General features: G+C 37.7%; 11 protein-coding genes and 1 long non-coding RNA gene across 21 annotated transcripts in view; 4 read left to right on the forward strand and 8 right to left on the reverse strand.

Moving 5' to 3' along the window:
• The first annotated feature begins 4,760 nt into the window (after nucleotides 1-4,760).
• LOC131776000 (tyrosine-protein phosphatase non-receptor type 9) lies at nucleotides 4,761-16,861 on the forward strand. 2 transcript variants are annotated; one of them, XM_059092128.2, is made up of 12 exons: nucleotides 4,761-4,915; nucleotides 5,010-5,153; nucleotides 6,845-6,934; nucleotides 8,493-8,617; nucleotides 8,914-9,019; nucleotides 10,213-10,691; nucleotides 11,597-11,687; nucleotides 12,341-12,410; nucleotides 12,707-12,785; nucleotides 13,928-14,075; nucleotides 14,929-15,431; nucleotides 15,829-16,861. In XM_059092128.2, exons 1-11 carry the CDS (start codon nucleotides 4,871-4,873, stop codon nucleotides 15,391-15,393), a joined length of 1,842 nt encoding a protein of 613 aa, XP_058948111.2. In that variant the 5' UTR covers nucleotides 4,761-4,870; the 3' UTR covers nucleotides 15,394-15,431; nucleotides 15,829-16,861. The 2 variants fall into 2 exon arrangements, with proteins under 2 accessions (XP_058948111.2, XP_058948110.2); XM_059092127.2 differs by having other exon boundaries at nucleotides 14,929-16,861.
• Nucleotides 16,862-20,350: 3,489 nt separating this feature from the next.
• On the reverse strand, nucleotides 20,351-24,468 carry LOC131775984 (mitogen-activated protein kinase 4-like). The gene is made up of 2 exons (XM_059092112.2): nucleotides 23,484-24,468; nucleotides 20,351-22,125 (listed from the first exon to the last, which is right to left on the reverse strand). The coding sequence occupies exons 1-2, from the start codon at nucleotides 24,334-24,336 to the stop codon at nucleotides 21,512-21,514; spliced, it is 1,467 nt and encodes a 488-aa protein (XP_058948095.2). The 5' UTR covers nucleotides 24,337-24,468; the 3' UTR covers nucleotides 20,351-21,511.
• A 7,137-nt stretch (nucleotides 24,469-31,605) lies between these two features.
• LOC131775977 (cotranscriptional regulator ARB2A homolog) lies at nucleotides 31,606-42,536 on the forward strand. 3 transcript variants are annotated; one of them, XM_059092105.2, is made up of 13 exons: nucleotides 31,623-31,752; nucleotides 32,089-32,135; nucleotides 32,681-32,789; nucleotides 33,616-33,696; nucleotides 34,556-34,656; nucleotides 35,368-35,430; nucleotides 35,582-35,703; nucleotides 36,062-36,125; nucleotides 37,034-37,108; nucleotides 37,273-37,392; nucleotides 37,664-37,777; nucleotides 39,483-39,567; nucleotides 40,359-42,536. In XM_059092105.2, the coding sequence occupies exons 3-13, from the start codon at nucleotides 32,744-32,746 to the stop codon at nucleotides 41,036-41,038; spliced, it is 1,551 nt and encodes a 516-aa protein (XP_058948088.2). In that variant the 5' UTR covers nucleotides 31,623-31,752; nucleotides 32,089-32,135; nucleotides 32,681-32,743; the 3' UTR covers nucleotides 41,039-42,536. The 3 variants fall into 3 exon arrangements, with proteins under 3 accessions (XP_058948087.2, XP_058948088.2, XP_058948089.2); XM_059092106.2 differs by having other exon boundaries at nucleotides 33,619-33,696; XM_059092104.2 differs by lacking the exon at nucleotides 32,089-32,135 and having other exon boundaries at nucleotides 31,606-31,752; nucleotides 33,619-33,696.
• A 1,252-nt stretch (nucleotides 42,537-43,788) lies between these two features.
• Nucleotides 43,789-45,903, reverse strand: LOC131775960 (zinc transporter ZIP3-like). The gene has a single exon (XM_059092084.2). It carries the CDS (start codon nucleotides 45,736-45,738, stop codon nucleotides 44,794-44,796), a length of 945 nt encoding a protein of 314 aa, XP_058948067.1. The 5' UTR covers nucleotides 45,739-45,903; the 3' UTR covers nucleotides 43,789-44,793.
• A 1,923-nt stretch (nucleotides 45,904-47,826) lies between these two features.
• On the reverse strand, nucleotides 47,827-52,483 carry LOC131775976 (apoptosis regulator Bcl-2-like). 2 transcript variants are annotated; one of them, XR_009339515.2, is made up of 3 exons: nucleotides 51,933-52,483; nucleotides 49,028-50,669; nucleotides 47,827-48,555 (listed from the first exon to the last, which is right to left on the reverse strand). XR_009339515.2 is itself a non-coding variant. In XM_059092102.2 (2 exons), the coding sequence occupies exons 1-2, from the start codon at nucleotides 52,386-52,388 to the stop codon at nucleotides 50,547-50,549; spliced, it is 579 nt and encodes a 192-aa protein (XP_058948085.1). In that variant the 5' UTR covers nucleotides 52,389-52,483; the 3' UTR covers nucleotides 47,827-50,546. The 2 variants fall into 2 exon arrangements, 1 of the variants encoding a protein (XP_058948085.1); XM_059092102.2 differs by having other exon boundaries at nucleotides 47,827-50,669.
• Nucleotides 52,484-56,313: 3,830 nt separating this feature from the next.
• LOC131775999 (lactosylceramide 1,3-N-acetyl-beta-D-glucosaminyltransferase B-like) lies at nucleotides 56,314-58,945 on the forward strand. Its single transcript, XM_059092126.2, has 2 exons — nucleotides 56,314-57,448; nucleotides 58,469-58,945. The coding sequence occupies exons 1-2, from the start codon at nucleotides 56,426-56,428 to the stop codon at nucleotides 58,706-58,708; spliced, it is 1,263 nt and encodes a 420-aa protein (XP_058948109.2). The 5' UTR covers nucleotides 56,314-56,425; the 3' UTR covers nucleotides 58,709-58,945.
• An 846-nt stretch (nucleotides 58,946-59,791) lies between these two features.
• Nucleotides 59,792-65,618, reverse strand: LOC131776003 (tetratricopeptide repeat protein 28-like). The gene is made up of 2 exons (XM_066165629.1): nucleotides 65,531-65,618; nucleotides 59,792-63,544 (listed from the first exon to the last, which is right to left on the reverse strand). Exon 2 carries the CDS (start codon nucleotides 63,523-63,525, stop codon nucleotides 60,922-60,924), a length of 2,604 nt encoding a protein of 867 aa, XP_066021726.1. The 5' UTR covers nucleotides 63,526-63,544; nucleotides 65,531-65,618; the 3' UTR covers nucleotides 59,792-60,921.
• Nucleotides 65,619-71,524: 5,906 nt separating this feature from the next.
• LOC131775983 (large ribosomal subunit protein uL24m) lies at nucleotides 71,525-75,169 on the forward strand. The gene is made up of 5 exons (XM_059092110.2): nucleotides 71,525-71,683; nucleotides 72,224-72,319; nucleotides 73,151-73,254; nucleotides 74,065-74,195; nucleotides 74,634-75,169. Exons 1-5 carry the CDS (start codon nucleotides 71,555-71,557, stop codon nucleotides 74,915-74,917), a joined length of 744 nt encoding a protein of 247 aa, XP_058948093.2. The 5' UTR covers nucleotides 71,525-71,554; the 3' UTR covers nucleotides 74,918-75,169.
• Nucleotides 75,170-80,163: 4,994 nt separating this feature from the next.
• On the reverse strand, nucleotides 80,164-84,919 carry LOC131776005 (uncharacterized). 6 transcript variants are annotated; one of them, XM_066165888.1, is made up of 7 exons: nucleotides 84,794-84,919; nucleotides 84,027-84,058; nucleotides 83,246-83,318; nucleotides 82,269-82,463; nucleotides 81,929-82,055; nucleotides 81,840-81,898; nucleotides 80,164-81,201 (listed from the first exon to the last, which is right to left on the reverse strand). In XM_066165888.1, exons 1-7 carry the CDS (start codon nucleotides 84,816-84,818, stop codon nucleotides 81,188-81,190), a joined length of 525 nt encoding a protein of 174 aa, XP_066021985.1. In that variant the 5' UTR covers nucleotides 84,819-84,919; the 3' UTR covers nucleotides 80,164-81,187. The 6 variants fall into 6 exon arrangements, with proteins under 6 accessions (XP_066021985.1, XP_066021989.1, XP_066021988.1 ...); XM_066165892.1 differs by lacking the exon at nucleotides 84,794-84,919 and adding exons at nucleotides 83,754-83,811; nucleotides 84,557-84,779 and having other exon boundaries at nucleotides 81,840-82,055; XM_066165891.1 differs by lacking the exon at nucleotides 84,794-84,919 and adding exons at nucleotides 83,754-83,818; nucleotides 84,557-84,779 and having other exon boundaries at nucleotides 81,840-82,055.
• Nucleotides 84,920-93,484: 8,565 nt separating this feature from the next.
• LOC136280089 (uncharacterized) lies at nucleotides 93,485-97,413 on the reverse strand. Its single transcript, XR_010717125.1, has 3 exons — nucleotides 97,256-97,413; nucleotides 96,581-96,663; nucleotides 93,485-93,736 (listed from the first exon to the last, which is right to left on the reverse strand). It is a non-coding gene; the product is annotated as an uncharacterized lncRNA (long non-coding RNA).
• A 2,698-nt stretch (nucleotides 97,414-100,111) lies between these two features.
• LOC131775969 (SURP and G-patch domain-containing protein 1) lies at nucleotides 100,112-105,628 on the reverse strand. Its single transcript, XM_059092096.2, has 7 exons — nucleotides 105,246-105,628; nucleotides 104,972-105,095; nucleotides 103,931-104,240; nucleotides 103,227-103,395; nucleotides 102,119-102,380; nucleotides 101,053-101,182; nucleotides 100,112-100,787 (listed from the first exon to the last, which is right to left on the reverse strand). The coding sequence occupies exons 1-7, from the start codon at nucleotides 105,613-105,615 to the stop codon at nucleotides 100,761-100,763; spliced, it is 1,392 nt and encodes a 463-aa protein (XP_058948079.2). The 5' UTR covers nucleotides 105,616-105,628; the 3' UTR covers nucleotides 100,112-100,760.
• Nucleotides 105,629-108,209: 2,581 nt separating this feature from the next.
• The window catches only part of LOC131775959 (tetratricopeptide repeat protein 37-like), a 35,213-nt gene continuing 11,518 nt past the window's right edge, over nucleotides 108,210-131,904 (reverse strand). Inside the window, exons 13-54 of the mRNA XM_059092083.2 lie at nucleotides 131,821-131,904; nucleotides 131,645-131,701; nucleotides 131,432-131,478; nucleotides 130,045-130,171; nucleotides 129,240-129,319; nucleotides 128,105-128,204; nucleotides 127,307-127,359; nucleotides 127,006-127,077; nucleotides 125,724-125,759; nucleotides 125,362-125,446; nucleotides 124,927-124,958; nucleotides 124,504-124,604; nucleotides 124,007-124,109; nucleotides 123,169-123,261; nucleotides 122,354-122,440; nucleotides 121,937-122,021; nucleotides 121,476-121,523; nucleotides 121,014-121,092; nucleotides 120,567-120,628; nucleotides 120,170-120,226; nucleotides 119,621-119,689; nucleotides 118,736-118,810; nucleotides 118,061-118,232; nucleotides 117,506-117,599; nucleotides 117,117-117,203; nucleotides 116,831-116,958; nucleotides 116,138-116,261; nucleotides 115,888-116,006; nucleotides 115,165-115,223; nucleotides 115,039-115,085; nucleotides 114,852-114,924; nucleotides 114,233-114,289; nucleotides 113,778-114,048; nucleotides 113,200-113,369; nucleotides 112,560-112,718; nucleotides 111,884-111,972; nucleotides 111,470-111,533; nucleotides 110,966-111,025; nucleotides 110,461-110,537; nucleotides 109,656-109,773; nucleotides 108,669-108,839; nucleotides 108,210-108,448 (exon numbers count right to left, since the gene is read on the reverse strand). The exon at nucleotides 131,821-131,904 is cut by the window's right edge and continues 12 nt beyond it. Coding sequence (XP_058948066.2) covers nucleotides 108,437-108,448; nucleotides 108,669-108,839; nucleotides 109,656-109,773; nucleotides 110,461-110,537; nucleotides 110,966-111,025; nucleotides 111,470-111,533; nucleotides 111,884-111,972; nucleotides 112,560-112,718; nucleotides 113,200-113,369; nucleotides 113,778-114,048; nucleotides 114,233-114,289; nucleotides 114,852-114,924; nucleotides 115,039-115,085; nucleotides 115,165-115,223; nucleotides 115,888-116,006; nucleotides 116,138-116,261; nucleotides 116,831-116,958; nucleotides 117,117-117,203; nucleotides 117,506-117,599; nucleotides 118,061-118,232; nucleotides 118,736-118,810; nucleotides 119,621-119,689; nucleotides 120,170-120,226; nucleotides 120,567-120,628; nucleotides 121,014-121,092; nucleotides 121,476-121,523; nucleotides 121,937-122,021; nucleotides 122,354-122,440; nucleotides 123,169-123,261; nucleotides 124,007-124,109; nucleotides 124,504-124,604; nucleotides 124,927-124,958; nucleotides 125,362-125,446; nucleotides 125,724-125,759; nucleotides 127,006-127,077; nucleotides 127,307-127,359; nucleotides 128,105-128,204; nucleotides 129,240-129,319; nucleotides 130,045-130,171; nucleotides 131,432-131,478; nucleotides 131,645-131,701; nucleotides 131,821-131,904 — 3,783 coding nt within the window. The 3' untranslated portion in view covers nucleotides 108,210-108,436. The remainder of the gene's footprint in view (nucleotides 108,449-108,668; nucleotides 108,840-109,655; nucleotides 109,774-110,460; nucleotides 110,538-110,965; nucleotides 111,026-111,469; nucleotides 111,534-111,883; nucleotides 111,973-112,559; nucleotides 112,719-113,199; nucleotides 113,370-113,777; nucleotides 114,049-114,232; nucleotides 114,290-114,851; nucleotides 114,925-115,038; nucleotides 115,086-115,164; nucleotides 115,224-115,887; nucleotides 116,007-116,137; nucleotides 116,262-116,830; nucleotides 116,959-117,116; nucleotides 117,204-117,505; nucleotides 117,600-118,060; nucleotides 118,233-118,735; nucleotides 118,811-119,620; nucleotides 119,690-120,169; nucleotides 120,227-120,566; nucleotides 120,629-121,013; nucleotides 121,093-121,475; nucleotides 121,524-121,936; nucleotides 122,022-122,353; nucleotides 122,441-123,168; nucleotides 123,262-124,006; nucleotides 124,110-124,503; nucleotides 124,605-124,926; nucleotides 124,959-125,361; nucleotides 125,447-125,723; nucleotides 125,760-127,005; nucleotides 127,078-127,306; nucleotides 127,360-128,104; nucleotides 128,205-129,239; nucleotides 129,320-130,044; nucleotides 130,172-131,431; nucleotides 131,479-131,644; nucleotides 131,702-131,820) is intronic.

Here is a 131,904-nt window from a genome sequence, read left to right on the forward strand (position 1 = left end):
ACTAATGACGGCCGGAAACATTGAAAACCAAATTATGTTTTACACAACTAGCTCCGCGCAGATAACAAGAGGTAAGATTGTGTGATGATCTCCTCAAAACATTAAACAATCAATAAAATCACTTATTAAATTAAATTTTGCAGCTGTCCTATTTTACCTGGTGAACTCTCTTTGCAGTTTTAGTTATAAATTTATTCATCAAGGTGGGTGGGTGATTATTAGTTTTAATTAGCCTTTTCCAACGTATTGTTAAAACGTTTTGAGATGTTATTTCTATATTTTGTATAGCGGCCTCCTGGAGAACGAGGTTCAGTGCATTTTCCCTGAAAAGGTGAGAAAAGAAACTGTTTTAAGTAACTACAATGTTCAAGTTTAAACTGAATCATTCACAAGAAATGCGGCAGTTGTGAGTTAATGATACGATGGCACCACAAGAAAGGGCAAATTCAATTGTGAGCTTGTGTTTTCGCACTCTATCATCGTTGGAAACCCTATGACTCTCGCATTCGACACGGTAGCTGAGTACTTTTAAGACCTCGTCAATCAAGTTGTGTTTGCTCTGACGAGAAGAATCTTAGTCCCAGAAAAAAATTTCCATTTGGCTAAGAGAAAAAAACTGATGATTTATTTTTTAATTACAAATCTTCTTAATCAAAACGTGACTTGACGGATTTTGGAGAAAACTTAAGCTTAAGAGATTTTAGTCCAGCAAGATTTTCTTGACAAGACTTTCGCTGAAATAAGTAGCAAGGAACTTTTCTTTGGCGATGAAGATTGATGTTAAGGGTTCTACGCCCCGAAATGAAAGCATACATATGCATTTTACAAAATTAATGAAGTTGTGCTTGAACTAAAAACAAATAAACACAAATATCTGACCGAAAAAAGAAACTATATGAAATAAAAACGAACCGACAATTTAGGTCAGAGAAATTCTTAGATACAAAACAACACGGCCGCGTTGGCAAAAACCAACGTAGATGATAACGAAACGACAAACCAAGAACTACATAGTGTAAATCAACTAATTGAAAAAAAACTGCCCATGGCGAGTAAAGCATACACGTACTAATAAGAAACAAGTGCCCACAGCGATCATGTAATTATTGCGGAACCTCACGCAGAAACGCGAATACGATTCAATAGAAGTTGAATTCCTTCGCTGTTACATCTAATAGTCGAACTGCGTTGTAAATTCTAGTTGCTACGGGCGAGTATAGTACACTTGCCAACGTAAACGAGAGAGCGAACTTGAGGTCTTAACCTGTCTTTGTGTATTTCAGAATGTTTGCCAAAGCAATAACGGCCCTATTTTACATAGTGGTCCAACCCACAGCAGTTTTTGGTGACCGTGCAAAAAGTCTTGTATGCCGGGACAACAGAGAAGAGCATGGTTTTGCTTTAGTTGGACATGACTACAGAAGAGAATCCGCACACCATTTTGGTCACTGTTTCTTTGAGTGCAGCTCAGAGGAAAAGTGTCAAAGTGTGACGTATCTTTGGGATCAAAAGGAATGTAGATTGAACAAGGAGACAAAGAAGTCAAGACCAGAGGATTTCATAGATAACGCGGCTGCTACCTATATGGAGAATAACTTTCGAGGTAACCTAGATAACTCTCTGATCCCAAGTAAGATAGAAGCGCATGAACTGACAGAAGACCTCTTACTTCTATTTTCTTACAGCAAAGAAAGGCTCAAAATCTTTGGTCCCAGGCTATTCCTGCCAAGATATCTTGACAAGCGGTGACGCTGAGGGGGATGGTGAGTACTGGATCGACCCGACAGCTTCAGGGGATCCCTTCATAGCGTTCTGTGACATGACAACTGCACAAGGTCAGTTTAGACCTTAACTAGGTTAAAAGCCGCCGTTAAGTGCTTTATTTTCGTGTGTCTTATTGGTTGAACAGCGAAATTATTCAGCGTTTTAAACGGTGATAGTTCCATATCTAGTTCCACAGCTACTTAGGACTTGCCCAAACCAGATTTCTAGGGTATTGTTTTGAATCAATTTCTGTACAAGATACAACTAAAATCATGTCAGTCTTAAGGAAAATAAATACTTTGTTTGCGAAGAGTAATGTAAGTACAACCATTACAGCAGGTGGACGTCATTAGCTGATATTATTTTGTTACGATATTATTCTCCCTTTGAACACAACACAATGTAACTTCGTACCCAGGGTCCTCTCTTTTGCACCTAGGTGAAAATAGCCTGGTACAAAATCGAGGCTACAGGGAGTGGAACAATCAGATTGGTTGGGCGAGAGCTAATCTTTGCTTACCTTTTCACCCATTTACCTTGATATGTTTACAAATACCTTTTTTTTTGTCAGGTGGATGGACTCTTATCGGTCGCTTTCTTATGAAAGATAATAATCCTGATAACCTTCCATCTGTTACCTCAAATTCTTACAGGGAGATTCTCCCTAAATATAAATCTAACAACCACTATTTGTTACGGAAGGGCTTCAATCAGCTAAGAAACGACATGGGCTTCACACAGATCCGGTTCTACTGCTTCAAAAAGAAAGTTGGCCGCGTGCTTCACATCATGACCAACAAGGATTCCAAGGGAGCAAATGTGTTGGCGTATTTAACAGACAGTAACAGTTTTCCCCGCGCTTGCGGTTCTTTTACGCGTCTCGGAGACGACCACTCAATACTTGCAAGAAACTGTGAAAAATGGGGCCACCCAACGGAAAACAGATGGGGGCATAGCGGGTATTTAAAAGACAACCGTCTGTTTTCAAGAGCACTGTTAATTCCGTGGGCCCGCTATTACTCGCTCATTGGCTCTTTGCCTCATGCTTGTGATGATGATGTCGCCAAAGACATCGCAATGTCTTTGGGTGACTTATGGCAGATATTTGTGCGTTAAAAGTCCTAGAATTGACAACACCCGAGGGAGAGTCATTATGCATTTCCTGAGGGGGGTAGTGGGGCATTTTTTGGGGAGGTTACATAGTTTTCAAGGGGAACGGAGTTGGGGATTAGTAGTCACCAACAACGTATCATGGGGGTACTATAGAAAATTGACTGCCAATTAACTGCCAATGAAAAGGGGGGGGGGGAGGGAAGGGGATCCATAAGAATATTATAGAGCCTTAGGGGGGATCAGATAAATTTTTTTGTGACTCAACCAAAATCCTCCAAAGTTCGGTAGAACACGCACATTTTAGGCGTAAGGGTAAACTTCCCGAAATACCTCGTTGACTGCAACAAAAAAAAAAATCCCAACAAAATAGCTAAACCAGAATGGAAACTTTTGATTTTCTTTTTCCTAAGGAAGAAATCTTTTAGCCTCTGCTTAATGTTCTCACCGACAGAGATGTGCAAGTAGTTTTTTTCAGTATATACCAAACAGAAACCAAAAATATAGCTCATTTATGTCGACATACCGAAAATGGTCTGAAATCAAACTCTTGATTTGCGATTGTCTCATCGGTTGCTCGGAGGTAAAAAGTACTTGCTATTCATTTCCGAACTAACCAATCAGAACGCGCGAAAAGCACTATTTTATTCACCTGTAAAGTATAAACTAATTTTCATTCTATATCTAAATGGACAGACCGTAGACAGTCTCGGAGGAAAGACAACGTCGTGGAAACAGAGAAAGTACGACTGAAAGTCCGTTTACGTTTGACCCATTGTTATCTGTCATGAATCTGTCATAACCTAAGGAGCCAATACGCCTACTGGTTCCTTCGTTCCCTCTCAGTTATATTGCTTTGGGTTTCTTATTTCCTCAAAGCCAACATTTAGGATTCTACTTTTTGCGGGGTTGAAATTTACTTGAGTAGACGATCATGGAAAATAAGGACTTTCTGTCAGATCGTTTTCAAAAGTTTGAGTTTTTTCAGAAATTTTAATTAACTAATTAGCGTTCCTTTCTATTGGTAAATCTGGTGGACAAATTTTTTGATAAAATTTCATGTACTGAGCTTATTTATACTGTGAGCATAAATTAGCTGCCTTTGTCAATAGATGGGCGTTCATAAACGAGTTTCCCAGTAAGCACTGTTGAATATTGGCCAAATTCCTTGTTTGTGGACTTTTATGGGCAGATGCGAAGTCGAGGTTCATATCAAGGGAGAAAAAAAAGAACAAGAACAATATTTAGCCACCTTGACAATACGATACACCTTGTCAATAAAGAACAATTATTTGACACATGTTTCCTAGTCGCATCTGTCTCACTGTCGTGATGAACCAATCAGAACACAGGATCAGCCTCATCTTGCCTGCTTGCGGAGCATTTCAACCTATATGGTGGTTTTTAGGAAGTAAATTAAGCTAACAACTGAATCGAGTTTGACTCTTTATTTATTGCTCGTATTTTGCACTTAGTCAAGAAACAAATAAATTTCTGTGAGTTATAGAGGTATCAAATGAAAAATGATAGGAAATGCTTTGTCGTCATACGACTTTATTTTGCCCAAAATTGGCGACTTTTTGTTCCCCGACCGGAAACGCCTAGTATCTCGTATTAGCTGAGGACAATGAAAAGGATGCTACAAGGGTTACAGGAATTAGTTGTAATGACACGCCCAGGCGTACAGAATTGATTGAAGAACTAAAACAAAAGTAATGAAATGATGATATTTATCAATTTACGTTTTCTATTATTACATCAATATTTTACATTCCGACACAATTTCATAAACGGCGGTAGCGCGGAGACTGCAAACAAAAATGAAAGATCAAACAAAATCCCGTATCCGTGTTCTGATTCCTGTGGTTTAAATTATTCTGGGCACGTTGTAAACCAAGCCACAACGAAAGTTCCTGAATCTAGAAATGTTGGGGCACCTGTGTAACTGTAGACATTCGTCAGCGGTGTTTCTTATCACAACAGATGCTAATTAAAGATGGCGGATGTAGGAGCGATCGTGCGATCTGACCAGGAACAGGAGGTATAAAATTGTAAACAGTCCAATACGCTTAAATCTTCATTTTTAAATTCAACCCTTTCAAAATATGACTTGCTTTCCTTGCTGTCTAACGCAGGCGATAGCCGTTTTCTTGAGAGAGGTCAACAAGGATTGCGCCGAAAATGGCTTGAGTCCTGTCGGAACATCTACTGCTCTTATGTTCTTAATGGCTAGAAAATTTAATGCCGAACGAGCTGTGATCCTATACAGACGATATCAGGTAAGAAAAATATAACAGCAGCTAAGGATTTTCAATTTGTCTGCCTTAGATAAAGTGTGATTTCCAAAAACGTGAACTTTTTCATTAATCCCATACACTTTAACACACTTCCATATTCTGTTCTTAATCGCCGCCGAATTTTTCCAGCTGTCTCGGACAACCGAAAAACAGCTGTTTGTGAAATACCGCACCTAGCTTTTAGTGCTAACTAATTATAATAACAGGTACAGGTTCAATAAATGCTGCGTGTTAACTTCTTTTTGTACATGTTTTAATTATACCTAATATCTGTGTGCTCAATTGCGAACGATTTTACTGGTATATTTTTCAGATGACAATAATGAAAGAACCACAGTTGAAAAATAATCCCCCAAGGAATGTAATTAATTCTTTGTACTTGACTCTTTTAGGAGGATTACTTATGTACATGAATTAATCTGTTTAAAAAAATATTGGCTTGCCCATAATAATCATGGTCAGTAACTTGAATTTTACCGTTGATAAAATTTGACATAGTTAAAGTCATTATGAACGACTCAGGTATTTAAGCTGCAAGAGTTTTTCATTTTCAATCGTTTTTACTCGGATCCAAACAAGTAAAAGTTTGACCTTTAACAGGTAGATATTTGTAGGTAACGATGTTCTTTTGTGTTTTTGTAGTAATTCCATTTTCAGCAATTTGTCAATCATAATATATTGCCAGTGATGTAAAAATAATCATGTGGTTCCTTGATATTACGTATCTTGAAACTGATTGCTTTCTATGCCCAGGTAGATTTATTTCAGGGTTTCTTGCTTTTGCACACTTCTGCTTGAACTTAAAAAAATTATCTTTTGCCTCTATTCAGCACTAAATTGAAAAAAGAAACCCCCTGAATTCCAACTATACTCCTAAGGAATATAAAATATATTTGAAGTTGCTTTCACTTCTGCTTGACCTTAAAAAAATTTACCTTAAATTACTCCTATTCAGCACTAATTGGAAAGAAAGATCCCTCTGAAACTGTACCCCTAATGAATATAAAATATATCTGAAGTTGCTTTCACAAAGTGGCTTGCAAAAAAATTTCTTCCTTAATTTTCAAGTTTATATGCCAGCAGCTACAAGATTTTTGTATGTTTGGAACTAAAAGTTAAACAGGTCCAGTTCAGAGTTACCCTATATAGTACATTTTTACTTCCCTCTTGAGAAAAAAAGAGAAAACTTAACATTAATCTGTTTAATCTGTTGATTTGGAACACCTCCGTCTTTTGTCAAACATTCTGCAAATGTGATCACTATTCTTCTGTTCATGAAAATTATCAATTTGGGGATAACTAGTTGATCCAATACTTAATTCTCTGAACTAACATTATAAGAATTGTATGGTTGATATTAAGGAGAATGACAAATTTGATCTGGGAGTTGAAGGGTTAATGAAAATAAAGGCATGATGATGTAAGAAAAATGTGACAATCATGGCAATGATAGCAGTAACAAAGTGTGAAATTAGGATGTCAGTGTAGAGCATTATTTTTAATTTTCATTTTGTTGGGTAATTAGTGCTGTGCTTTTTTAAGTGGTGAAACTAATTTTTCAGAGTCAGTTATGGGTTACCTTTCAATAATTTGAGATTGACACGGCACACACAGGATCAGCAATTCTCATCAGCCATGACTTAAACTGTGTACTTTGGATTTTACTTTCATAGTATGAACGTCAATTATATCGTTTACAAGAATTGGCTCCATATGATCAACCTCTGAGGTCTGAACTTCTTGATGGGAAGTTTACGGTTTTGGTGAGTGACTTGATATGTTTGTAGTCATCTATTTGTTCTGGTGTTAAGTGTAATGCAGTAGGTAAGAGTCTGTTATTTACAATGAGTATTGTGGGTAAGGAATTGCTCCCGAATTTGGGTACATAATTTTTAATTTTTTTAATTAAAAAGGAAATTTACAAAGTTGCCATGGGAACATTTTATATCGCCCTGAGGTGTTCTTCAGATTGCGAAGTCTTTTAATTGAGCTGTTTAAGAAGCTGTGAGTGCATTAAAGGGGGCAAGTTTCTAAAGAAACTGTGATGCTGCATCGGTGGGAGAGTATAACAGGGTAATTTGGTATTATCAACTGAATTGAAAGTGTAAATTGGTCACGGTAAATAGTTTCAAAGCTGATGTTTAGAGCATTAGCTTTCATCAAAGTAAATGGAAGGCCCCTGTTAGCCCCTCTGACAAAGGGCTAATGCTCAAAATGTCAGCTTAGAAGCTCTCTATGGTGGCCAATACAAGGGTATCCTGGTGACAAGGATCATTGCTCTCATTACAGAGGGGAAGCTTAATTAAGTCTATTGCAGGTTACCCCAAGCTTTTCATCAGCTTTCCCTGGTAATCTGCAGATATCCAATTCCATTTATGCTCATGGCTGGAGAGAGCCACTGTGACAATCAAAGTATTTTGCTAAATGACTAAACCTTTTAACTCTCAGAAGTGATTAACAAGTAACTTCTCCCCACAATATTCATTCATTATCCGGCAAACAGGTAATGGTATCACTCAAATGCATCAGGTAGAAGTTGTTATCTTGATCTAATACCAAATTCTTGTAACTTATTTACAAGGAAATGTGTAACAGCTAGAGGGGTGAATTAACAATCAGATCTTGGAAGTTAAAGGGTTCACACAAGTTTTAAACTAAAAAAAAAGTTCTTTCCAGCATAATGACTGGAAATATATGAAAATCATATATGTGCACTGTGGTGAAGAAATGAGATATAGACAATCCTTGCAGCTATGAACACTACTGAACTAGTAGTTGAAATGAGACCTGAAAAAAAGATTCAGGCCCATACAGGATTTGAAGCCATGCCCTCTGCGATACCAGTGCAGTGCTCTACCAACTGAGCTAACAAGCCAACTGGGAGCTGGTCATAATGCTGGATCTAAATAAACCTTCTAAGTGGTAAATAATGACTGGAAATTATGAAAATCATATATGTGCACTGCGAGAAGAAATGAGATATGAGCGATCCTGACAGCTATGAACACTACTTAACTAGTAGTTGAAATGAATCCTGAAAAAAAAAATTCAGGCCTGTACGAGATTTGAATCCATGACCTCTGTGATACTGGTGCAGCGCTCCACCAACTGAGCAACAAGCCAACTGGGAGCGGTCATAATGTTGGATCCAAATAAACCTTCCAAGTGGTGAATAATGACTGGAAATATATGAAAATCACATATGTGCACTGCGTAGTTAGTTAACATTCCAGCATGTTAACTAACTACTAATCCATAGAGGTCACTTGCATGTGAGACCTTTACTAAACAATAAAATAATTCTTACTCCTGCCTATTTAGGAAAGCCGTGATGCAGGAGGAGCAGCAATAGCAGTGTTTACTGCCAGCAAGCACTTTCCAGCAGCAACATCTCACAGGACAGTTATACAGGGAATTGCATTTCAGCTGGATGAGTGTTTGAAAAGGTACAAAATATGTCAACATACACTGCAGTTCTCTTTATTCTGTGAGTATGATTACTTGAATGTAATAAGACATGAATATTTGGGTTTGTGGGTATATCTGGCCCTTTTTCAATTTTATTTAGTGCTTTGGTTTAAAATGTAATGAGATACCAGCTTGCCTTCTGGTAAACTTGGCTGTCCCTTCATGCAGTATATTACCTCATCTTGTGATGTATCTGAATGTCTGACCACTAGACATTAAAGTTGTGTGGGTTATCTATTCACTAGGCCTTTTACATTTTTGTTGTATTTTCCAGTTACGAAACTCGAAAGAATGGGTTGGTTCTGCTGTACGACATGACAGGATCAGGCTATCATAATTTTGATTATGGTCTCGCTCGAAAAGTCATGGATCTACTGAAGGTAACCTTGCACTTGATTAAATGTTACAGTCGGCATTTTGAAATACTTACATGCATGTGCACCATCTTGTACATGACTGTTTTTTTTATGCCAACAGAATCTTTGATTCTTTCAAGCTTTAGTGACCTTGTTTCAAGAAGTATGAGATTGTTCATTTTTCATGTCTCCACTCCTCAGTAATTTTTCAAGTAGTAGAAAGTACTGGGAAATGAAAAAAGGTAGCTGGGGTACAAATATTTTCTAGTTGAAAATTGCTTGGGCCAAGGAAAGGGGATGAGCAGGGATGGAGGCTTTGGGAAGAAAAAAAACACTGATCAATCTAGGTACATGTGTGGTACATGTTAATTTTGTTGAAATTTTTATGCCAATGCTGTTAATTTTTGTTTTACTGCATCAACAAGACTTTGAAAAGATTTTAACAATCAATCATGATTTTATTATAATCGTTGTGACAAAACACTTTGGGCAGACCAACAAAATACAAATGATTTTGGCCAGAAAAATGTTTTGACTTTATTAAATCATGTAACCTCTGTCAATAAAGCATATTCTGGAATTTCAATTTTTTTTATTTACAGTTTTCTTAGTAGATGCATTTTCACTTTCCATAATTATATAGTTTAGCCTTCATTCAAATAACCATGGCTCAGGCTCTTAGGGGGCCAGTTATTTACAAAAGGTCTAACCCAAACCACAGTTTTACACATGCCAAGCAGTGTGCCTCATGCTTTCCCTTAAAAAGGGTTGATTTAATTAAATAATTTTCCTTTTACTGTTAGCTTTTGGCCGTCTCAACAGTGTTCTAAAAGTAACTGTTTGGATAAAAGGTCCAGTTAAATTGAGGATTGTTTAGGACACAGTTTTGTTAGACAGTGCAAAACTTTGTTTAATTAACTGATAATTAGTGATTAGGGGAAATCCCTGGTACTTGGCCCTCTGTGACAGCCAGCTGCATGAATGATAGATTACATTTTAGATATAACAACTAATTGTGTGCAATGAACATGGTTTGTTTTCTGCATGAGTCTACAATTTAATACTCATTGCAGGCAGCCTCCATGTTTGTCTCCTTTTCTTCTAAGATGGCAATTTTGCAGATTAAAGCCAATAATTTCAAAGGCAAACATTTCCTTATTTTACTACACCACCCAAAGTGTTGATCAGAAACTACATGAAGCTTTTGTCCTTTTCAGGGTAGTTATCCAGCCAGACTCAAGAATGTCTTTATTATCTCCCCTCCATTTTGGTTTAAGGCTGTGTTATCCTTTTTCATGAACTTTCTCCAAGAAAGACTGAAGGAAAGGATTGAGGTAGTTCCAAGGGAAGTATTACCACAGAGACTTCCAGAATCTTCGATCCCTGAAAGCTTGGGTGGATCCCTGAAAGTGGATCATTTAGCTTGGTTGAACAAGTGCTTGGAATCATACTCCCAGACATGTCAAGAAAAGGGTGGTTTGAATGGGGCAGCAAAAAACTTTGAAAGACTTGACGAAACTGTGTCAAACAAATTTGGTGCTCTAACATTTGATCATGAAGCAGGGCTGGGAAGTGAAGGTTCTCTCACTGTAATGGAATTTATTGAACACATGATGAAGCAACAAAGGAGAGGAATCAATTTACAGTTTTTTAATTTAAAGACCAACACAGCATCTGGAAGTTTTCAGTCTACAAGGTAAGGATTCATGTAGGTCTTGTTAATGTTGTTATTTGTTGGAATCTCTTAACAAACAAGGACTACAAGAACCATCATTGAAAGCATTTAAGTTAGAGGAATTGTGTCCATCATGGAAAATGTAGCTTTGATTTTTCAAGGGCATCATTTGTAATCAGAGAGGCTCATCTGTACAGAGCAAATTCCATTTTCCACTGCCTGAATTGACCAGGAGGATTACTCTGCGATCCAGAGTCCATCACACTAACTTTAAGCCAGGGTGTTTGCCACAAACAATCGCCATTGATAAAGTTGATCCTAGTTGCCATCTTCAACTTTCTTATTGCCTCTTTGATTATTTGTCTGCTGTAACCAACTATTGTTTGAGGGGGTAAGTGATCTAAATTATAAGCGATCCTCGCAGCTATGAACACTACTAAACAAGTAGTTGAAATAAGACCTGGAGGAAAAAAAAAAAATATTCAGGCCCGTATGGGATTTGAACCCATGACCTCTGCGATACCAGTGCAGTGCTCTACCAATTGAGCTAACAAGCCAACTGGGAGCTGGTCACTGTGTTGGATCCAAATAAACCTTCCAAAAAAATTGTAGTTGTTTCAGAAAAAAAAATAGAAGAGTTATTTGATTTAATGTGACATGACTTACTGTACTTTTGACTATGTTGCATCTCTTTAGAATGAGCAGTATATGTCTAATAATTTATTTTGGAGTTTTAGCATGCAACAACTAAGGAGAAAGCAGCAAACCTTTATCTTGATTAACTTGAGACTATGTATTTTGCAGAAATAAAGGTGTTACAGCTTGCAACAGACTGTGGAACCTGAGTTGCCAAACTGGTTACTGTGGCAACAAATTTGCAATGTCGGCAAAGTTAATAACTATATTTTTGAATGCATTATTTGCAGATTGCCAGAGAATGTGAAGAAAAACAGATACACGGATGTCTTGTGTCTGGAAGAAACAAGGGTAAAGCTGTCCAATTTGGATGGACAAACGGCAAGTTTATCATAATATACAGCCTTTGAAATAAATAAATTGTTTCCATCAAAAAGTACATTATTCCTATGCCACTGAGCATATTACTTTTTAAACAAGATTTTCTCTACAGACAAAAATTAATTCTCTTTTAAAAGTGGCAGACATATCACTCATACACCCCTGCAGCTGACTTGTGACATATAAGACCTTGTTCCAGGCTCTCAGTCAGTTGTGGCAAGCAAAAAAGAGGGCATGTGAAAAATTATGTTGCTTCACAAAATAAGCAGAAGAGAAAAGAATGATACAAAGTGTGGTTTTCTAAAAACTGTAACCACAATTAGATCAGCCTGCTTGCCATTTTTCTGGCACATCTTCATCTACTAAGAGTCTAATACAGGCTAGATGTAATGGAGTGTAGCTTTTCTTTTTTCCATCTCTTGAAAATCTAGGTTTGTAAGGTTAACCCTTTAACTCCCAAGATCTCATTAGTCTGCCAAATGATTCTTATTATGTTAGTTTGGAGAATTTGGTATCAGATCAATTAGTAATCCCATAATTGATATTTTTCTTTATTCTCATCACTGGTCTGCATGGATTGTATAGATATAGTAAGGAGAAATTCTGTCTTGGTTACTCATGGGAGTAAACAGGTTTTTGCAATTATTTTCTAGACATCAAATTACATTCATGCAAACTTTATGGATGGATACAAGCAAGCACGGGCATATATTGCCACTCAAGGTTAGAGTGAGTTTGCAATAGAGACACAGGAGCCCTTCTAGTGTGCATTGTTATAGTAAGAGTGAGTTGAATTGCAGAATGATGTTATGTACATACAATTATAAAGTAAAACAAATTTACATGTGAACTTTTATCCAGGGATTTTTTATGGTAAAAAAAATGAGAATAGTGAAGCTTAAGTTTTTCATGACTTTTCTTCTGCTGTACAGTAGTCCCTGTACAGTCTGCATGTGTACATCTTCATATTTGCCTTTATTAGAAATTATTAACTGTTATGAATAATTACTACTCTTTAGGTCCCCTGCCCCACACCAAAGGTGATTTCTGGCAAATGGCTTGGGAACAACAGGTTTATGTCATTGTCATGATAACAAGGTAAGCTTTTTTTTTCTGATAGCTCTTTTAGTTAACCCTTTCACTCCCAAGATCTAATTAGTAATTCTCCATACTATCTGCCATACAATTCTTATGATGTTAGTTTAGAGAATTTGGTGTTGGATCAACTAATAATCCCATGATCGATATTCTTCTCTATTCTCATCACCTACCTGCTTGATATTGTATTGATATTGTAAGGAGAACTTCTCTCTTGGTCACTTGTGGGAGTGAAAGGGTTAAAAGAAAAGCTAAAGTTTGTTTCGTTTTATCCATGGCATATGTGAAGGATTAGGATGATGAAGTTTTTGACAAGTGTACAACAGAGATAACTTTACGGTTTTTGGACGTATCATTCGCTTGTTGCTGCCACTAAGTTAGTGATGTAAACGTTTTGAGGTTGAGTGGCAAAATTGGGAATGATTTTATTCCTTTAGAAGAAAAGCTAGACCTTGAATAACAAATGCAAATGTGAATGAAATTAGAAGATCCTCGCAGCTAAGAACACTACTGAAACTAGTAGTTGTAAGTAGGACCTGAAAAAAATTTCAGGCCCGTACGGGATTTGAACCCATGACCTCTGCGATACCGGTGCAGCGCTCTACCAATTGAGCTAACAAGCCAACTGGGAGCTGGTCAATGAATTGGGTACAAATAAACATCCGAGTGAATGATATTCATATGATATGAAATTCATATATCTAAAATGCAAATGTATTGTTAAATGAGAAGTCAAACCAGTTAATCCAGATGTCACAACAGTTTATCCTGATTTCAAACCAGTTGACATAGATGCCACACTAATTAACCAGATATCAAACCAGTTAATCCAGATTCCACACCAGTTTATCCAGATGTCACACCAGTTAATCCAGATGTCACACCAGTTTACCAGATATTAAACCACTTAATCCAGATTTCAAATTAGTTATACCAGATATTAATTTAGTTCATCTAGCATCAAGCACACGTCATTGGCATGGCTTCCCATCTCGTTTGGTTTCATCTCTTTTTTTATCTACCCTAAATAAAGGCAAAGCATTCTCAATCTCATTTTAAGTCTCCACTGCTATGAGTCATATTGCCAGAAATTACCATTTAATTATTGAGTGACTCGTTAAAAGTGAAAACTGTTATCCTAGGTGCATTGAAAGGAGTCGCAGGAAGTGTATTCAGTATTGGCCCGAAAATAATGAAACACAGGAGTTTGCAACATTAGATGTGTCCCATGAAGAAACTTTGGAATTTGAGGATCATGTAGAAAGAGTTTTCTGGATGAAGCACAAAAGGGTGAGTGATTTATATCATATATAATAGCTGGGAGAAGACGGAGAAGGTGTCTTAAATCTTCAAGGCTTTTGTGGAAGAGTTTGACTCCAGATTATCAAGTTATCAACCGCACGATTGCTTGATTTCAATTGATTCTGCTTCAGGGAGCGATGTGGTTTGTGTAGAAGACTCGCGGCGCCCTCTTAATCGATCACAAACGGAAATTAAACAAATTGATATTTGTTTACTTGCCTTTTCCTCTCCTAAGAGAATTTAGGTAAATTAACATGGAGATTTCGTTGTTTCCATGTCTTGTTGATCGTGTTCTGAATCACAATGGTGAATAGTCTTCTTTCCATTTCGTGTTTCCGACTCGCTCAAGGCGCGCAGTGCATGTTCCTTTATTCGCATCTTCTCCATTTTTCCATCCAAACAAGTAGTCTAAGACATATTCGCTGATCGTTTGAGTGGAAAACTTGTTTTTACCATACAGTAACCCTCTTGCTCCCAAAGATTTGCTGTATAATTATCTTTTCTAGCAGTTATAGTGATACAATTTCTTGTGAAGTTATACGGAGAGTTTAAGGATTTGGGCTAATGTAGCAAAAATTCGCTGATCGTTTTAATAAATGGAAAACTTATTTTTACAACATATTAACCATACAGTCACTCTCTAGTTCCCAAAGATCCGCTGCGCAACTCTCTTTCCCAGCTGTCATACAATGCCTTGTGAAGTTGTGCGGAGAGTTTGGGAATTTGGTCTGAATATTGTTTACCCTATCACATGTTTGTTCCTGAATGTATCGATATTTTTTGGAGAGGTTAATTTTTGAACCCGGTAGGTAGGATTAATACATCTTTGCTCACATCGTAGTCAGGAGAGAAACGAAGACTAGTCCACTTCCAAATGACCTCTTGGCCAGATTTTGGAGTGCCGTCGTCTGCCGAGTCATGCTTACATATTGTTGGTCTGGTCCGGGAGGCACAAAATGATGCAGTGCAAGCATTAGGGTCGCAGTGGAAGGGACACCCAAGAGGCCCTCCAATTATAGTGCACTGCAGTGCAGGTATTGGTCGCACTGGGACCTTCTGCACTATTGAAGTGAATGTGGCTCGTTTGGCAGATGTGGGAAAATGTGAGGTATTTAACACAGTGAAAACTTTAAGAACTCAGAGGGCGCTCACTATTCAGACACCTGAACAGTACGAGTTTTGTCATTTGGCCATATTGGAGCATGCGCTGAACATGGCAAGCACAACGCAAGATGAGAAGGAAGCAATCACAGACTTCTTGGGAGGGTGGAAAATGCAACGAAAAAACTCCAGTGACACGGATTGAGCCCAGTGTACTACACAAAAGATAGTGATTGGTATAAGGTTAGGCCTAAGTGATCCTTGAGTTTTAACGAAGTATTCCTCTCTCTCTCTCTCTGTTAGGGATGAGTGATAATCTGTAAAAATTAAAAAGCCTGGAAAGCCTCCAAATGTTAGTGAAGCTAGCGTCCTTTATTACTTCGCAGAAAGATTTGAAAATCGAGGGGAAAAATACTAACAGCATACTCTTGCACTAAAAGATGGTGATTTACCAATCTGGCAATATTTAGCCATTGGAGTCCTCGTGTATTCACGTGCACGCTAATCACTCGGGAAATGGTGAGAATGAAGGCTGCGCAGTACAATTCTTTATCCTTTAGCGCTACCGTCTGGTTTACCAGAACCGTATTATCTCTAAAACCCGTTTTTTTCTTTTCTTTTTTCTTTTTTTTGTTAACAGAGAACGTTTTAAACTCTATGATGTATCTGTATTGCTCATAATGTGGAGAGGAATCTGAAAACATTGTATATAGATTTCATTTACCGTTAATCACCAACATCCTCATGGAGGCAACATCCCTTGAATAAAGGGCCATCCTAATTTATGCTAAATTTGTATTAAAAAACAGGGCTGTTTAAAGCACCAACTTGAATTTGTAGAATACGAATGATATTTATTGCTTTTTTTGAGAAATGGAATTTCACATGCGACATTTTACTGTTTTAAAAATAACTAATATTGTCTACAATTTCCAACTGTATTGGGATGAAATGCAGAGCTCAAATTAAACCCCGTTCACACTGGCAAAACATGTGTAGTCAAACCGGGTTTGACAGAATTAAAATCAAAAACAGAAAAAGTTTTCCACAGGTTTCATCTATTCACTAACATGTATTTTTAATATGTTAAATTGGAAGTCAACAAACATCAGTTGAAGCAGCTATGAAGAAAACTTTTTAACCGTGTTAACCTAAACGGCTTAAAGACACGTTTTAAAGCTTTACTGCGAATGAGGTATAAGTACCTTTAGCAACTGTTGTTTGGAATGTCACGCACTGCTCGTCCTTCTGGGAGAAGCTGTGTTGCGTGACATCCTACAGAACAGCTTTTAAGAACACTTTTTTATAAGTTTATGATGAAACAATTTATTTGTTACGATATGTGTAACAATTACCTTTCTTTGTAAATTCCCTAAATTCAAGAACATTACTCAGTTAACGTTTGCAATTAAATCACATGATTCCGTTATGGAATACTAAAAAATATTTCAAAGTCATTATCCTTAAGGAAATTATGGTATCTGAGTAATTAATTTTTAACGTTTTTGTGAATAATATTTAGTTGACATTGCTGTTACAAAAAGAGTCAATTCTAAAAATTTTAAAGACATTTTAGTTTTGTAGAAGTTGTATCCTATAGTTATCGAGGTATATAACTTTAGAATCAGTTGTATTTTTTAAATGACTGTGTTAAAAAGGACAAATTCGTCTTGTCAATAAAGATTTCCTTAATAGTTAAAATGTTTTGTTTGTGGTTGAGTAGAGTTGGCTGCCACAGAGAACTGGTTCTTAAGGGTGACTCGCCTGCAGTGGATGGTAGTGCATAATGACATGGCGTTCGTACGTTTGCGCATGTGCGATGGTGTACTTTCAGGTTGTCGAGTTAAAAAGAAAGTTATCAGAATACTCGCAAAAGTCGTAATTTAAATAAGCCTCGCGTTCAAATATTCTCGAATTTCCCTTTTCTCTACTTTTTTTCCTTTAATAGAATTCTGTGCGCTATGGCACAGCAGTTGCTTTTTAAATTTTCCCTTTGAAAGTTCCCTCTGATATCAGGCGCGAGGCCGGCGCAAATATTGATCCACTTGCACATGCCTGACTTTTGGCAACTGTAGAGAGGGTGAGTTTCTAAAGAAACTGTGGTACTGCGTAGGTGGGAGAGTATAACAGGGTAATTTGGTGTTATCAACTGGGTTGAAAACGTTAATTGGCCACCGTTAAGAGTCTAAAGGCTGACTTTTCGAGCGTTAGCCCTTCGCCAGAGGGATTGGCAACTGTGTCGGGGATAAGCAAAGTAGCATACGCGCGTAAAACAGCGCGTTTGTAGCTCTCCCTCTTTATCGCTAATTTCTACTCTCCGGGAGCCTGGACCAGCTTGTTCCGAGATCGTGAGGGTCCGCTGACAACCCTAGCCGCCATTTAACGCTTACCTTCCTTCGTTCGTCTTAACTGACAGAGAATCAAGAAAAACTAACGTAAGTGAAAATTTAGTTTACGTCTAAGTTGCATTGGAATGCGGAGACTTTTTACGTCATAATGACTGGACATTTTTATTTTGAAGATGATGTGCTTTATTTTTAATTTAGCTCAGATCAGCAAGTTCCAGTCGTTCAAAAGGTTCGTTTCTCAATCCACAGGATAAGACGTTATTTACTAAGTGTAAGAAGTATTGAAAAATGAGCGGTTTTCGTTTTGTAATCAGGGGTTTGCGTGGAATTTGGTGCAGTCGTGAGCTGAAAGTGAGAACACATTATTACCATACCGTCACCTAGATCAACTCTGGAAATGACGCTTTTAACGGGCTTTGTGGCAATGTAAATGTATTAATGTACGTGGAACACTGAAGGTTGTAGCAAAAGGGTGGTTAAGGGTTATTTAGCCCAAATGGTTACGCGATAAGTGAATTTTACGCGAATTTGTGACATGTAAATACTTTTTAAGTACACATGACGCATTAATTTTTCTAAAGTCCGTGCGTGAAACGGGATCAGGACCCCAAACTCCCAAACTCCCCCGTCTTTTCTACCTTCTGGTAAATTATCTTGTTCCATTTTTTACAACGTCACTTTAATCACAACGGTAATAATTTCGGCCTGTTTTACCTTGACCGACATCACAGCTTGGGGACAAGCTTTCGAAATTGAAAAACACAGCAGGAGCCCATTATTAATGGGCCCCTGACACAGCCATTAAACGCCGTACATTTACGTTGCTTACATAGAGACATTGTGAAGAATCAAATCACTGATAGAATGAAAATAATCCCGATACTAGTCACTCTTAAGGGTCAGAGGGTTTAGCTCTCTAAGGAAGAAAATGTGGTTATAAGAGTATGTCTTTAACCTTGCAAATCCTTGGTCGCGGTAGTGTTTGACAAACATTTTAGGGTTCAGTAATATACCTAAGCTACATCTCATCTCATTGATGATGGAACAAAAATTTAGTTTTAATCAGCTCTGTCGAAAGTCGACATTCGTTCGGTAATTTGGCAGCCGTTGGTTTACCATGTTTGGTCTTTACACGCAACAGTTTCTCTCTTAGAATGCGTTGCGTGGCCAGACCAGACAAGGCTGCGAAAGAGACCGCAGGAGATAGACATTCTCGAATTCGTAACGATCTGTTCACGGAATGTCGAAGTCACAGCATGGAATTTTTAGTGCCTCTATCCTTTTAAAGGACAGCCAGCTCTATGTTGCTATGTGAGGATTATGTATCAACTTAAATTATCGATTAAAATTATATGGCCTTTTTAAAGTTGAGACAATTTAGTAGCAATTTGAGTTACGCAGAAACTGCAACAGATAGCGGGGGATTGTTCACGCCTTTCAAAATAATCGACCTGAAATCACGTTACATTGTACCCTTGCATACACCCTTACACGCTTCGGTATCGCGCGAGTGGCCGGCTGCGTTGAAAGTGTACCACGCATCACTTCTCCGCCTTGTTAGCGGTGACCGGTCCGAGGGTCCCCAATCAATTATGAGAAGTTCAGGTCCGTACGATGTACTTTTAATTTTAACTAATCGAAGTCCTCTTTGACGTTTTACACGGTTCATTTTAGAATGATGCAGAAGCAATATCTACGCAAACAGCAAAATATGGTAAAATGTAGTGTGCTGCCCACGTGAATGCAAACCAATGCTAGTTAAATCCAAACATGTACTTTGGATTTTCAAAATTACTACCCAAAAAGTTTGTTTATCTCAGGAAAGCACTTCGAGTTAAATTTTTAGCCTTGAAAAAGAATATTGTTAGATCATTCGCTCTTACGAAGGGCTAATGCTCGAAACGTCAGCTTTGTAACACTTAACAATGGCCAATTCACGTTGTCAACTCAGTTGATAATACTGAATCACCCTGTACAGTCTGATATGCTTGCCTTAAGAAATTTTATGGATGATGTGTTCTTATCGACGACGAGAGAAATCAATCGATTGGCAATATTCTTTGACAAACGACTTATTTTTAGTCGCAAAGGATAACCTTTCAGCGCGCATTGTGGACCAGAAGACAAAAGTCAATGCACCGCGGCCGAGTACGTGTTAAACCTGCACGTGCGTAATCGCGTGCACGCCATTGATATGTAAATCATGTTTTAAAAGGCGTAAAAGATGCCACTGACGGACAGATTATGTTACTTCCGACAAACTTACATCATTGAAATTTCGGTTGCTAACATCTGCAACCAAGAATTTTTCCTTGTAAATTTTTAAAATCAATTCAATAAAATCAAACGGGCACTTTGCACGTTGATGATGTAATGTGCGTGCAGGCTTTAACGCTTGCACAACAGTACTACGAAAATAATGGGACAGAAATGTTATGAAACAACTGGTTCAGACGTCAATTACGTGTTCATCAAGATACTTAAGAGAAATTAACGGTATCAAAGTGACGAGTAAGTTTCTCGAGGAGCAGCCGATTGCGACTGTATCATGTTCCAGCTGCTTCATATCTCGATGAACCAGCGTTAATGTATCGACCATTCTATCACCTGAAGTTATTTCTAGAAACAATACGTACATATCGACCAGAGCGAGTAAACAATACTGTCTCTTCACGTGCAGAGTATCACGTGAATACTTGGCCGCATGAGAGAAAACGTGAGCATGACGAAGATTGTCATACATTCTGGTGTACTTCGCCAGTAACTGACTCTACTTTACAGCTCCTTACAACTACTAAGACGGAGTAGACAGAGTTTAAAGTGAACATAGTTATTTATTTAGCAAATAATTTCTTCAATTTTACAGCAAATATAGCAAAATTCATTTTGGCACAGCACCATAAATATCCGGCCATAGCGTAAATGCAACGGTTTATATACTTTAAACTACTATAAACACTTCTTTCTACACCGAGTTGACAAATTTAAGCTTCTCATCAATCTAAGCGTAGCGTCGACATTTTAATTCACAATGTAACGTTCACATAGGATGTGACCTTATATGTTTGACAAAAAATAATATTTTCCCAAAGAAAATTCCCTGAACAGCTCAGGCATAGTATACAAGAGCTCTTTGGTAAATTTTTCATGTTCGCTCATACCCCCCCACATCCCGAATAAATTAAATTATGATAAATTAAATTATGATACATCTGTCTTTTCTTGTTAATAGCCATAATTGTTAGCATAATTTCATCAAGGGCCAAGCTTGAGTAAGGATGATTTCCTTTTGTTTCCAGGCAAATTGCAATTTAATCAATATTATTTTTTTTTTCTTTCTTTCTCTTTTTTCTTACAAATGACAATTGTCAAAAAAATTAAATAATATGAAATTATGTTTATGAAACCTTAAAACCATTGGAGAATTTCAAAAATGAGAGAGAGTAAAAAAAGAAAGTTACCATCAACACACACACAAAAAAAATGAACTGTCCTTCACTAACTATTTTACGAAATTGCTTAAAAATGAACACCAATAAATAAAATTACAATTTCAAGAGCATACATAAAAGAAACCCTGGGGCACAAACCTAACTGTTTCAAACTATTACTTTAAATAGGGCAAAATGCAATAACGGATACTTTTTAAAATACAATTAGTGGTAAATTAAGCCATGAATGGCAAAGTACTTGAAGGAAACACTGACAAAGAAATAAAGAATAAATCAAATTACATACAGGAAAATCCAATTAGTTTCCCAATTTTTTTTCCTTTTTTAAGATTTTAGCTTCTAATAAAAACCAGACAACACAACACTTTCCAATGAACAAACACTCACTTTTCAACACAACGACCCCTTCCACTAAACCAAGGCAAAGCACCATAGCAAGTTTCAAGGTGCTGAACCAGCCCTAACATTGATTAGATACGTGAATCATGTGAATCCTCAAGTACAAAAACTCAATAGTGACCATTTAAAAATAACACAATCCAAACGGTCCATTAAAAACGTTTTTCTTACATGTAAAGTTCACATTTTCCTTCAAAGCACCCTTGCCAAACATACCATCTAAAATGGATGAAGGCATGTTGGCATGATGAAACTCAAAGAGTTTTGCCTGATCTTTAGGATCAACAGTGTCATTTAAGGACATTTGGATTTTGTAAGCAGCAGCCAAAGTCTCAAGTCCTTCTTTGCGAGTTTCCAATCCCAAACGCTCCGACACATCAATGCAGGTTTTGCACTGGTCCAGCAAAGGGGCTTCTGGCTCCTGCATAATGTCCTTTAAAGATAATATGTCATTTCCAGTATCTTGATTCTCCAAAACAACTTCTTTAACAACAACATCTGGAACAGAGCTTTCAAAAGAGCCACTACTTTCAAATGAAGAACACTCTTCTAAAATCCAGCTTTTCAGTGTGCCCTCTTCAAAGTCTCCAACTTCATCCTCAATGTGCAATGGCTCGAAACAGATTGGTTCATCTGAAGGGAATGAGTACTGATGAAGGTAAGGATGTGCAAGGGCTTCTTCTGCAGTCATTCTTTTATCTGGGTTGAACTTCAGCATTTTCACCAGCAGATCAAGAGCTGCAAATAATAACAAGAGGCAAATGTTGAGTGCTGACATTACTTCAAGAAAATGTGGTGGTTATTTGTTAATTATGTTATGATGTTACTACATACTCACCATTACATTTATACCAACAATGTTATATAAGGCAAAGAGATGTTAGAGTCTCTCAGAGACAAATCAGTGATTTTCCCCCCTAAGCAAACTTATGAAATACATAAATTCATGCATGTGTGAATTTTGTTTGCTAAGAACTAGAGGAAGCTTAGAAAAAATTAGCATATAAGGTTCTAGGTGTCAATATTTACAGCTTGGTTTCCAGGGATATGAAGAATTTCGCTTCTTCATGTGTGTTTTTTGTTTGTATACTGAAACTTTACTAGTTCCCTTTCAGCGCCTGATTCTGGGCATGTAAATCGTTAGGTATTGCTAGAATGCTTAACATTTAGGTTATTTCCAGTTCTTTATTATTAGTCAGCCAATCACACAAAACATTCCATCGGGTTCAGTATGTGGTTTAAGAATATTAATAACTGCATGGTTTTCTGTTTCGCTAATAATTCGCCAGAAAACTAACATGGCATCGATTCACCATCCCACTACTTTTGAATACTTCACATGTAGAATTCACTCGAACAGATGAAAACAGAAATCATCAAGAGAACAGGAAAAGATAAATTGCTTTGCCACCCGCGATTGCGCTGAAACGTAAACAATATTTTGTCTAATGGTGTGATTTTTGCCGATCTGTTGCGCCACTAGAAAGTCACAAAAAAGGGGGAAAAAATCTCGAATGTTTCTTGTAAATGGACCCGATAGTCGATTTTTACTCCAAAACATAACAGGCGAGAGGGGATATCACGGCCGTTCATTGACAATTATTATCATGGTTAAATTTAGCAATTTCCTGACTCACGAAATTTTTTCAAGAGTACCACCCAATTCGAGCATTTTCATTTCGTAGATTCTGACCCACATCCATTCCGAAAGACTAAATTGAACTCGTAAAAATTTAGACAGTATAAAAAGACAACTTCACCCTGCAGATACACCCTAGATACCTGTAAAAATTTTTTCTTTGTTTGTATTTTATTTTCGAATTCATGAAATATTCATAGGGTGTCAAAGTACAATTCTGAAGCGAGCATTACAAGCGAAATATCAGAGAGAATTCTTGAATAGAAAGAGGAAGGCTCAGAAAAAACGGGTTTGCTCCATTATAAATACACGAAAAAAATTACGGCGACAGCGCATAAGAAGGCGAAAATCATAAAAAAACAAATTTAAGTTACGTAAGTAAAATTGACCATCGCGCAAGTATGCAAATTAATTTCAATGTTTACATGGTTCGAACCGACAACAAAACCGGCCTTACCTTGGATGTCAATGTGAGGAAACTTGCTTCCCAAAGCAGATCCTTGTTCCTGAGTCCTTTTCAAAGCCGTTCTTTCTGGCAAATGTGGTTTAAGGGCTATCCATTCTTCCTCCGTAAGGCAAACAGAGTCCAAAATTTGCTCCATTTGATCGATTTCGTGCCTCCCTTCGAACAGGGGTTTGCCCAGTAACATCTCAGCAAAAACGCAACCCGCGGCCCACATATCTACCGAACTGTCATAAGTCGATGCGTTCAACAGCAGTTCAGGCGATTTATACCACAAGGTCGAGACGCTGTGAGTTAGATGGCCGTAGTGTGAGTAAGCCGGATCGAGAATTCGTGATCGTCCGAAGTCGCCTATTCTCAGGAGTAACGTTTCGGAGTCAACTAGCAAATTACTTGGTTTCACGTCACGATGAACTACGTTCGCGGAGTGGATGTATTTCAGTCCTCGTAACAGTTGATATAAAAATAATTTCACATAGTCTTCTCGTAGTTTTCCCTTACTTTGTAAGATTTGATGTAGGTCAGAATCAATCAAGTCTTCTACAAGATAAAGTTCGGTCGCCCCTCTAAAATGTTCGTCCATGCCGTCCAGGAACGGCATGCCTTCTGAGTCCACCACTTTTAATAACTTCACCACATTCTCGTGTTCTAAAGTCTTCAAAGCCTTCACTTCTCTGAGAGCTGCTCTACAATTCATTCGATCTCGAAGAATAAGTCTTTTAAGAGCAACCCGTTGGTCGGTTTCCACATCGATGGCGGAATAAACTGCGCCGCTTCCACCGGTTCCCACAAGCTTCATGTTCGTGAAAGCAGAGCCAAGAAAATCCGAGTTTGTTTCTTTAGGCATTGTGAGTGTCTTTGTGAAGTCGATGTGTTCCCTAGGACTCTTTGGAAAAAGTGAGCCACTGCTATAAAGGTAGAAACATTTCAAAGGCCCCTCACGACCTACTCCCGTGGTAGCGCTAAAAATTTTTCTGAGACAATTGTTCGAACAAGTTATTAACCGGCGTACGCTCTCACGAGAACATCTGATTGGTTCTTATGTTGAATAATATAGGACGTGGGCTGTGATTGGTCAAGAGTCTGTTAGTTTTCCAGCTGACGTTCACATGCATCGCATGAGGCGCATGACAAGGTCGCTCTTACATCAGCCGTGTGTTTCACATTTCGTAAAACATTCCCTTGTTACATAACTTATAGAACGCAAGCACTCTCATCTCTGTCGATACTGGTCAGTCTTCGATTCTGTGAATATCTTTTTATTTTCAGTAAAACAGTTAGCAAATATTTCACGAATTACGATAAAGTGATTTGGATCCACACGCAACAGGAAACACGCAAACGCTTTTTTCGCCAAGGTCATTGCATCGTCAGAGTAGATTGTCCTTCCGGTTCTCACAACTTAACTGAAGTATGAGAGTTAACTACCAAACGTGACTTTTTCCTTCTCTCATTTTCAGTTTTGACGAGGGTCACGATCTATGCGGGGAAACTTTCTAGATAAAACGAAAGAAGGAAGACTTTCGAAAACTGCGCATGATTGGGGCTTGAAAACTTTGAAGGATGTGGGAGTGAGAGGGAAATTGAATTTAACAGATGACGTTCGTAGTTTAAGTACTTCTGGTTTTGCTTAAAGTCTCTGATGTCAAAGGGTAGGATGGTGACAGTCAAACGAATACGATTACAACATTGAAACAATCACCTGCCTGCCACAGCGCCTACGATGTTAGTACAAATAAATATAATTTTGCGTATTGATTCTAAAAAAAGAAAATTAATAATGGAGAGAAAAATTCATGAGTAGAGCTGTCAAATTTACACGGAATAACTTCATATCGTTGAAACTAGGCAGCTGGCTTCACAAGAAATGAGAAAATATCGCAAAAATTGATGAGATGCTTAGATAATTAAGATTTTATGCCGAGAGCTTAGTTGCCTTTGGGAAAGGTGAAGAATATTTTAATTTCGCAAAACCCCAGGAATAGCTTTTGAAAACCACAAACTTAATTTGACAGAAGTGGGTCTCTACGAAACTTCCGTAAATCAAGAGTGAAATTGCGTACTGTGAGATTCAACTTAAAGAATATTGTATATTTCGCTTGGACCATATTTCGAAATGAATATACATCACAAATAAAATGGTAGATCTGCCAAGGTTTTCCTTTTATTTTTTTTTTGTCCATTATTTATCTCATTTTCAATTTTTGACGGATAGGAACTCCCATATTTTTCCGGCAAAACAACTTCATAAGACATGTAGGAGGACTGAGGTAACAACTAAAAATGACTCATGAATATGGCGACATCTTAAGGCATCCGCTATTGCTTCTAACCAGGCTTCGTGCCAGCTTTAAATATTTTTAGCGTCTACTATTGCAAAAACAGCAGAAAATATATGTTAACCGGGTGAAAGTTCAACACAAATATCAGCCTCAGGAAAATTTTGCTTTTTCTGCCTCTATATACCGAGCAGAGGTAAATTTTGCTAATCAGTCCGTCAAGCAAAATCTACAACCAAAAATATTTTAAGTTTTTTTTCTTCAGGAAAGCGGCTGTACTCATGATGAAGTCAGTTGGGGGAAAATTCCACCATAGTTTGATAGTGCCGCAAAAAAAATTGTCCTCATCGATAACGACGCAAAATTTGCCTAAAACATGGTATAGGAGGTAGAAGTGCACTCAGTAAGAACGTCTCTTATTAAATGCACTCAACAATTTTTATTATTCTTGCCAGAATTTCATGAAATTGTCAGAATAATAATCTTTTTACAGTCTCCGTGTTCAAACAAGTGTCTCAATTTTTAGAAGTGCAGGTTAAAGATCACATGATAACAATTTTTCGAACTTTGCATTAAAGCTGTACTTATACTGGCGACAGCTTGGATCAAATTGCGCCACAGATTTATAACATAGCACATTAATATCAAGGGTCGACGTCTTTAAGAGCTTTGGAGTGTCTGTCGATATTTCTGTATTTTATTTTGAGGGCTACCTGACTACAATACGTCATAAATGGACGGATATAGAACTTGGCACCTCGCTAAAATATATTGCCAAATATTATGGATAGTTGTACAATTTTTTCTCACACATACCCAGATATTAAAGTAGTGGAAAATTAATTCTTTTTATTGTCTACTCAAAAAAAAAAAAACCACGGTCGTCTTAAGCTTTGAAGTATTCAGTGTACTTGCATCCGGCCCTCGGCAGGATTTGTTTTCGTTTCGGCTTCTGAAACTATATCTTCATCGTTAAAAATATTTATTTTTAAACTGATTCGCTGGCCTGGCACACAATTCTACATGCCTTTTTTTTAGAGGTTATGTAGTCGTTCATCTTTAAAATATTGGAAGTGTTGTGTGTTAAGAAACGGTCATTTGAATCAAAGAGTCAACAGGAGACAGAAAAAACACTTTAAAAGTCATTTGTCTGAGTGGAATGTTGTTCAGAGGGCAAACCAATTAAAACAATATCACTGAAGCAGTGGCCAAAGTCATGAAGAGGTTAGGCTTGGGAAACAAGGTCCGTTAGATTTTTGCGAGGGTTATCAATGAAACTGTAAGATCAATAAATAAAATAATGTGTTGTCCAGCTTAGAAATCTTCACAGAACAAATAAAACGACCACAGAGCGCTTTTCTCGACTATTGGCTGAATAGCACTTTTAAAAATTCGTGATGTGGATAATGGTAAATATCTTTAACGGAGAAGATATAGTTCCAATATAACGTTAATTGTAAAGCACTCATTAAGTATACCACTCGTTTGGAACATTTAAAAAAAAATTACAACATCAGCGATATTGAGTGAACTTTTCAGAAATTTGTATTGAATTACGCGCTCTGATGCTCAACCGCTGACCACAGAGGTTGTGCGCGGCGAAAAAACCATAATTCTCCATTTCTTTACCGAGCTTTAAGTTAACCATCTTTTTTACTTTGCTTTAAGAGGTAGTTGGATATAACGGTGGCGAATGGTAAAATCCGAGACTGGCGAGCATAGTGGCCGCTAGGCCGTTGTTTGAAAATCCGAGACTTAAGAGTAAACAACTTTAGCCATGAATTACAGATTATATTTAACCCCAGCTGGATTTCCGATGTGGTTTCCCCCGGACATGGTCGAATTAAGCCCTGATTCGACAGGAAAACCAGGGGTGGATATTAAACGAGTCTCGCAAAATATTTTCACGATCTCGAAACCTCTTCATAAAAATTTCATGAGTCTCGAGGTTCGTATTTTCTTTCATAGTTCGCAAGATCCAGGGTTTCTGAGAAACAACTGTTCTAGTGTAGCTAGGATCGACTTTGTTGGTGGCAAAATTCTGTTCAGGATCGATGTTAAGAGACAAAATTGAAAGGGCGAAATTGATAATTCGTATAGGCGAGCGGATGCCGTTTTCCAGACTGCACCACTAAAGCAACAGAGGTAAAAGGAGATCCTATCTACAGGGGTCTCACCATATCAAACGACCAGGAGAGTCACAGCTAAGATGATTCTTCATGTTGTAGACCACGACACGCTAAATCAAGACCTCTGAAGTCTCGTGTTTATCGTGTAATGCGAACAGAGCGAAGGCCTGTTGTTTACTGTTTCCTGAGCGGAACTAATACAATATTGTTAAGTTGCAGTTGTAAGAGTGAGAGAAAAGGTCAAAATCCAAGTCCTACACGTAGAAACGACAGTAATTGCTAACAACTTCCAAGACAGATAATCTTTTGAGTCCGTGATGCCGTGAAGAGGCCAGGTCACGAAATTTGCTATGCTCTATTCTCTGTTCAAACTTTCGCCGAAACCACCATTTGTACCATGAATATTTAACATATGCAACCGAGCTTGTCTTAGATTTTGCACGTTGACCTTCTTGAGACTTCGTGTCTTGTTTTGCTCTAATCTTGTATAACACTTGGAGCACGATATCATTGCATGACAATATTGGCTAATCTAATACCTGGTAAAAGTAGTTGTTGCATAACAAATAGTCACGAGTGTTCGCACAAGCGACCTGGATAATTTCCATAGTGACCAGAAACGTGCTGGTAAGTTACGTAAGCAACTTATGGCACCCTAAAACTTTTACCTTTGAACTCGCTCACGTGCCGTTTAAGGGTCAGCATTGCGATATTATACGAGTAAGTAGTAGATAGTGTTGAGCTGTGATTTTGTAAATCTTATGACTTGAATGATGCGAACTGTTCCTTGGTCGAGCTTAGCGTGCATTTTGGTAAACAATCAGCCGGGAGCCAGTCGCTGACATAGAGTGTTAGCAAACCGGGACGCGAACCGACCCAACTAAAACGTTTTCATTGGGGGAATACAAATCCTTTTCACCAAAGTCTACCGTCCGCTACAGTTTCATAGAGAAAAATTTTTTTGAGAAACTTCGAGAATTTTGTCAATTTTCAAAAGGATCGAGGAAACATTTACACGAAAGCCAGTAACATCAGACTAGTTTACGAAGAGTTTTTATGCATATGCGATACACTTCTCCTTCAGACGAGAAAATATGACACCACATTGCTAATATTTTGATAAAGAAATACCTTTTTTAAAAATTTTGGCCATACACAAGTGCTTCAGCCCTGTAGACTGTTAATCATTCTGTAACGTTATTCCCGCAGCCTCAGATAAGATGGCACGGTGAGAGACGGGCATAAGTCCCAAAGAAAGAGTGGGCAAGTTTGTAAAGAAACTGTGGAGCTGCATCGGTGGGGGTTTTGCAAGCTAATGTGGGTTTATGAACCGAATGTGTATAACTGCAATTTGGCCATTGTGTCGAGTTTCTAAAGCTGTTTCGAGTGTTACCCTTCGTCAGAGCGAATTTTTAGACACTGAACACTGATTTACGTCAAAATCTCTAATTATCAGATTCAAAAGCAGTACACTGAGCAAATTGAAGCGGTTATAATTTATGCTATTTCCAAGCTACAATCAATGTTGTCGGGGGGGGAAGATCGCCACCGGCATCGACACACTTTCGGAGGGACACTGGGGACTAAGCAACACAGCTGAAACGTTCATTATGTGGAAATCGGTAAAAGGAAACAATTAAAAAGAAGGAAAAGGAAAGCTCGTTACTTTTCGAGCACCAAGCTTAGTTAAATTATACGTGTGTACGGAATTACGAATATAACATTTTGCTGTGAGCTTTATCAACAAAGTTATACGTCTTTTCAGGAAGCCATTACTTGAGTAACGGGCTCCTGGTCTTTTTTAACCCTGGTGACTTGTTAGCTTCCATGATTTTTTTTAACTGTTTGAGACAACTTGGCTCTGACAGCCTAAATTCACGCCACCCAGCCCCCCACCGCCCGCCATTACAACGTTCGCACATGCGCAGACGTTACCGTGAATCTGCAGGCACAGGCCAAGAGATTCAGAGTCTCACCTAAACTGACGACAAAAATGCTGACCATCTGTCTTTGACCTGTTGAATTAATCAGTGTAAAAATAATTATGTTTTTATCTTCCGGCTGAATAAGAGAGTGGGCAGAGTTGAAATGGAAATTGGCCCATGAACCCAAAATCTATCTACTTCATTTCCTGAATCAAGAAAAAAAATTCTGATCAAGTCACGTGTTTTTCGCACCAGTCACTCTAAATAGCTTGTTTAAGAAGGCCAAAATAATGCTCATGCGCACAAGACTAGCGAAAGTCGGCGGTGCTCACGCCCCCCTCAGTTCAAGGACCTCTTCAAGAGATTCTTATGTCGTTGTATGGATCTTGCAACCACTGATGTATCTTGACTGGATAAGTTTCCTATTCTACTTCACTTTCCTTCTTGCAGCACCACAGATCTCGTTTGACTTCTGGACGTGTTAAACGGTTTCCATTTATATTTCCGGCCGAGTCAACGATATTATAAATTGTCGTAGACAGGCAAGAAAAGCAAAAGTTTGGACATGAATCCGAACGAAAAAAGACGAGATTGCGTACCATACAGTGCGAACCGAGAAAACGAGGTTAGTAGGAGATTTATCATATCTTTGGGTTCAGAAAGGGGGAGAATAATTCGATTCTTACAAACCATTTTGAATTAAGCTGGCCGTATAGGGAAATACCACAAAATAGGGCCCGCTAAATTGACAAAACATAACGCTTGTACTAACAGAAAGATGCGATAAAAGGCTTTATACTGTTTTCTGATATGTTCCAATCCGCTTTTAAGATTTCCATCACTTTTCCTCGACCTTACTTGTCGTCACAGGGAAATTAGGTATTATCAACTGAGTTGATAACGTAAATTGGCCACCGTAAAGAGGTTCAAAGCTGACGTTTCGAGCGTTAGCCCTTCGTTAGAGCGAGATATGACGAAATACGTTCTGACGAAGTGCTAACGCTCGAAACGTCAGCTTTGAAACTCTTTACGGTGGCCAATTAACGTTATCAACTCAGTTGATAATACCTAATTACCCTGTTATACTCTTTCACCGACGCAACACCACAGTTTCTTTAGAAACTAACCTCCTTTTCACTTCTTTATTGTAGCATGATTGAAGTATTGTTTGGGGACCAGATAGTCATTTGTAACCTTACACAAAGCTTGCAGCGGAAGTTCTTCACGACATGTATAACCATCATGTTGAGTTCTCACAGAGGGTAGCGGGGGTAGGATGTAGGGAGAGTTGAATTTTGACAAGCGAGGAGGAGAAAGGGGAAAGCGGACCCGACCACCCCCGCCTGCTCACTTTTGACCAAAATCAAACATGGAGTATTTGGGCAAGTTATCACTAGTTTTTCAAAAGTTTTTCCGAAGTTCCTGATTAATTTCCTTTTTGCGGCTACCCTCTAAAAAGGAGTGTCCAGCGCAGTAGAACAACTTTCAATCGAAAGGAAATCGAGGCACATAAATTCATAGATCGCCAAAGTTCCTTTGCCCCAGCACCCACGCAAAGGTGGCGTAATTTGTTCTTATTTTTATTGCTGTACACGCACACGCATTAACATGTTCGGATGTGTTGTGCGGCCCGACTCAAAACTTCCGCGTTTTTTGTCCGTTTCCAATCGCTCTTCGTTTTACGTACTAAACCCCAAACTTAGAACGTCGAAAAGAAAGAAAGATTCACTTCAAAAAAGAGTGATTTGCTGAAAGGACTGGGAAGGAAAAGCACAGGTTTCCCGCCATAGGCTTGGTTACCAAGGAAGAGAAGAGGAAGTTGAAAACAGAAATAGAAACCGAAAACTGGGGGTGTCTTTTGATCAAAAAACAGCTGAGCCAAACGTTTTATATGAGAAGGGAACTCTTGGTCTTGTTAACTGCATGTCAGGTAAGGTGTGGAAAAATATTTTTCACGGTTTCTATTCTCAGAAGGTTTTTACAAGTGCTTGTTGACATGGATTCCATTTTCGATCGAATACAGTTTTGTCTTCGAAAATGGCGACTTGCATCATAACGCGTGAATACTCGATCATTATTGATTTTATGCAGATGAATTTTAACATGAATGTTTGGGGAATATTTGGATAATTCCAGCGCGCTTTCGGTTTTTGCACATTCTGAATAAAAAGTGAAAGAAGGTGAAGGTCACGTACAAATTTACTTAAATTGTGTTCGAAAGACTTCTGCATGGTCTTACTGTAGCTTCCACTTGTCAAATTTTTAGCAATGGTATAGCCAGGAAAGAAATATAGAATCTACCACAACCCAAAGGTATTTCAGTGAATTTATTTCAGTAGACTTAACTTCGATCCAAAGCCTGTTGTCTTCTGAGTTAGCCAGAAGGGCTGGTGTTTACCTTTTAAAATGTTCCTCTCAGTCAGATATGATTAATTTACCCCCTTTAAAAATTGTACTTCCATACTCCTTTGGCTTATAGTAAAGGCTTTTGAATTGCATGATTTCAATTCCAGCCCTTGCAATAAGCTAACCTGTCACCAGTATTCTATACTTACGGTTCATTTTTTACTCTCCTTATGTATGGCATTAACTCATAATTCTTTCCCCTTCTGTCACAATTTTCAATCCAGTTCCCTGATTTTTGATTAGTTTGTTTGGCCCAGCATTGTAGTGAAAGGGTAAACTAAATTATTCTATTTCATCTATAAGAGCTTACAGAGGGACAGCTGTCCCCAGAGCCAAATCATCCTTTAAATTTTATTATTCTTTACTTTTTTCCTTCAGGAATGGAAGTATAACTATGCCTTAGTGAAAGTTACCTGATCTTTAGACTGCTTATAAACTCAATTTTACCTTAGATCTCCATAATCAGACCCTTAAAAGATTCTTGTGATGCAATAAGTGACCCAAGCTGTGTTCAGATGTCAGAGTTTTCAGACAACAGAGAGAAGGACAACATGGGACAATGTGAGTTGAGTCATTTCAAAAAAGAGTGAAGGTTTAAAAATAGCAAATAGTCTGTGGTGAGAGGGAGGGGATGGGGGTCCAAAGGTGTACAAAGCTATTCTCTGTGAAAATTGCTGTTAACTCTTTGATTCCTAGGGGGTGACTGGCTTCTAATTCCTTTTTATGTTGGGTCTCAATAGTGTGATGACTTTTACAGCTAACAGTTAACATTTTGTCCATTTTATGGCAAACTGTTTATTTCTTTCTGTTAAGATTTAAAGGAAACTTTTTTATGATTATAACTTTTTGTATGATCATGGCTAAACTTTGTCAATTTTACACTAAAAGGGCTAAATTTTTCTGCAGTTTTAAGGCTAAAATTTAACCTTATTGGAACCCTCCTTACAGTGTCTCCTTGAATCAAATATAAAGGTCATGAGAATAACAGAAGTGTTCACTGATTTAAGAAACTCTTGATTGTCAACTAATTCTCCTTGTCAGCACCTTAGGAAATGTACAGAGAACAGTATGGAGAATATGCATACTGATGTTAGGTTGTAAAGGGTTAAGAGGATAATGTCTACAAAAAAACTCCACAGCTGGACAGTGGTTTACTCACTAGATTTTTTAACCTTATTAGGCTCCTTGTTGAAATTTGCAGCAATGGTCTTCTTGCTGTGTTCCATTTGTTACTATCTTGTTACTCGGGTGGAACTTTAACTTCATTTTCAAATCAAGCAAAGTAGCTATAATTCATAGTCAGCATTCTATCTGCTGATAACAGTTCCCCGACACTTTCTCCAAACTTTTCTTGGTTTACAGAACCATTCTTTGAAATTTGCTTCAGCAGATCTGGGTTCAAAAGGCAATAAAAAGGAAGATACTTTCCCAGATACTCTAGAAGGATTTGGATACAAGTTTAATGAAGGTTTGTGACAGGAAAAAAGAATCTTGCATAGAACACTGCCCTCTCAGTCAATCGTAACATAGCAAGTATTGAGTTATCGAACACAGCTGCTATTAACTGCTGTCAAAGGTGATCAGTTTGACTTGGGTTCTACAGGTTAGACTCAACCAATTCTGGACTTAAAATAAGTAGCTCAAAGTACAGGTTGTCCTTAAAACTTTAACCACCAGAAGTGACGAACATGTAACTCTTCCCCATAATGTCCACATGTTATCTAGCAAAATGGTAATGAGAATACTCAAACTTGTCAGGTTTTAAGTGATCTAATACTAAATTCTGAAACTAATTTACAAGGAAATGTGTGGCAGCTAGCGAGGATAATGAACAATCAGATCTTGGGAGTTACAGAGGGTTATAAGAAATGTTGTCGCTGACTGTAACTGACATTTTGGCAACCTGAATCATTGGTTGCCTAAATGTCTGCTTGATCGCTGTCACTGATAACAGTCCCTTTCAAGACTGCACTCATTCACTCACTCTCCTCAGCTGTCATAAGAAAATATTATACCAAGTTTGAAACCTTCGAAAGTACTGTTTTATTGAGTTGTTCAGTAAATAAAACAATTTTAATTTTGGTGTTGAATGTAATTGGGGATTGCTTTAGTTTTGTTTTACTTGGCTCCATGTTTAATTCATAAAATTTGTACCACTTTTTTTGACTTGGTCACCTGCGCTTTCCTGCACTAATATTGCGCAGTTTACTTGTTTTGAACTTTCCTTTGTTTTGAGTGACTGTTTTCCTTGATAGCTTGGCTTTTTCTTTACACCACTCAATTGAAAAATGCTCTATAATTATTTCATTATAATTATGTCTCTGCAGAAGGAAAGCTGAGAAACATAGAGACTGATGAACCCTTTAAGTTTGAAGTGAAAGAGGGTGATAGGGCATATAACCAAAAACATTATGAGGCACTAGGAGAGGTATGATTTGTAGTCACTGTAACATTTAACGCATTGATTAGAATGTACTCATCACAACAAACCTTTAGTTTTAGATGATATATCAAGTAAGCTTCTTGTAGGTATGTATACAGTTTTTATTGAGATGTTTGCTAACAGCAATGCTCCAATCACACCTTTATTTCCATGTTGTCATTTGGCAGAAAAGTAATTTTCAAATTGGTTGCCAGTAAAGACATATTGTGCAATATATACACAACTGCGTTGTGTGAAAGCATGTACTGGTAGTTGTCTGCAGACACCCTCTATTCCAAGATGCACACAGTTTTCTAATGTACGAGCGCAATTGAATGCTCTGTGAATCATCTTTGATGTGCTGCTATATTTCTTTACTTGGAATAACTCTCAGCTACCATCAGGACCATTTGTATATTTTTTTTACAAAAAAGTATGAATACTGTAAGCCTTTTTACTCACTGATACCTTTTTTTAGGCCCATGTATACATACAGTGTATATCTTGCTTCATATTTCTAGCTATTAATTTACCCATGCGTGTGACCATTGTTCTGAAAAAAAAGTTGTGAAGCAATTTATCTTGGTTAGACTTTTTCAATCAAGTAAAATCTATGTTCAGTTTATTGGCTAAAAAACTATAGAGGTGTTAGTAATTTTAAGTAAATTTTTTCAATACTGATTTATTCAATAGATATAAATTTTTGTGTCTTTTTAGGTCATCACTGAGTATATCTATCATTTACTGGTGGAAGTAGAACTAGAGAGAGTTACTGTTCCTGTAAGTGAGACTAAACCACAACAACAACAATTTTGATATGTGTTTTTGGTAAGCTATAAAATTCACACTTTAGCAGGGGGTTTATTAGAAAGGTAAAATAGACTGAGTAAATAGAATTAAATTATCTTCTAATCCATTATTTTTGTTTTAGTTTGATGCCAAAGATGAAGGTGAAAGTTTCTTTTTCATGAGTAAGAATGCAATGAAAAGTGACAAGCTGATGATCCTAATTCATGGTAGTGGTGTGGTCAGAGCGGGACAGTGGGCAAGAAGGTACAACTTTTTTTTTTTTTTTTATTTGTACAGCAACTAATTAGTATTTTATTTTTCTTTCCTCTTTTTCAGTTTGTTAGCTTGTTTGTTTTCTTTGGTTAGTTTCTTTGCTGTTTTGCTTTTAATATACATGTACCAGGGTACCTCATCTGTTTTTGTCCTCACCCATATTTAGCTTTGTACACACTGTTTGAATCTTCCCCTGAAGGATTTCTTCCTCCAGGTATAATTTCTTGTTGGTAATTTTTATGATCTTCCTTGGTCTGTGGTAGGATAGGGATTTATCATAGAATCACTTCTTCTTGAGTAATAGCAGTAATTCATTGAACTACTTTGTCATTGTCTCTGTTTCTCTTAGATTAATCATTAATGATGATTTGAAGAGTGGAACGATGTTGCCATACATCAAACGGGCCATGCAGGTAAAACATTTAATGTTTAAAATATTTTTAGGGAGTGAATGCAAGTACCTTTCAAAATATTGTAAGTTCTCTTGAAGGAAAACTCTAATGGTGGAATGAGTTGCTGTCAAATTGGCAAGAATTTCTTGTTTTAATGAGATTGTTTAGAAAAATTGAGAAACAAGAACCAACTGCAATGGAAATTAGAAACAAATGCAGGCAAAATGGTTGCATTTTCTTAATGGGTGCCAAAAAAATCATACTTATCATCCTACAGTACCTGTTTGTTTGTGGGAGTCCCGAGGAGATCATGAGAATAATAGCGATAACTGTAATGCATCATGCAATCCAACCTGGCAGCTTGAAACGTATTTCATTTTCAAAACAGCTGATATCTGTTTGGATCAATTCTCACTTGTCACATGTCACACCAGTCTGAACAAAGCTTTTTGTTGGTGCCCAAGCAAAAATCTGAGCACCATACCCTGAGACAGTCAGGCACTAGCTCCAAGGGTAGTCCAAGGGCACCACTTGGAACTTGTCTGAACACGTTTTTGTTGATTCCTGTGCTTTCTTTCCATGCTTCCCTGCCATGCAGTCACTAAAATGGCATAAACATATTGCAAACTACAAAAAGAATGTTGGGCGCAAAGCTTTTTGCACAAGTGCTAAGAAGAAATACTTGTTCCAGACCACCAGTGTGTCTAAACAATGTCCTGTTTGGTCCCCAGACACAGTACCACTAAATGGGTACCAAGTCTGAATGGTGTCTTGGCCCTAATATGAAGTCAAACCTCTCAATCGATATTGCAGGGACCAGGTGCTAACTTTTAGAGTACAACCCCACCAACCCCCATTTAAAGCATGTCTTTAGGTTGATGATGAAAGTAATTCTCCTCTTTTTCGTTTTGTTTGTTTGTTTTGAATAGGAAGGTTATGGAGTTCTTATCACAAATGGAAATGAAAACTATGTGTGGTCAAAAGGACGTAGAAAAATCATCAGGGTAGGGTACCTATAAATTACCTTAATTTGACAGTCAAGGAATTGTTTCACTGGATAGTGAACCTGTTGATTGTTAATTTTATTACCTGAGAAATTCAATAATGCAACTTAGAGACTGTTAACTTTAACTGAGTTTAATATATACTCCATCTTTTTCCTATTAAGGGCAGTGAATCCCCAGAGAAGCACTTTTCCTATGTATGGGACAACTTCATATCAAAGGCTGTAGCTCAGACGATAGTTGTTGTGGCCCACAGTTATGGAGGAATCGTCATTGTGGAAGGGGTAATTGAACACATTGAATATGTTGTTTGAATTTTGTTTGAATTTTTGTTTGAATTGCTTGCATATGGTGAAACTTTGAATGTTAAATGATAACACTATGCAATAGAGGATGTCCCATTGATACTTCCAAACCAAGATGGAGTCATTTTTTATTCCTAAACTGTGATTGGCTAATTTGATTTGTTTGAGAGATAGTGGTATCAGTAGTTGCATTGTAAACTGGTTCAGGTCAAATATTTAATAAACCTCTATGCACTGTTCTTTTTTTCAGCTTCAAAAGTGTGAAGGTATCATGGAAAGGGTAAAAGCCATTGCCTTTACAGACTCGGTGCACAGTCTTTCACACCATAGGGCAGACAAGAAACTTAGCGCATGGATGAAAAAGGTACTGGGAACAGATACTGGTATCGCAGAGGTCATGGGTTCAAATTGCATATGGACCTGAATTTTTTTTTCAGGCATTATTTTCACTACTACTTATTATGAGTAGTGTTCATAACTGCAAGGATCACTTCTGTATTTGTTTCTTCAACTGCAGTTCACATATCAAATGATTTTCATATATTTTCACTGAGATACTGGGACGTTGTTGCTAGAGGATTGTTATGCACAGATTGGTAGATGCTGATCATAAGAAATCATGAGCCTGCAAAGGTTAAAATTTATGTACAATCTAGACAGATTTTTAACTCTTTTGAATAATTATAGTGGCTGGTGCTTTGGAATTGAGTAGCCACTGAAACCACAAGCACTTGTTGCTTTTGGAGAAGTTTGCTAGTATATTGGTATCTGGGCAACTGCCCACCTACCCCTCCCCTAACTCAACAACAGTCAATTGACAACAAGTTAAGATTAATGTTGGGTTAGGGGAGGGGTAGGTGGGCAGTTGCCCAGATACTGATATTGATCCACAAACTTTGCTGTTTCCTTTGCAGTGTTTCTCTGGTTACTCATCCACTTACTCGAGATGCCTGGAAGAAAACTTATCAAGAGCATTAAACATTAAACCCAAGATATAAAAAAACTCTTAATTTGTGCATGGTCTGCACCTTTTACGCCCTAACACATCTCAACATATCCGCACATTTCCCAAGATGTTGAAAAGGAGAATTTGTGTAACCCTTTAAATCCTAACAGTGACTAGCATCAAATTCTCCCTACAATATAACCCCTGAATTACACGTTAAGGTCATGAGAATAAAGGAAATGATCACAAATGAAAGAAGCTTTTGATTGGTAAACAAATTCTCCTTGTCAGCATCTTAGGAAATGTGTTAAAAGCAGTATGGAGAATATGCATACTGATTTTAGGGTGTAAAGGGTTAAAAAGCAAGAGCTTCTTCAAGTTGTGGTAGTTTTCGTTATTCTCTTGACCTTAATGTTTGATGTGTTGGGGTGATATTCTTAGGAAAAATTAGATTCTAGTGACTCTTAGGGTTAACCCTCTAAGAGTGACAAGCATCTAATTTCCCTCCAAAGTGTCACCCCTGAATCAAACATTAAAGTTGTAAAAATAAAGGAAACTATTGCAAGGTCAAGAACTTCTTGATTAATATATAGATTTAGCCAAGCCTAAAAGCGGACCTCAAATTTTTTTTTTTCCTGCATGTCTCAAGGGCACAATGCCTTGCCCGGCTAGGACTAGAATCTGGGTTGTCCGACTCGGAGCCCAGTGTACTGACCACTGGACTACTGAACAAAGCCATGGCATTGGCGTGCCCGCAGTACAGTTGACCACACATGTTAAAAGTAGCACCTTGTATGGTCGAACGGTCGTATGGTCATATGGTTGTGCAGTCGTACATCCAAATTTTTTCAGCTTGATGGGTTACAACTATTTTGTATAATTATGGGGCTACGCTCTGCGAGCTCTGCTATTAGTCTGACAAATTCTTGGTGTTGGTTGCCCTAATTTCAATTATAATCATGATAATCACATCATTTAATTATGATTGCATCATAAGATATAACCCTAACCCTAAGCAGATATAACAAATAGGATCTTGAAAGTATTAGTTTTGACATTCAATTTAAAAAGGTCTGATGAGTCATACATTAATGAAAGTTTGTTGTTGTCATTTTTGTTGCAGCATGCACGCAACTGGGTCTCTTCAGACCTCCCTCTGGATACCATCATAGATTACAAAGGTGCTGATTGTGAGCTGGTCTCAGCTGGTGAGAAGATAGATAACTCTTTTTTCTCCCTCTACACCCTCTTCAGTAAATTCCTCTTTCAAGGATTATAGGACAGGGTTTTTTTACTTTTTCTCCTCTTGCACCTCAACCATGAGTCAATAGCACGCATCTTCCAAAGGAGGCTGTCTGCTACTGACACCTGCACCACTCCCTGTAGGGACACCTGTTGCCTCTTCTGTTCCATGCAGTGTTAATCTGCTAGATACTCAGGACACTGTGGCAGTGAACAACACAGAGCAAGGCAGAGGGGAAGGGGACACTGTAATAGGAAGCATTTAAAGTGGTTAATTGTCTCAAATAAATATCAAACATAATAGCAGAGTTTGTTATTGATCTCAGTTCATGAACACACTTCATTCATAGGAAATTAACATCTGCACCATTAACCTTTTAACCCCCAAAAATAACTGGATTCTAATTTCTCTTAACAGTATTGCACTTGAATCAAATGTAAGGACCAGGAGATTAAAGGAAATTATCACCAATTTAGGAAGCTTGTGATTGTGAAACAAATTCTCCTTGAAAGTCCTACAGAAAATGTGAATAGAACAGAGTGGAAAATACTTAGTAATGGTTAAAGAAAAAAACACAGTGAGGTTAAAAAATTTCTTGTTCTGTGATACACCTTTTGTAAAACTATTTTGATCTTCTTTCTGAGGATGATACTGAGTTATTTTTGTTTACAACTTAGTAAAAATTACTTTATGAAGTGCCATAATATTTCTTAGTTATAGACTGATATGCAATAACTTCTTTTCCGTTTATTTTAGGTACAATGAAACATGAGGTCACTTCACATGCAGCTTTTGATTCAATCTTTAAGTTCTTTGATGAGAAGCTTAAAGCTTCAAATCAGACTGATAGCTCTGAAAAGCAGGGTGACACATCAGTTGGTCAGACCCCAATGGACAGTTGTGGAAGTCTGTCTGATGAAGCTGAAAGCAAAATGGAAATCCCTGAAAATGAAAATGATGGAGTAAGCTCAAGCAAATCGAATGAAAACTCCCAGACTCAAGCTGATGCCTCAGAAGAGCAGGAAGAAGCCCCCAGAAAAATGGATGATTCCTCCCCAGTTTTGGCAGATGCTACACAAACTGAAGAAGAAACCTCCCAGACTCAGGTAGATGTGTCACAAACCCAAAAGGTACCCTCAACCAATGAGGAGAATTCCTCTCACACTTTGGCAGATGCCACACAAACTAAGGGAGAAACCTCCCAGACTCAGGCAGATGTGTCTCAAACCCAAGAGGTACCCTCAACTAAGGAGGAGAATTCCTCCCAGACTTTGGCAGATGCCGCGCAAACTGAAGAAGAAACCTCCCAGACTCAGGCAGATGTGTCACTAACTCAAGAGGAACCCTCAGGCAATAAGGAGGATTCCTCCCAAACCCAGACAGGGGATACAAAGTCCCAGGCAGATGAAACTCACATGGAAGTTGATGCAGATTAAAATGGAACAGAAGTTTGATGAATAACATTATTTCTTCTGTGCAACATTTGGTAATAGTGACATGCAAAACAAATGTTATAGGCAGGTGAATCATCCAGCTGGCAATTCAAAACATCGCAATGTCTTGTTTTTCTCATGTCTGCTTTGTTTTCTTATGCACACTTGAGTTGTACAATATTAAAGCAATATTTTACCATGACATACTTTTAAATCATGGAAAAATTTGAAGTTGAAAAAGTAAGGTTGACTGTAGCTTTGGATGCTTTGCTTATAGTGATAGCCCACTAGATTATTTAAGAAATCTCTTTAAAAGCCATCACCAGGTGTTTTTTAAACTAAAGTACATTTTTTTAACCTAAATTATTCATTGATGACCTTAGATCAAGAGAATTGCATTACTATTAACCCTTTGATTCCCAAGATTTCATGAGTATTTCTCCTTACTGTTTGCCAAACAATTTATGTGATGTTAGTTTTGAGAATTTGGAATTGGATCAACCAATAATCCCCTAATTGATATTTTCTTTATTCTCATTACTAGTCTGCTTGATATCACATTGATAGTGTAAGGAGAAATTCTGTCTTGGTCACTAGTGGGACTTAATGGCTTTAAAAAAATTTTAAGAGTATTATCAACAATTAATGGTATAAACTTCAAAGTTCTTTGTGTCTGAAATAGGTGACTTTAGTTGACATCTGAGTATAGTCAAATAAATTGTGTAGAGCATTTTGATTTAAGTTGAATGAGTGGTATTAGTAAGCAATAGATAGCTTCACACATATATTGGAAACTTTGACAAAGAGCTCCCATAGTTAATTACCCATCAATTAACTCACAAAAACTATTATGTTGTATGTGCTATGACACAAACTCTGATAAATGATAAGTGCCACCCTATTTGATTATTTCCTTCTTCAAGCATGACATTAAAGAACATGTAACAGTTTACAAAATGTTTGTTGCTGTTTTGCAGAATTTTAAGTCATTCAAATGTATTACCACTTATGAAATGACACATAGGATATACTTTTTTGTGTCTGCAAAATAGCATTGTAGCTAACCAGGGTAGGAGGGAAAAAACCTTAAAATGTCAAAGCTTTAAAAGAGTACACACAGGGACACCAAAAAGTACAATAAATTTGAAATAAGTAAATTAGAAATTGCAACCTGCAACATACAATAGAGAATGAAAAAAGAAATGATGTTTTAAAAGTTATGATTTACTAAATATGTTGATTTAACCCTTGAACTCCCAAGATCTGATTGTTAATTCTCCCCTGTAGCTGCTACACATTTCCTTGTAAATTAGTTATGAGAACTTGGTGCTAGTTCAAGATAGCAGCTTCTACCTGATAAGTTTGAATATTCTCATTACCTATTTTCTGTATGTATGGATATTGTAAGGAGAAGTTTTATGTTAATCACTTCTGGGAGTTAAAGAGTTAAGTGCATGTGTCCACATAAGTATCTTCTTGAATTAAAGTGTCCAGTAGCTGATGTGTTTCCTCTTTTAACTGATGTTTTGGTAAAGAAGATTTTATATTTTCCCCAGCATTTCAAAAGCTTGAACAAGCTGTCATAGATTTTGCTGAGTGAAGCAGTCACTTTTCCTGTAGTTTTCACATGTTCATCATTCCCATGTAACTATGACACTACTGAAAAGTTGCTTTAATTTGTAACCAGTGCCTTCTCAAGTGGTTATTGTTACTGCAGAGGGTATAAAACTAAGCAAATTCATAAACCATTCATAGGGACACAGTAGCCATTGTAATGAGGTCTCTGATAGCAAAGGGTTAACCACAGTTGGCGGCAAACCAGTGAAGGTGAAGAACTGTCCTTTGGTTTGGGAGGAGGGGGTAAGGGGCCATCAAACTTTACTCCATCCCTTGGGTAAATTTTTCAACTCAACTCAGTGGCTGACTAATGAGTGATTATGAAGAGAATACTTGTGCACAAAAAAAGAGACTTCATTTTATAATACATCGACATTTGTTAATCATCGTTCGAGCCCTGGCCAGGGTCATTGTGTTGTGTTCTTAGGCAAGATGCTTTACTCTCACAGTGCTTCTCTTCACCCAGGTGTACAAATGGGTACCAGCAAAAATGCTGGGGGTAACCCTGCAATGGACTAGCATCCCATCCAGGGGGGAGTAGCAATACTCCTAGCCGCTTCATGCTAAGGAAACCAGAGTTAAGCACCAGCCCTATGGGCCACTTGGGCCTGTTTAAAGGCTTTACTTTTACCAAGTGACAGTATGGCAGTTTAGCACTCTACATTGAGTTCACCCTTTCATTCATGAGATCTAAATATTAATTTTCAGTACTAACTTCTTTACCAACAACTTAAAGAATTTAGTGTTTACTCAAGTGACTTTCCGTAATTGAAGTTCTCTTTCTCAGTACCTTTTGCTTGAAAATGGTTGGAGTTTTGCCTTTTTCAACTAAGGAGACATTTTCAGAAAGAGGTAACGACAACCCCAAAAATGAACATATGAAAATAGACTCATGTATGTGAGAAAGCAAGTGTCCAAGTCACAAATGGTTTCAGATTTCCATCTCACTGAACAAGAAAACAGGTCGAAATTTTTACATCAATTACAAGCCATAGTAAATTAAAATTGACTTGCAAGAAATTGCCCTCAAATTGGTACAAAGACAAAATAAAAAAATCTTCATTTTTTTCCAGTCTGCAGTGCTACCTCAACAGTTTACTATCAAGACAAATTCCAAGAACATCAACCCCCAAGGATCAAGGCTTGTTCTCTTTTTTTATTGAACCATCTTCACCATTGCTTTTCACAAATAATAAATTTAGATACTCTTAATTACAGATTATTATCAGATTCCTCAGTTAAAAATAAGTTTTGTGTGTATAATCTTTGAAACCATTATCATAAGAAATGATTGTATCTAAACACAGAGACAAACTAGTGTTGTTTAGTCTTGCCTATGCAGTTTTCTGATACAATGACATCAGCATACAGCTCTAGTAATATATTATCAATCTTGAACTAAGAACTAAGAAAGCAAAATTGTGATTACATGTAAACCAAAGCAACATGAAAGAATTCATAAGCTTTGTGTTAACAACTTAAAAACAAGGTTTATCTATAATAAGTGGAAGGGAAAAATAAAGATTTCTCTTAAAAAATATTTGGCAAGTGTGATGAATTTATCATGGACACCTCACATTTTGTTGCCTGGAATGCTGCATAACAATCATTATCAAACATTCAAAAATACATCCTTCACAAGACAGCTTCAGCCCTCATTGTCCATAATCAAAGAGGAGTTTAGATAATTACATAATGTTAAGATATAATGTTTGAAGTCTTGTTTTCAGAGTTACTGAAAATGGTCATAAACTCTTTCACTGACATGTACTTGTGACAATTAGGCCAAGCTGGATTAAATAACCAAGATTTTGATAAAATGCAATTTTATTGCACAGATACAATCAAGTCTTTCATCATATAGTCTCTGTTCTATGGTCTTTGTACTATACAATAATTATTAAACATGGAGAGGGTAGATGAGGGTATTGTTTCCAATGTCCTCTGATCTCTCCTGGTGTATTCATGAAAGTTCACTTCTCTATTTCTAAAATTTATGGAAGGCTAATAATTCTGAAATCAAATAGTTACGACATTATACCATTCCTTATGGGAAAAGATAGAGCATTTCTGTAGAAGTGTTTTGCGGCTCTTAACACAACTTAAGATCCAACATTTGGTAGAACAGTCGCATTTGTTGTTCATTTTTGATTCACCTCTACGTCCGTTTCGCTGTGTTCCAGAATATTTGAATAATACAGCAAGCCCGTCACCACAGAATAACCAACGATTATAGCTAGTACCTTGAGAAGACGACTGCCAGGCTCTGACAGCTCTCGCTGGAAGATTTCAAAGAATGTCACGAATAAAAAAGTTCCATTTGCAATTCCTTGTAAAATGCCTGAGTAGAGACTGCTTGTAAATTCAGTAGAGTTGTGTAGCACCGCAATTCCAATTGCAATGCCAATCGGGCCCATGACTGCAAACAGTATAGATGATTTGACGACGGTTTTTGTTGGCATTTCGTGATGCACTAAGTTCACACCTAACGAAAACGCAATGATCGATTTGTGTATCACGATGGCTCCGGCGATTTGTACCAGGCGCTCGACATCTGTGATCAAACCCAGTGCTAGTCCTTCGAATACTGAGTGCAACGATAAGGCGACGATTAATATGTAAGTTCTCAAACTCGACTCTCCGTATTTGTTTTTCTTTCGTGTTTTCCTTTCGCTACCCGAATAGAAACCATCATCTGGAGTATTATTCAAAAGGGGCTGTTTCGTTGTGTGGTCGCCATGCAATACGTGTAGCAAGGAAGAACCATGGCAAGAGTGAACGATCTGTTCTACAGCCAAGATGAGAAAGAAACCCATACATGTCGTGAACTCTGCAACGGGAAATACCGGATGGATACCAGCCAGATTAAACGCTTCTTCATACTTTTCTCGGATCATCGGCAGCAAATCTAACAAACATGTCGCAAAAAATACTCCCCCAGCGAAGCAGTTACAGTAACTGAGGATTCGCTGCCGTACGCTGGCGGTCCCTGACCCCGGACGAATTTTCAATGGCACCAAACCGGCAAAGACGGTAAACACGAACAAAATGGCAATCGCAATCCCCTTGATGATGTCCTGCTGCATCACGATCTGCAGGTCCTGATGACTTTCCAAAACTCTACGCCACGAGAGAACGTACTTCCAGGGATCTTGAAACCAACGAAGAGGTGGTAAATCTCACTAAAGATCTCGTGATTGTAACTTGTTATAATATTCCAAAACCCAGATTGGAGTGAAAGGAACGTAACGCGCGTGACCGCGAGTTGTACATACCAACCAGCCAATCAGTGTCTGTAAAAAGTCACGTGGAAATGACGCACTCTTTTATTCAGTTAGCGATTACGAAGAAGAGTTACTTTTTTCAATCAAAGAATACATACATACTTATATATATACATATATTGATATGTATATACATAGAGAGAGATATATATACACCCCTTTCCAAAAACGTTGCTAATTTGAAAATGTAAATTAAATTTATAGACCTTTTACTTTCTCATCGAAAGAGTCACTTTTTGACAAGAAAACGAAAGATATATGTATTTAACATATATTTTCAAGGTTGTAACACTTTTGAAAACGGGAATATATTTATATATATATATTTACAGTTCAAAATGACTAAAATGAAACACGCATGATTCCCTGTAACTCTGAGTTTCGTGCTTACGCACTCGTCAGACAGATTTACAATTACATTAAATCTGTCTGACGAGTGCGTAAGCACGAAACTCAGAGTTACAGGGAATCATGCGTGTTTCATTTTAGTAATTTTGAACTGTATTTCGTTCTAAACTCATGTGTGTCTACACTCATATATATATATATATATATATATATATATATATATACTCACGTATGTATGTATGTTGCGATAGAGGAAAAAAACAGAGAGACTATACTTTCATCCCTACAAGCCTGTTTCGTGATTGGTGAGTGAGCAATCAAGAAACAGGCTTGTAGGGATGAAAGTATAGTCTCTCTGTTTTTTCCCCCTGTCGCAACATATATCACGCTCTACTTCTACGCATCGAGCACTGTAAAACGGAAAAATCAATACACAGACTTCCTGTATATATATATCCGCCTCCCCCCCTCCCTCCCCTCAAACCCGGTTGATGAATCGTTGCCGTTTCAGAGGAAACAAAAACCTGCAAGGGGTCAGCTGCCTGTGGCGAGGTATCTTGCGCAATTTTCACGTGATTTCTGCACGTACAAAGCGATTACATTTATATTCAGCGTCTTTTCTTTGTGATGCAATTGAAATTCTGTATGCAAGCGGCTGGAAATAGAAATGACAACAATACATGACCACTGGATGCAAAGTATCAGTTTTCTCTCGTATGTGTTCCAGGAGAACGAGCATTTGATTTGTAAATAACTTTGTGTACTTTTCATCTGCCTAGGAATCTAGGAACGGATTCGTTCATTAAAACTGTCAAAGGAAAGTGACATTTTTAATACCCAACAATTTCTTGAATGTTCCTACAGGGTAATGTTGAACTCGTTCGTAGTTCTGACTTAAAATTCGCATGCTGTGATAGACGGATAAGTTTTCGATGGAGAGATAATAGATACCAACAAAACACCAGCTTTAAACACTTTCGTAACCTTTGCCCAAACTTTGGCCCATAGGATGCGTTTTCATTTTTTCGCTCGAATTTGTCCTTCCGTGGGTAGGCGAAGCTAATCTCTTTTAGAGGAAAATCTATATTGAACACTACGATGCAACCCTGACCCCTTTAACTACCAGAGGTGATTAACGTGTAACTTCTCCCATACATCATCCAGTTAACAGGTGTGCAATGAAATTACTCAAATCTATCAGACTCTCATCAGATAAAGTTGTCATCTTGATCTAACACCACCTTCCCGTAACTAATTCATAAGGAAACGTTTAACAGGTAAAGGGGAGAATGAACAATCAGTAGTCATTTCCGGCGGGAAAAAAAGGCATTTTCCTGGTGCACCCATGTTATGACGTGTTTTGAAAAAGAATCTGGAATTTTAGAATCACTTATCAGGTTTTATCAAGATCGTTGGGCATGCTCGATCATCATTCTAAGGGTGATCGAACCATAAAAATATTCGTTCGGTAATCTTCGGAAAATGTTCGAGGACGTCTGGGAAGTCAAAGGGTAACCATGTTCCCAAATCGAAAATGTACTGTTGACAGTGTTAGGGTCTTTTATTTCTAAAAAACAAGAGAATCACGAGCAAAAGCATCGTTTACAAATAATTTATATATCACGAGTAAAAAGAGATTTAGATTGAATGAACCACATAGTTGAACATTGGAGGTGACGTGTTTTGAACAAGTTCCGCTGAATCGCGTTGAAAGTAAGTCATGTGATAAGTTAGCGCATCACGTTCTATTTGTGCAAGACATTTCCCTGTTCCTAGCATGCTGAAACCTTTTAGTTCTGACCCTGGTGTCAAAGTCTAGCTGCTAACTGTTTTCTACCAAACCTTCAGTAAATATTTTAACCGTTAATTCCCATGAGTGACCAAGACAGAATTTCCCCTCACAATGTCAATACAATATCATGAATTCAAGTGATCAGAGGAAAGAAAAATATCTATTAAGGAATTATTGGTTGATCCAATACCAAATTTTCCAAGCTAACATCACAAGAATTGGTATGGCGACAGCGAGGTGAATTACTTAAAAGATCTGGGAGTTAAAAGGTTTAATAGCAGATAACGTCTTGACTCATCCATTTGCTTGACCCATATGAGTGCCCCTGTGTATAAATGCCGCATGAGGGAGAAATATTTCGGTCAGGGGGTCGTTTTGTAATCCCCGCAGGACCAAATAATTTATTACTTTGAGTGATACAGCTCAATCAGCGTCCCTTGTCGAGAATATTGTGCTTGCAAAGATCACGATCGACTCGGCTGGAAAATAAAATTTGAGAGGAAGTTAGTGGAGTGAGGCGAACTAAAAACAATCAAAATGGTTTCATTTGAATGTTGCAAGAAGTTCCCTGTAATAAGATACAAAAACAATTACGTGCAGGATTTAACTACGACAGTAGAGAAGGTCACGGAGGGTGCAGGCTGGTAGGCGGTTTTTGCGTGTTAAATCATCGTTCCTAACTTAGATGAGAAATCAGCCGTATGCACAGGATTTCCACCGTTGCAATGTTTCAATTATGTAAACAACCAAAGTTCAGTTGGACGGCAAGCTCGCAAGCTCAACGAACAAAGTTTCAAGTGTCCGTATCGAGTTTAATACGCACGTGATCTCCGTGATACCACGCAGGTTAAAATTAAACGTGACAGTGAAATTTCACGAGCTCTCCACGTGTAAACACAGTTTTCGTTGCTAAAACAGCTTATTTTGGTGGAAGAGAGAGTTATTTTTCACCTTCCCTCCGCATGAGACGCTTAAGTAGGCTATCCAAACATCCCTAACGTTGTAAACAATTTTCACGACCATAGAAAACCCGCGGTTCGAGGTGACACTTCCGGTTGTAGCCCTCGTGAATCGTGACAACTGCTTGTAGACCAAACTTGAATGTGGGCGTTTTTCAGGAGACCAAGAAGATCATTCTCTTGTGCTTTCCTCGTCTCCGATCGTTAAAAAAATGCAAAAAGGTCACGCCTGTCCTACGGGATTTGTTTACAAGGCCTCCAATTGCGCCGCACACTTTTACAGTTCTTAAATTCCTTTACGAGGACGCCGTAAAATTAAAGCTTATTACAATTCCTCTATCCACTCTCAAATCTGCCATATACATCCCCTCCAGCAACAGATAGTTTCCGGAAAAACTGTATAAGGCAGTGATATAGGGCTATTGTTCTTATGCAAATGAAGTAATGCATTGGAAATAAAAAATGACCTTAAATGGATGAAAATCTGAGAAATTTGGCAAGAGGAGGTACTGACAAAATGCCCGCATGTTACATAACATGAAATCATCCGTTTATCGGTTCAAACAATGGCCTTGAGAGATCATTCATCTCCTCTCATTCTGCAATGATTTCAGGTCTATTCTTGTTTAGCCCTTTCTTGGACTCCTTGAAACAAATTTGTAACCTTATCATGCTTTCTTATCATTTTCGAAAGACACTTTCATCCCTTCAAAATAAGTTTTCCCCCTGGTTCTCATTAAACTGCCAGTGGAACACATTCGGAGAATATATTTTAACGCAAAAAGCCACCTTAAACAAACTTTATCCAAGTTGGAAAACAATTCCACAGGCAAAAAGCCAAAATTTTGTATGAGCAAACACTAAGGCTGTTTCTTAAAAAAAGATCAACATATTTAATTCAATAAAATTCTCCATTAACATGGATACTTTAATTTTATCTGTAAGATAAAAGTTAAAATAATTAACTTCAAATTGGAAAAAATGAAATTAGGGTCATATCATAAATATTGTTTATCAACTCATCTGACTAGATCAAGATATTGTTAAGTATTGTTAAGTGTTCATAATCACCCAGATTGATATAACTAGAATTATTAAAAAAAAACTAACCATAACTGGAGCTAGGTAAAATATAGAAATTGTTTCTGAAAAAATCTTTGACCTAAAATACATGTCCACACAGCATTTTTCTTGCAGGCTGATTAGATCAAGCCCTTTGTCGATGTTTTTGGTTTAATTCAATGTTCTCTGTTTCTTTCTGACTCCCACAGTTCCACTGCAGAGGAACAAGTTCAAACATAAATTACTAACATGGTTGTAATCTTGACTAGTTTGTTTCTGTCTGTTGTGATATTTGACAATCCTAAGTTGACCAACTATGGTTCTTGCAGCCTCCAATTCACCTCTGCTTTTCAGGGAGCAAAGCGCAAGCCCATGCATATTGGTACCATAGATATCCTGACCTGGAATGAGGCATAACTGTTGTTTTGAACATTACATCACAGCCGAGTCTAGCTCTTCACATACAACATTGCAGCCAGGGTTCCAAGACCCAGCGTTGTGTAAAGAATACTGTTCCACCAAAATTTCTCACTCTCTGCTTTGACATCTTTAAACTGCTCACAAAATGCATCCTATTGATATGAAAAAAATGTTAAAAGCTTGTTAGCAAACAATGATGGACTTTATGGCTAAAAATAAAAAAAAAGCTATAGAATTTGCTAAAGACAGGATTAGACAGGTTTCAAAAGGAAAAATTTGCCCTATAATGTGCTTTGACTGTAAGTAAATAAGAACAGAGTCCCTCAAAGCAGTGGATTTTTTGCCACTTTTTCATGAGTTTGGAAGTATAAGGAAGCAGAAAAAGAAATATAATTATCAACCACAGAAGATCAAGGTTATGAAAAGCTGCATCTAATCCAAAACTGTTTAGGAATTTCAGTTTTTTCCTCTTGGGAATAATTCAAAGAGAGCGTCCGCTAATTCTCGGAAAACATTTACATTGTTCACAAGCTCAATACAAAAGCCCCTTGAAAAAAGTATGTGAAGAATGGTTACACCCCGCTGAAAAAAATAAACGGTTTTAATACTTCAAAGGCTAGTGAAAAAATACTGAATCGCTGTTTTTCTGTCTATTTTGGCTTTCACTACTTAATCTAGGTACTTCGTAAGAGATCTGAACTACAGAACAAAGGCCATCAACGTGACTGGGCAAAGTCAACGTGACGAACAACGGAAGCAGCGATCATCGCGTGATATAAGACCAAAAAAGTGGTTCCATCGTTTCTGGCAAGAAAGGGAACTTTTATATTTCGATCGGGCCGCTATCAATAATCTTCTTTAGCCATTCAGTTCGGCTTATCAGCGACAAAATCTTACAACGAAGTTGCGGTAAAAAGGCGTAGGGAATATAAATATTCAAAACTTTCACTAACTCGAAATAATTGCACGTAACTTAGTTTCGTGTTGAATGAGGATTTACAAAAGAGAGCATGATAGTCTCAAAACCCTGAAATAATCGCCTTTTTCTGAAAATATTTCCTGCAAACATTCCTCGAATGATTTTAAACCTAAGATGACTCTATCTCTAAGGGTTTCCAGAACCAGCTGCCCTTTATAAATAATTCAAACATTTCCAGTCACTTTGGGCTTCCATTGAAACTTCCCGTGGGAAAAAACCGAAAAATACTAAAATTTTCTTCCCGTTTCACTATAGCAAAACTTCCCGTTAACCATTTTGAGTTTATACAGGATGGGAAAAAGGAGGAAACCGAAAAATTACTTGTTACCTTTTTTTCATCGTGTCGAGAATCGATTGATGTGGCAACGAACAAGGTTTAGCATAAACGTAAATTTACGCGAATAAGACTCTCATATATTAAAAGCTTTTCACTAACCCATCCTCCAGATTTCCTGATCCATTCATTGAGTTTTCTCTCGCTGACATATTCAGCAAGCCATCTTACAATATCGTCGACGATATTAATGTCGTTTTGGCTGCAAAATACAGCAACTTCAGCGGCAAAGCAGTACAAAACTACGATACGTCCCCAATTGATTTCTGTGCTGAAAATTTCCTCCGCGACGCCTCTAAAAGTGTCTTCAACATTAGCTGTTCTAAGATGTAGCCTTTCGCACATATTTTTCAATAAAACTTCATGCCTTCTCTCCACTTCTCCACCAACTCTCCGCAAAATTGCAGCAACTCTTGTGTTAGCTTTGTGCGACTCCATTCCCAATTTGTGGAAGTAAATATAGTCGCAGGCAAGATCGTGAGTGTATTTTTCGTCTTGAGTTTTCATTCTTCTGTTTGTGGAGAGGTTCGGTGTATGACTGACTTCAGCGGGTGCCATCTTAAAAGGGTTTGCGAGATAAATAACGTCGATTCAATAGGAGCAGTCCGAACTACGACTCTGTCGCTTCAGCCCTGTTTTAGATGGTTAGCGTAAAGTCTGTTTCCTTTATTGGTTAGAAAGGAATACAAAATGCTTCCATCTGATTGGCTGATAAATTTAGAACAAATGCTTTCTCTGAAATTTTATCTCCCTGTTGCTATGGTCAAATGTCAATGACGTAACCCCCTTGTGCAGTACCTCACGTACACACAGCCGCGAAAAATCGATCCATAAATAACTTCTCAGAAGCGAAATTAATTCTCGTTGAAAAACCAGTTCTTTTCCCCTTTTTTTCTTTGTTTATACAGTACAAGTTCAAATGAAAAACAAGTTTCTTACGAATTAAACCGCGAAAATTTGGAATTCGTCAGCGATTCGAGGGTAAACAAGGAAATATTTCAATAACCGTAACGATCGCCCACTGCAGCACGAATTGATACCGATTGTTGACAATCCGGTGTAACCAAGCAGATCGAAAACCAGAAATTAAACCTTTAACCTTTCTTTCAGTGCAGTTTTGCATACTAACAGGGAAAGTGGGTGCTTTGATGTGCCGCTTTCCGTGTGGAACGTGTCAGTCTTTCATTTGGGCGAAGTTACTGGTATTCTTCAAAATTCTCTAAGACAATAGGACTTTTTCTTAATGGTAGTTTCAGAGTTAAGAAAAAAAGTCTACTCCACTAACACAAATGTTTGAAGGTGTCTTACAAAGCGTTTGATATGTCTCGCAGCATTGTACTGTAAATATTATATATGCATAAATTTTAAGTTCTGCCAAATTTCACTAAAAATCCTTCGCAGCTGCAAATTTCGTTTTAGAAACAAACCCCCTTACCCAAGGGCTATAATAAACCCGTATCTTTCTGAAACTCTGAAACTGTAAATATTTCCTGACGGAACTGATAGAAATTCTTTTGTCGAATGATTCAGACCGGATGTAGCGCTATCAGGTCTGTAAGGGAAGTGCTAGAGAACGACTTTCAGTTTCTGAGGCGTTGAAGAATGAAAGGCGATAAATTTTCGCACAGCCCCATACTATTGAAAAACAAATCTGTTTTCACTGTTGAATAAAGGAGTAAGTTTCTAAAGAAACTGTGGTGCTGCGTCGGTGGGAGAGTATAGCAGGTAATTTCAGGTGTTAACAACTGAGTTGAAAACGTAAATTAGCCACCGTAAAGGGTAAAAAAGCTGACGTTTCGAGCGTTAGCCCTTCGTCAGAGCAATTGGATCCAATCGCTCTGACGAAGGGCTAACGCTCGAAACGTCAGCTTTTTTACCCTTTACGGTGGCTAATTTACGTTTTCAACTCAGTTGTTAACACTAAATTACCTCTTTTCCCAATGGTAATGTATTGTTGTTGTCATTGTTTTCTCTATCCAAGAACTGAATGTATAATGATGTATAATGTAGTACGGGGGTTGTGAGGAAATTTTACCTGAAAGGTTACAATGTGGTTGTCTAGTCGGCCAGCAAGGAAGGCTTGAGATCTCGGACACACTTCCGCCTACGACAGCCAATCAATGTAAAGATAATTTCCCCATGCCCTCAATTTCCGCTTTGCTCCCCCTTTTTTTTTTTTTTTTTTGCTTTTTTTTTCGTTGCGAATTCAATGCGACTGTCGTCGTGGACGTAGAAACTTTCGATTTCGAACGCCAGCTATTTATATTCGGACCCAAAATTTATTGCGCCACGCATACATTTTTAATGATTTTACTGACGCACAAAATCTACTAAGAGGCAGGTGAGTGTTCCAAAAATATCTTGCAATTCATCAATATTTCAGTTTCCTGGGATACTGCACAGAGCAATTTTCTGTATTATCTCATGAATTAAGAAGCAAAGCAAACGACTTCGTGTTTCAGAGGTCAGTCCGGATCATTTTGAAATGTACCACAAAATTTTCAACTTTCGATTCGCTAAGCTAATTTATTTCATAGCTCACCGCTCTGCTACCCTGGGAATGCCGTTTCCGTCAGTTGATTAAGTCAGTTTATAGTCTGTAAAGCTTCAAGAGGACTAATACCGCAAATTGCATTTTTATCTCGTATGGAACTATAACAGATGGAATGTCTGGTGTCAGAATTTGAGAACCGACGCAAAAACGAAAAGGTTAAATCTTTCCAGGGTCATTTAAAAAGGAAAAAAAATCTGATGGATACACAAAAAATAAAACATAAAATTACAACTTCGCGGTGTGGGATATCCTGCCCGGCTAGCATTGATTTCGTTTACATAATGTTCTTAACCTTTAGACTCATCAGCACTGAAGGTATTGATGTATTGTAATATGGGACTGCCCCATAAATCACTCTTTCATTATCTGCTCTTTTCGATTCTTTCGTCAGCATTTCTTTCCGTGAGGAAAGCGCCGAAAGATATCAACCCGGTTAAGGCTGAAACAGTCGCTTAACACGTACCCAGACTTCGCTTGTATGAATAATAGAGCGGTCAAACGTCTGCGCATATGCAAACGCTGAAAAGCAGAGGCCGAGCCTAAGGCTGTCGTAAGGCTGTAGTGACTAAGTTGTCCCAGCCTAGAGGAGTTACAGAGAACCTTACAAACCAGTAAGTCAAGGGGTAGCCTATTAGATAAAAAAAAAACTGGTAAATCAACTGGTTGCCCGGGTCAATAATTAACAGCCTACACCGAAAATAAAGGTCATACTAATTCATTTGGAAAGATTACCGCCAAACTTCGAGTTTTGATTTAAGAGAGTACATAAGCACCTTCCAATTGAAGCACCCTGTAGATGAGAAATTATTCGAAAGAACTACAGCACTAAACACACAAAACTAAACAGTACGTTAATACACAATAACCTCCATTTGGCGCGAAAATATGCACGGATATTTGTCTGTGGATATTGAATGTTCTGAGATGCGAACGGTTTTCCGATAACGAAGTTAGAGGAAAACTGTGGGCTTCAACAAATTTACGAGCATATCTTTGTGCCAAATTGAGGCTATTGTGTTTATTACTCTTCAAGTATTTTTTCAACACACGGTTGAAACGTTACGAACAGCCTCTTGAGAGAGATGTTTAGTTTTCATTGTTCTCTAGTACCACTGAAAGAAGATAAAAATCTTGTCCCTTCTCCTGTGACTATAGCTAAACTCTTATTCGTCTTGAATTGAATTTCAAACAAACTCTTTTTATCAGTGAAGACGTAATGTTTGAAAATTGGGTCGAATATAACTTGGGGTATATCCACGGGTATCCCCCCAGTTTTAGGTGAAGCAAATTTGATCACATGATGTAATCAGCTGCGTCCGAGAAAAAAATATGCAATGGATTATTATAAAAACTATCTCCTTTTGCGAAGCAATATTATCCGGTGATAGGTAAATTAATAACAAGCTCGAAGAACATACTAACAGACTAATAGTGAACTGGAACTGGACAAAAAACAAATCTCAGAGAAATGTTTTAAAACCCTCCCCATCTCATCAAATCGAAATCGGTAAACCCGACATTTGCCGTATGCCTTTGTCAAGAAGTTAAAACAAACTGAAGGAGCCACACTGACCGCCTCGTTAGCACCATTTTAGAACTTTCTATGAAGCTCTTTGCCTAAAAAAGAGTTAGGAAGCTATTACAAAGAAGTCAGTTTATCAATTTTCCATTGGCATCACTGTTATCAGGAGCCCATAAGGGGGCTCCTGATGTTATTCAATATTACGTTTTCAAACCTAGAAATCAAATATTCATTTTTCATCCACACCTAGCATTCATTACTCAGGGGAAGTAAACTTCGGATCCAAAGATTGTTTTTGTATTAAATTAAACGACTTACATTCCTGTCAAGGAGCTTCACGTTTCCAAGGCAACCTAAACAAATCCTCGCTCTTTTATGCCGTTTTATTTATTCTTATAAGTGGACAACGATTACAATCTCCACGCGTGTTCATGTCAAAAACATTGCAGTCTGTACGATGTTGGCTTCGGAAGACATGGCCACACGTTGGAAAACGTTTACCAAATAATTTTATGCTAAATGTTACCAGCGACCTTCTCACGAAAGACTCAGAGCCTCTTGCAGAAAACTGTTTCATTTGGAAGAAAAGTTTTCTACGTTGTGTCGAGGAACAAAGAGATGCGATTCAGAGGGAGTAGATCGCTTGCGATTTCCGTAGCATCTTTTACCCTTGGATGTGTTGTTACCCTTTTTTTATGTTCGTATGACGATTTACCCATAAGGCTGGAAACGAATGAAGCATTGGAAGCTGTGTTAAACGATCCTTCTCCGTCGATTTTCAACCTGGAAACTACTAAGCCGGAACTTTTCCACCCGCCAGAGACTGTGAATACTCACGAGGAAAATGATCAGCCAGTTACGACAGCTCCGAAACCAACCTTACCCCCCTACCCACCGTTGTTAAACAGAACAGCAGTAGTTCTTACTCCTTCCACCTGCAATAAAGACACCTTTCTCATTATAATTATTGTTTGCTCCAGCAAGGATTTCGAAGCGCGAAAGGCTGTGAGATCTTCTTGGGGTAAAACCATATCGGAAGTGAAACGTTTTAATTCGAACTCCACCTATGAACAGTTTCAAGTTTTCTTCGTGATCGGAAGCGACGAAATAAACGACGAAAGAGTCGAAGAGGAATCGCAACGTTACGATGATATTATACGCGGTAATTTCATGGACACTTATGCGCAAATAAATGAGCTCCACACGGTGAAGACCCTTTTGGGGCTTAAATGGGCCACCACGATATGTGACCCACAGTACGTATTGAGAGTCAACGCCGAGTCTTTCGTTAACGTTCAAGAGACCATTGGATGGCTGCATTCATTAGGCAGTGACAGTGAGTTAAAGCATAGGGAAGGTTTGTATACAGGGCATCGCCACACTTTGTCCTCTGGTGGAGTGAAGGTGATTAGAAACCCTCTCAGTCCTTACTTCATCCCAGAAGACCAATGGTCCGATGATCTCCTTCCAAGTTACGTGTCAGGAGTTGGTGTCGTCCTCTCGCGGGATGTTGCTGAAAAAATGGTGCACACTGCCTCGGAGGTAATCTATCATTCTCCCTCGAATTTTTATGATTTTTATGTGTTACTGTTGACACATCGTTTCTAAGGACAGAAGAATTTGCAAGTATGACAAAAGTGGCACAAAAGCGTTGTCAAGCTCATCCTTTCCTTCGTCACAACACAGTTTTATTCTAAATAATTTGTCTACCATGTATTACCTTTTTTTTTTCGACGAATTCATTAAATTAATAAAATGAATAAGTATGCTAGAGGATTTGTTGCGGAGAGACCTGTGCGCTCATTGACCAAAGCGAAGGGCCGGACGGGAAACTGTTGTGAAACTTGTGGTCAATGACGTACACAGGCGGCCCAAGCTCCAACTGTGGGATGATCATCTTGCGAAATGTAAGAGTCATGGCAAAATTTTGAGAGTTTGCACGGGGATATTTACGACCGCTCTTAGGAATAATAAAAAAAATACAGTCAAATTCTCAATAAAAACACCTCACCTTACTTCCACAGTGCATCACTTGTTATCTCAGGCTGACCGCCCACTATGATGAAAAGAACCCATTTTAGCGAGTTATCGATTTCTAGGTTCACTCCGTACATAGGAGAAGCATGTGTACGTAGTGAACCTAGAAATGGGTAACTCGCTAAAATGGGTTCTTTTCATCATAGTTAGCGGTCAGATAACAAGCGATGCACTGTATAAGTAAGGTGGGGTTTTTTTTGAGAATTTAACGGTGCGGCTCTGTACGGATCAAATGACAAAAACTCTCATAACATTGACCAGATCCATTACGACACAGGGCGCAGGATTGCTATGAACCAGCGCACTTTCTAGCCTTCCGTGTCTACACCTTCCCTAATAGCATATCTATTTCCACAACTCAGAGGCGAATCCAGGGGGAGAGGGGTTTTTTGTTTTCTAAATGTAAGTCTAGATCCCACACTTCCCCCCCCCCCCCCGTATTCGCTCATGCCACCTTATTTCGTTACCACGCATGCCACATAATTTCAAATCTAATTTTTTTGTTTTTTTTACGTTTTTTTTTAGCTGAAATTGATTCATATTGATGACGTCTTTCTTGGTGTAATGGCAAAGAATCTTGACATTGCAGTGTCGGACCACAGTCCTCGTTTCGACATCGCATACACCACTATGCTGACGGAGTGCAAAGATCTTCATTTTTGCGTCATCGGCGGCGTTCCTACCAAGGATATGTTCTATCTGCATCAAAACGTGCACCATCTTAGATCTATTTGTGCTACGGACGGGCCAAAATTGCAAGTGTGACTTCTTTGAACCTTACACCTTAACATCAGTAGGCATATTCTCCATACTGCTCTCCAAGCATTTCCTATAAGGTGCTGACAAGGAGAATTTGTTTAACAATCAAGAGCTTCTTTATTTTAGTGACCTTTTCCTTTATTCTCGTGATTTTATCGTTAAATACACAACAAAACATCTCAGACGTACCTTATTTGTCGATGGCGAATGCTTTTTTAGGTAGGAGTTTATTGAGTATTGCGCTCGCTCAAAACTCCTGCATCTTTCAAAATATTTCATGGAAAATTAAAGACTTAAATTTCAAAGTACTAAAAAAAATAATCAATTCGGTTTTTATGTTACAACTATTGTTAAAAGTAATCAGTTCAACAGAAATATAAGGCTCCTCCCAAACGAAAGCATTTGGGATAATGCGCTGCGGGGACGTAAACATTAGGATTAGAACTGAATGATTTGTCCTTGGCTCGTACGGTTGCGAAAAAGCATGCACCAACGCGAGAAATGATTTAAGTTTCTAGAACAGAGAGATCTGGGGATAATTTTGTTGAACTCTTCGGAATTCTTCTATGCTCTGGCAGCCAATCTGAGCCCTGGAGTCGCTTCATGCTTCCCGCTCATGGAGCCAGGAATACTGTCTTAGGTGTATTTTGTTTTCGTCCTGTTCAAGAAAGTCTACAAGAGAATTTTCCTTAATTTTCAGTCACATCGTGTCACTATCAAAAAATCGAAGAAGGACTGGCTATGAGAATCTAAGTGCCTGGGGATCCGGTCATTTTTTATCTTCGGGGGGGGGGAAGTTTTTTGTTGTGTTACAATAAAATTTACCTGATCCCCCCTGAAGCTCTGTAGTATTCTGATGCCCCCCCCCCCCATTGGCAGTAAATTTCCTGTAGCTTCCACTTTATACTCTGTTAGCAACTGATCCCCTCTCCATTCCCTCTAAAAACCATGCATCCCCCCCAGAACCCTGCACCCCCCCCCCCGGCAATTTATAATGGCTTATCCCTTATTTGGACTGATGAAAATATGAGAAGCCCTTCATTTCATTCCATGACAGATATAATTGCTTTTTCAATTAACACTGTAGATATGAAAATTTAATTGATTACAGCAAAGGACATGGTGTGGGAGACAAGTTCAGACAGAAATTATTACAATACCTGAAATCTTATAAAGTTCGGTTGAAACTTTCGAACTAGAATTTTACTGTAATTAACTTTTTGAGTCCTATGATGCCATGGGTTTTTTTTTACAAAAATTATATGTGCGTGGTTTGTCCCTTTAAAACCGATACAAGGAAGTAACTGATTTGAGCTCAGACGTTCTCCTACAAACTTGACTCTGAGGCCATCAACGAAAATCAATCTGCTAAGAAATCTGCCTGACTAACTAACTGCCCCTCTGAATGGCAACTCAAATCTTCATTGCTCTAAACGAAAAACGAATAATTCAGTCAGATAAAAATTTTTAGCGTTACGGGAGGACTGATATATATACGGGGCATGGAAACTGTAAACCTGAAGTTTCGTAAATCCTAAGTTTCTGAGATGTTACGACTTATTCCTTGGCAAAAAAAAATATATCGAAACCTTTTGTCATCATACCCCAATTGATAAAACGTTTTTTTTTTCATCATACTTGAAATAACATATGTTTTTACAGTTTGAGTAATTTCAACCTTAAAAAAATCTTTGGAACTCTTCACATTGGATGTGTAGCATAAACAAATAGTGAGTATAATTTTTCCACCCGTCTCATCGCTTTTAAAAAGCATTTTCTTACAATTTGCTTAGTTTTAGCAACAAATTGCTTTCAGATAACAGTTTAGTAAAAATTTACTTACTTTGATTAAAAAAATGTGTTCACTTTCGAAAAAAGAAAGCTCCGAGTAAAACGTTGATAAACACTACTTTATGAACTGTCTTGGTCCAGATTGTTAAAAGTTTGGTAGTGTAGCCAGCCTATAAACCCGTTAGCCTGGGCCTACAATTTTTTTCTGCCTGTTTGACTTTTATAATATGGCTCTTGCAAATGTTGAAACTAAAATTAAACTTCCTTGGAGAACAGGCCTGCAACAAGTCCAAAAGGTGGCTACGCTCCTGATTCCTTACAAACACGATGTGCAGTGACAACAACTGATTACCGCAAGTTCAGGCTCGCAGATGTCTTTCGCAGATGGCTTCTTCTTATTACACGGTGGCAATTGACAGTTATGAGCCTTACTTCAGTCCAATACACTTATTTACCAGGGTCTCACTTGACTCATGGTTATTTGGTTCAGTGGACGACACAGGCCAATTTCCAAAATCAAATGTCACGTTGTCGCCAATCAGCATAAAAGGAGCCCACTTAGAGACTTCTTCAAAGCCATTGTTTCTCATCCATTTCCTGGCTTCGTGAAGAGATTCACTGGCGCTTTCACCGCGGAACAAGTGCTCGTAGAAACAAGTCATGAACTTCTCTGTGGCTGGGTCATCTAAGGCCCACCGTGCCGCCAACACTGAGCGAGCACCGGATCCTAAGAACGCTCGAGCGATTCCAATAACTCCCTCGGCTTTAATCTGTCCATGTGCACTGTGAGAACAGCTTAGTACCACCAGTTTAGCTCGCAGCTTAATTCGTGAAATGTCCGCCATCGTCAAGAGGTAGGCTTCTTCTTGTGGAAAACAGTGAGCGGGACGCTCTGGGGAAAGGACAATCTCTCCTGGTTCAGCATCATGGGCAGCTAAATGGATCAAACTCACTGAATGTATTGCTTGAAGCACAGCCTTCTTTGTCGCACGATTTCCAATCAAAGGTGTCACACCAAGAAGTCCTCCAATCATCTCTGCTTCCTTTCTTGTACTTGGCAATCGCATTAGATTCACGCGTCTTCCCTTGTAAAACACCTCTCCCACCTCAGGGTCACCCACTATCAGTGCGCCTGTCTGACTGTGACATTGTGGGGGGCTGTCTTGAATGAGCTTGAGCGTCGTTAAAGAGGGAACGATGCGCAGTCTGAATGTATCCGACAAAAACTTTCCTCCTTCGTCAGTTAAGGCCGCAAATGGTACCTGGTACATACAGGAATCAGGGACAATGATAATTTCGGGCTCTTTCAGTAAATCGGCCACAGGAGCGATGATTATCTTGTGGCACAAGCGAAGATCACCCAGGAGCCTGCGGAAGCTTTCTATAAGAAACTCATCCAAACCAGGGACTAGTCCGGTCACAACGTTTTGGTCAAGTCTCACTTTCTTTTCCAAAAACAGGATGGCGCTCGTTGCTTGGAGAATCCAAAACCGCACTTGGTCTTCATCAACCGAAAGGTAGAGGCATGTGCATTCTGTTTCTTTTGTGATAATTTCCTGGATGCCACTCCATGATTTTGGATTGGCAGAGATCTGCTCTTTTACTGGGTACCGAGCCGCCATCAAGTCGGCTAAGCCCCTCCCCCGTCTCAGCTCCTCGACATAGAGGGCGTCTTGTGGCTTTGCCGTGGAAGAAAGCAAGCTACTGAGCAACTTGTAGGGAATGGTGCCGTGCTCCTCCAAAAGTGATGTTTTAAACTGATCCTCGTCTTCAAGGGAATCTCGCAAAGTGTCGAATACTTCAATGCTTTGGTAAATATACGTAAAGGCTTCTTCAAGATCATCTTGTGATACTTTCAACACTGTTAGAGCATTAAGGCATTGAAATTCATGGAAGTTGTGTCCAATATCCCTGCTCAAGAAGAGACCCTTCGTGAGGTATTCCTCGGCCATGTCATATTTACCGAGCGATCGGAAACACAATCCTAAATTTAAGAAGGTGATCACAACTCCTTCTTTCCTACCATTTTCCATGTGAATTTCAAGGGCTTTCTTGTGATATTCTAAAGCAACGTCGTACTCGCCACGCTTATGACAAATTTTCCCTTGGTATCCGAAATGTACTGCTTGTCCTTCTCTGTCGCCGATTTCCCTCCAAATTGCAATCGCTCTCTCTAGAAAATCGTCAGCCCTTGCATATTTACCGAGGGACAGAAACAAAGATACAAGGTTTCCAAAAGTGTCTGCCACTCCTTTTCTGTCACCAATTCTCTTGTAAATAGATAGAGCTTTCTCCAGGTATTCTCGAGCCCAATCATAATCGCCAAGTGTTAGGAGCAATATTCCAAGGTTTGCATAGCTTCTTGCCTCTCCGTCTCTGTCATCAACTTCAACACTGATAGCGAGTGCTTTCTCTTGAAATTCTCGGGCCTTGCCATATTTACCGAGCGATGTGAATATTGTTCCGAGGTTTCTGTAGCTTCTTGCCTCTCCATTTATGTCGCCAATTTCTAAACTGATAGCTAGTGCTTTCTCTTGAAATTCTTGGGCCTTGTCATATTTACCGAGCGATGTGAATACTGTTCCCAGGTTTCCGTAGCAGTTTGCCTCTCCATCTCTGTCGGCAAGTTGTATTTTGATTGCAAGTGCTCTCTCCAGGTATTCTTGAGCCCCACCATAATCGCCAAGTGTTTGGGACAATATTCCAAGGTTTGCATAGCTTCTTGCCTCTCCGTTTCTGTCGCCAATTTCTAAACTGATAGCGAGTGCTTTCTCTTGAAATTCTCGGGCCTTGTCATATCTACCGAGGGATGTGAGTACAGTTCCGAGGTTTTCGTAGCTTCTTGCCTCTCCATTTCTGTCGCCAATTTCTAAATTGATAGCGAGTGCTTTCTCTTGAAATTCTCGGGCCTTGTCATATTTACCGAGGGATGTGAATACTGTTCCGAGGTTTTCGTAGCATTTTGCCTCTTCATTTCTGTCGCTGACTTCTATTTGGATAGTGAGAGTTTTTCCCACGTAATCTCGAGCCATGTTATATTCGCCAAGCGATCTGAAAATTTAAAAAAAACAGGTGTTATTTTTGTACTTGTTATAAATTAGCACCGTTAGCATAATCAGCATATTTTTAAGATTTTTTTTTTGCGGAGGAAACATCCCCAGAGTCATGATTTGATTAGTCTCTAAGATTGATTATTTGCAAGTTTGGTCATTCGTTTAGTCAATTTTTAATTTTGCAATGTCTCGAAGGAAGAAGGATTACCCCAATACTGAGTCGTTTGTCGTCTAGAGCTAGAGGACTATGCACATTGGAAAAAGGTGATATGTCAACTAGGACCTAAAGCAGCGAGGAGCGGTTTCTTCAGCAAATAGCTCCTCTTTTGTAGGTCGGTACAGAAGGTACATTATCTTAACCTGTTAAGTTTCCGCTTCGTATTTGTCAAATTTTGTTCGTTAAGATTCTTGAATCCTCAAAAGAATTTTGCGTTTCTTTATAAGCGAGAATGAAGCAAAAGGTCCAGTGTAGATCCACAGTTCGAGTAAATTTATCTTTAGGTCTGAATCCTTATTTTTCGCCGAATTTATGAGTGGTACAATGCTTTGGGAAATTGAAATCCAACAAATCTTTACGAAGAAGTGAACTTCCCGGTGAAATCGAAATCTACACCGGAAAGACATTTGGGTGCTGCGGTACATCGGAGTTAAGAGCACCATACGATGTCACACGTTTCTGGCGCAATTCATGTTTCACGCTTCACGAATGTCACATATACCGTATTCGCTAACACAAAATTCATTGGTAGTGAAGGGAGCTCTGAGAATTACAAGAAATAAACCCTGATTGTATCAGCTCACTCGACATAAATTGGATATAAAACTGTTTTGGAAGTAATAACGCAAATCATTGAAGTGTTCATAACATTGTCTAGAAAATCATTGAGGTGTTTATTGCAATGTAATGCAAATCGTAGAGGTGTTAATTACAATGTCACGCAAATCGTAGAGGTGTTTATTACAATGTCACGCAAATTGTTGAGGTGTTTATTACAATGTCATGCAAAATGAAACTGATTACGTCAGCATGAACTTACAGTGTACTAGCAGTTAGTTTTCTGATGGCTCAGGGGATAAAATGTCACCAAATAATTTCATTCTTGTCAAACGATACCATCCTTTATTTTTTATATTCATGAAAAGATCCCCGTCCGCCATTGAAACAGATATTAGAATTTGCTGGTGACCTATTTGTTACAATTACAAAAAATTATCCGTTCACCATGCGAATGATAAGGAACTGAAACTCGCTGATGACTCGAAAAATTTCATTTTCAAGAAGTGTTTTCTGGCGGAGGTTAAAGGTGAAAATACTTGTAGCTCATGTTGTTTTCATGAAGTCACGTTAAAACCAAGGAGTTCAACCCTTGGCTAACTTCTATCAGATTATAGAGATGTATGGTTCAATTCATTTCGCAATTTTGTAAAATATGTATTATTGGTAAACCATTTGAACATAATGCATTACTTAAGGTACAAAACATGAGTTCCTGATCTTGTTCTTTGTCGTGTCTGATGATTTATCAGTTCCTATTTTCAGTGTTTCGTTATACGCTTTTGATCATAGTCTTCATTTTCCATTAAATCATCGATACTCGGTGGGAGGGGGGGAAGAGGAGGCAAGGGAGTTACTAGGTTGCATGTCATCCCCCTCCTCAGAAGTCATAATTGTCATACACTTTCATGTGCTCCTAAATTCCAATGACGTGTAGCCCCAAGATTTTGGAAAAGGGCTCATAAGTTTTGAAATATCTGTGTTATGTGTTATCAAGATAATAGACCATAGCAGTGAGAATATCATTTATGTCATTTGCTGCTAACAGAAGAGGTTATGCACTTTTGCTACAATAAACCCATGAGTTTCAAAATGCGGCCTGTTTATGTATAGATATATTGTGTATCATTTAATGTCTTTTTTTCTGGCCATGCAAATCTCACCCATTAGAAAATGAAAAGAGTCAGTCATCACGCGCAAATAACCTACCGTTGAAAGACAGAAGCTTCAAATACACTGTGATCGATCTTGTGATGAAAATCCAACCGTTCAAAAGCGATGAACTCTAAGTGCTGACGTTCCCTGTAAAACAAAGTAACTTGTTCCATTTTACCATGCTCAAATCCATCATAGGTAATTAAGTTAGACAAAAAAAAAACGGAAATATATTAATTAAAATGGAACTTCTTCTGTGATCTTCCTCCTCGAGATCGAAGGAAATGTATGAATATAATTTATCCTTCCTTAATATTGTGTGTTCACTTTTCCCGGAAGAAAATTATAGGCAAGTTTAGCTCGACAGTACGACTGTAGCAGGTAACTTTGAAGAGGTCGTATCAGCGGGTAGCCATACAGAAATCAGTTTAATTAACCAGCACTTGTGAGACACGATTCAAATGATGGCAGAAATTTCAATTTTGAACTGAAATGGCTTTTAAAACTTTTACTTCGATCTCTCTATTTGTGATTTTCCTTCCGTTGATAGACAATACTTTTCAGTCTTTATCGACGATATCATAATTGTCTTTCGTCAGGTTATTACATTTAACAGAACATGATCGAGATATGAACTCCTTTCGTAAAACACACCGACTCGCTAAAAAAAAAAATGATGTATGTATCTTATCTATAAAGGCAACAGCAGCAAATAAGTTGAATTGTGTCAGTTTTTTTTGAAGCAGGAAGTACTTACCAAGATCTGCAGACCTCTGTGCCTTGCCTTAAATAAATCTACCTAGCACCTCTGGTCGTATTTAGAGTTTTCCCATCATTCGTAATGCACATCAAACAGCCAATAGAATTTGATCTTCGACTTTTTCTGTCACTTTCGCAGTCACTCTCGTACCCAGGCCCACCATTTCCCCTGGCCAGCGGCTCAATTGCGCTTAACAAGTGGAAACCCAAGACATCAATTCTTTTTGTTGGAATTTTTTGGTTCCTACATACAGTGTATTTGTTTACAGAGCCTGCAGTATGGCTTAAGGGCTTGGTGGTCCTGTGTAACGTGGACACCTGTGTAGTAATGAATCACGGGAATAAATGCGTGGCTACTAAGTTCCAGACAACAAGGAATCGTTTGCACTTATTTAATTCAGGAAAGTGTTGCCGTTTTTCCTCAAGATTTATTTTCTTCTCCGCGAATTTTTAACACAATGACTCGTGAGTACTTTTTCCATGCTTTTCCGTGTTGAAAACTTGGGGTTTGAAGTAAATCACTTGACGATTTTTGGATAAATATGTAACATGTCGACTTGAAGCTTACCAAGCTTCAAAAAAGGGCTCTTTGTCGAGAAGCTGTAGTTAATTTTTTTCCTAATTATTTAGCTGGTATTATTATGATCACATGCTTACTGATTAAGTTAAGTTTTCAAGCTAATAGGTAGTCAGTTTTCCCTTGTAATCTTTACATGGTTGTAATTTGTGCAAAATCGACATCAACAATGTCTTGCGATAACCTCGCTGACTCAGTCGAACTATTTCATAATAACTAATCCAAGGAATCCGATCTTACAGTTTGTAGCTAAAATTCGGAAACCTTTTTGTCAGTTCTAGGATATCTGAAAGAGCATGTAAAAGTGAATAGTTTAAATAATTAATCGATCAACGACTGTATTTGCGAAGTGATGGCAGCCAAAAATACTCGATCTACAGTTTCTGATTTTTTTTTCCAATGATGGAAAGTTTATTGAATAAATAGAACCATTTTTCTTTCATATTTTCTTGTAAAAGCAGATTATAAAACTCCTTTATGAATTCCAGCAATGATGATATTTCTCATGTATGGTAAGGGTAGGAACACCAGTGCCTGTGTTTGGTTTTGAAACATGTTGTATGTTCAGATCCAAGATCATGGCTAAACCCAGGGTAGTCGATCAATAACTGTGATGATCAATCTAGAATTTAGTTGACTGTGTTAAAATTGATAATAAGTGATAAAGCTGTTGATATTTCAGTTTTAAGCTACTTTCAATTCTCTTTCATCTAATTTACTGATAACAAACTTAAAGGAAAATTTTTCTAAGGAAAACAAAATGTGCTTAAAACTGAGAGACATTTGCAGATACAGGAAAGGCAGTGGTCTAATAGTAAGTGTGTGAGACTTTCAAGTCAAGAGGTCCAGGTTCCACACCTGGCTGGGTCATTGTGTTGTTGAGCAAAACGCTTTCTCTCACAGTGTCCATCTCCACCCAGGAGTATAAATGGGTATCAGTAAAGGGATAAGGGGGGGAGGGGGGGAAGTAGTTAAACACCTAATTGCTTCATGCTGTGAAAACTGGGATAAGCTCTGGTTAGATGGGCCTCATGGCTTGAGTACAGACATTACCTACCAGTAATGTCAAGCTCTAGGTTGGGTTCCATTAAACATTGAAGGGGGAGTTGTGAGAAGGCCTTTTCTGGAATGTTCCAACATCTCTCCCAGCATGCACCTAGGGGTTGTTCAGTGGGTTGATCACTGGTTAACCCTTTGACTACCAGGAGTGATTAGAGTGTTGATTCTCCTTAAAATTTTTGACAAATGACAAGAATTAAGAAAATAATTACTAAGTAAGGGATATTGTTTGGATAGCATAGCAAATTCTTATCACTAGCCAAAAAGAAATGTATGGTCATCTGTTGGGAGAATCATCTTTTAGATCTTGGCAGTGAAACGGGTAGTCTCTAAAGGTGTGTGTGATTGTGGAAACATTTCTCTTGGATCTTCTTGGTCAGGTGGAAACCAGCGTGAATTGGCCCGTGCAAAAAACCTGAAGAAACAGCAGGAAATGGCAAAAAAGAAAGGAGGTGAAAGTGGTGAGGCTCTCAAAGCAAGAAAAGAAAGGTATGGAAATAGGAGTGATGCTTACATTTTTCAGTCTTTGCTAAAAATAACATCAATTGAGTTTTTTTTTGGCTAGCTCTACAGTATGGCAGGCAATTAGTTATGATGCCAAGATGCAAATCAATGAGCAAAACGTCCTTGTGCATTATATCTTAAGCCATTAAATTAGTTATTTTGTATTCCACTATTATTTAATTTCCTAGTAGTTCTAGCTTTTAGTTTTCAAAATATTTCCTACAGCCTTATCTGAGCATTGTATTGATGGCAAAAGGAGTTAGTGAAAAGACAAAAAACAACACAAACTAAACCACTAATTAAAAGTGTTTTTTTGAGACCCAAAAAAATCTGATGATCTTAAAGTTTGTTTCTTTTAAAGTAAAGCCCCAAAAAACAAGAAAAGAAATCAAAGTGTGAAGAGTTCAGTGCAGCCATTTTATTGCACCTTTCTCTGTCTGTATTTCTGCCTTTTTGTATAGTGTATATGTGGTAAAACTAGTGTATTAAAATGGTAGTCAGTTCATAACTTGAACATTTACGCCTCTTGTTGCATGAGAGGGAGGTATGCTGTATTTCATTGCCTTCATAAGTTCATTTTCTGTTTGCTTTTGCTTTTAGGGATGCAGCTATGATGAGAGAAAAACAGAAAAAAGCAGAGGAAAAACAAGCTTCTGGTGCATCTGGAGGTGCAAAGAAATAAATTTTGTGTTCGAGAAATTTCTAGCTAATGAGAACTTTTCTACACTGCTTAAAAAGTCTATGTTAGTACTCTCTTGAAACATAACTGGAACTCCTAAAATATGGATACTCACATCAAAGACAATAGCACAGAACTCATTAATTTTTGTGGCATTACTTATCACAGAAAAGTAACTTATCAGTCAGAAGCTGTTAATATTTCTACTTTTGATATTTCTGTAAACTTGTATGTTCTCTCTCCTTGTTGTTGGTTAACTCCTGGTTTTCACTTGTAAGAATGCAAGGTAAAATCAACCTGAGTTTGTACAGATAATTTTGATGGCTATTGGTTCCAGGCACTAGTTGACCCTTTAACTCCCAAGATCTGATTATTAATTCTCCCTTCTAGTTGCTACACATTCCCTTGTAAATAAGTTACAAGAATTTTGGTATTAGATCAAGATAACAACTTCTACTTGATGAGTTTGAATATTCTCATGAGCTGTTTGCTGGATAATGTTTAGATATTACGGGGAGATGTTACATGTTAATCACTTTTGGGAGTTAAGGGGTTAATCAAACAATTAGTACACTTGTTTATGTATGTCAGCCTGAATTTAGATGTGCACTGAATGATCATTCTCTAGTGAAAGCCACCTGCTAACCATCAAGGCCCAGTTGTTCAAAGGGTGGATAACACTATCCAACAGATAAATCACCATCCAGCAGATAACTGTCAAAAAAATGTAACATGCTATCCACTGGATAGCAATTTTTCCAGTGGATAGTGTTATTTATCCTCTGAACAACCAGGGCCAGAAGTGTTACAAGCTTAGAGTTGAGGCCATAATAGATTATCTCCACATTGCAACTCAAATTAGTTAATAATATATATTGTTTCCATATTGTCTGGGATGCAGATCAACAATTAACCCTTTTAACCCTTAAGGGTGATCAGTATTTAATTTCTCCCAACAGTTTCACCCTAAATCAAACATTAAGTTTTAAGAAAATAGGAAATGATCCCAAATGCAAGAAGCTCTTGATTGTAAGACAAATTCTCCTTACAAGTACCCTAGAAATTGTATAGATAACAGTATAGACAACTTACATATTGATGTTAGGATGTAAAGGGTTAAGAGATCAATTCACGTCATAGACAATGCTACTTATTTTCCCTGGTCAGTAAGATTTTGATGCCCACATTCAAAATTTCAGAGAGGGTAGGGCAGTAATGTTCCAAATCACGTCCAAGTGTTTACTTTCAAAAAAAACCATTGTATGGAAAGTAAATGACATGTGATATGCAAGGAATATGTTTTATTCCTGAGTAACTTTTAGGAAGAGTCTCTTATTCCTTGAGAATGTTTACAAATGTAGCTACAAGAAATAACTATTTTTTTTTGTAAAGAATAAGAAAGATGGTAAATTTTTTAGTTTGATCATCAATAGAAAAGGTTTATGGCCTAGGGGTATTGGAAAAAATCAGATCTTTCTGTGTTACATTCCTGTGACAAATATGGAACAACGTTTTTTCCTCAGTGGCTACTAACTTACATGTGGTTGAAATATTTCAAGTTCTTTATTATCTCAGCCTGATAAAGAAGCTCTGTTTTAGGATATACTTCTTTAGGTGTCCCTGCCTTAAAGCATATCTTGAAAAGTATAACTTCTATTCATCATCATGATAATTATAGTTGTTTGGAACAACTTAATTTAGTATCACCAACTATCCCATGTTTAGTTCAAATATAACAAATATGGCTTATCATGAAAATTTTGATTCATGGAAATTAAAACTTTGCGTACTTGTCAATGAGAAGTCATTACTTTATTGTACTTTTATCATTTAAAGAAGGTGTATGGGACCACCCTCCGACATACTTTACTTAAATTTCTGAGAAATATTCTGATGTCCACTTCTTGAACAGAGGTCAGAGAGGTTCAAATGATAAATGTCCTACCACATATAATTTCACCTAACCTAATCCGGATGAAAAAAATTTGAAAAGACTTGAACACGGAATATTTTGAAAAACTAATTTATTTCTATGCAGCGCCTGCAATATTTTCAGCAAATGAAACATGGGGGGCTAAACCATCCCAAAACCACCCCCCCCCCTTCCAGAATAAGAAGAGACTCGCATCTTGGTTCTCAGGACGACGTCTAAAAATGTGGGGGCGATGGGGACCCATGGGGACCATTAAAACCGTTTGCTGTAAACGTTATGGTTATGCCCGTGACATTGGTGACGCTTTCGTGACGATAACGACTTACACTCTTAAAATGTAAGTCAGGAAATGTTTGAGAGCTCCAAATGAAGAAGACATCTTTGAAAAACGAATACAAAGTCGATCAAGACTTCATCTTTGGTTCAATGACCAAAGTAGGTCGGAGGTCTATAAATGCCACGGAAAAAATTAGTCAGTGTCGCAAAAAGTCGTCTCGCCATAACCATAGTTCCAGTCCTCCTCGGTTGACTAGCAAAGGCCGGTGCCATATTGGAATACAGTGTGTGATGCCCTCAGTTCCTTGGAACCCGTTTGGGTTTTCAGCAAAGCCCCTTCGTTTTCCAAGACTTCGTGTCGGAAACAAGAGACAACCTATTGTGCCTTTAAAAGAATGGAAATTAGTGAGAGGGGATACGGTATGATACTTGATCATTTTAATATGCGTTCAAAAATATCACAGCTAGTTGACGACTGAATACACATGGTATGATGAAAGATAATGTAGTCTTGTTCGCCGATAAGCTTCATTTAAGTTCAGTATTTCAACTAGATTAACTCCATCTCTAACGATGTAAATGATGGTCGAAGGAAATTTCACTATCTTGGATATGTAGCGCTTTTCACTTACTCTTCTGAAGGAACGAAAACAAGCGAATTTAATGTTAACCGTTTTAGTGTAGAGAAGACAATTTTATGAGGAGGGTAACACTTAAAATGGGGGGAGATCAGAAATGGTGCTAATTTTTAATTTTTAGTGGGTAAGAGCGAAGAGCTTCCTACCTCTTGGAATGAGGTGGGGATGTCTAAGGAGTTAACAACCCCCCCCCCCCCCCCCAGCGCTGCTTCCAAACTGTCTTAAGGTAAACTTATCATAGCATTTTTAATCTCGAAATCTGAGGTAATAAATTACATTAAGGTGGTGTATTGAATCAGTCCATAAATTTTATCCACTCAAGGTGATGATTCTTGGTGGGAAAGATAGAGGAAAGATTGGAAAGATCAATGAAGTGGTTAGAAGCAAGAACTGGGTATTTGTTGAAGGATTAAACACGGTAATTCATTCTTTTTATTGACATTTAGTGGATGTGCAACCTACACATAGGAGTCTGTGATATAAACCATGTCCAAAATACTTTTTTTCCTTAGCTAGTAAAATGTATGAGGGACCAGTGCTGGGAATGGCCCATTGTTTTTTCACCTTGTGGTATTTGTTACATCAATGAATAACACAATCAGGGAATAGAGTATATTAAAATCATTGATGGAATCTCTTTTAGTACATGTATTTGGTACATAGTCGTTAGCCTAAGGGAGGGAGCCCATAGTCTGTTATCAAGGGTTTTCCTGGAGTCTCTGCCCTAGGCCTTTTCTTTACCTGTCTATGGGTCAGTCCTAGTCTCCTGATGTGTGCTTCCTGATCCAGTGTAACATTTTTCTCAACTTTCCCCTCTTCCCTTTGCCTTAAAAAATTCTTCGTCAATGATTTTGCTCTGATTTAACTTAAATTTTCACTCTTGAGATCTCATTAATAGTAAATCCCTCTTACTGTCTATCTACAGTTCTTATGATGTTAGTTAGGAGAATTTGGGTTTGGATCAACTAATAATCCCCTAACTGATATTTATTCTCATCACTAATGTCTGCTGTCTGCTTTATGTAGTACTGATATTGTAAAGAGAAATTATGTCTTCATGGGAGTTGAGGGATTTAATGTCAAAATGACCATCACCTACCATTCTCCAAGGTCTCCTCTTGATCAAAACAAAAATCATACATACAGTATGATTTAAATTGTAGCTTGGATTCTATTGTTGTTTACCATAGAGATTCTATTGTTGTTTACCATAGATTGTTATTAACCATTTCTTTCTATTTCTTGACAGCACAAACGTTACATCCCTCCACAAAAAGGTTACGATGGAGGACTTACTAACAGTGAAGCCCCACTTCAGGTGTCAGAAGTGTCTCTCATAGATCCTTCAGATGGGTGAGCAGTGACATTCACTATTTTTTTTTATACATACATTTTGATAGGTTCTTATCTATGATTTATTAAAGGATATATGCACAGGTGACATCACCATTAACAACATTTTGCTTTTTTTTATCATAGGACACTTACATATTCCATGTTGCTGTAGGTCTGCACTGTAATAGATCACAGAAAATGTCAAAATGTGGTAAGAGAATCAGTGACATACTCAGCCATGCCATGGTGTGGTACTTTTTTTGTTCTTACCACATTTTGATGTCATCTGTGATCTATTACTGAACCAACACACCGCAACATGGAATATATTATTTAAGTAGAGAGTATGTTTGTAGATTTAGATCAACATTTTCTTGTAGAAAATACTGATCTAGCAACAAGGAGTAAGAAATGAGATCAATTTTCCCATCTTTTGTCCTCTATTTACACACAACACAACAGACATGAGTCAACGTGAACCTTGTGGTGACCAAGTTCATCATAGATGGAATTCTCTGTTGCTCAATGAACTACAACATTTGGCTAAAATAAAAACTCCAAAACTCCTTGAAATTTCGAACAAAGGGGTAACAAATTTTACACAAACAAAAGCTAAAAAAAACTGAGTAAAACTCTGTAAAACAAACAACAAATCCAATCTTAGAGTTCTTTGATTTCTCATGGACTCCAAGAAGTTTTTGTTGATCCCATTGTCAAGACAAGATGAAAAAATATTTTTCTTTATAACAAAGATATCTTCGTCCTGGCATAAAAATTGTTATCACCAGCATACAAGGGTATCTAACTAAGAAATACTCTTTTTTCTAGGAAACCCACAGATATAACCTACAGATTCACAGAAAAGGGTGAAAAAGTTAGAGTATCAGACCGCACAGGTCGTATTATTCCTAAACCACCATGGGAACGAAGAGATGTTAAGAACCGATCAGCTATAAAAGGTCAGTTACTATTCAATATTCAGGAATAAAGAGATTGCCAACAGCTATCTGGTAATAATTGTTTTTTTTTTCCCCTGAATTTTTCATCACCAAAATTAGACTATTTATTGGCATTTGCCATTTCATTGTTTATCATTGTTTTTGACCAGGGTTACCTCTTGTGTTGTGCTCTTGGGCTGACAAATTTTCTCTCACACTTCCGCGGAGTATAAAATGGGCAATGGCAAAGTGTCAGGGAGAGCCCTTGAAACACTGTAGGGGGAGGAGGTAATCCTGTGATGAACTTAAGTCCCATCTAGGGTTTAGAAGCTCACTCCTTGTTGTTCAGGCCAGATGTGCTCATTGACCTCTGTATACGTGAACAGGCATTAGAGTATGCATTACAAGCTGTTATTAGGGTAATGAATTACTACTAACTTTTTTATCTGTTTTGTTTAGATGGTGATTTTGACACACCACCATCAGCAGTTACCAAAACAACCTATATCCCATCGCTGCTGTATTTTCATGAGGAGATCATGCATGCACTGAAGGTACCTCCCACCATTCCAAAAACAGAACCAGATCGAAGAGATCTGATGATGAAGGAAGTCGAAAAAGCTGCAAATTGGCATTTGGACACAACTGCAAATGCTGAACTTAGTCTTATAGACAAAATTTACTTCTCAGTCAGTAATTATGCTGATAGACTTATACGGTTTTTAAGGATTGATAAATTGTAATGACTTTTTAATCTTCAATCTTCTCAAGTGAAAGATATGGACAGATTGCCATCCTCCTATGATAACCTATCTTTCTTGCAGCCATTGTTTGGACCATCTCACGAAACAACACTCTCTCTGGCAGGGAGAAAGAGTGTTGTGCAAAATGACCAAAGGCTGCAGAGCATAAATAGAAGAAGAATCTCTACTTGTAGTAAAAGAAAAGTACCCAACACCATTTGTTCTTGTATTCATTAAAAATGTTTAAATCAAGTGAATTCCAAATGATGGTTTGGTTTAAACATCTAATGTGCCCCCTTATTAGACAGTAGTGAAAGAACTGTCAGTAGCCAAACCCCTCCTATGTTCCATCCCTTTCCACTTTACCCATTGTGTTCTTCCACAGGCATCCCAAGCTCACATCTTGAGAAAAAGCTAATGATTAAGTCATGAAAGCATCATGCGTTGAGAGGTAACATTGAGAATTTGAACATGTTGTAAGGAATAGTATGGGGAATGGAATATGGTCAATTTACAATAACTGTTTCTAAATATGAACATACTATTCCCTATAACATGTTCAAATTCTCAACAGTTCCTCTCGTAACTGAACACCACATCACACAACATGTCCTGCTTTCATGAATTAATTGTTTCCTTTTTCTTGAGACATGAGCTTGGGATGCCTTTGGTTCTTTGTGCTTAACCCAACCCACTTTTCCATTCTATCATGCATGAGTGCTTAATAGAGTACACTGAGTTAAAGATCATCAACTTTAGAGTCGGAATAGAGTACACTGAGTTAAAGATCATCAGCTTTACAGTCGGCAGGAACTGCAAAAATACACCTTATTAATATGCATATTTTGTTGTTTCTACCAAATGCCTCCCTATCATGCCAAGAATTTGGAGATTTTTTAAGAAAAATGTATTTATGTCCACTGTATGTTACGATGAATTTTTTAGGCTGTTATCTACTTACTTTTGTGGGCTCCTGACTAATAAATGTAAAGGAATGAAAGCTTAAATGATCTGTCAAAATATTGAACATCTCTGAGCTGATAAAAGATGCTGTAAATTGATATACAGATAGAGAAATTTCTAGAAATCTTGTCTGCTGGGAGGCAACCCAGTTTGCTTTTTGCCAGCTTCATGGTAGGAGTTCAGCTTGAAAATTCCAAGATACAAATCTTACTGGGTTACAGAATGCAGAACCTCCAGTTTTCAAATCCACCACCCTGTTTCCTTTGATCTCCAATATTGTAAAAATGTGTCAAGGGCAGATATCCTTCCTAAGGAAATGTCTGTCTTAAGGTCACATATTGGACAGCCTTATGTCAAAATGTTTTGGAAGAAATACAAATTACAATTTGTACATAAGGGTGGAATTGAAATGTGGATTATATGGGGCATTTCAAGGTAGGCCAACAGAGAATAGAAATTGTTTACCTTTTGGAAAATCTTCTCACACTTTCAAGCCATATTCATGCAGGGATTTAAAGAGTTGGCTATATTGTGATCCTACACAAAACAGCTAATTTAAAACCAGGATTAAAGGTTTGACATTTACTCTGCCGCAAAAACGCTTCCATCTAAGTTTCAGAGGGAAAAATAACAAGAAAGGTTGTCTCAAGAAAGTTTGTTTCAAATAGTTGATCCACTGTTGTTTTCCGACGTACATCTATCTACAAAACTTACCTTACAACTGTACTGCAAGCTGATACTTGATTCTGATAAAGAACAGTTTACAAGTAAAAATTGAATCAACAAGGACCCTGATATTCTGTTTCACTATCCGGAATGACTAAAAAATGTCAGAGAAGGAAGAAAAATATTTACATGTATTCATTTAGGAATATTCTTTGTTCTAACAAAAAACTCTTGGAGTTCAAATTAAAGAAACGTTTAACAGTAAATACAGATAAGTAGCTAAACTTATACAACTTAAGCTGTGCATTTAACTTTAACCAAGCATTAGATCAGAACTCCCAAGAGAGATCTGCATCAAATTTCTCACTACAATATCACCATCTTATCACAAGTAAAGGTTATGGAAATCAAGGAACTGATCAGTAAGGAAAAATAGCCTTCCAATAAAATAGCCAAATTCTCTCAATGGCTATTGTATGGAAATGCATGGGCACCATTGACAAATAAGAATTTATAGAATTTAATGGTTTATCAAAGAGTGACATTAGCATCTAATTCTTCCTAACATTATCACCCCTACATTACACATTAATGCCATGAGAATCAAAGAAGTGATCACCAACTTAAGACTCTTGATTGTTAAACTAATTCTCCTTATCAGCACCTTGGGAAATGTAAAAAGGACAGTATGGATATTATGCACAGTAATATCAGGGTGTAAAGAGTAAACAAAGTTTAGCCATTGTTGAATAAAACCACATTCTAATTCATCTTGAATTTGGCTGATTCTTTTGCCTGAATATTTATATTTGTGAATTTTGTCAAAAGGGCTAAAAGCTACCAGTGGAAGGACATTTATTTAATGAAAACAATCCTCTTAAAGAGAATACATAAAGCTCACTGCATGTGTAAAACTCCAGTTTGGTTTAGACCTCATGTAGTTATAACCAGACCTACCCAGTACATGTTTACAATGGAGTTTAAAGGGTTATTATAAAACAATTCAAATAGTATGCGAGCTCTGATTGGCCATAAAAACCATTTTACATGAGCATATGTAAACACGGTTTTCATTCCTCTTTCATTAGTTATTTTATAAAAGAAATGTAAAATGGTTTGTGTGTTTACATAGCCTGATGTAAACACTTGGGAGGTTGGGAGAACACGAGATAAGCTGGAAACCACTTCGCTTTTGCGTCATGGTTTCCTATGCTTATCTCGTGTTCTCCCAACCTCACACATGTTTACATCAGGCTATGTAAACACACAAACCATTTTACATTTCTTCAATATTTATCTTTTTCTTATGGGTCATTTTCTTGATCAAGAGTAAATGTTTATTTTTGATTTTCAGGTGTGGGTGAGAAAAGGAGATGGATCAAAAACAAAGTTGTACCATGACAGGACGGAAAATGCGTGCACTGTAAGTACCTCCCGTTGTCCCATACAAACCCTTAGAAAAGTTTTCTAAGGCTTTGTATGGGACAAAGGGAGGTACTTACAGTGCACGCATTTTCCGTCCTGTCATGTAGGACAATTACAGAATGGAAAATACAGGATAAAAAAGTCATGAAAAGTAATTGATCAAGTGCTGCATTTTGATTTATATTGTATAGAATCTGTTAGATTTCAGTCTATTTTGAGACAGATTGTATCAGGATGCCAGATAGTTGTTGCATGTCATATGACACTTTGACATCATGACATGTTGCTGTGACAATAGTGTTGTCCTGTGGATGGACAATTTTTTAAAATCCCTTAAACTGTCCTGAAAATTTAGCATGTGAACTTGCTCATTGCTCATGTATAACTGGAAGCAATGAAAAGCTTACCAATGTACCCTGACCCTTGGAACAAGAGAGCATAAAACCCAAGGCCCAACAAGAGCCACAAAGAATGATAAGAGAAAACTGATGTATACGAATAAAGATAAACAGGATGAAAGATATCAAGGTCAGGAAGGGTTGGCCAGATATGGTAGTCTTTCAGTAAAGAGCAACAAGTAAATCACCAGGAAAACTATTTGCTGCACAATGTAAATAAGCCACCAATTACCCAAACATTCAGACTCTCAGATGACTGTGTGAAAAACAAGTTTGGTTGTCCCTTGGCTAGAGGAAAACATTAAAAATACTATTATCATTATGCAGTAGTTCTATTTCCGATGGAATGTTAAAGTTTAGCCAGGCTGATAAAAGAAGGAAAACTGGCTTTTGTGCAGTGTATGTTTGTGTTAACTCTTTGACTCCCTGAGGTGATTAACATGAAACTTCTCCCTTTGATATTTATACATTATCTAGCAAACAAGTAAGGAGGATACTCAAACTTATTAGCTAGTTGTTGTTTTGATCTAAGACCAAATTCTCATAACTACAGTAGTTTACAAGGACAAATGTAGCAGTTAGAGGAGAGAATTAACAATGATATCTAAGGAGTTGAAGGGTTAAAAATATACAGAACATTATCATGGAAAGTTTCTTTCAGTTTTCACCTTTCCCACTGCACTGTAAATTCTAGCCTTTTGAGATCCTTTCAAAATTACTATTGGCTCTCTATGGGCGAAGAAAACTTCCTGGTATTCAAACACAAACTTTTTGATGTATTTAGTATTACACCTGGCATTTTGACATCCTTTCATTTAGTGCTGCATAGTATTTGAAGACTATACAATCTTGTTTTCTGTTTGCCATGCAAGCTGTAAGTTACATCTTATAAAGAAAATTATGACTGGAAAAAGCTCTTACTGAATAAAAGTGTAAACTGTCTTTTATATATCTCTTCTTCTGTAATGTGGAACTTTAACTGGTCTAAAGAGAGATTTTTAACAGAAAGTGTTTCTTTTCTTCTTCATAGACAATGAAGAAATTTCATTAAAGGTTTGATGACACTGAACACTTTACCCCCTGAGAGTGACTAACATCTAACTTCTCCTTACAACATCTCCCCTGAATCATACACTAAGGTCTCAAGAACAAAGAAAACTATCACCAACTGAAGAGACTCTTGATTGTTAAGCAAATTCTCCTTTTCAGCACTTCTGGAGCTATGAAGATGACAGTATGAAGAATATGCACACTGATGTTAGGGTGGAAAGGGCTGAGCTAGCATGCTCTACAGCAGGCTCTCAGTTCATGGGAAGAAGTAATGTGCAAGATGTGAGGGTAAAGACAAGTCCAATACAGTTGTGATAGCAGGACATGTAACCCTTAACCTATCAAGCTTTTATATCAACTTAAATGGCAAGGGGGTGAGAAATGATTTCTCAGTCAGAGAGGTCAGGTTCTACTAAAAATTGGAATATTGGATTAAATAAAGTGAATACCTATTTTGAAATGCTAACATTTTTTTTTTGGAGAAAATTATGCAAGGGTATCTCACAAGTCCATGTCAGCAAATCTTACACAGATTGGAGACAAATTCAGTTGACAAGTTAATTTATGATTTATAGTGCCAAAATGACATGAAATAGAATTGAAATGAAGGGAAAGGTGAGAAATGTTTTTAGAATATTTCCATTCAAACAAGATGTTACATCACTTTGAGCCAGAACCTTATGAAATGTTACATTCAGTCTTGCTCTTTAATAATAGCCACGAAGAACGAATGTTATTGCCATGTTCTTTCCAAAGTGCTTTTTATTTTTTTAACATCACAACCTTTTGCATACCCCAACTTATACACAACAAGTTACTCATGATAGTTTGCCCACTACAAACCAAGTCACTCCCATAATAAACTACTCCTCTGGTAAACAGTGGGCAGGTTAACCTGTAGACCTTCAAGTGTCTGGCATCTAATTTCTCCTTACAGTGTCACCCTTGAGTCAAATGTAAAGTTTATGAGAATAAAGGAAATGATCACCAATTTAAGAAGCTCCTTATTCTCAAAAACAGTTCTTGTCACTATCATGGGAAATGTAAGGAGAACAGGATGGAAAATATGAATGCTCAAGGTGGGGAAGGAAAGGGTCAAGCACAGTCAAATCTTCGGCTTTTTTATTCTCTTGCATAAGAGGATTCAAATAGATTCACACAAATATACAATAGCAGTGTTTAAATTTATGCAGCATAAAAAGGATAAATAGTCAATAAAAAACATATCTACAACATCCTCATTATAACTGAGTTGATAATGGGTCTACTGAGGCCAATTTACATCGTCAACTTTGTTGATAAAACTGATCATTTTGTGATACCTGGCTCTGACACTAAAAACTCATCCCTTCACACATTCTATGTTGCCTAGTTTTCAACTAGAAGAATGACAAAAGTATGGGCAATCTTTTTGCATTTAACTATTTCTTATAAGATAACTAAATTTAGTGTTTTCTTTTAAAAAAACAAATTAGCCTTGCTTGGGTTTCTTGGGATTTTCCAACATCCTTATAATAACTGAGTTGATAATGGGTCTACTATGGCCAATTTACATCATCAACTTTGTTGATAAAACTGATCATTTTGTGATACCTGGCACTGACACTTAAAACTAACCCCTTTACACATTCTATGTTGCCTAGTTTTCAACTAAAAGAACGACATAAAAGTACGGGAAATCTTTTCGCATTTAATTATGCTTATAAGATGACTAAATTTAATGTTTTCTTTCAAAAACAGATAAGTCTTGTTTGGGTTTCTTGGGACTTCAGCCTTGCTGCCCTGCCAGTAACAGAAATGAATAAAAAATAATGAGCATTAGTAGTCAGCTTGGATAAAAGTAATTTCAAAGATTCCACTCTTCCCTGAAATGAAACTCGCTAAATAATCTGGAGATTATACTGGTCTATTATGACTCCAATTGATGGATAAACTTTATTTACATTTGGCTATAAGGATGGTATCCAGAGGGGCCCTAATGTTGAAAACTAACAAATACTGTTGAAGAAGAAAAGGTTGTATATAAAAATAAACTACAAAAATATTCATAAAATCATATGTGGTGGAAGAAAAGATTAAAATACTTGCAAGTGGCCTTATAGGTAGAAAATTTAAAAGAGAAGTTATAAAAACAAGCAATTTTTAATTCATTTTTTAAAAATCTACAAGGACTCAGCTTGCTCCACCTGCTGTGAAATAGCACATTTTCTGCTTAGATGTTTCTTAAGTCTGGGAATAAGTAGGCATTGCATTCTGAGACTGCATAGACAGCAAAAACAACACTAGTTCACATTTCTTAACTGCCATTAAAGACAAACTCTCTTAAGTCCTCTCCCCTTGTCCATTACTTGTTTTCCATATTTACACATAACTTTTTCAGCAGTCTAGTTGTCTCTAAACTAGTTAGAATCTTCCCTTACCAAACTGTTCTATAGCCAATTCTGACAGCAGCCACAGGACACTTGTCAGCCAAAACTTCTGCCGATAAACAGCAACAAAATTGTTGATTTGTTTATGTTCAAAAGGAAAGATTATGTCACTTTCAGGGTCACTTCTGTAGCTGAAGGTTGATTTCCCTTCATGTTCATCCACTTTTGTTATTAAAAGTTGTTCATTTTCAGGAACCAAATGAATACCTGCCAAACAAAAGAGACACAGATCTCCATAAGATAATTCATCTGCAAGTTATGTAACAAAAAAACCCAACAACTGGAAAATGTGATAGTTGAAAGAACCATTTCATCGTCAAGAGAGTAACCTTTTTGGAGGATGTAATGCACAGTACTGCTCAACCTCACTAATTTTCCACTTCATTGTGTCAAACAGAAGATCAACATAATTTTACTCACCATGGGTATCCTTTTCCGAAAGGTAACAAGTGATACACCTGACAGTTTTCATGATAACCTGAGGTGAGTTCATAAACATTCGTAGGACACCACGCATCTGTCTAACATCATCTTGGATCCCTGGATAAACATAGAACGATTCCCACCCCTGTGTCCCCCTCACTTTCAGATGTAATTTATGTGGTAGTTGGTCAGCTATTGAAGAAAAAAAAGTGCAGTCAAGTCTACAAACTCCAAAATGTGCTGAAAATGTGATCTATTGGCTACAAAACTTAGCCTGCAAGGGCTAAAAAAAAAAGTCTTGCCTTGCAACAAATGGAATGCAGTACTCACTCCACTACAGCAATTTCAAATACTAATTCTGTTCCACTTAAGTCTAACTGTAGGTTGACAAAAAATTAAGTAACCACCAATTCACACCAAAGCTTAAGCGTATCTTAAAGCTGCATGTTTTGTTAAAAACAGTTTAAAATTAGATAATTTGGTTTCATCAAATTAAACATCAATGAGTTGATGATGTAAATTGGCCATGGTAGAGAGTTTCTAAGCTGATGTTTCAAGGGTTAGCCCCTCTTTGGAGTGAATGATGAGCTGCTCAAGCCAATGTTTGTCAACTTCAAATTCTACACAGTGAAAATACTAGTTAGTGACTCAGTACTTCAATGTACCAAATAGGAAATTCAGTTGTTCAGTTCTCTGTTTCTGATGTTCATTCAGTTTAACACAGTTGAACTGAACATGTTTTGCTGGTGTGAAAAGGGTATTAGACTTGAAATAATTCTGTACTTTGAACGATTCCTGAAAAAATCCTCTTGCCAGTTGGGCAAATGAGGGTCAGAATCTGCCAGCCTGACCTAAGAATCCACTAGCCCCTGGCTTACTGTACCCAACCGATAAGGTTTGTAACAATGTTCACTAAATATGAAAACCAGTACATTCAAATAAAAACAGGTTATAATCATCTGAAATGCAATTACCAGGTTCATTATCAACCTCCATTCTTTCTTCCCCATCAATACCATATCTGGCCTCAAGTGTTAGTTCCCACTCCTTTTGGTGGAATACAGATAAAATTGTGATTACCTGTAATAGGCCTTCTTCAGTCTACACCAAAGCTGGTTTAAACTTAGCAAAAGCGACTCATATTCTGTGATTCACTTTGTCACAAAATGCTTGAATTGTATATAACATTATCACCATCAATTTTACTGGCTCTGCATAATGTTTCCGAAGCTTCTTGACAATGAATTATGCAAGTTTGAAAGTCCTGGACCATAGGCCAAAATACAATTTTGTACCATGATGAACACTTTGGACAGTTCTACTTTCTCATCAAGACAATTGGAAGATAGATAAATGCAGTTATGTCTTAACAAAGAATTGTATAACTTTGCTGAGTGATGTGTTTGCAAGTGGAGGAATAATGAGAAACAGCTTATTCCTTCAAATTCCCAGACATACATACATACATACATACATACATACATATACTATTTGTTGAGGCAGGTCGGTTTGCGGTAACCTGAAGGCTGGTGTGGACCTGCTGATAACTCAATTAATAAAAAAAAAATATCATATCATAAAATCTTAAATAAAATAAATTAATTAATTAATTAAAATTTAAAAACTAAAAATATAAGAAATCTGATCGTTTTGATGTTATCAGACAGGCCTCTTTTTCGAATTGGAGTTGGTCCAGATAACCAAGTTATGTTTACCATTTTTTTATTTATTCCAACATCTATCTACAAAACTTACCTTACAACTGTACTGCAAGCTGATATTTGATTCTGAAAAAGAACAGTTTACAGGTAAAAATTGAATCAACAAGGAACCTGAATTTCTGCTTCACTATCAAGAGTGACTAAAAAAGATCAGAGAAGGAAGAAGAATATTTACATTTATTGGTTTAGGAATATTCTTTGTTCTGACAAAAAACTCTGGGAGTTCAAATTAAAGAAACGTTCGACAGTCAATACAGCCTAGTAGCTGTGCATTTAAAGTTAACCAAGCTTTAGATGTGGGATATAAAGCATGTTGAAGGTCATTTGGCACTTCGTGATCAACATCAGATAGTTTGGGAGGGCTAAGTTTATTTGATTCGTAAAATTTATCGAATGCGTAGGGCTGCCGGTCATTTAGCCATTGCATGACTGACTCGATGACTGTTTGGAGAGAGTACTGGGCTTTCCAGTTATTTTCGCACTCGCAACACCAAGTGATACATGAAATTGCAGTCAGGCGACCCTAAAAACTGGATTGGCGGAATGATGCGATGGTAAAATTACCTTAAATCCTAAAAGACGGAACTACGGAAATTCAACCCAAATCCTTAAGTGCTTGGCTTGTTTTGAAGCACGTTTTTGTTTAGCAAAGGACCGCGAAGAAATGTTTCAAGTTTTCCGATGTTCCTTCCCGTTCGATCCTTTGTTTCGCCACGTCCTTGTTACCCAGCCGTGGTCTCCTTGGGGACCCTAATGGGCTTAAATGCCCGACAGTCAGAAATTTTCAAAGAATTCAAATACCTTTCTTTAACACGGATAAAGCCATTCTGCGCTTGCGTGAAACTCTTGCTTGGAGGAAGAATGGGGAATCGAGAACTTAGCAAATGTCTCATCATTCTTGCTGTTTATATACCACCGTCTGCGGAAGTATTCCTCAATAAAGTAAACTATATGTCGCACTGACCTCATTTAACCCTTAGGGTGTTTTCGCTCTTCCGATTGGCTTTCACCTGTTTCACCTCTTCTGATTGGCTTTTACTATTATCACGCGGCACGGTAGGGAGGCAATGGTTCAATGACTTCGAATGGCTTCCTGTTGACTCCTACACATGCTCAAAGTAGAGCACACGGTCCTGCAAGCCAGTGGATTAACTTTAATTTGTGTACGTGAACCTAAAAATCATCGTAGCCATATAGAAACCTTGTAGATAGAAATAAGAGAGATGGTTATAGCGAATTTTTTTTCCAGAAGGAAAGAAATAAGGAAATACCTAGAGGTGAAAGATGAAGGGATAAGTGATGACCTTTTACGCAGCTTATACGTTGTTTTCAGGTTCCTGTGCGGGATAAATCGATTGCAAGGTGGTTAGTTTAGTGAATCGAAGATGATGGACTTAAGGGCCCCGAGGAAAATGATAATGACAAAGAGTAAGTGAGGCAATGGTAAACTGTAGAAGCGATTGGTCTAGATTCCAGAGACGGCCTCCTGCCTCTATTCCTTATGTAACAGCAGATGATTGAACAATTGACTGCTCTTGAGCTGGAATAACTACAAACAAAGAAAACAGCAATGTTTTGGAACTATGAGTGTGTTTTTTTTTGTTTTTCTTATTTTATGATTTTTTTAACCCTTTAAATCCCAGAAGTGATTAACAAGTAACTTCTCCCAATAATATCTAAACATTATCCAGGGAACAGGTCACGAGAATATTGATACTTATCAGGTCAAAGTTGTTATCTTGATCTGACACCAAATTCTCTTAACTTATTTACAAGGAAATATGTAAATGCTAGAGGGGAGAATTACCAATCAGTACTTGAAAGGTAAAGGGTTAACAAAGATGCCCATGTTGTTGCCCTCAATATACAACATACCTTAGACAACTTCTCTAACTTTTCCTTGATCTACTTAACAGTGGAAACATGCCAAACAAGTTTCTTTTGATTCTGCTTTCATATTTTCCTGTTTGACAAATTGTCTTTTGACCCTTCGAAATGTGCTTTGTTTTTAATTTTAAGTGAGGATAAAGTTGTTTAACAACTATTGCACTATTCAATCTGTTCCAAAATAGCTTAAGGAAGCAAAAATGAAAATTATTACTTGATGTGTAATATTTTGAAACATTTTAAGACTATGACTTGACCCTGAGTTAACTGAAAACATATGCATATGAATCAAGTATCCACGTCCCTCCTAAAGATCAAGAGAAACAGTGAAGCAATGATTTAATTTGAACCTTGAAAACATCACAAGCTTTTAGTTTACTCTTGCTTCTTTCTTTTGCATTTTTTAGTTTGCTAAATAACAAAAAAAAAATAATAATAATATTATGGCAAGTTCACATTTTGCAATTTTTAAGCTTGTGATATTTCAAGGTTTAAATTATATAATTGCTTCTCCAAAAAGAGAGATAAAGTAAAATGATTTTTTTTTTCCAGTCTGTAATAACTTCTAAAAAATTGTTACTAGAATGATACTCACCTTGTGATTGGAGTGTGCAATACCAAGGATGATAGTTATGAGATTTTGGACGAGGTTTAGCTCCCAGCATTGAATATTCATGACATAACCATATATCACCTACACTGGAGGTACCTGATTTCCATCCTCTTGTACAACAGTACACTCACAGTGGCATTGAAATCTAGCAAGTTAGGAGGTGAACTTTTCATTTTTTCAGTAAGCTGCTCCAACTGAAATCATCAAGGGAAGACTTGGTACTTTTCCTGGTTACATGTGAGAGATAATGGTCAGCAGTTCCAGGTTTCTGTACACATAGGCTTCTAGACTGTTCATCAATCTGATATTTGGCACATTCTTTGATGCTACAAGTAGGTAGCGTCATAATAGGTTTTGCTATTGAGGCTGGAAAGTTTGTCTGCTGTGCAACCCTTGTTTAATTCAGTATTTGCATGTTCTGTCAACTAAATATGAAACAGAATGTTACTCTCTTAATATTGGTAAATATTTTCATTTTAATTTTTTCGCATGCATCGACAGGCAGTTTACAAGTGAAAACTTCCACACCAAAAAAGAACAACAACAATAAGAACCATAAAAAAAATTTCAATTTATCGTTATTAACGTCCTATTTCCGGCCCGATCGATCCCTTCCGTTCATCTTACTCCCAGTGTGGAGGCTATGGTTTTCCTGTCAACCAATCAAAAAATTGAATTGATCCATTCTCCTAGAGTTCATGATTTGGCAACCATACCGCTGACAAGGAGCCAAAATGACCCTGGGCTCAAGATTGATGAGTGCCAATGAACGTTGTTTTGTAATCAACTGTTGTAGATTTCATTCCCCCAGGTTTGAGATCTCCTAGGGAATGATTTAAGGTTACTTCCCACCTTCAGAGGCCGAAAAAATCGGTTTTTTTTTTAAAATGAATTAAGAGACATGTTACCTGAAGTGTACAAAAAAAACTCAAAAATCTAAAAAAAGCGTTCTACTTCCCCAGAAAATTAAAAACGTATTTTCAAATACAAATTTATTAATTAGGAAGGTGTCATAATTTGTATATGGGCAAGTTCCCTGAGAGTAATTTTCCCAACAATTTCATGTCATTTGCATATTTTGTTTACATCGCGTACTTGACAAAATTCTCATTCAATGCATGCCTTGACAATCACGTGCTTTCCTTTCGTGCTGGATGATAAAGTCCATGTTATTTCTAGCCACTTTGAGATAGTTTGTTTTGCTGTGAACTCTCTAAGGACAGCATCAGACTTCTTAATTGAATTATCAATGATACATTTCTGTCGTTTTGAAACCTGGAAATGAGAGCTTCCCCCGGTCACTTGTACAAGTTGCCGGTTTTCTCCGACGGAGTAAAACATGCGTAAGAATAAACGTTGTGATCAACAACACACGTGACTACATCGTGAGACAAACGAAAACTTAGCTTTTATTGCTTAAGAATAAATTTCAAGTTAGGATGATATTGGACATTTACACGATTTTTTGCTGATGTTGCAATTCTTTAAAAATCTTTGTGTTTATTTCCTAACATCCATTTCGATTTCTATCTTATTTAAGCTGGATTACTACACTACAAATAAGAGGGAACTGCCTTTGTGACCAATAAATACCTCTATTTGTCCGCTGCGTAGGTGGCTGCGTCAGTATTGGTGCACCACTGGCGCAGGTCGGCAGCTTTTGTCCAGATAAGCGGAGTGGTCTTTATTCAGCTGGACTTGGACAAGCGCGTGTGAGTTTCGCGGTCCTGTGAACTCGGGTGACCACGGTGCACTTTAGGGGCGGGTGTTGTCGTTGCTTTTAGCTATCAATTATTTTCCATGGTTAATGGTAATAAGTGAAGCACAGCAATACTTGTTCTCTTTAGAATTTCTTGTTCAGGTCTCACCTTTCGTTTATGCTCCACTAGATTCTTTAGCTGTACCTCTACTGTTTAACGAAATTAATATGACAGCAGTTTTAAAACTTTGTGAACAAAGCAACTCCCATCCCACCGCAAAAAATTGAATCCACAACATGTTAACTCACTGTCACTGTTGTTGTTATTGTTGTTGTTTTTTTTTTTGCGGTAAACAGGTTGACATGCTCCTGCAGGAGAGTTACAGTGTGAAACCTCATATCCTGGCTTCACATGATCTGACATTAGCTATTTTGTGTTCTTAAAGGTAGGAATATAGCCAACTCTCTGTAATCATTACACAGATGTGGCTTAAAACAAACCCAACTTTGGAACAGGAGCCAGTTTTAATTTCAAATTTGATAGGCAAGAGGATGAAGACGCGCGGGGCGAGACACCGGAAGCTGGAGGTTTTTTTTTTTTCCATTCGCGCTCCTCTAGCTGCGCAAGCCTCGTCTCTTGCGCTTTCCTCTGCTCACCTGAAAAACTGAAAAGAAAAAAAAAGGCGCCTGTTTCACTGAGTGAATGAATTTTTACTAAGAACTTCGAAAAAATTTTCAAATAGGAAAGATGGTAAATTTGAGCTCGTCTTGTCTCTGTCTCATTCTGTTCACAAATATGACGCTTATCGTAATTGTCTGATTGTATGCGAGCCACATATGCATGAACCTCATGATAACTCGTCGTCGAGTCTCTGTGGCTCAGTGGTAAAGCAGAAAAGACGTTCGATTCCTCGTGGGGACAACTTCTTTGTCCCATGTTCGAGACGAGGCGAATGAACCTCTTTCTCCTCAAGCTTTCATTTTTTTTTTCATTTATTTTGAATCAGTCTTAACTCTTAGGCCTATTGCAGCTCGATGCGCGATGCAGCTGATCACAAAGTTAACAAGAAGTAACTTATTTACTAAGACAATTTCGAGATGAGTCCTGAAAGATATTCCTTATTCATTACTGGGATCTACTGCTTTTAATTATGTTGTCTTTTGAATAACTCTTTTCAAGTGTCGAGTAGTTTCCTGGTCACGAAGTAGTTGCTAAAACTTGTTCAGTAGCTGCGGATTTGTTCCTTTTGCCACATGTCGATCAGCCACTCACAATAACTTGATTCTTGATCAGCTGGCTGAGCGTGCAAACAGAACTCAGCGCCAAATCTGTGACTTAGCATCTGATTATTGGCTGCATTTGTTCATCCATATTCATTAGAGGTTGTAAAATTTTCATCAAACCACGCTGTCTGTCGAAGAGTGAAGAAGTGCCGTCCGTTGTGCTAAACATAACGTTGTATTCTGGAAGGGAGAAGACACTGGACCTGTAAAAAAAGCAACGAAAACACTATTATGTCAGTACAACAAAAGGTGAGCATTGCCTTTGAGAAATATCGCTTTGAGCTCGTTTACAGATAAACGAGTCGTGCTGTCGCAATTCAACGACGTAGTTCGAATCGGTTACTCGGTCTAGGCAGTTCTTCAACTCAAAATTCGACTGAATCAGGGAGTTGGCTACAAGAAAAGCAGCGCCAATGATTGCATGACATTTCAAGTGAAACACTAAAATAGGAATTTTTTTCTTGCTAAAGCTATTAGGGACTTCATTTGAATGCAGCCATGTGGAAGAGCGAGGACTCTTCTCAGTGGCCTTTGCTGCATTGTAAATAACGTTTTTATTTGATACTTCCCTTTTATCTACAATTGTGCCAAAGAGCGAAAAAACTGGAAGTAATTTTATTTTTAGTTCTTGTCCTCTCGGAAAGTTAGCGTTCCTTAATTAAATTCATATTTTCTACTTTCAGAAAGAGCAATGTTGTCAGAAGAATGCCTAAAGAACAAAGATTCTGTTCAAGAGAAGGCGCTGGAATCACTGAATTTTTATTGGATACGACAAAGATAAGAACTTTAAAATTATTTAGTAATACTAGCAAAAATGGTGGCCTTTCAAACGTCTAATCATTGTACGAAGTCTTTATTCTTTCACCAATTGTGTTGGAATGGATAAAACTGATTACATGGTAAGTGAATACCTTTTAATTAACCACCATTTTTGGTATCGTTTGTTGTGTTACGGATTGTTATGCAGACCCTGGGCGATCATTTAATTTACTTGAACTACCAAAAATAATTCAGCGTAATTTTTCTTAGATAATCTCGTTGCATCGAATTAAAGACAGAAAGAGCAGGAAACTGATGCATTCGTGGCTAAAGAATGCTGATGCTAACATTCTCAATTTCGAAGCTCTGATCGCTCAGTTTTTTGGGGTTTGTTTAACAATTAGTATCACAGTTATAACCTAGTTGATGTCGCACAAAGGTGATAGGTGGCACTCCAACAAAATACTTTGGCCAGATAAAGACCAAAAGGAATTAAAAATTAAAATCTTTTGAAGAGTCCGATTTATTTTGCGCATTTTCTTTACGTCGAAAATCACATTGCTAAACACCATCGACTTACGTTGACTTCAAAGACTGACTGTAAAAAAACTAGTTTACTGACAAGAGGAGGCTCCTCACAACAGATGACACCAAATATATATCGGCACATTACAAACGACTCAAACAAACAAACAAACAAAAAACACAATCACAAAACGAACCAAACAGAAAAAAAATTTAACCTAAGCGACTGATCAAAACTGGCTTATCAACGTCAATGGACAAACGCCATGATCAATCAGTTTCACAAATCAAAGTTATAACGTTCGAATGATAAACAACTGCTCTTACTCAACTTTAATGACATCTTCTCAGGCCAGTCCCTAGTTTCGACAACAAACCGTTTTAGGACTACTTTCACCCGGACGATCGCCCTTCACGATTGACAACTGAATGACACCAAGACAAAAAACACGTTGATTCAATGGAAAATTAATTATCGGCACGGATGAAATGCATTCAAAAGAGGAAATACTTTTTTTTTCATACACGAAGCAAGAATCTAGTGGAGTGCCATCTTAGATTTTAATCGTTGCCTTGTGCCGTCAACTGAGTTCGGCTTCTCTTTGGAAGTACTATATATTCTAAAACTCTTATGCCTGGTCACGAGCTTGTTTGAGAAACCAAGTTACCGCTATATGAACCAGTTTAAACTGACTCCTTTTTACGACGAAAAAAATACACTTTTTTCATAATTCGAGAAGAGTTTATCTGATAGAAATTAAGATAGTGGATTGTTTCGCTAATAGTTAAAAAATAGTTACAGAATGAACGAAAGTTAACATAAAATATGAGCCAATATTTTGACCAGTAAACGATAGATGGGACTATTGGCGAAGATTTGAAATTATAAAAAGATCAATTGTGTAACTTGCTCGTCACAATTTTAAATCTTGTTAGAACACATTTATTTTTCCAAACAAACGTGGGATTCAAACCAAATTAGAAATTTTGATAGTTTATCAATTCAAAACAGTTTTCATGTTTTATTGTCGAATTCTCTCCGCTGACGAATTTCGTGGACATTTTTTAAAAGACATGAAAAAAACAGTTTTTCTTGTTTTGGAATTGAAAAAAATTTTCAGAAAGCGCGTTGATTTAACGAAACAAAAGCACGAACCAATGTGCAAATTAAATATTATGAAAAATGAAATAAGTTTATTGTGTCCTGGCTTTGAAAAGCGTGTGCTTTTGATTCCTATACCACGATGGTTGTCATTTTGCTGGTTTATATAAAATTGTTCCTTTAATACGAAATCAATTGTTGTGACTCTTTGGATCAGGCATTTGGTTTATAAAATATATCGTAGTTAGTTTATTGACTCCTTATTGTTAGCGGGTATGAAGATCTTTTGCGCAGCCACTCGGTGTAACACAGGAATACAGAAAGAAACTATGAGCAAAAGTTTGCAATTTTGATCTTCAAATTCAGTTTTTAATGTAGCAGAAATTGAATGCGTTTGACCACTAAATCTATTGAAACAATCCGCTGCAAGAATTAATCGTTTCTAACTTGGAGCCTAATTGTGAAATATCTTGCTCCTTGGAGGGTAAAACCGAATTCAAATAGTTGCTCCAACAGTTTGTATTATTTCATTTCTTAATTTGGCTCTCGAATCTTTTTTAAGAAACTTGGAACCTAATTGTTTCAAGTCTCAAGCTTTTGAAGGTTTGAATCAAATTGAAAGGGTTCGTTCCAACTTCTTGAATCTAAAATAGACTTGGACCGTAATTATGAAGAGTGCTTGCTATTTTTTTTCCTCAAAAGGGGAAGAGTTAGCTTAAGAAATTTACACCTTCGTTGTAACATGTCTTAGCTCTTGTGGCTAAAGTCAAATTCAAATAGTATGCTTCAATAATTCAGTTTGTTTTTCATCAAATTTAGTCAAAAATAAAAATTTTTCAATGTGGAAATCTAGCTCCGTGTCTTGAATAAACTGCTTTCTGTGTCCTGTGTTACATTCGAAACTGACGGTCTTAAAGATCTTTTGTTCCTTAAAAGGCATCATGGCAAGCTTTAGGCTTACACAAAAATTGATTGGATTTTGAAAGAAACAGAATTTAAAAAGAGACACAATTTTGAAGGTGAATTTCATATTTCTGATTGGACGCTGTATAGTTTGCCATGATGCTCTTTCGTTAGAGACTGCAACACATCATCTCGTGCAAAGAATTGAAGAAGTTAGAGAGAGACCTATCGAGTCAGAATTTCTTTTTAAAGAAACGAAACGGAATTGCTCAAAATGTTTTTCTTCTAGGAGAGGATTAATTGGCGTCTACTTTTCAATTATTTTGCACGAAATGCTGTGTAAATATTTTTGGCGCAAACTTTTAAAGGAAGCCTCATTAAAATTATTGCCCAAAATGTTACCAGGGGAAACTCTCTGCAAAAAGGTCCAAATTTTCCCGCCAAAAGTCTTAGTATATGGAAGAAAGTTTTTCCCTGATACCGTTTATTATAATTTAATTGAAAATTAGTTAATTAACTTGTGATTAATAAGAATTTAAGACAAGACTCTGTTTGATTACGAAACTTTTATTTTATTGAGACAATAAAAAATAGAAAAAAAACCAAACAGTGTACTTTATTGATTATAGATAATACAGGAAGACAAGTAAATAAATATTTTTTTATTACCATTTTAGACTTAATTTGAAAAATATTACTTGAATAAAACAAAAAAAAAATTTGGCGCATGCGTATTTTGGGCGCCGTATTTTTTCCTAAGTTTTTTGGCGGGAAAATTTTTCATCCCAAAGAGCCCTTGACATAAATTGAACTTACAAAATCTCGAAATAGAAGTTTTTTGGGGCATTTTGAATCTTGACCTGGACTCGAAATTTTGTTGTAAGGAATACGCTACATCTGTTTTGTTCATTTGAATAAGAATCTTTCTTGTTTGAATCGTGCTTGAAGCATCAGGAATATTCGCCAGTCAGTCTGCAAAAAAAAATGAAAAAAACCCATAAATTAACAAATGTTCTGGAATTTAAACCTTGTTTTCTCAAGTAGAGTTTTGGTTTGTCGCAATAACACGTATTCATTACGAGTAAAATTCATTATTAAAATCTTGAAATACAATGTGACTATACGAATGAATTTGAACGTAACTTGGATTTAACGATAAATTTGAATAGATCACTGGTGAATATTCTATCAAATTTGAGGAATTCTGTTGCAACTGTTGTCGTCGAAATTCCTTCAAGTTAGATTTTAGCTTTTCGCTAGCTTGTTTTCAGGTATTAAATGATTTCATTTTGAACCGAAAGCAACAACAAACAGTTAATCTATGCCCGCCAGCGATTCCTCTGAGATCACGAGGGACTTCTCGCATAATAATCGCATAAATTTAGATTCTGCTTGCTTAAATAGACTTAAATATATATCTGATCATTCGCAGAGTGCCTGTCCAAATGAAACATAATGTTCCCTTGTTTCCTGGCAAATTACTCATTTGTCAAGCAACAACAAACAGTTAATCTATGCTCGCCAGCAATTCCCCAAAGATCTCGTAGGAATTCTCATACAATAGTCGCATAAATTTAGATTCTGCTCGCTTAAATATACTTAACTTATATGAAACGTAGTGTTCCCTTTTTCAAATTTTCGACAAGAAAGCAAAAAAAGTGACAGAATCAGAATATTGTTGCAAGCCCCTGTTTGCACCCAATCCTTTAGAATCATGAATAGTTTTAAAAAATTAAAATCCTAGCGCGTGAGAATTCACGAGAGTCGGTGAATATGCAAATAACAATAGCAATAAAAAATAAAAATGACCGAGCGGCGTTTTTTAATGAAAAGCTGCAAATTACTCATTTGACAATATTTGAAATTAAGCTAGATTTTTCTTTCATGAATTAGTTCTCGGTGAACATCTTTGAATTAATCAAAAAATTGATTTCTTTGGTGTCCTACCATTGTTAAGCCAGGAAATTTGATCTTGAGTCACCGAGATTTGGATTAAGTTGACAGAAAATACTTCACAGTTTCTGTGCTTTGGTGAATAAGTACAACCAACAAAGCAAACGGGATTCAAACTTGCTTTTAACGCAATAAGTTGATGATAAATCTTAGTGGCAATTCAATTAAGAAACAAACAACAATTCATGGAACCTACTTTTCCAATTTGGTTTTAGCCCTGGAGAGTTAGACTTCATAAATTCTCAACAATTAGTCTGTAAGATCGTTATTGAGATCAAGGCCAAAAAAATATTTATATCAGTTCTTGATGAACTCAAAATCGATTTGAGAAACAAAAATCAATCTTGGAGCATACAACTGTGACTAGTTTTAGCCTCTAGAGCTTAATAGACAGTCTCCATACTTAGACTGGAAGATCTTTACTGAATCACACCAAAAAGTGTTTCCACATAATTTGATGACAGACTCAGGAAGAAATTTAACATAACAATATGTTTTTGGGATTTTAAACTAACTTCATAACAGTTTAAAATAAAAAAGGTTCATTTTTGTATGAAACTAAAAGACCATTAAACAAATCAGAGATCTCAAAAAAAATTCTGAATAAAAAATTTAAGAGATGATAACTGTAGGAACATACTGACTTTTTTTTTCCGCTTTAAGGATGAGACATTCAACAATTGAGCTAATGGTCCTTATTATAGAAGGAGGTAATAGCATAGGAAACTATCAGACCCTAAACTAATCGGAAATTCTATAACTTTGTTCACGAAATATAGAAACCTGAGCACATTGAATTTTGTTCTGCCTCGAGAGAAGGGACATTCCGGCCTCATTCAGGCCTTGACGGAAATTTGTCATCAAATGAAAGCCTCTTTAAATATCTTACGACCATCATCTTGGCTTTTACGTTAGTACATCAATAGGACGCCTTGTAAAGAGAAATTCCACGGCCCAGTAGTATCTGTTGTAAGAGCTCAGCTAATGAATAAGCTGGGTAACTCCTTTTCCTTCTTTTTCAGTTTGCTCTCGAATAAAGATTGGCTTGCTATAGTAAAGCATTCCAAAAAAAATTGAAATCTTCTAATCGTGCCCTAAGGCATTATTGCGCTTATTTGGAGGTTCTGACGAAAGTCAGTATTATATTTGTGTAAAACCAGGCTAGATTTCCATGGTCATTTTGATGCGGGAAGGAATTCAAATGCAAAATACAAATGCTAAGTCTTGGATGAGGCCCTAAGCAGATACGAAATATGCCAGGTCAGAGAATTATACCAGATAGTGTTGCTTGTGTTATTTTTGTTTTCTTGTAACGCTTTCAGGCTATTTCGTCGAGTTTCAGCTAAGCTCTCATCCCATTACTGCCTGTACAGTTTTAAGTTATTTGCTGTGTTATTTAAGGAGTTACAGAGCGGAGCCTAAACTCCCCTACAAACCTCTATAATATTATCCTCTCTAGGAGAGCTTGGGCCCCCTGTAATCTTAGAACAAGGGGATGATTTGATAGGCTTAACCGTTGCTATGGTAACTTAGTTAATCAGAAAGAAAGTCATAACATGCGCAATAATGACAGGGTATTAATTTGACACTTTGAAACGGATAAAAAGTATTTACTTTATGGTATATTCATACATCAAAAGAACACTGCTGAGAACAATTGAAAGCCACCTCAATCAGAAAGACATTCAGGAAATCAGACAATAAAGAAATTGATTCATTTTCTTAGTTTGCCGTTTCTCTTTATTATTGACTGAATTGGTTTCGAGTTGGAAACATTCTTTAAATCCAAGTTAAGTCGTTCAAAACAGTCGAATAAGCCTGGATAACTAAGTTATTATAAAAAAACAATTCCAATGATCTAACCTTGTTGAGAGTTGTCAGGTATTTATTTCCTTCCAGGACTTTCTTTGATTTTGAGGTATTCTCATTTTCTTCATAATACTGTTCTATGGAGAAAAAGTATTTAATTATATTGTAAATACGTACATATCCTCGAGTGTTTTTCATACTAAATAATGAAGGCAAACGTCTGCCGGAATAGAAAAACTCATTTAGAACCACATATTTTCCGCTGAAAAATTCAATGTTTTTTTGGTCATATCGGAAAAAGGCGTTAGGAAATTTCAATGTAATAACTTACTAAGCATTGAAAAACAAAATGTGTAATTGTTTTGCAATGACTTAGCTCACTTTGACTTGTGACCTTTTACCTTGGAACGAAATGGGTATTTGACAAGTTTAAGGTCAACACTCTTTAATCTTAAAAGCTACTTGCAAAATGTGTACAGGAATGAAAAAGAAAAATAAGCGATACGCACTCATGATAATTCAAAGTACAAATTTATCGCGTCGTCACAAAAGCGATGTTCAAAGAAGAACTGTCATGGCGGCTGCCGCTGAGAATTTGTCATTTACTGTGCTATGTACATCACGCCCTTCCTTATCATATTTGACTCAATAAATTGATTTACAAGGGCCGCAAAGAGAAAGATGAACACTGTATTACTATCCGAAGATATCTTTTCAGAGGTTATTTACCTTGAGAAAAGTCGTGTCAAAGTGAAAAGCATGAATCCTCGACATTGTGTCCAAACCACTTGATCATTATACAGAAACACTCGCCGACCTTGACAGAACGTACAATACCAAGGTAAAAGGGTCGATATGGCGTATTTCTTGAATCCATAGAAGCAAAAAAAGACGCTTACATTTCTTGTAGTACGTAAGCTTTTTCCACGTGCAAGACTGAGCGCAAATATGAATATTAATTTTGAAAATTATTTGTAATTCAAATGAGTTTTCCGACCTCAGAGGGCGGGCTCAAAAAAGTCGACACCGAGTTCTTCGTTCTGATCCGTTCAATTATAAAACGAAGTAGGATTCGCCGCTATGGACAGATTTTCAATTAAAGCAAAGAAGTACCAACAATAGAGAGCCACAAATAGTATTGTTACTTGCACTAAAATCGTTTTGCTTGAACAGCATTTTTTAGTCCTTACAGAAGCATATAACCTAGGTAAAATGCTTCTGGCAGTCAGAACTCCACGGTATATTGATGTTTTCTTTTCCATGGGCATTTTGAATTAACAAGGTGCTGTTTTTCAATAGACATCAGTGTCGAAAAACACGTTACAACAAAGGATCTGTTTTATTCGGCCACTTTCCGACTGGATGAAGGCACTTAAGTACATGATTATGATACATGTACGTACATAAATGTAATATCATTAGGCCTCTCCAGTTGGTCAAAAAAAAGATGAAAATAAGATATTCCATTCTTCCTTCGTTTTAATGAAATTGTGAATAATAAATTTCTGTCTTCACCATAAGTTAGAGAGAACCGCTTTTGTGACAAATATATTCCTCCACAGGCCACTGTAATAGATGGCTGCGTTAGTATGGGTGCACCACTGGCGCAGCTCGGTAGCACTTGGCCTAAAGGAGGAATAACCTGTCCTGGAAGAGGACCAGGGCGCATGTTTTTGGCGGCCCCGTGAAGTTGGGTGATCACGATGTACTCTCGGGGTAGGTACGTGCTGTCGTTAATTTTAGCCATCACTTCTTTTACCCTGTTAGACAGTATTATCCTTATCCTCTCACTATCACTGACGAAATTATGAATGACAGCAGCGAAAACGAAGTACAGTAATATTCTTTATTCTACCTTTGGTTCGCGCCACTGGATTCTTTATCTGTACGGCTAATGAAGTTTAACGGAATGAATAAAACAGCAGTTTTAAAATTCTGTGAACAGAAGAACGTCCTACGAAATAAACAGAATGGATGAAATGTTGACAAAATCTCACTGCTGTTTTTCAGCCAGTAGCAATGTCACTCCTCTGATCCTGGTTTTAAATTAGCTATTCCCACACAGTTATGGCTTGGAAAGTCCACTTTGTCTGATTTCAAAGGTGAGAAGATCTTCCAAAAGTGCAAACAATTTTTTTTGCTCTTTGGGTTACTGCAAAATGCCCCACAAAAGTCCACTCCGTACTTCTCTCCGCAAGGCCTGTCAATTTGTGGCTGACACCTCCTGCTAAAAAGGGCGACTATCTGTAACACGTGACCCTGGCAGTTAAATTTCCCAGTAAGTCTATCAATTTCACTCCCCTCAAGGCAGACACTTCTTTAGGAAAGACACTTATCCTTAACACGTTTTAACATTGTTGGACATCACAGGATACAGGGTGTTCAAGTGGCTGAGAGAACTGGATTTGAAAACTGATGTTCCCGCATTCTGTCACCCAATAAGATTTATCAAGAGATAGTTTCAAAAGCTGGGTTGCCTGCCATCAGTTAGGATTTTTTAAAATTTAAACCACTAATGCTCTATTTGTCTGCAAGCGGGCTCTCCTATCCCGCGAGGGAGTCATAGTCTGGAGTAAAGCGAGCAGGTGAGAGGTCGGCAATATTAGTGCCAGACCCCCAACAAACCTCTACCCGACTCGTCTAAAACTCTTCCGCGGGCGGGGAAGCACGCGTCCTGCAGCGCTGATAACGAGGTCAGTTTTTAAGTATTCTGACAGATCATTTAATCTACCATTCCATGTCTTTCCTCCTTCACTCTTTTGGTTCCGCCGCCGAGAGCCCACTTATGTATGCAAATAACAGCCGTAAAAGGAAATTCACTCCTGCGCAGCACTGCCAACTCGAGTTTTAGTTTGAAATATTTCGCTCATGCTTTTTTGTATCCAAACCATTCTGAGAAGAATGATAGATTGCTTTCCTAAGCTTTCAGAGAATAGTTAGGTTCCAAATTAAAATACCAACAGTGCTATGAAAAAGCAAATCCAGTTATTGGATGATAATACAACTATTGTACTTAGCAGGCAAAAAAAAAATCGTTATTAATAATTTTCTTCAGCCTTGCCTTTAGGCATCAAAGATTGTCTTTACATAAAAAGAAAACCTTTAAAGAGGATTTGCTTAAGTAAATTAACACCAAGGAGATAATACTCTATCACTGACCGCAGAGAATAATCCTGTTACACCCTAACGTCAGTATGCATATTCTCTATATTGTTTCCTACTCCCATACATTACCTAAGGTGCTGACAATGAGAATTTCATTTGCAATCAAGAGCTTCTTTAGTTGGTGATAATTTTCCTGTATTCTCCTGAACTTAATGTGTGATTCAGAGGTGGTATTGATAAGAGAAATTAGATGCTAATCACTCTTACAGGTCAAAGGGTTAAGAATGAGGCAGAGTGAATACAGAAGCAAATGACAAAATTAGACTTTTTTGTCTAAGGATTCACCAGTTACAAGTTGTTTCCTTAGCAAAACTTCAGTGAAGTTTCTAAAGACTTTGACCTCTCCCTTTCAGATCCTTAATTTGAAAGTAAAGAAAGAAAAAAAAAGAGGGTGCAAGGAAGAAATGGCTTCCCATAAACTAAGCAAAAAAAAGGACTGTTTATTGTTTACTTGCTGAGTACAAGAGGTTTTTTTGCAATATAATCATTACATGATCTCCTTTTCCTAAACATGATGATCTGGCAAGTTTCAACACTTATTTTTCCCAGAAATTAAAGTAATGGCTATATGCTTGCTACTGTGTAGATTTTCAGACCAATATCCTCGTCATGGTTACTGGTATGCCATCACAAATAAGGAAGATTTGTTTAGGCAAGGTATCATTTACTATTTAGACACACTTTTTTCCCCATATGGCTTACAAGTTTGTTCTTCCTTATTTATTGCTTCTTTTTACCTCTTATAAATACATGAATCAGGCCTGTTTTCCTGTACCTTACAATACAAAACTTCCCTGGGCAAAGACTTCTCACTTCAAGATGAAAGTATTGAAACCTGAAGACCTCAGATTGTCTTTTAAACTAACCATCTTCAGTGGAATTTTCCCAAAAATCTGCATTCTGCCTGTATGAAACATGCTCTTAAAGTTTCTTGAATTATCATAATTACAACAGAATTTTTAACAATTATTGGTCACATGACCAACTGTTGCAACAGACTTATTCAAAATGATTTATCTAAGATGTACAATCATATTTTTCAAGTGAAATACTAAAGGTTTTCCATAATCTAATAGTAGGGTCTTCTAGGGTTATTCTGAAAAAGAAAAAAAAAACACAATGAATTATTTGACATCTGTTCAGGGAGCAATCTGAAATACATATCATGGCTATTCTTATGTCTTAAAAGGAAATTATTTTGACAAGAAAGGGCTGAATGAAACATAATCAAAGAACAGAGAAATTTTGAAATGTTCAATTATTAAAAAATAATGATACTCTTGTTTAAGTCAACCTTAATAAATCAAATACCAAGCACACAACAAATGATTAAAACTTTTAAATAATAGAAGAATTCTTACAAGGGGATTGGGTCTAAATCTGTAAGCTAACATCATCCTCTTGCGATACAAGTCAAACTCGTCGTCATCCCTGTTTATTTCGCCAGGCTTGTCTTCACCCAGACCTCCAATATCCTCTGGTGCACGACCCCTGCCATTGGTGAAACACATACATAGGTACATATTAGCCGATAAATGTGGTTGATATAGTGTTTTTTGGACAAAATGTTAATATGTTTTAAGCCTCTTAAATTGAAACCACAGACTTCACCAAACCTTTTGAAGCTTGTGCTAACATATAGAAACATTACTCTATTATAAAACAGGTAATTAATGACTACATAGCCTAAAAGCCATGTGAGCCTAGAGGTTTCAGTGCTTCAGTTTACCCTATTTATCAATACTTTGAAGCCACGAGGAGTGTTTCTTTGCCTCCTTTCAATGGCACAAACATGCAGTGTAGTATTTGTTGAAATTTCTGCAACAGTTTACTCCTTAGCCAGCTCCAGGTATTAAATTGGAGGGAGGGAGTGTGAAATGAAAATTAAAAGCATGATGGAAGACTTCTTTATTTACAAAACCTTCTTTATTCTTTGTGTGTATCTTTTATGTTTCTATATTTCTTAGTCAATTTTTTTTTTTAAATTTTCAGCTTTAATATCCAGTAGATAAAGTTTCATTTTTAACATTGTATTGTACAATTGAAAATTTTACATACTGGATAATTGGGAAATGTAAGTCAAAATGTTCTTACTTTTATTTCCATGATTATTAATATTTAAAAGGAGAGTTATATTTTTTGCTCTAGAACAAAGTGATTTGACTAGGGGTGAAACATGAATCTCTTGAGGCCTGCTACAGGTTATTAACCACCTGACCACCACATTGTCCATAATCAACATTGACATTGTTACATTTTCTTTTACCAAATTAATTACACAGATTAAAATACTGACGAAATATCACCAACAGGGCAGCAACAACAACATGATTTTCAAAAAACAGTAGACTTTCTAAGCCTGAAATTTTTTTCCTTATGAAATATCAATACACATGAAAAGAGTAAGTGCAGTGTTCCATACTGTACCTATTCACAGGTGCTGTGATCCCCTGTCCTTGAGATCCAAGTCCCATCCCTTCCTTCCATCCAGCTTGTTGCAGCATTTTGTACCCAATGTTGCTCTCTGTTATCTTATGCTCAGCATAGTCAGAGAAATCAAAGCTGTCCAATGACGACTCCCCTTTCACAGCTTTGACTTTGGCTGTAAACTTTTTCAGTTCTTCTGGAGGAAGGAAGTCACCAAGGTGATGTTTGCCCTTTCCTTTCTCGGTGAGTTCTTTTGCTTTTTCTAAAGCAATGAAAATTTTGATGAAAGCTTCATATTACTCTATCTATACAAGGTTTGACTCTATGTTAACCCTTTCACTCCCACAAGTGACCAAGACAGAATTTCTCCTTACAATATCAATACAATATCAAACAGGCAGGTGATGAGAATAGAGAAGAATATCAATTATGGGATTATTAGTTGATCCAATACCAAATTCTCTGAACTAACATCATAAGAATTGTATGGCAGATAGTAAGAAGAATTACTAATAAGATCTTGGGAGTGAAAGGGTTGACTCTTTCATGCCCAAGATCTAAATGTTTTCCACACTAAAATTTGGCACACATTGAATACAACTTAACCCTTTAACCTCCAGCTGTTTTTACTGGCATCATAAAAATGACTAAAAATGTCCAAGCATAGCTCACTGCTTGCAATGATGACATAACTACAGAGATTGTGTGAAACATTTCTGAAATGTTCTTCTGTATGATACCATTAATTCAGTAGATTAACAACCTCATAAACACAGGTAATAATTCACTTGTCATAATCCCTGATCCCTTCAAAGAGTCATTTACGATTTCATCTCAGCTAAACAAATTGCACAATGATTGAACTGTTACTTTTAATGGTAAACAATAGCAATGCTACTTTTAGAAGTTGACAGACTGGTTGCCACTGCAACATAAAATGAAGTGACTGTCATTAAAAAAAAAAAAAAATTTTCAATCAATAAAAGACCATCAACTAAAATCTCAAAACCAACCAAAAAGAAAAAAAACATTATATGAAGCTCAGTTACAAAAATAAACTCCAGATCTCAAAAGTGTAAGGTAAAAGTAACAGAAAGGTTTTCCCAACCTATTGTTTTGCTCATTTCCTTTTTTCTTCTTTTATGTTCCCATGTGCCACCATCTATGTCCTCATCTGAATCATACTCATACTTTGGTTTGTCTTCGTCTTGCTTTATTGCTGCACTGGCCTGACCAGCTGTGCGTTGAGCTAATATTCTCATGTACATCTCTTGAATCTACAACCACAAAAAAAAAAAAATCATTGGTATCTTTGGTCCAGTAGTTCTAAATAAGCAACACAATGAAAACATTTTGAACCATGCAATTACAGGAGAAATCCATGTTTAGAGATGCTTTTGGGGACCTTAACCACACCAAATTTGCAATGGAAACCAGGATGTGGCAAAACAAAAGATCTAGTGGGCAAAACAACTGCTCAACATGTGCGTATAAAAATTTGTATATTTTGTAGTCATCCTCTGCAAAACAACATCATAACATCACCAAAATTTGCATGGAACTCAACACTGCCCACAAACATTATGCTGCAGTTAAGATGGGGTGCTATCATTTAACACAGCCAGCTTTTTTCCAAATCCTAACTAATAATATTCATTCATTTCTTAATCAACATCTCCCCGTGTTGCTTTCCATACCACTTAAGATTCTTCATATCTTTCACACGCAAAATTATGGACAAAGAACAGTGTTCTCATGAATACTTATTTTTTCCACATTTATCAAAGCATAACAGCTTTCCTCAGTTATTACCTCTTGCTGTTCTTTAATCTGTTTCTGACGTTCTTCTTCCTCCTTATTACTCATTGGTATGCTGTGCTCAATTTCTGCTGCCACAGCCAAAGCAGCAGCAACTGCTGCATCACTGTTAGAAGATGATGATGAGCCAGCTGATTTTGGAGGATTTGGATCCCACCTGCTTTTCCTTTTCCTCTTTTGCATTCCAGTGCTTGCACTGTGCTCACTGTCTACACCTTTGCTGGCTCCTTGCCCTGCACTTCTTAAACATCTAACAAGATTTTTGTAGTATTTGTGACCTTGACTATTGACATCAAACAAAAAGCTGTAGGGAAAAATAAAAGAAAATAAACAAAAGCAGTTTTTGAAGAGTTCTTGTAATAATTATTTTCTCAGTTTACAATGATTTATTTCATATCTAAGTTTTTGTCATGCTTAGTAGATTTATATCCACTCTTTGACTGATGGTACCCCTTGTGAATGATGACAAATTGATAGATTCTCCTTTGTAATTAGCCCTTTTTATTCTTGTAAATCACATGGGGAACTTCAACCTCCATTATGAGCACCTCAAAACACACTCCTTTCTTAGCATCATGTGAGATTCCCTGCACATATTTGTAAACAAAATTCAAGACTTTCCCAAGAATTTTTTCTGTCATTGTTTCCATTTTCTAGACTTCATAATAAAACAGGGGAGTAAATAAAGATTACATCCACCTTGTTGGCACTCTGAGGAATGAGATATGACACATAATATGATAAGCTGAATTATGCACACATTCTGATTGCTTTTTACTCGAGAAATACTTGAGGACATACACAACATATGCATCACCATTAACAACATCTTGCTTTTATATCATATAAAGTAAAGGGATTCTGTGTTGCCATAGGTCTTTACAGAAATAGATCACAGAAGACCTAAAAATGTGGTAAGAACATCAGTGACACATCTAGCTGCGCCTTTTGTTTTCACCACAGTTTGGTGTCATTCATGATCTACTTCTGATGCATGGTAGCATGGAATCTATTCGTTAGTTATGACAAACCTACCTATAATTTGGGTTGTTTGAGTTGTCCTGTATAGCGATACGTTCCACCTGATCGCCTCCTCGCACAACTCTGGCGGCCAGAACTTCAATGACATCGAGCATTTCCTTGTCCTCTGGTGGGGGAACTTAATTATACCGCTCATCAGAACATTTTCTAGCATTTAGCGAGATCAAAATTACACCATACTGAAACATTAGCTCGTTTGGTAACGCTCAGCTATCGAGATCACCTCAGAAACTACGAAGCGAAAGCTTCGAAATGAAATTCAAATTACCATTTTCTTCCACTTCTTCCGGATCCTCGAATACCTCGGGCCTGGCGGAAACAGGTTTAACTGGTGTAGATTTTTTAACTGTTGTTAGCTTCATGCTCACAGTTGGACGAGTTTCTGGGCCTGTGATAGTTGCGGTTGAAGTGGAAGGACTGGATGTACTTCGTTGTTGCATGGCTTGAAAGCGAGCTAGGAAATTGCCATCGTTCAGAAACATTGGACCCACCCGAGAAGCCGTTGGTGTATTCCCATCGCTAGAGGGTGGAAGGGGTGGTGGTTTGTCTTTATCGATTTTCTTTTTCTCCGCAATACGACGGAGAAGTTCTTGCTTTTTATCTTCGACTTGTTTCTGACGGTCATCCATAGACGCCATCTTATTTCTGTCAAGTAATTCCTTACCCATAAGGCTATGGGCACCTGGTAACCATGCAGCGCATCAAATTTAGGTGGTTCTGACCTTTCCGGACATTTTGCAGAAGAGCGAATCCAAGGCTCGCGCTTAAAGCTGCCCAAAGACTGTAATTGGGAGATTAAAAATGATTACAAGCTTTTTAAGAATTTCGCGAATGGCCGGAACTGCTAACCAACCCTGGCGGAACCAATTCACAATTTCAGGGAGCGGCTAACGTTGAGTTGCAAAATTTTCCAAAGGGCCGTGCAAGTATCGGTAAATTCACGATGTTATTTTGCAAAGGACCACAAGAATATTCACAAAATTTAAAATGCACGAGCTGACAAAAGTTGTTCAGGTCCCAGTTGTACGAATGATGGATAACGCTATCCATTGGATAAATCTCTATCCGATGAATAGTACGTTTTATTAACACTTATCCGCTGGATAGCGATTTTCTGTTGAATAGTGTTATCCATCATTCGTACAACTGGGCTCTTTGTTTCGTTTCAGGTCAACTCACCACCACTACAAACTCGCCACCACCATTGAGAGTCGACACACCACCGTATCGGTGGTAAATTGAGTTCGCAAACTGCACGTAAACTGGTCATAATCTTCATGATATAAACATGTTTTGTTTCATTTCATGTAACACTGAAACTCGCTATTCTTCTTTCTTTTAACGATTAACGTTCTATAATTGAGGTACAACACATAAAATCTTAGTCAATTTGCCACTGGTGGCGAGTTGACTCTCAGTAGTGGTGGCGAATTGACCGGATACTCTATGTTTATTTCACTGTTTGTTTTGCCACGTTCTCGTTATTCTCATTGTCATGGTTTGCCAAAGAACACTATCACCGAATTTGAGACGGCTTTGAAAACCCAACAGCTCTTTAGGTTGGCGTGTGTTACTGGCCAGCGGAAAAAAAATCGCACAAGCTGTTGGTGGGCTCGGATCGAGGCTACAGTGCGAACTCGAAATTTATGCAAATATTAACAGCAAAAGTTTTTCATACTTGAGAAACAAGGTGGAAACATCTTTGTTACACCACGCAATTCATTGTTGCAGCATATCATGCCTAAAAAAGATAAAACCAAAAAAATTCTGAAAAGGGCCAAAAGAATATAATAATAATTATAATAATAAAAAAAATTACGTAGCCGACGAAAAACTGTAATTTTTTCGGTGGTTGCCTTTTCGTGATGTGAAAAGTGCTGTTGCTGTATATTTTAAAATGTCTTCTTACAGACGAAAACATAGAAATTATGATAAGAAAATCCAAGTTTTTAATTGGTTAGTACATGGGTTGAAATTATCATAATTCCAGCCTTGATAACCAATTCTTCGTACGACTATTTTTCCCTGAACATATACTACGACAGCGCAAAGCATGAAAATTCTTGCTGCTATTCCTTTCCTGCTCGTACTCGATAATGGTAAGTAATTATTTCACTTTATCATCCGCGGCTTGCAAAGTTAAAAAAAAAATTCCTAATACACCATACGACGCAAAAATGTAAATATTGACGGTAGATTTACATTCTCAACTTGATTTATTTAAGAAATATGCGACCAAGACTTTATTCTGCACAGAAACTGTTCATATACCTAGTTTTCCAGTCTGTTTATCATAGCGTAACTTTCTCTGATTACCGTTTTCTTCGTAATTGTGTTATATTTAGTCTACCTAGTACTTTAAACTCCATGAATATGTTCCTTGCAAGGACGATATTTCTAATCTCGTTTGAATTTTGGTCACTTTATGGAGAATAAATCTGCGAAGAACGCTGTTAATGCCAGCTCAAACATATTTCAACTGATTAGTTACCAGAGTACGTAGTTTGGCTGTTCGGTGTTTAGCCGGTAGAGTCTGGGTTTGAAAGAGCCTCTACGTTAACTCAAATTGTTGGTCAGTGGAGTCGATCACTGAAGAAATGAGGCAGGCGGGAAAATGACAGGAGTCTGGGAACAAAAAAATTACTCTATCCAACTGATTCCCAGACGGACGCCAGTTTTAATGACTAACACGACCGTACATTTACAGTGCGCGGTTTGAAGTGCTTTCATTGTATGAGTGTCAATAGCTGGGAAGAATGTAATAGAGATCAAAAAGTTCAGGATTACCCAGCACATTATACAACCTGCCTCAACGCAACCGTTACACTGCCACCGCACACTGGCGCCGAAACCAAGCAGTACATCAGAGGATGCAATATACATTGACTATGTAAGAGACTAGAGCGAGCGACTGAAGAGTGCAAGAAGCTGATGGAGTACTTTTCTCGAGGCGAAAACATTACGTGTGACGCAACTTGCAGTACGAAAGACCTATGTAACGAGTCTGCAGTAATGATGACCAGCTCTATCATGCTGATAGCATGCGTGACATGGGTGTTGACTCGTTAGGCGAAGCTTGAAGAGGATATGTTTTAATAATTTATTCAATTACAGGGTAAATATTTCGATAGGGGATCCGGCATCGCAGTTACTCAAAGAAAGTGTGAAAATAGAGCCTACGAAAAATTCAAGGTCAACTTATAAATATTGTCAGGACACAATAACAGCAAAATAAAATCTTTGGTGTATTTGATTATTCTCAAGCCATCGAGAATTAAATATCTCTTACTGTATTTTTATCATGCACAACGTTCTGGCCTAGCCACCATCGATGTACTTTTAGAGTCTTTATTCACAATTGTTTTTCGTTTGCGAAACAAGGACCTATGCTTACGAAATTCTTGATAATCTCCTATGAAAATTGAAATACGGCAATTGCTTAAAAGAGAGCATTTTAGCCTATGTGTAGCCATCCCCCCCCCCCCCCCCCAAGGTGAGACGGAAGCGAGGGTTCCTTCGCAATTTGAATTATGAATTTAAGTAAAACATTGTTATGAAAACCTCTTAACTTTTTACTCTTTAAATGTTCCGCATCTCAGGAATATTTGGCAAGTGGTCATTCCAATTTTCCCCTAATTTTTATCAACAGTGGATTTGAAGTAGGACATTTTGTCTTTTCTTTGTGTTCTCAAGAGTATTCTTTCAAGGAACTCCAAAATATTTGTTTTGATGGGTTCACGTGAACACATCTTTCCATCAGACGTTTTTTAGCTGCCTTAAGCAGGTCTCCTTCCTCGGCAAGGCGGTAATAAATCAAATCTAATCTCTTGTTACCATGGAACTTGGCTTCAGAAACGAGACCCTACAAGAGTGGTAAAATCAAGAAAAAGGTAAGTAAAATCAGCCTGACATCAAGTTCTAAAGAAATTTTGGTACTGCGTCGGTGGGGAGTTTAGCAGGATAATTTGGTTTGATCTACTAAGTTCATCATGTAAATTAGCCACCCGACACAGTTTTTAAAGTTTCGAGTTTTAGTCATTCGTCATGGCCCTTCCCTGAGCCTATCATTCGAAGGCCTACCGCTCGAAAAGTCAGCTTCGGAAACTCTCTACAGAGGCCAATTTTCATTATCGACTCAGTTGATGAAACCAGTTCAGCATGTACTAATCGGGAGCGCATTAAACACAAGGCACAAGGGTAGTGAAATCATGGCGTCGTTTGTGGGGTAGAGATTCGAGGATCTATATTTCAGTTTTACGCTGTAATTAGTCTCTTTCTCTTGCGTGTTTCGCAGCTACGTGAACAACAAGCCATAAACAAAGTTGGGGAAGGGTGGAACATGAAATTCTACGAGAGGAGGCAGTAAAAAAAAGTTGAAAAGCGCGCAACCCATACACAACAACAACAAAAGAAACAATGGCCTAGAAATTAGTTTTAAAGACCTAATATGAAAAAGGAAACACCCTCTAACTATGCCCATTTATGAGAGCTACGACCTCGTAACAAATTTTTTTAAAACAGTCCCAAGCAGAAATTTTAGTCATCTCGAGCCGAAAAAAATCGCCAATCTTGCAAAATCTTCAGCACAGTAGCCTCCCTCATGGACTTTTGTCCACAGCCGCTGTAACGACCTTCCTATGACGTAGTGAATTGGAAAGATTGTGTCAGAGCTATCTACCTGGGCAGCGGAAAGATCTTTCTTCTTCAAATAAATTGAGAGCAGCCAGTACTGAGCTATCGAAGAGCCAGAAGCTGTGTCAGAGTCTAGCACATGTTGGAAAGCTCTTCTAGATGCCCTGCAAAGAGAGGACAAGACAATACTCGATTAGCATGGAATATATTTGAGAAAATAGAAATTAAAAAGAAACTTTTCCATTAGAAGAGGTTTGACAACAACAACAGACACAAAAAGTAAATGTTTCATCGAAAAAATAAACTATCCTATTTGAGAAGCAATTTTAACAGCTCTCCTTAGAGAATTTGATCTCTTATCGCCGGAAGTAATTAGAAATGGCCGGAAGTAGCTAGAGATGGCCGGAAGTAGTTAGAGATGGCCGGAAGTAAGAGGCTCTTATTTCATTGTCTTAATTACACAACATTTACAGTGCAGATATCACTTCATAAAAAATAATTCTTGCAACAAGTACATTTATTTCCCTTTGGTTATTTGGCATAATAAGAGTTGAATTCTGGCAAATTCTGCTCCCTTCTCCAACCAGCTTTTTTCAAAACGTACCTGACCCTTAACATGCTAAATGAACCCTTTACACCCTAACATCAGTATGCATATTCTCCATACTGTTCTCTATACATTTCCTAATGTGCTGGAAAGGAGAATTTGTTTAACAATCAAGAAGTTCTTCAGTTTATGATCATTTCCTTTATTCTCACGACCTTAATGTTAAATTCATGGGTGATATTGAAAGGAGAAATTAGATGCTAGTTACTCTCAGGGATTAAAGGGTAAAGAGAAGTTTCCTTACCTCGCGTTGTTTTGAAGAAAATGAACGATCCCTTGAATAAGATAGGCAGCTGAAATACTTGAATTCAATTTCAGGACCTGGAAATAAACCATCCATACATTGAAGTACTTTAGAGCCCATAGCTATTAACCTCATCCTTTAAAATCATGCCCAAGAGTCCCGCATCTCTACTTTTGAAAAGAAATTAAATTTTTCTTTCCTTAATTATTCTTATTTGAATCGTAGTTTTCGTTGCCCTTTCTTCATTCAGAGGATTTCCAGCTATGTCAAAAGTGATATGGCACCGAGTTGGTTTTTTCTTCGTTACGCTGTGTGACTGGTCTGGAAAAAAACTCGCGTTACATTTTGAACCAATAAGATGAAACTCTAAAACCAATCTGGTTTTTCTCGACGTTAGGCCGTTTGCTCGTTTTCGCTTCGAGTTTCAATTTACTATTTTGATATTTACCGCTTTTGTTCCAAATGTTCATTAAGGAAACATCATATGGGCAAAATTGTTACAAACCTCGTTTGAAGCTTCAAGTGAAAGATCCATCCAGCGGTCTCGGTCAGCGGTCTGCGACTTCTAGAAGAAAAAACAGGAAGTTGACGAACACACCAACAAACACAAAACCAACGATGCGATGCAGTATGCTGACGCTAAAAGGGAAGAAATACAGTGACAAGATATGAAAGAAGGCTTAAACCCATCCTACGATCCATATCATAAACCCCCGACTTAGTTGTTCCAGTTTTCCTTTTAAATTCATAAATGACGTGATACATCATAAAGCAACGCTTTGCCAAAACGCGTTCCCTGGATTATGTTTGATACTGCTATTAAGAAGTTGAAATGGTTCTGAAAATACTCAGGGGTTCCTTAAATTTCACGATGATTTTGACTAAAATGACTAAGAAAATCACAGTGTATCTTCTTGAACCGGTTGTGAGTTCTAAAGACGACTCTTGTAAAATTCGAGTATCACAGTTACCACATTAGTCGGCAGTGGTAGGCATACCATGTACATACCTGTACTATTTGGACGGCTAACAACGCCAGTCTTATCAAAGGAACAGTTCGCCAGCTTTGAGCCCTTAAAAAAGTTAAAAGTTTGTAATCAACTGCACATTTCAAACTCCACAGATCACTGATATGGAAAATGAACTTTTTAACTCTTTGCTCGACCGAGGCGCTCATAGAGGTTGCGCAGCGGTGCTGCGTGCACCAAAGCGCAAGTTTCATACGGGAGTGGGAGATCTTCTAGACCGATCAATTTTTGCAACAAATTCGTGGCACACAGTCTCACAACAGCCGTGTCGTGGTTTGTTCTGCATTTGACGATGCAGAGATATTTGGCGGTGGCAAAGGAATCTGAGCTAGTGCACCTTTCCTAGTTTTCAGATCCATGAACTTACTCATAGTAAGTGTTCCTAATTTTCTTACCTGCTGTCCATTCCCGCCTGCAGACACTTTCGATAGCAAAGCTCAGCCGCCATTGATGCGCCTTGATCAGCTTGGACTTGCGCTAAAACCTGTTAAAAAGACAAATAACGGTTTCAGAGGGGTGTAAAGGAGGACTGAGGAAAATATCGCAATGCATAAGTGGGATATCAAGGTAAAAAATCAGCAAGCTGCTTGAAGCGCGGGAAAAAAGCGGGTAACCATGTCGCGATTGATTTAAGTCTTTGATCTGATTGGTCGAGTAGGTGGTATGAGCTTTCTGGACTAATCACAGAGCGAGATGTAGCATAAATAATTGTACCAATTGACTGACTTTGGTCGGGCCGGACGGGAAACTATTTGGTAAGAGGTCATTACGAACGGACCGTGCGTCACTGCTCGAGAAACGAGACTAACTTTCTCCTTTATGTTTTCCTTTAAGTTGAACTTTTTAAAATGTTTTCTTTTCTTGCAACAAAGCTGTACGAGCGCGGAACTGAACGTCTTTTTCTGGACCGGCTAACGTCAAGACCTCGGCTTTCATAGTGGTTTTCTAAAGGATTGTGTAGGCGGTTCTTGACGGGTCACGTGATAAACAATCTTATACTTCTCCCGAGACTCAAATGAAAATCACTCCCAACTTATGGAACGGAAAATGAGACTTCAGTTGCAACGTTACCTGCCAGGCATTTGATGAATGCGTTGGACTGGACAATAGGGATGTTTGTAACATGTTTAGCCCAGTATCCACAGTTTCTCCGCTGGCCAGTAGCACTTGAGCCTTTAAGAAGTGGAGTTGAGCGGAGATTTGTGGTACCGAACTGTACACCAATAACGCCTGCAAGATAAAAAGCAAGGATTAGATCTACCGATTGTTAAAAATAATAAAAAAAACATAGGCTGTATTACTGTAAGATGAAATTCGTCATATCAAGTAAAGTATGTGCAACTAAGACTTCTATTTACCATTTGCGTAACAAGACTAAGATTACTCAAATCTCACTTGACATACAAATAACATAGTTTGAAAGGTCCTGCATGAGAGGATGGTGCGAGATTTTGGGACCAATAACATAGCAAAGTTAAAGTAATTTTCATTCATGTGGAATATCTGCAAATTAGCTGATGTGTCATTTCATTATGTAATGTCACACCTGAATAGCTTAGTCTATGACACAACAAACTTATATTGTATTGTATTGTAAAGTAATGCAAAAACAAAACGTTTTCGTCTTACTTTCGACACTCAATCTAAATTTTCTCCCATAACAGAAGTGTGAAGTAGAATAAACAGGAGGGATTCACCAAGTCTCACCTACCTTGTCAACAAGTTCAGCCGCCTCTTGTTGCCGTCCAGCATGCAGGAGACAGTAACCATGGTGAATAATGGCCCAGGACTGCAGGGTCTCCAGATGACTAGTCCGTAACTTAACAAGGGCAGGCAGCTGATGATCAGATAGGGACTTCAGAGCACCTACCTGCCCGTGAGCTGTACCATAAAACAATATAAGGGTGAAACAAGGCAGCAAAAACCCCCCTTGCGCAAGGTAGCTTAGACATTTTCCACTCGGCAACCATTAGATTATGAGCTCAAAATTTCTGAGCACTGAAATCCAGAGTGAGTAATCTAATTATTTAAATATAAATCTACCAGCCAGTCCAGGTCGTGGTTTTAGATAATCAACCGACCTCGATATCATTGTTTAAAGTAAATTAATGTTTTCCAGTGTTAAATATAAGCCCTCTTGACATAATCAACGTTGAGGAAGCGGATACAATATTAATAAGCAATCGCTGGACTTCCGGCCCCAAATAAAAACTCCGTTTTTTCGTACCCAACGATAATTACTCCTTCCAAAACGAAGTTTTAATCGGGATTCCCTCGTACATCCAATACCTGTTGATTCCACAAACTGAGAGAGCCTTGCGCCGAGAGTGCTTTTGTCCCTCCCCAGTTCCTCACGACTCTTAGCTATATCGTGAGCTGTAACAGAAGCTGCTAGCACTGCCCAGCTAGACGAATGATCAGGATGCGCGTGAACAGCCTTCTGGGATGCTCTAAGACCTGCGCGAGTCCTTTGTGTAGCACCCATAAGATTGACTTTGCCGTTGTCGTGACGTAAGGAACCCGAACCCACGATACCGGCCGGCTGGAAAGCGGGATTGTGCTGTTAATAGAGAAAAAGAACAATCTCTCTAAGTACCTATTCTGGTTGGTGTTGGTGTTTCGTTCTCCATCCTCTTAATGCAGAGAATATTTTGAACATTTTCATTGGAATAGTTTTCGTTCTAAACTAGTAATACGTCATTCTTACAAAATAACTACCGTACATAGAAAATTTTCGAACACACCTCTGCTGAATGACTTCCTCCAAGTGTAGCAGAAGATTCAGAGCAGCGAGCAGCAGCCTGCAAAAATAACAGATTTCGAATAGCAAACACGATTTTAATCTTCATAAAAAATAACCATTACCCCACCCTTTGCCAAGCCATGACCCGACAATAAATAGAGGATATCGTCAGCTAGCTGCGATTTGGTTTAAAGGCTCACTTTCCCGCGCTGAAGTCCGTTCTGTTTGATTAATCGGCAGTCGTTAAATAGCTCCCCTCTACCGAATGTCGGCCGACAGATAACCGACAGGCCCCCACCGGTAGGCTAACGACCAGTTGGCCGTTAGTGGGCTGACAGGTTTTTTCAGGGAGCTTTTCTTCACAACAACCGATCAATTAGTGTACGGTCTTACAAGTGCATTGTGCTGTTTGCGTTTGTACCAGCCATGAGTTTGTCTCGCCCTTGCGCTCGCCACGCAGTTGCCTCCACTCGCAATTTTCAACGACTCTACACATAACTTGAACGATAGTTAGATAGCCAGATAAATCCAGACAGGGAATACTTGTCACAGTACATCTGCACGTTACTGATGTATAGTCTGGTATATACCATCACATCATTAAATCAGCCTCTTTTTACCTGCAACTCGTCGGGACAGGCTTGCAGTAGATACGATGCCAACTGACTCCACAATAAGCTGCTTCTTGGATTGCTGTGAAACAGTAAACAGAGGTGATTCAGCCTGGGCTAAAAATCAACCCAAGCTCGTGTAAAAAGGCCCTTATAGGACAGGAACAAAGGAAAGAAAAGAACTATGGCATCTTACCGATGGATCTCTTTCATGATGTGACTCCGTCCAAGTTTTTGGTTTCCCTATAACGTGATAACAACAACAGTTACATTGCACTCGAAACACAAATAAAACAAACGTAAAGAGAAACTTGTGACATACCTGCAACGCGTAAAACCGTGAGTAAAGATAGCAGATATCGCCTGTCAATTCATCAGTACCTAACAAACAAGAAATTAACACATAATAAACTAAAGGTTTGTGTTAAGATGATAGCCTGAATCATACACGCATTTTGATTGCTTCTAACTTAAGATCTCTCAGAGGACGGCGCATCCATGACATCACCATCAACAACATCTTGCCATTTTTCTCACATAAAACAAAAAGATTCCATGATTCCGTGGGTCAGTACAGTAACAAATCACAGAAGAAATCAAAACGAAGTAAGAACATTATTTACTGAGTAAGCTTCACCTCGTGTGCCGCCTTTTTTTTCATACCACAGTTTAATGTCATCTGTGATCTCTTACTGGAAAAAACGCATATTCCCCATATTTTTTTCTAGACATTTCCTATGGTACTGGCAAGGAGAATTTGTTTAACAATCAAGATCTTCTTTAGTAGGTGATCATTTCCTTTATTCTCGTGGCCTTAATGTGTGATTCAGGGATCACATTGTAAGGAGAAATTAGATGCTAGTCACTCTTAGGGGTTAAAGGGTTAATGTTAATTGGACTGAATTTTTTCAAGAAAACCTTTTCGACGTTGGATCCTGGCATAAGTAGGTTACTGCTGCTCTACCGCTGAGGTGTTCCTAAAATGTCTTTTCTCTCCCCTCCCCTCCCCTCTCCCCCCATTTATTCTCTGCATAACCTGACTTACCGTTCTCTCGGTTCATAAGTTCACCGAGGGCTGCTCCAGCCAATGTAGCATCACCGCTGACCAAACCAAAGGCACACAGTGCCATGAGCCCGCGATCACAAGCTGGTTGCAACTGAGAACTGCAAGAGAAAACGACGAACATGAGTGTTTTTTTTCCAAAAATTTCTCTTAAAATCATATTTGGTAAATACAACGTTATTGAATCTCCTTTACAGCAAAAACTTTTCCTTCTTCCAATCTTCTTTTTCACCTTTTAAAAAGCATTGCTTTTGCTCCATCTTTGTCATCAAGCGCGTATCCCAGCATGCCCATGGCGGTTAGAATGCAAGATCTGTCGGCATCTGTGGCAGCCAACTGGAAAGCTTGCTCATAAGCTGACATTGAAAAAAGTAATGTTCTTCTTTTGGTAAAAAAGAAAAAGTTTGACCTTTTAACGACCAAGATTTGCTTGGTAATTTTCTGATTTAGCTGCTAGACATTTTTCCGTTAATAACGTGCAAGAAAAAATTACGCGCTTCTGATTGCCTGAAAACGAGTGCATTATGTAATACGAATGCAAAGTTGTAACACGAGTGAAAATTACAAATAGCGAGCGCACGCTTTCCAAATTGCGTTTGTCGTGACTTTCTACGATGTTTTTTCATGTACATTATTAACAAGTAATACCATGATTTCTCTTGTAATTCGGTGTAATAGGCACTTGTAATCTTTTTCAAAGACTGCGAGTTGCATTTCGCCCTACGGGCTCGTGCAATTTTTACGTCTTTGACAAATGTACTCGTGTCTATTTACACCAATTTGCATGAGAAATCATGTTACTTTCCATACAAATACGTTGAATGTATTTGAGTATTACATTAGGATACTATCCTCCAAGGTTTTCACAAAAATTGATCTCATGATTACGAACAAGTCTGTGAGTATTTCAGGCTTAGTTGATTACCCTGATAACTTTCTCTTAACTGGCCGGCCATGAATAATGATAGCGCGAGCCCGCACAAGTCATGAAATGCGGTCAGTGGCTTCACTGCTTGGTAAGTCTCGACAGCTTCCTTGTATCGTCCCATTGCACTGAAAAGGAAAACAAAAACAAAAGAATAGGTTTCCACGGAGCCAGTAGGAGTATTGTTGATCTTACCCGGATGTGGTGCCAACCATTGCAGGATAACTTCAACAACAACCTAACCCTTACCCCCCCTCCTTCACAAAGAAAAAAAGAAACAACTTACCAGAGCACTCTAGCATAGTTAATAAGTACAGTATTTAAATGTTGCTGATCATCATCCGTTGCACGTTCTCGAAGAAGATCGATTGCACTGAGAATATCAACAACACAACAACAACAAATTAACTGACAACCAACAATTGGTGATAGCACTAGTTTAGCCGATCAGATTTGCGATCGATTCGCCATGAAAAAAATACCCCCGCTTCAGCTCATCAGCATTCTGCAATTTTAACCCGTCTCCAGTGAAATAAGTAAAAAGAGCAAACTCACATTTTGACCCAAATTGTGCCTCACCCACAAATTACAGTAAATGTAAGGGCGAATAAACTTGTCTAAAAATGTAACCAAGCTACTCGTAAGATAATTTCAGAACTAGAAACATGGGGATACCTTTTAAAAGCTTTCTCCGCTTGTAAGAAGAGTTTCTGGTGTTCTAGCAGCAGTCCGTACATATTGTAGGCACCAGCATTGTCCCTTACGCGATCTAGGAAAGTAACATGAACACATACCTCTTACTAACCGAGTAAGGGGTCCGTACTGTAAGTTATGGACCGATTATTTTTCCGTTCGGTAAAAATTTATTAGTTTATTGTTCCGCGCTATGCTGGCGGACAATAAACCGAGAGGGGGAAAAGGTTCCATAACTTGCAGTACGGTGCGAGAAAACGAAGTCAGTAAGATATTCATTATATTTCTGGGTTCAAATAGAGAGGGAAAGATTTCGATTCAGATAAACTTTTGAATTTGGCGGGTTAGACATGGAAATACGAGACGCTAAATAGACCAACCAGAGCGCACTTACTAACTGAGAGATATTATAAGAAAGCAGTTTTCTCCTAACGTTTTCTCAAACACCCGAATTTTTTCCTTTGCACCACAATCGTGGCAAGAAGAAAATAAAACTTTTGAATTCAATAAATTCTACACATAAAAAAATTGCAATACCAGTGTATTTACTGAGGGCAGTGGCTGATTGAAGCACAGCCTTTCTGTATTCCGGATGAAGATGCGATAGAGTGGCAGCTGGTTTTCCTTTGAGTATCACGTGACTATCACGCGATTTCTCTGATATGAGACTGGAACAGACCCAATGAGAGTAGCCAATGCTACCTTCGACCTGAAAAGAGAAAATGTCATTTACCAAACAAAAACGTTTCAAAGGTTTGCGCACCTTTGCGATAAAGGAGAATAAACAGAAAGGGAATTTTTTGACAGATTTAGCACGGAGTACACATTGGAAAACAACCTCCATAAAAGCCTAAAAGGAAATAAAAACTCAAGTTGATATATTTTTAGAAACAACACTGTGACTGTGTGGAAGTTACGTCAGCCGTTCAGAGGTTCTTCACGGAGAATTTCATACTTTTAAAAAATTTCGATGAGAGAAAAAAAAAGCTACTGAAGAATAAAAGGCAACAAATGATCACAAGATTGCTAGGGATGGAGAAACTTGCAACTAAGTTTTTTAAGATGCACAACGTTGACAAAAAACATTTTGATGTTTGGAAATCATCCATTTTGAAACCATTCTGGTTAAACTTCATGGAGGTAATAAGCCTAAATTCGATTTTGGTGACGACCTGAAGTGATTTTTTTTTAATAAAGTAAGGTGTTCCTTACGTGTGAGCCCAATTCCGTTGTGTGTCGAAACAAGTCCATAGCTTCCTCATTTCCAATAATCTCAGCAATGGTTGCCTTCAAATTGAGGAAAATAATTGCAACATATAACGTTACCTTAACAATGCAAACATCACTGAAACAAACAGAAGCTTCCCCTACACTGAAGAATGAAAATAATACTCCCTAAATGTGAACTATACCATAAGGCAGAACCCAATTATACAAGAGCTTGCTGACAGGCTAAACCGACGGCGATAAGAGGTTTTTAAGGACGCGGTGGAACGCTGATAACCAGCCGTTATTGAAACCCTTCATGTTAAAAATAGGTCTTTTATACAAACATTACGCTATCGACATTACTGATCCTAGCAGTATGCAGGACGCGTGTCATATGAACTTTGTAACAGACCTCGCTCACCGTGGAGTCCCTGTGACTCAGTGGTAGAGCACCGGAACGCGGAATCCGAAGGTCTGAGGTTCGATTCCTCATGGGGACTCTGAATTTTTTTCTATGTCTCACGCTCGTGACAAGACGAAAAAAACATCATTCTCGAGGTCTTTTATAATCTACAAACATCCTTTCCTGGCACTCCTTTGCAACCTCTCATGTGCTACTAATGTTAAATAACTCACTAAACAAATCAGCGTAGTCTAGTTTCAATCTGCACACCCCTGGTGGCGTACTTCGAAAGTAACTTTATGTCCGCATTCAGCGCATAAGGTGTGAGAAGCAACACTTTTGCCTGAATTTTATGGCTATTTTCGCTTACCCAATGTACGCTTTGATAACAGCTGACACCAACAGGTTAATCATGATTAAAAGTGTGATAATGATGATGATTACGACGATAATAATTATCAATGATATCTAATACCTATATTTACCTGACCAATCCACGCAGCGGTATACGATGGATCTAAAGCCTGAGAATTCTTGAATGCCTCATGAGCAAGCTGTAAAGAACAACGCGAAAATAAAAATATTTATTGTTAAACAATCACAATGTTTAAAGCATCAATCTTGCAAACATTTCTAACTGCAGTATGTGCTTTGCCAACCCAAGAAAAAAATTTTCCTTCCATCAGTGGCTTCCTTAATAGCTAGTGGCAAATGCCAAGTGTATGTAAAAACAACCATTCTTAGTTTATCAGCATTTGGTTCAACCTGACATTCACGACGCCCTCTACGATGTGTGAGCGCGTAACAGATTACATTACGATTTCTAAGGTGAGTGTGATATTTAACCCTCTACGTCCCAACATCAGTATGCATATTCTCCATACTGTTCTCTAGACAGTTCCTTAGATGCTGATCAGGAGAATTTGTTTCTCAATCAAGAGCTTCTTCAGTTGATGATCATTTCCTTTATTCTCATGACCTTCATGTTTGATTCAAGGGTTATATTGTAGGGAGAAATGTAAATCACGATTTACCTCGATTTTACCATGCTTTAGATACAGCACTCCTAAGTTTGTCCAAGCTATAACATTCTACAAGCAAAACATAAAATTGTTTGAATACTTTTCTAACAACTACAGGGTCTATTGAACTGGTCGAAAAAAGGACGAAACGAACTGAATTCTTAGGCATGTGGCTACCATTATTATAATAGTTGCTTAGAACATTCCAAGACTTTATAATTGCAGTACGAGTCTACATAACAAGGCTCTTTACTAATGGTTATTGTGTTACAGGGGACAAATGTGGAGGCGTTGTCAAGTACAAAGTGTAAGTTCCAATTGGACATGATCACTTCTTGTTCAATCTTTAGGCAGTTTTTGTCGAGTTTTGTAGGATTAACTGGTTCCGTTTACTGAAGCAAACACTTACATTTGGTTCAGTCTTGATCGACATGATGAATGAATGCTGGCTGAGGTCTGGATTGTTGACTTCTGTAAGGATAACAATGTTTAGCGTGTTATAGGTATTTTGCAAGTCCGCGAACCCCTAATGTCTAAGTCGTTTCCCACCAAAACACTTCAGCCGCACACGAGGTAATGTCAGTACAATTTTTCTGTCCCTCGTAGTTCGCAGGTTGGATAACCCTATCTAGTAGATAAATCTCTATCCGTTGGATAGCGCATTACGTTTTGCTACCACCTATCCTATGGATAGTGATTTACCGTTAAATGACGTTATCCGCCCCTTATGCAACTGGGCTCTGATAGATAAATTCATTTTAATTTATACTAATAAGGATTTCATTTCGACTGTGGCTTGCATGAAGTATTTCGTCTCTAAGCTTTATCTTCTCCAGTCACACTCTGCAATCATTACCTCTAGATGCCACCACTACTCCTAAACTATTCCAAAGTTTGTGGTTAGACGGCTGTAAGGTTAACCCTTTCTTCAAAGCCTGGAAGAGTCAAATAGAAACACTTGGGTGACATAGAAGGAAAATTATTCTGTATCAATTACACAAGCTCTCAACCAAACAGGTGCAAACTAGAACCAAGTGCGACTTGGTCCCACGCTTTTTCCCGCACACGAAGTTGTTTACATGCATTTAATCTTAATTATCGTTCAGTAAAACTCCAACTTTGCGCCAACTTGAACCAAAATCGATAGTACCCCTTGACTTCCGCCATACATTTACTGTACAATCGATCACTCGAACCACCCGCTATGTAAAAAGAATTTTCGTTCCCCTCAGGTCGAGTCATTTTCCATACAACGTTCCCTTCACTTGAAATTTTTTAAATTATAACTTCTTACAGGAGCATTTTTAAAATTGCTCACCTGCAGAGACCTATGCGCCATCTTCTCTTTCACATTTCCCTTCAAAATCTGTTAGGAAACGGGAATAGAAAATAAGAAGAAGAAGAAAAAGGAGTCGAAGGGTTTCCCATTTATTTGAATAAAAGGCTTCTCTTTATAGATATTGGTTTAAAAACAGCCTCTCAATCGAGTGTCGTACAAGTGTTTCAGGCTTCTTAAAATGGTTGGACGTTATGCTACTACCTCGATCAATAACAAGGCAAACCAAAATAGCTTTGATTTGTAATGTAGCGCTCGCTCAGTATGGCTCCTCGCAATTGGCCAGCATTACGTTTATCCAAGGGACACTGCTGAACACCACTCTATTTGACGTGCGGTCAGGCGTTCTTTTTTACGGGAAGCGCGATAGTGTGACATGGCCGAATATCGCGTACCCCGAAAAAAGGAACACCTGATCACAGGTTACATTCCATTAGACCCGCCTTGGCTTGCTGAAAGCAGTTGAATCCCAAGTCACCCCACAAGCTTCCACAGTCAGGCTGCAGTTTCAATGCTCTTCCATAAGCACTACGTACAGGAAAGAAAAAAAATACAACATTCATGATACGTTGAAAAATTATTATCAAGACTGTGAAAACATCGAGAGAACGCGTTCAAATTAGACAAAAGCTTTATGTACGTATTGGGTTTGGGCAAAAGATTATAGTTTATAATCTCTTAGTCAGGGTGAATAATGACACGAAGGCTTGAAAAATAGTTATTTATATCAAACAGCCCACCTATAGAGGATTCCCAAGGTTCATCGATTGACGAAAACCGTGGTCTAAATTGAATTCCGTTTGATTTATTGGCTTTGAGTGTCTCCGGAAAACGTTGATTGTCATGTAATCAGTTCTTACCCTGATCCCAAAGCAAGTAACTGTGTCTTATCCAGATCATTGTGCTCTCCGTGAATGTGCTTCTTCAAATTATCTGGAATTGTTCCTCTGCAATGTAAACACCACAGACACATTTACACAGCGACCACAGATGTCCCATATATTCTACTCTTACAAAACTATGAACATTGTCGATCGCAGTGAGCGGAAGGGATTTTGACTTGTGACTTTGGCTTCGTTTTTGCTTTAATTCGCGCTGTGATTGGTCCAGAAAACTAGCGCCAGTCTCTCAACCGTAGCTGATGAAAAATTAAAAACCAATCACGACTTGGTCGCCCGCGTTTTCCCGCGCTTTAGGCTGTTTGATTGTTTTTACTCTGAGTTCCCATTGGCTCTTAAAGGTATTTTCCTTTCCTCTGAAAGGCCGTTGTTATTCCTTTGGTTTTGGTTTCACAACACTCGATCGAAAAGCGCTCTATTAAGCAAGAGTTTGATGTACAACGTGGGTGCTCGCCATTCACACAAAGTGGGTCGAGATATGATAGTCGATGGAAATTGCACGTACTCCTGAAACCTGATTTCCCAACATGGAATTATCAGAACAGCCAATAAGAACAAAGAAAGAAATCAAAAGGATCAAATGAGAATTCAGAGTAAAAACAAGCAAACTCCTTAAAGCGCGGGAAAACGCAGGTGACCAAGATTAGTTTTAGTTTTCCATTTGATTGGATAGGGACAAGTTTTCTGGACCAATCACTGATCGAGGAAAAGAAAAACCAAAGCAATTCCAGATTACTCTTGCCTTATCTGTAGTTTGCATTTTACTGCTGTCCTACCTAATGGAGATGTTGGACACAGGATGAATAATGGTACAGCAGTCGCCGATAAGTTTCCACAGGCATGACAGACCAGGTTTGCACTGCACTGCTCTACAAAATAAAACATAAAACTAAGATGCGATATTTCTGCCAAGTAGATAGGTCTACAGACGTTTGTGTTAACCCTTTAACCCTTAAAAGTGATCAGCATCTAATTTTTCTTCACAGTAATACCGCTAAATCATTCATTTAGGTTATGAAATTAAAGGAAAGGATCGCCAACCTTAGAGGCTTTGATTGCTAGACAAATTCTCCTTATCAGTACTAAAAGAAACGTATGGAGGAGAATATGGATACTGATGTTAGGGTGTATAAGGAGACGTATGCTCGAGAAATCACATCTCCACCAATAAAAGGAAAAGTGAAATTACGCAACAGATCGCGATTTAAGATTAAAAAAACATCCTGCCCCTTCCAAAATTGTCTTCAATGAGCTAAAAACGCAGCACCTCTCTGTCCCAAATAATGAGGTCAATAACAGTAAAAAGAGTACAATAATGAAGATGAGCGTGGGTTAAAGTAAGAGTAATAGGGATAAAACTGGTATACGATTATAAAACATTAAGATCTCGTCAGTAATCTATCAACAATTTTGTCGCTGGTTGTCGTTTGATGTTTGTTCGTATATTACTCACGATAGGGTATGACAAAGTTGCTCGGGTTTTTTTTTTTTTACGAAGCTACGCATAAGTAAATAAGTACATGACCATGCAGTGTAGGCACGGTTTAAGAATTACTGTTGGTGTTCTGATGCAAGATTAAGTGATCAAATATTAAGAAAATAATGTTCACTTACCGAGCCAAAACGTGAATGGCTGCCATCACACAATCCACAGCCTTCCCATTAAAATCCTGCTGCAGCGCGGATCGGGCTTGGTTGAGATATGTCTCACCGAGTCCTACAAATTAAAACAACCAGAACAAAGACCAAAACTGAGCGCTTTTGAGACAGGAAGACTGTAGTGAGCGAACAGTTGGAGTTTCCTTTTACTGAGAGCACGAACAGGTGAAGATCATTGTGTTTGCTTCTAAAACGCTTGTTCTGGCATTTGCTTGTATCCATCTATCTTCTTAAACGATTAGTTTGAAAAGCATTTGATTACTAGCTCTTTTCGACTCGGGAGTATATAATCAACTTATAATGCGTAGCCCATGAAACCTGTTTTAAAAAGACACCCTGGCTGAATAAAGCGGTGAAAACTACCGGGGGTCTCCCTGGGTGTCAGTTTCATTCGGGTTTCACTGAATTTGAAGTTTTCAAATTAACACAGTTAAATCAAATTGAGACTTTGCCTTTCATTGCAGGAACATAATCATGTTGCATTTCCAGAATCAGTTTATATTCCTTGATTGCTTCACTGTGTACACACAATAACTGTTTAATGGCCGCCAACCTAAAAGAAATTTTCATAAAACCGATTAGAGCGCCGACAAAAGTAACCTCTTACTAACCGAGCGCAAGGGTCGTCATTCCCAGATATCTTTAGTGTCTGGATCCAATTTCATCGTTTACAAAATAACGCGCGATGAAGCATGTTTCACGAATAACTTCATTCTCATCGCACATTATCAGTTGAAAATTATCGCAAATGACCTCAACCTTTCCAACTGAGTTCCTGTCCACAAATTGTATTGAAACAAAAAAAATGCGAAATTACATTAACAGCTCTCATTTTAAGGGACAGCGAATGAAAAACACACAGAGTGTACACTTACTGGTAAAGGCAGTAGAGCGAAGATGGGTCAAGCTGTGAATATTCAAAAATATCATGATTATTTTGAACCATAAAAAGTACAAATAAAATGATCGACCGTCTGATGGACTGACTGACTGAAGACCGAGTGACAGACAATCAGACTGCCTGATAGACTGACTGACTAATTGAAGACCGACTGACAGACAGATAGACAGACTGAATGACAGACAGACAGACTGACTGACTAATAGACTGACTGACTGACAGACAGACAGACAGATAGACGGACAGACTGACCGACTTACTAGCTGGTTGTTCACTGACTGATTGAGTTCTGCATTTATCTAATAGAGTAGGAAGAAACAGCGTTTCTATAAAGGGCTATACAGCAGAGATACTCGAGCTTATTTTTACGTAACTACAGCGTTACGAATAGAGAGCGGAAAGTTCAAACCTCAGAAGCTTTTGTAAAAGCCTTCATAGCCGCGATGTAGCTTCCACGACTCATATACGCTTCACCCAGACATTCCCAGCAATGCCTAAAAGAGAAAGGAAAACAACATCAGGAAGCATATTTTCCACACTGTTCCCTATACAATTCGTAAGGGGCCGAAAAGGAGAATTTGTTTGACAATCAAGAGCGTCTTTAGTCGATGATCATTTCCTTCAATCTCGTGACTTGAATGTTTCATTCAGGGGGGATATTGTAAGGTGAAGTAAGATGTTAGTCACTCTTGGGGCTTAAATGGTTAAAGAAAAATAAATGTAGAAGGAACTAAATGAAAATCAGAATGCAACATTGTACTTGTCACCTACCTGTCTTTGAGATCAGCTCTTAGGGCACTCTGAAAACTTATGCGAGAAACAATTCATATTTAGAACTCAAATAATAATGATTTCTTTAAGATAAAAGAACAACAAAAAAACAACCAGAAAACCTTAGTGCGCATTTCAATCAAGTGTTGTAAATTAAAACCATAGTAATCACGAGAGCCAATCAGATGAGAGGGAGGTAACTCAAGCAGCCGATGAGAACTCATAGTAAACCCAAGCAAACTGCCTGAAGCGCAGGAAAATGCGAACTCGTGACCAAGTCACGATTGGTTGCAGTTTTTAATCTGATTGACTGAGAAAGTGGCGGGAGTTTTTTCTGGACCAATCAGATAGCGAAGAAGACGAAACCAAAGCGACCCCGAATAACTTTCGACAATCAACTGAAAAATGCTCTAATGATCATCTTAATCTAATAATAAAACAAACACACACTAAGAGGCAGGTGCGAGTGGCTGTTCTTCGGACAGTCTCAATGTGTCAGGGAAAAGAAAAGTAATATTTTTCCCGATAGATAACACACCGATTGAAGGATATAAAATAAACAAACAGGTCATGAAAAAACACCCCAATTTGCTTTCCTCTTTCGTGGGTTCTTGGTAAATCAGTCATTCCAACGTCTATGAATAGGAGCAACTTCGGACTGTCATTTCGGAAATACCGCTGCGGCTCTCATACGTATTCAGCGTTTCTAACGCAGCACTCATTCGAGGGCAGAGTTCAATTCATAAATCAATTGTCAATATATACCTCTCAATAAACGAGTTCTAAGTCCGTGCTGTAAGTCACGGCCGAGATTTTTCCGCTCAGATTTATGACCCAGACGTGAAACGCGCGGGCTATAAATCGAACGGAAAACGAGGTTCTGTAATTTACAGTACGGACCCCGAAAAAAACCACGTTAGTAATATATTCATTATATCTCTTGGTTCAGGGGCGTACAATGAAATACGGCCCGTTAAATTAACCAATCATAGCACACGTACTAGCTGAGAGATATAATAACACACGTGCATAGCGCACGTACTAACTGAGAGATTGTTTGGTTGATGCAATGTAAAACAAGGATGTTCTCATTTGCCCAGTTGTAAAGAACTGTTGCTCTCTATTTATGTTTTTTTTTTCCTTAATTTTTCCATCTACATCGTCAATTCGAATTTGAGCCGGTTTCACGATCGTTTCCCTTACGATAAACAAAACAATTTCCTTGCGAATTTGTCTAATAGATCTCTAAAGATCGTATCAAGATAACGATAACTGAACTCACCATGATATGGCCGCTGTACTTTCGTTCTGTTTCAGGTGAAATAATCCGAGCCGCAGCCACGCCCATTTACCCCTTGAGAGAACAAGAAAGAGCACCATCAGCTAGAGCAGTTTTGATATGAACAGTATGCTACTAAAAGTTGTGCGCAGTTGGGTTCACATAACCGCACCAAACTTGTAACAAAAAAGTTTGATGATTTTCCTGACCAAATACCACTACTTACTATGGTTTGACAACATAAAATATTTGTAACCAAACAGAGGAAGAGATGGAATTACTAAAATTAGATATGAATACGTACTCTCCGGGCGATGATGCAGACGTAACATTCTTGTACAAGTTGAGTGCAGCAACCTAAGATAACCACACAGTCGCAAAATTCAGTAAAGAAATAAACTGAACGAATAGAGCGCTTCTCGACTGCGTGTCGTAAACCAAAACTATAGTAAGCACAACAACCAATCACAGTAAGGAAAATATCAGGCGGAACCAATGAGAAATCAAAGTGGGTAAAAACAAGCAAACTGCTTGAAGCGCGGGAAAATGCGAGTGAGCAAGTCGCGATTCGTTTTAGTTTTGATTCTGATTGGTTCAGGAAGTGGTCCGAGTTTTCTAGACTAATCACACAACCGGGTAAAGCAAAACCAGAAAAATCCCCAGATTACTCTCAACATTCAAGATGATTCAAGATTCATTCTAAGACAATTCAGTGCCATATAATTTGCTGCTCATGAGCATAAGATGGAAAAATCAACCAGCATGGTAACCTTTCTGAGCTTCATAGTGAAAGGAAAAAAAAGATGAATTTATTTCGTCACGAGCGCGGGAAAAAAAAAGAAAAAAATTTAGAGTTCCAACGAATAATTGACTTCAGTTCCTCGGGTTCCGAGCACAGATTCAGATGCTGTCTAAAAGACACGTTTCCCATATGAACTTAGTAACGGCCTATCTTACTGTATTCTCTGTGGCTCAAAAGTGAAACATCGAGGCGCGAGATCCGAAAGTCAGGGTGCGACTCCTCACAGGGACTCTGACTTTCAGAGCATTTAAACTACGTATTTAGAAACAACTTGTTGGCAGATTGAACCATTTCATTCACCTCATTTCCCACTTCCATAAGAGAATCTCCTAAAGCTATTCCAGCGACAACGGAACTTGGATCCAGATCAAACGCTTTCTGATAACATCTGCTGGCTTTGCTAAACAGTGATATAAGAATTAATAATGAATCATTCTGATATCAACGACAATTCATCCTTTTGCAAATCATACAATATAGCTCAAATCCAGTCATGTGACTCCACTGTTGTCAACACACCACTACACAAATATTCATCAAATTTTAAAACAAATAGAAACAAGGTTTCCGTGGGTCTGTTCAGTGATGATCAAAGATAACGTCAAAAAGTGGTTTGGACAAAAAAGGCCCACAAGACGCACTAATGTTCTTAGCACATTGTGATGTCTTCTGTGATCTTTTAAAGTACAGACCCACGGTAAGATGAAATCAATTTGATTTTAAAATGAATAAATAAGCAAATGCTGTGAATAATGACGTCAACTGTACTTCTGTCCTCCAATAAATCATAAGAACCAATCAAAACATGCGTATCACTCAACTTATAATGTAAACAAAACGGAAAAAAGTTGAATATTCTTTCAGAACTAGTCAAGAAGATTATCCCCTAACACTTTCACTCGTCAATACCTTTTTCCATAAGCGGCTGCTTAAAAGCATAGTAAGGCGAGAGTTCACCCGTAAGCCGCACAGAAACTATACAACTGATATGTATCCCTTGGATTTTAGATTGGAGTTTCAGGTTAAACAACCCCTTTAAGAACAACGAACAACGCTTTAAGAATCTTCATGGTGTTGTCGGAAACAAAGAGCGCTTTGGTGATAAAAAATTTCTCAACGTTATTGCCTATTTACAGTCTGAAATTCAGATCTTTTTAGTATTTGTTTCTTCGGGCGACTTGACTTTCGGGTTTCGGGCGAGGTGAATCTCGGGCGACTTGACTGTGAACCCGTTTTTCATGTGAATTATTAACAAGTAACGCCATGATTACTGGTGCAATTTGGTGTAAATAAGCACTTGTAAATATTTCAAAGACTACAAATTGCACTCGCACAATGGGCTCGTGCAATTTCGAAGTTTTTGACATGGCACTCGAAATCATGTTATTACTTCTAATAACATGTGTGAATGATAAATCTGTGTCGACTACAGTACCTTAAATCTTTCAATACTCCACGGTAGTAATGTCCCAAGTAGAGAAATGTCGGAGAGTAATATGAATCCAACTTAGCTGCCTGAAAAAAATTATGCCAGAAATTTTCATGTTTTAATTTTTAACAGGAAATTGAAGGTGCAAAACTGTTTTTTTATGAAAGAAGGACAAGCACAAATGACAATCTTAAGTACATTTTCGCGCAAAATTAAGGAGATTGTGTTTATTATCCTTCAGAGATTTTTACAGGCGTGATAAAATGTTTACGAACAGCTTACTATTTGCTGCGTGAGATGTTTTCTTTTAACTGTGCTTTGGTAGACTTTATGCACAAACAAGAATTTCCCTTTTTATGTAACAACCAAAAACCCTCTCTCATCTTGAATCAAATTTTGAAAGAAAGTTATCGTAGTGGACTTAAGGTTGAAACTTGGGGAATATCACTCGGATGATATCCTTACATTTAGACCAAACCCCTGCGACCAAAAAAATTTGATGGATCATAGAGATGTCTACCAGAGTTACTTAACCCTTCAACCCCCAGAAGTGATTAACACATAACTTCTCCCCATAATATCCATACATTATCCAGGAAAAAGGTAATGAGATTACTCAGACTTATCACGTGGAAGTTGTCATCTTGATCTAACACCAGATTCTCGTAACTGAAATGTGTAGCAGCCAGAGGGGAGAATTAACAATCTGATCCTTGGAAGTTAAAGGGTTATTAGGAATTACCAGGTTAGATACAGTGTAGGACAGTGAGGGAACCATGTTACAAAATTATTAAATAGCAATTTTTTTTACCTTTAAAAACTCTGCCAAGCATTTTTTCTTGTCAGCTCTCAAATTTCCATTCATTTCCCAGTACAACTTGCCAAGAAGAAAGTGGTAAAATGCACAATCCTCACATTTCTCTATTGCTTCCAAAAACCTAATTTCAATTTCAATCCATTAAAACAACCACTTAAAAACATTCTACACCATAGTTGTAGAGAAACCTTTTCACTCCATATCATAGTTAATATGTCATCTTTGTATAAATTTGCTGATAAAAATAATTAAACAGCATGTGCAAAGGTTATTTAAAAGAACTGTGATCAACAAACACTTCTTGCTTCTCTGCAAGATGCAGGTGGCTAATTCAAGTTTTCAATAAATATTCAGCCAACTAAACAATAAGGTTGAATGTCACACCATCCCTTTGACACAGAGGAGTGATAGCATTTGAATTTCTCCTCACAATATCACATCTGAATCAATCATTTAAGTATCAAGAATAAAGAGAATGATCACAATCAAAAGAAGCTCTTGACTGTTAAACAAATCCTCTTTATGAGCAACTTAGGAAATGCATAGTGAACAGTATGGAAAATATATGTGCACACCGATGTCAGGGTGAAAAGCAGGGTTCCCCCTAGTCTTCAGCACAACAGGTAAGGGACCTTTTCAAACCAGTAAAGCACATTCACAGCTTCAGGCAGCTGGTCATTCTCAACTTTGTCATTTCCTAAAGCATACAGTACATCATGCCTATCAAAAATTCTCCATCAAAAAATTCATAATGTGAATGATACACCTTTAGGTTCAGAGGTTGAACAAAACAAAGTAAAATTTTGTTTAAAAGCATTATATTTGACTATGCCCTTTCCAAACAGCTTATAACATAAACTGGTCTCCCTTTGATTTTTGGGCTTTGTCAAGGCAGTTATATCTGGCAATTGGCTGCTTTTCCATCGCTAGTATGTAACCTTTGTTTTGTTTACCCCTAAAATTCTTGTAAAGCTTACCAGCCACCCTTTGTGACCTCTTGTTACTGGACAGAAACAACAGCATTGTTTGCTACCGTTTCATCATGGAAACTGAACAACTACATGACACCACATTTGCATGTGCAGAGAACAGACAAATGTCATGAGATTTAGCAGAAAGCCTGCAAAAAATCACTCTTGCTTCAAAATTTGAAAGGTACCAATCAGTGTTAGCTAACTAAAGCACACATAGATCTATAATAGTACACACTGTTGGCTTGTTATTACACTTTCTTATCAGATTAGCTCACCATAAATGCGTATTTTTTAAGGGTTCTGAGCGTTTGCAGGTGGTAATAAGTGTTCTTACAAGCAGTAAATTTTACCAGTTACCGCCTGATAAGGAGAACGCTGGAAAAGGGTTGATGTGCACTTAAGCATACCTTAACTCTGCATCATCAAAGTAACCTTCATGGAAACTTATTTGACCCTGCACCAAAAAAAAAAAAAAAAAAAAAAAAACCAGGAAACAATCTACCAATCGTCAAGGTTTTGAGAAGCTAAAAATCTTGCATAAATGAGCTGAAGTAGAAAAGTACACTTAAATATTAGTTGGCAAGAGGGAAAGATACAGTCACTGTTTTAACCTACGTTACCTGCAATGCCAGAGCTGATGGACAGCTTTTGTCAATAGTTAGAGCTTTTGCACAGATCTGAAACAAAAACTCATTTTTAAGTCACAAACTCACAATACAAAATCATGACGATCAGTTCTCATATCAACACAGTTTATATGAAGACACACTGTAAATGACTGTCACAGTAAATTCACCTGTGTTGCCTGCTGAATATCACCAAGAGTGAGATGTGCTTGTCCGAGTCCTGTAAGCAGTTGAACCTCCTCTTCAGATCCACC

This window comes from Pocillopora verrucosa, chromosome 4 (genome assembly GCF_036669915.1).
Source record: "Pocillopora verrucosa isolate sample1 chromosome 4, ASM3666991v2, whole genome shotgun sequence".
In the NCBI taxonomy this organism is placed as follows: Eukaryota; Metazoa; Cnidaria; class Anthozoa; order Scleractinia; family Pocilloporidae; genus Pocillopora; species Pocillopora verrucosa.

Excerpts from the sequence above, each read along its gene's own strand:
- LOC131775983 (XM_059092110.2), top strand. The coding sequence starts at position 71,555 with ATGCCCTCAGTTCCTTGGAACCCGTTTGGGTTTTCAGCAAAGCCCCTT. Across the intron at positions 71,684-72,223 it reads AATTAGTGAGAGGGGATACG|GTGATGATTCTTGGTGGGAA; the intron begins GTATGATACTTG and ends TATCCACTCAAG. Across the intron at positions 73,255-74,064 it reads CTCATAGATCCTTCAGATGG|GAAACCCACAGATATAACCT; the intron begins GTGAGCAGTGAC and ends TCTTTTTTCTAG.
- LOC131776000 (XM_059092127.2), top strand. The coding sequence starts at position 4,871 with ATGGCGGATGTAGGAGCGATCGTGCGATCTGACCAGGAACAGGAG. Across the intron at positions 4,916-5,009 it reads GATCTGACCAGGAACAGGAG|GCGATAGCCGTTTTCTTGAG; the intron begins GTATAAAATTGT and ends TGTCTAACGCAG. Across the intron at positions 12,786-13,927 it reads GTCATTGTCATGATAACAAG|GTGCATTGAAAGGAGTCGCA; the intron begins GTAAGCTTTTTT and ends CTGTTATCCTAG.
- LOC131775976 (XM_059092102.2), bottom strand. The coding sequence starts at position 52,388 with ATGGCACCCGCTGAAGTCAGTCATACACCGAACCTCTCCACAAACAGA. Across the intron at positions 50,670-51,932 it reads TCAGGAAATCTGGAGGATGG|GATGCATTTTGTGAGCAGTT; the intron begins GTTAGTGAAAAG and ends TCATATCAATAG.
- LOC131776003 (XM_066165629.1), bottom strand. The coding sequence starts at position 63,525 with ATGGCTCGAGATTACGTGGGAAAAACTCTCACTATCCAAATAGAAGTC.
- LOC131775960 (XM_059092084.2), bottom strand. The coding sequence starts at position 45,738 with ATGCAGCAGGACATCATCAAGGGGATTGCGATTGCCATTTTGTTCGTG.
- LOC131775999 (XM_059092126.2), top strand. The coding sequence starts at position 56,426 with ATGTTACCAGCGACCTTCTCACGAAAGACTCAGAGCCTCTTGCAGAAA. Across the intron at positions 57,449-58,468 it reads TGGTGCACACTGCCTCGGAG|CTGAAATTGATTCATATTGA; the intron begins GTAATCTATCAT and ends GTTTTTTTTTAG.
- LOC131775977 (XM_059092104.2), top strand. The coding sequence starts at position 31,714 with ATGAGAAGGGAACTCTTGGTCTTGTTAACTGCATGTCAG. Across the intron at positions 31,753-32,680 it reads TCTTGTTAACTGCATGTCAG|ATCTCCATAATCAGACCCTT; the intron begins GTAAGGTGTGGA and ends ATTTTACCTTAG. Across the intron at positions 37,778-39,482 it reads TTAGCGCATGGATGAAAAAG|CATGCACGCAACTGGGTCTC; the intron begins GTACTGGGAACA and ends TTTTTGTTGCAG.
- LOC131775969 (XM_059092096.2), bottom strand. The coding sequence starts at position 105,615 with ATGGCGTCTATGGATGACCGTCAGAAACAAGTCGAAGATAAAAAGCAA. Across the intron at positions 102,381-103,226 it reads GGAAATGAGCAAAACAATAG|AAAAAGCAAAAGAACTCACC; the intron begins GTTGGGAAAACC and ends TCATTGCTTTAG. Across the intron at positions 101,183-102,118 it reads ATCACAGCACCTGTGAATAG|GGGTCGTGCACCAGAGGATA; the intron begins GTACAGTATGGA and ends CACCAATGGCAG.
- LOC131775984 (XM_059092112.2), bottom strand. The coding sequence starts at position 24,336 with ATGCCTAAAGAAACAAACTCGGATTTTCTTGGCTCTGCTTTCACGAAC. Across the intron at positions 22,126-23,483 it reads TCCTCACATTGACATCCAAG|CTCTTGATCTGCTGGTGAAA; the intron begins GTAAGGCCGGTT and ends TATTATTTGCAG.
- LOC131776005 (XM_059092134.2), bottom strand. The coding sequence starts at position 84,818 with ATGGCTTTATCCGTGTTAAAGAAAG. Across the intron at positions 84,059-84,793 it reads TTTATCCGTGTTAAAGAAAG|AATCAAATATCAGCTTGCAG; the intron begins GTATTTGAATTC and ends GTTCTTTTTCAG. Across the intron at positions 82,464-83,245 it reads GGAGGTTGATAATGAACCTG|CTGACCAACTACCACATAAA; the intron begins GTAATTGCATTT and ends TTTCTTCAATAG.